We start from the raw sequence: 144,179 nt of genomic DNA, 5'->3' as shown, positions 1-144,179 counted from the left end.
GTAATGTGTCTTCTTACTATGTGATTCTATCTGGCTGAGCCTGGCATACACTTAACTACAGCAAGCTTATAGACACAAAACCAAATCTGTGTACCTGTGTAGTTTGACAAGAGGAGAAAATGCTTAGAGTGGCACAAGTTCTTGTGGAAGAGAGGAAAAGAGATGAAATGGACTGATGCATTTTTGTGGCAACGTGAAGTACAAGCAAAACCCCCCTGTCACTTAGAAATTACAGGGAGGAAAGTACTTGTATGTTTTGTGGGTAACCACAAGGAAATTAAAGAGAAAAATGCTCAGGACTTTAGGAAGCAGGTTCAATTTTCCCTAATATGCTTCTTTCCAACTTTTCACTAACATACCCATGAATATGGCTGGTTTTGTTTTTAAACTTGAAGTTTGGGGTAACATTTTCACTGAAATGGTGTGAAGGAAGATGTCGGCACTACGTAGCAAATGCTCCCACCCTCCAACCAAACACAGACAGTCTGGAAGGAGATGGGAGCGTACTTAACTCACCTTGCATTTCCTGCTTCAACCACCTCCAAGACACAGCAGCGCACGAGCACGCTCTCCGAATCCACGGACGCAAACTTGTCTCATGCCCTCCCACAGCCTCGACCATGAGGGAAGGAGTGGGCCCTAAAATGGGATATAAAAATACATGTATTCGACACAGAGTGTATTTGTACATTTCAATGTCTAATTTCTGTCAAAGGGCACTTTGCACTTCTGAATTATAATGTGCTTTTCTCTTTACCTTCTGAGATACAGGACTTTCACCTTCGTCTTCCCTCAGTAACTATTGTCCTGGGTTACAAGAAACGCAAACTGAAAAACTGTGGTAATATCAACTGTTTCATCCAAACATAGAATTTTGTAGCAAGATGAAAAATACCCTTGCCAGTCAGTCACATCATAAGGTTTTACATCAGAAAAATGAAAGCCCTTCTGGGTCCTGGGGGTGCTGGGGAAGAAAGAAAGACAGGAGTCAGATTATTTTAGAAATATTATTGTAATATGGCTACTAAATTGAATGCAAAAGACTAGAACCTTGAAGTTGAAATTGGCATATTTCTAAAAATAAAGTGTCAAACTAGCTCTATGTACCTCAGTTACGTGAATAAAGCCTGCATTTGAGGTTGGTGGATTGGAGTTAAGGAAGTAAAGTTCTGCTTTCCCAAGCTTGACCACATCCCACAAGTGTTAATAGGAAGTGTGGTGACTTTAAATTTTAGTCACAAACTCAAAAGCATCAGAAATAAAACTTACTTAATTTTTCTACAAATCAACTCAATATCTATTTCAAGTTCCCATTCCACCGGCAGCCACTCAAGGTAGGGCTGGCTCCCTTCGCCCCTCTAAGGTTCTTTAGGCAGCACCAAGGTGAAAGTCAGGACATCTGCTCCTCAGTGTTGACCACCCACGTAGACGCCAGCTGAGACGTTCGTCAGCAAGTCTGGTCCTCAGGGCTTGAACACCATCAATCCAAACAAGGTGACAATGAGACGTGACGGCCACCCTAAGGCATGGGCACTCTGGACACTTTCTATACCTGTGGGCCTGGACCCACTCTCCAGTCTTTCCTTCTCTGGACAGATGCCATTTCCCAGAGCTCTGCTAATAAGACAGGATACAAGGACCCTATACAGAACTTCCGGTGATGATGTCCTCTCTTTCCAACTTTAGAAATATTTTTCTCTTGAGTGGAGTAGCAGAAAATACCTTACCACCAGTGCTCAAACATTTTCTCTGTACCTCAGCATTTCCCTAAAGACCCTAAGCTTTTCAAAGACAGATTCCATAATTATAAGAAATAAATTATTATTTCTTTTTACCCTGCCACATCCCTTTCCTGAGCCAAGGAGTGCAGACTGGCCTAGATGTTTGCATGCTGAAACAATGAAGGGGATAAAAAGAAATATGGGTCAGAGGGAGAATTGTCTCTAAAATGATATCCCCATAATACTAACATTTTCATTTTTTTTATTAACTTAAGTTTCTCTTTTTTATCCTAATGTTATGGGAGAAAGATTTTTTAGTTTCCATATGAGTCTTTGTATTTCTTGGACCTTTTACAATTAATTTCTAGGATTATTACATTTTAGAAAATGTGTTCTTTGAAAGTTATGTTTTGAGGAATAAAGTGAGGTGGTTTTTGTAGCTAGTATACCGCCTATTTTATTTTATTATTATTTTTAAAGTGGGCTCCGCACTAGGAGCTTGAAATCACAACCCTGAGATCAAAACCTGAGCTGAGATCAAGAGCTGCAAGCTTAACCACCTGAGCCATCCAGGCGCCCCATATATGATTTTAAAAAAAGTACGGTCCATCTCATTTCCAAAGACTATCTCCTATTAATCATTATTAATTATATTATTCAAACTCTCTGAAAACTTACTCTTTCTTGCTTGAACTGCTACATTGTTAGGGATCTTTTCATTGCAAATAACAAACCCAACTCAAAGTAGCACAATTCATTAAAAGAACTAGTGAATTAATATAACTCGAATTTCCAAAATACAAGCTTCTTCATCAAAGGCTAGATCTCAGGGTTCAAGTGATTTGTACTGTCTTTCTTATTCTCTTAGCTTTGCTCGCCCGAATTCATTTCTCACTCAGGCTCTGTCTGTTCGGCAATGATGATAGCTCCTGGGAAATCCAGAAGTTGTGGTCCTTGCATGTTGTCATCAGAGGGATTTCTAGAGACATTTTATCTTTCTCCTAGCACCATGCCAAGACCAGAAAAAGGATTCTGACTGACCCAGTTTAGGTAAATTGCCCAACTCTGACCAATCCTTGGGTTAAAAAGACAAACCGTTTAGGTCACCTGCCATTTCTAGTCAGGTTTCACACAAGCAGATCTTGAGTCAGGAAATCCTGAGAGTAATTTATTAAGGACCAGCTTTGAGGAGAAAAGAGTGAAGGAGTGGGGAAAGCCAAACAGGGAGGGAAAGAAGCCTACAATTATCAAAGCTAGGTAAGGGAGCTCTGGAGCCTAAATTACACCTCCAAGTTTGTCCTCCTCAGGTGAAGGGACCAGGCCAAGGCAGACCCGATGCCCAAGGCCCAGCCTAGAAGGGGCTCAGGAGCAGAACCTTAGCAGCTAAGCACAGAAAAGCTGGGGATTGACTCACAAAATTGATCAAAAAGAATCCAGTGAAATCTGAGTGGGGTGTCAAGCGTCTGCTAAACTTGCCCAGTCCCGTATGGCCAAGATGTAGCCTCTTGACTGACACCACCAAACATTCTGATGAGTTGGGGGAGGGGCAGTTCCCAAATGAAGCGATGTGGGGCAGAAAAAATAGATGCCACTCTATTCTTCAAAGCCTGAGATGTGAATGTTAAATTTTCCTGCAACTGTAGTATTTGGTCCATTTCTTTTTTCCTCCTAATAGTTTTTTTACTCCAGATGTTGGTACTATTTTAGTCAATGCATAAGAATATATGATTGTTATAACTCGATTGTGGATTATAGTGCACATGACAGAAATTACCTTTCTAACCTTTTAATATTTTCGTTAACCCTTGATATGTACATTGTTTGAAATCATTAGTGGCGTCTCTTTTTTCAACTTACCTTACGAATCTTTGTCCAGTCTCTTATATTTAAAATTTGTGGGTTTTTTTAGAAGTGCAGAGATACTGTTTTTCAACCTCCTCATTTGACAAAACTTTGTTTTAATTGGGAAGTATAACCCATTTAAATTTATTATCAGAACTGACATGCTTCATCTTATTTTAGTATCTTTGGTTGTGCTTTTTTTTTTTCTTCCTTTTGGCAGGCTTTTATGTCACTTCCTCTGTTTTCTGTCATTGCTATTTGGGTTGATTTTATCTTCTGCCAATTTGGAAGATTTCAGTCCTGTTTTAAGTTATATTGCTACTCTGTTTAAAAATCATTCTTTTCCTGGCTCAGTCGTTAAGCATCTGCCTTCGGCTCAGGGCGTGATCCCGGCGTCCCGGGATCGAGCCCCACATCAGGCTCCTCCGCTAGGAGCCTGCTTCTCCCTCTCCCACTCCCCCTGCTAGTGTTCCCTCTCTCACTGGCTGTCTCTCTCTGTCAAATAAATAAATAAAATCTTTTTTAAAAAAATCATTCTTTTCCATTCTTTGCTGACTTTCACATAAGATTTTTTAAAATGCAATTAGCTATCTTTTTACTTTCTCCCAGATAGCATTCTTCTCACTGGTTCATAGTCTTCATTCATATTATCTGGACACTTAGGCCCACTTTATTGAGACTTAGTTTTAGATATAATTTTAACATTATTCTTTTTGAAGAACTATTTCTGATATCTGCCATCATTTTTTATAACCAAACATACAACAAGTTATTTCAACCTAGTGTGATGGTTAATTTTGGGTGTTAACTTGACTAGATGACAAAGTGCTCACATACTGATGTGTTTGAGGAACACTATAATGGGTGGGTCTGGAATGGAGCCTGGATGAAATTAACACTTGATGCAGGAGAGTGAGGAAACCAGCGTGCCCTCACCAACACGGATGAGCCGCATCCAGTCCACTGAAGACCTAAACAGAAGAAAAAGATTGATTGAGGGAGAATTCGTTCTTACTGCCTGGCTGCCTTCAAGTTGGGGTATCAGTCTTCTTCTGCCTTAGGACTTGGACTTGGACTAGAGGGTGCGGCGTCAGCTCTTCTGTTTCTCAGGTCTTTAGACTCACACTGAACCTGTGCCGTGGCCTGGATCTCCGGCTTCCTGAGTGCAGATCTTGGCCCTTCTCTGCCTTCATGATTATACAAGCCAATTTTTCATTACATATATTATTATATATATAATCTTCCATTGGTTGTGTTTCTCTGGAGAGCCCTAATGCACCTACTTTTATGTTTGAATTATTTCAATGTACACTATAAGTCCATTTATTTATATATATTTGTATATAAACACTTAAACATGTTTAAATTTTGATTAACTTCACAGGCATCTGAAATATGTCTTCAGTTAATTTTTTTTAAAATAAAAAGCATATAGATAGTGTGTTTTCTGAGCCATCATATATATTTTTAAGTGTCCTTGTGTCGCCTTTGCAGATAAAAACTTGAGTGGATATAAAATTCTTGGGCAACAATTTTATCCCTTTAAAATTCTGTAGAAAAGATTGCCTTATAAACTGGTGTTTACTACTGTGAAAGAAAATTCTCAGGTCTGCTGACTTTTGTTTCATAGGTAACATGTTATTTTTTCAAAATGATTATATTTAAAATTTTTTAATTCTTTTGCTTTATCCTTAAAATGGAAATTTTTGTTAAGATATGGCTTCTCTCTCCATTAATTTTCTTTGTAACGTGGTAAGTCTTTTATTTTATTATTTTTTTTTAAAGAGAGAGAGAGAGCAGGGAAGAGCAGAAGGAGAGGGAGAGAGAGAGAGGGAGAGAATTTTAAGCAGGCTCCTGTGGGCTTGATCTCACCACGACCCTGAGATCATGACCTGAGCTGAAATCAAGAGTTGGACACTTAACCGACCGGGCCACCCAGGCACACACCTGGTAAGTCTTTTAAACCAGCATAGTGTTAAGGTGTCACTTTTTCTGCTCAGAAAAGCATTGGTTGGCTGATTGATTGGTTGTTTTATTCCAATTTTTAATCTTTGATTTTTACTTCTGATTTCCTATTCTGAAAACCTATCATCTTTTTTCTTTTTTCTTATTTTTAGAGAAAGGCAGACTGCCACACACAGGACCTCATTTGGACGTGTCTGGAGCCTTGATTACCCTACATTCTCCTGCAACTGGACCTCGAGAGCTTGTTTGGAGGTTCTAGTGGGGAAATGCAGCTACTCCTATACCTTGATCAAAAAACGGTCCTCCTCTATCAGGGAAGGTCCTACTATTAGACTGAGCATGCAGCTTCCAGAAGGATGCACACATGGAGCGGTGAGGGAGGACAGGGACACCTGCCTAGCCAGCCAGATCAGCTACATCAACCTTGGTGATCAGTGAGGTAACAGATGTCACAGACAGATGGCCCTCACATCCTGAAAACCTATAACTTTTAGTATGGATCATTGTTCTCTATCCTTTGTACCTATCATCTCTTCTTCCATATTTTTTTTTCCTGCCTTTACATTCTAGGGAATTTTTTCAAGCCATTCTGCCATATCGTTGATTAAATTTCCTGTTAAATCAAGTCTGCTTTTACTGACTACCTAATTGATTTTAATTCTACTGGATTTCTCATTTTCTTAACAATTTCCACATCTCAGGCAGCTGATTTTATGTTTATCACATTTTCCCACCACATTTCACACTGCTATCTCTTTAGACTAATTTGTATTCTCTTCTTCAGTTTTATGTTCCAACTTCATAAAGACTATCTTTTCTGGCATTTTAATGATTTTACCAAAAATTTTTCTAAAACATTCTCCTGGTTCTAGTAGTAAATCATCTCAAAATATGCAATCCTTCTGAACTTTCAGGGAAAACAATGGCTTCTTCTTGTCTTCATTTTACTTTTAAAAGCACACATTAAGGAGCACCTGGGTGGCTCAATCATTTATGCCTTCAGCTCAGGTCATGATCCTGGGGTCCTAGGATGGAGCCCTGTGTCAGGTTCCCTGTTCAGCAGGCAGTCTGCTTCTCCCCCTCTCTCTGCCCCTCCCTCCTGCTTGTGCCCTGTCTCTCTCTCTCTCTCAAATAAAAAAATAAAATCTTTTTTTTTAAAAGCACACATTAATTTTTTTTCTTTTCCTTCTTTAATTCCGTTGAACAAAGACGTTTTTATCCAGGCCTTATAAATGCCAACTGTCAGAGTGTTACTTGTCCATAATCCTACCTCAGCCTCTGGACTTAACGGAATTCTCTTCTTAGGCAACTTCTGGGAGGCAATTTGCTATGCAAATGTACTGGTTCAGTCTTTTTATCTTATAGGCCTGAGATGGGGTCTACCAGAGACCCAGACTCCAATTTCTTTGACCCTCTCATCCCACAGAATATACAAAATCACAATCCAATGTTCTTCTAATGTTTACCCTAGATAAGTTTATTTTCTTTCAGGACTATATTTCTTTGTACACAGTGAGTCACTGTTGTTCTCACTAGTCCACTGCCTAACATGATCACCAAAACTCCATATATCCTGTCTTATTTCTAAATAGTTACATAAAGATTGCAGTTTCAAAATGGGTCTATGAAGATGGGTACCAATGAAACAAGAAGGAGATTGGGATCAGAGTAAGAATTATGCTCTCAGTGCCTTGAAAATAATTCCTGGGTTATAGAGAGAGAGTCCTCCCCACTCTTTATCCATGGCCACAGAACTTTTTTTTTTTTTTTTTTTTTTTTTTTTGAGAGGGAAGCAGGTAATAGGTTTCTCTACCTACTTTCAAGGAAATATTTTAATTCCATTTCAGGAAGAAAAAGAATAAAGAACAAGCAAAACAAAACCGCCCACACTGGCCATAAACTATGGGCATGACCATTAATTATGATTACTCTTTAAATGACCTAAAAAAAAGCTGTTGGGCTTAGTTTTCATTGTTATGAGTTTTCATTCCTTACTGTGTCTTTGTAAGTATCTTTGTGAGAAATTCAGAGAGTTACCGAAATAGTACCTGCTAGCCAGATGTCATTTAAATTTAAAACTCCAGTTCAGTATTTCAATACTGAAAAACTAATTTATTTTATTTCTTTTTCTTCTTCTTCTAGAACAATGATAATAGCCACCACTTGCTGGATGGTGATTATCAGGGGGGCATGTGGTAGGCTCTTTATGTAAGCTTTTTCTAATTCTCATGACACTAAAAGGTAATTGCTACTAATCTCATTTTTCATCAAGAAATTAAAGTTCAATGAGTTTGAATAACTTGCCCAAATCATACAGCTAATAAATTGTAATACAAGGGTTCACAATCGTCCCCAATCAGATGGCTTTAGCTCCAAGCTCCGTACTCTTGCTTCCACGGTGATAGCCATCTAGCAAAGTATCCTATGGTTATAAGAACACAGCCACCATCGCTGTCACTACAACTGAACTTTTTCTTGCATGTAAATTTTAGTATAACAAGCATTTTTTATAGAAGGCCCCCACAAATTGCCAACGAATCTCACTAGTAATATATGTGGGAGAAAACGAGAAAGCAACTGATAGTACAACTAATTGAGGTGAATCAACGCAAAATTCCTGATCCGTCATTAATGGCTGCATAGAGATAGGTTTGATCTGTCTGTGATGCTGGTGCTGATGGTAGAGATAGTATTTTTTTCAATGCATCACGTCATTAAATGAGTTATTTCCTGTATTCAACTTCCTTCCTTCAGCAGGATTTAAGCTTGTTGATAAAAAGATGTGAACTGTTTGAGGGAGTACAGTTTAGTATCCACATCCTTTCAGTTAAAACCCAAATTTAGAGTGGGAATGAATGATTGAGTCCTCTCGATGAAACTGAAAAATAGATTATTTTGTAAAATAACAGGTTTCAGAAGAGCGGCTCTTTAACTCTTTACCACTTCTTTGTTACTAGTTTTTAAACATCTAAACTCTAAACAACTTCCACAGTATTGTTGTAAGAGTTTGAATTCCAATCTTAAGTATGTCATCAGTGCTTTATAAGAGGGAGGCTGGAAATAAATATTCCGTTTAAAATGAGGATAAGCATGTGTGGTTCTGAATCACAGTTCTGTACAGTATAGTAGGTCTTTAGAGAAAGAAGGGATCTTAGCTGGTTAAAGCCTCTCATTTCACCTGTGACTGAACTATAATCCAAAGGGGTCAAACAGATATATCAGGAATAAAATAGGGATATCACTATAGACCCTGAAGACATCAGAAGGTAATAAGGAAATATTCTACATGCATAAATTTGACAGCCTAGGTGAAATAGATCAGCTCCTAAAAAAATGCAGGTTACCATACCTCACCCAGTATAAAATAGTTTAAATAACCCTATAACTATTAACAAAATTGAATTCATAATTTTAAAACTTCAAAAAAAGAAATATCCAAGCTCAGAGGATTTCTCCAGAGAATTCTACCAAAAATTGAGAGGAGAATTAACACCAATTCTACCCAATTTTTCCAGCAAACGGAAGAGAAAGGAAGGCTTCTTAACCTATTTTATGAAGTTAGTATTACCCTGATACCAGACAAAAACAGTACAAAAAGAAAACTATGGATGAATACCTTTCATGAATATAGACATGAAAATTTTAACAAGTAGATTTGGCAATATCTAAAAAGAATTACATACCATTACAAAGTGGGATTTATGTCTGGAATCTAAGTCTGCTTTAATATTTAAAAATCAATCAATATAATCCACCGTATAAAAAACTAAAGGAAAAAATCACATGATCATATCAAATGATGCAGCAAAAACTTTTGGCAAAATTCAACACCCGTTCATAATAAAAATAAAAAATAAGAAAAATGGAATGGAGAATTTTTTCCACTTCATAAGCAGCATCCATAAAAAGCCTACAACTACTATCATACTTTATGGTTGAAAATTGAATGCTTTCTTTCTCAGATGGGGAGCAAGAATCCCACTTTCATTACTTTTATTCAATGTAATGCTATAAGTTCTAGCTATTGCAGTAAAGCTAGAAAACAAATAAAAGGCATACAGTCCAAAAAGGAAGAAATAAAACTGTCTCTATTTGCAGGTAAGATTTTTTACATTCAGAATCACAAGGGCCCAAAAAAAGAACTCTGTAACTAATAAGAAAGTCCAACAAGGTCACAGAATACAAAATATACTAAATAATCAATTGTATTTCTATATACCAGCAATGAATACATAGACACTGAAATTAAAAATATAATACAATTTACAATCACTCAAAAAAATAAAATATTAGGTGTAAAATAGGTGCATGATGCTTAAAACGACCAACTGGCGATGAAAGAAATCAAAGAGCTAATAAGTAGACACATTGTATTGGTGGACGGGAAAATTCAACATTGAGTAAAGACGTCAATTCTCCCCACATGAATATAGAACTTTAATATAATTTCTACCAAAATCCTAGCAAAACTTTTAGTACATACAGACAAAATTATTCTAAAATTAAATGGAAATACAAAGAAACTAGAAAAGCAAAAATGAAAGGACAAAATTACTCTAGAAATATATATATGAAAAGACAAAGGAATTGGAATAGTTAAAAGAATTTTGAAAAAAAATCAATTTTTTTTCAGTGGGAGGAACCAGTCTACCCAATTTCAAGACATTGTAGAGCTAAATACTCAAGACTTTGAGAAGCTGGCAATGGGATAGACACACACACAGCAATGGAACAGAATAGAGAACCCAGAACTAAACTCAGAGAAATATGCCCCGCTGATTTTTTACAAAGCTGCACAGGCAATTCAAAGCGAAAAGATAGACTTTTCAAACTGTTGTGCTGGAACAATTAGACATCCATAGGCATAAACAAACAAAAGCAAAAAATCTCCTCAGTTAAAAATTAACTCAAAAATGGATCATGAACTTTAAAGTAAAATGTAAAGCATAAAACTTTTTTTTTTTTAAACATAGAAGGAAATCTTTGGGATCCTGACTAGGCAAAGAAGTCCTAGACTTGACACCAAAAGCATAACCTGTGAAGGAAAAAATGATACTCTGGTCTTTATCAAAATTAAAAACATTTGTTCTACAAAGATGTGGTTAAGAGGATGACAAGTCAAGCTGCTGCCTGAGAGAATATGTTTGCAAACCACATGGGCAACAAAGGACAAAGTATCTAAAATATAAACAATCCAGTTAGAAAACAACTTAACTGAAGATGAACAGACAGCAAGTAAGTACATAAAAATATGTTTAAATGTATAAATTAAAACCACAATGAAGCATTATAACACACCCATGAGAATGGGTAAAATAAAAAATAGTGACAGCACTAAATGCAAGTCAGAGTGTGAAGAAACTGGAAGACTCAAATATCACTGGTTGAAATGTGAACTGGTACAGCCATTCCGGAGTGCCGTTAAGCAGTTCCTTAAAAAATTAAACATGTGGGGCGCCTGCTGGCCCAGTCCATAGAGCATGCTACTTTTTTTATAGAGAGAGTGTATGCACACTTGTGCATGTGAGCGGGGGGGAGGGGCAGAAGGAGAGGGAGAGAGAGACTCTCGAGCAGGCTCCACCCTCAGCGCAGAGCCCAACGAGGGGCTCCATCTTATGAACCTGAGATCATACTTGAGCCGAAGCCAGAGTTGGAGGCACAACTGACTAAGACACCCAGGAGCCCCAAACATGCGACTCTTGATCTCAGGGTTGTAAGTTCAAGCTCCACGTTAGGTGTGGAGATTACTTAAAAAGAAAATCTTAAAGAAAAATAAAATTAAAGTTAAAAAAAATTAAACATGCAACTGACATATGACCTAATAATTACACTCCTGGGCTTTTATATCAGAGAAATGAACATTTACATTCACACAAATACCTACACAAGAATGTTTATAGGAACTTTATTTGCAACAACCAAAAGGTGCAAACAACCCACATGTCTTTCAATGGGTAAATAAGCTGAAGCCTCTATACCACAGAATACCACTCAGCAGTATAAAGGAATGAACTATGACACATATATCTACTCGTACGAATTTCCAGGGAGCTAGACTCCGTGAAAAAACATTTTTCAAGAGGTTACATACTTTATGATTCCATTTATGTAACATCTTTGATGTTACAAAACTACAGAAATTGAGAACAGATCAGTAGTTGCCAGGGGCTAAGAAGAAAGGTATGAAGGAAAGAAGTGGATATTAAAGAACAATAGGAGGGATCCTTTTGGTGATGGAAATGTTCTATTTCTTGACTGTATCAATGGTGACATCTTGGATGTAATATTGCAGTATAGTTTTGCAAGATATAACCATTGGGAAAAACTGGGTAAAAAGGTACACAGGATTTGTGTATTCTTTTTTTTTTACAACGGCATGTGATTCTACAGTTATCCCAAAATAAAAAGTATAATTTTTTAAAGATTTTATTTGTTTGTTTATTTGACAGGGAGAGAGAGACAGCACAACCAGGGGGAGCAGCAGGCAGAGGGAGAAGGAGAGGCAGACTCCCTGCGCACAGCTCGATCCCAGGACCCTGGGATCATGACCTGAGCTGAAGGCAGACACTTAACCCACTGAGCCACCTAGGTGCCCCTAAAAGGTATAATTTTTTAAGATGGATAATAAAGAAATATTATAAACAACTTTATGACTATAAATTGAACAACTTAGATGAAATGGCAAATTCTTTGCAAGACATTAACAACTAAAGAGAAATAGATAACCTGAAGAGTCTCATACGTATTAAAGAAATGGAATTTGTAGGGGTGCCTGGGTGGCTCAGTTGGGTAAGTGTGATACTCTTGATTGTGGCTCAGGTCATGATCTCAAGGTCATGAGATCCAGCCCCATGTTGGGCTCTGCGCTGTGTGTGGAACCTGCTTGGGATTCTCTCTCTATCTCTCCCTCTGCCCCTCCCCCACTTGCTCATGTACACATGTGCTCTCTCTCTCTCAAAAACATAAAGTAAATAAATAGAAATTGAATTCACAGTTTAAACCCTTCTTACAAAGAAAAGTCCAGGTCCAGAAGACTTCACTGGTAAAGTCTATGAAGCGTTTATGAGGAAAAAAATCAATTCCACACCAATACACAACAAACCAAAGAGGAGAGAACATTTTTCAACTCATTCTAAAGTGCTAACATTACCCTGAAACCAAAACCAAAGACATTACAAGACAAGACTACTACAGATGGCTATCCATCATGAACATAGATGCCAAAATTCTACACAAAATTTTAGCAAATTGAATTTGATCATATACAAAAAGATGATAAATAATAACAAGTGAGATTCATGCCAGGAATGCATGATTCATTTAACATTCAAAAATCAATGTATTTCAATACATTAATAAACTAAAAAAGAAAAGCCATATGACCATCTCACTCGATGCAGAAGAAAGCATTTGATAAAGTCCAACATCTATATGTGATTAAAAAAAAACACCCTGCAAAGCTGGATTAAAGGGGAACTCCCTACATCTGATGTAGGACACCTATAAAACCTATAGCAAACATCATTTCCTTAAGCTCGAGAAGAAGACAATAATGTCTACTGTCACAACTTCTATTCAGCTATGTTTTCATTTTTGTTTTTAAAGATTTATTTCTTTATTTGAGAGAGAGAGCGAGCATGAATGGGGTAAGGGGCAGAGGGAGGAGACTAGCAGACAAGCAGACTTGGTGCTGAGCACAGAACCCAACACAGGGCTCAGTGTGGGGCTGTACATGGACCTGACATGGGTGCTTGATGCAGTGGCTTGGTGGGGGCTCAACCCCAGGACCCTGAGATCAGGACTTGAGCCAAAATCAAGAGTCGGACACTTAACCGACTGAGCCACCCAGGTGCCTTTCTATTCGATGTTGTGCTGATGATTCTAGTCAGTACAATCAAGAAAAAAAGTAAATAAAAAGCAACTAGATTAAAAAAAGAAATAAAACTTTTTATTCACAGAGGATATAATCATCTATGTAGAAAATGCAATGAAATCTACCAAAAAAAGAAAAAGAAAAAGAAAAGAAAAGCCCCTACTAGAAGTAAAAAGTGCGTTTATCAAAGTGGTAGAATGCAAAACCAATAAACAAAAATCAATCAATTGTAGTTCTATATGCTGGTAATGAAAAATCGAAATTAAACATTAAGTATTTTAAGTACAGTTTAAATATCATTAAAAATATAAATACTTAGGGGGTGCACCTAGGTGGCTCAGTTGGTTAAGTGACTGACCCTTGATTCTGGCTCAGGTCATGATCTTGGGGACCTGGGACTGAGCCCCAAGTCAGGCTCTGTGCTCAGTGCAGGGTCTGTTTGAGTTTCTCTCTCTCTCTCTCTGTGCTTCTTCCCCCACTTGCACATGCGCGCTCTCTCTCTCTCTCTCAAATAAATAAATAAAATCTTTAAAATATGCACATATGTATATACTTAGGGATAAATCTGACAAAAAATGTGAAAGTTTAAAACACTGAAAACCACAAAACATTGCTGATAAAAAATTAAAGATTCTCTAAATAAATGGAGACATATACCTTATTTATGGGACAGAACACTCATTATTAACATACTGATATTCCCCAAATTGACCTGTAAATTTAATGGGATCCAAAAATCCTAGTATATTAATTGTAGAAAGTGACAAGCTGGTTCTAAAATTCATACAGAAATTCAAAGAACTTAAAAGAGCCAAATACCTTTGAAAAAGTAGAAGAAAGTTGGAAGGCTAGCACTACCTGATTTCAAGATGTATTATAAAGCTGTCGTAGTTAAAGTGTGATATTATCATAAAGACAGAAAAAAGATCAATAGAACAAAATAAAGACTCCAGAAATAGACGCACACATACAGAGACAATTGATTTTTGACAAGTTGTGAAGGCAATTCGGCGGAGAAAAAGTAGTCTTTTCAACAAATGATACTGGAGCAACTGGATACTCATACTTTAATAAAAGAAAAAAGGACTTCAATCCATATTTTGCACCACTATATCCAAAACTTAACTGAAAATGGATCATAGATCTAAATTTAAGCTTCAAATTACCAAAGTTCTAGAAGGAAGTATAGAAAATATTTATGATTTTGAATTAGGCAAAGAGTTCCTGGATACGATGCTGAAATCACAATGCAGTAAAGAAAACCTGATAAATTAGACTTTATCAAAATTTGAACCCTCTGCTCTTCAAAAGAGGAGGAAAACATAAGCTTCACAGACTGGAAGAAGATATTTGCAAATTATTTATTTGATAAAAGAGTTCTACCTAGAATATAAATCTCTCAAATTCAATAATAAGCAAACAAACGATGCACTAAAAATGGACAAAATATTTGAACATACATTTCATCAAATGGCAAATAAGCACATGAAAAGATGCTTGTCATCATTAGACATTAGGGTAATGCGAAGTAAATCACAGGGAGATACCACCATACATACCAGTTAGAGTGACCATCCATACCAAATGTAGCAAGGGTGTGATGGATCTAGAACTCTCATAAACTGCTGGTATGATTGTAAAGGAATATCTTCCTTGGGAGAACAGATTGCTGTTTCTTAAAAAATTATACATATGCTGACCATATGTGCCAGCCATTTCACTCCTGGGCATTTACCCATGAGAAAAGGAAGTTTATGTCTACACAAACATTTATACACAAATGTTTTAGCAACGTTATTTGTATAGCCCCAAACTGCAGACAACCCAAATGTTTATCAACAGACGAATGAATCAATAAGTTGTGGTATATCTATGTAACAGAATCCTACCCAACTCGAAAAGGAATGAACTGCTCATACACAGAACAACATGGATGCATTTCAAGATGATTATGCTGAAGGAAAGAAGCCCAATAAAGGAGAGTGCACACTGAATGATTCCATTTATATAAAACTCTAGGAAATGCCAACTAATCTATAGTGACAGAAAACAGATCAGTTAGGGATGGGGGAGTGAAAATGAGGGAGTACAGAAGGCCATGAAGAGACTTTCAGGGGTGATATATATCGTCATTATCTTGATTGTGGTGATGATTTCATGGTGCATACACATATCAAAACTTATCAAATTGTATGCTTAAAATACGTGTGGCTAATTGTATGTCAATTATAACTCAATAAAGCCATATAAAAAGAGTGTGTGCATGACTCAGTTCTGTCCAGTGAGAATCAAAGAAAAGGTTGCTGAAAGTTTTTGGGAAAATTCTTCTTTGATCTTAAAAAAGCCATAAGAACTCTCTCTCTCTCTCTTTCTTTCTCTCTCTCCCTCTCGCTGTCTCAGTGTGAAAAAGGGAATGTATGTTGACCATGGCATAGCAGGAAGAAGAAAGCCAGCAAGAAAAAATTGCTAACACGGAGACAGGAAAACAGAAACAAATGCCTCTAAGCGGAAAGGAGCCAAAGTCTCCCTTGGATTGCATTGGATCTGAAGTCGTCTTTATCTAAGGATATCAACTACACAATTTAATAATATTCCATAATTGCTGAATCATTTTGAGTCAGGATTCTATACCTTGTAATGAAAAACATCCTAACCAAGATAAGCATATTCTCATTTGAGAACCACATTAACAATTTACAATATGCATTCAGGATGGAATTTTATTCCTGGCATTTAACTAAATTACATTTTTTAAAAACTGTAGTCTATGTATATCTACTATGTGTTAGGTTTATAGGAGTTGCAATATAGGGAATATCAGATGTTTATACCCTCCCAACATCTCTTTTCCTTCTTTTAATTATAGCCCTCCAATTTTCCCATAGTAAACAGCCTCTCTGGCACTATTAGTTCATGTCTTCCAGTCGAGAGTTTCTTTGTCACTAAGAGTGGACATACGATTCAAACGGCGTTGTAGGAAGATGGGCAACTGAGCCCAGAGCCCTGAAGCCCCCTCCAACAACCTCAAATACTTCTCCAAACAAGAAAAAAGTTGGAGCAGGTAAGCAGAGGCACCTGGATGGGGCACTTGAGGTCATAGATTCCATGGTCTTCTAAAGGAACGATACACCCTCAATCTCCTTTGTTTGGGGCATGCATAAAGCAAAGGACTGAATTTGAGGGTCCCAGTGAAAGCTAGTCCTTGGAAACATATTAACACCTTCAGGAAAGAGTTACACATGCTTATTTATGTGTTTGTTTGTTTGTTTGTTTGTTTGTTTGTTTGTTTGTTTGTTGTGGAAGTTGACCTAATGCAGACAGATAATATGGAGGAGATCTGCACTCATGAGAGGAGTTGCTCCTGGCCCCTGAGGCTAAGGAAGAGTCCTCCCTTGCACCCAGGGAGATCTGGAAGAAGAAAGACTTTCTTCCAAAGCCTCAGCTGGATGTTGACTGTTGCCAGTTGCTTCACCACCAGCCCACAACAGCAGAAACTTTCCCCCTTGCAGATTTGCCACTGTATAAGAGACCCTAACTACTTGACCCATACTTATAGGTCAGTGTATACAAAGTTTGAGGTCTGAACAGGAAATGGAAAATAACTACTTGCCCTAGTAGTACCAACAAGCCAGAGAGGAAAACCAAGATAAACACTTCAAACAGGTGTTTCCCTGAAATAGAACTGTTGGCAGAGTCAGATGAAAACTTTTTTTAAAAGTAATAAAACCACTCAAGAAGATATAACTAAAATTTAAGATATTGACAGTTAAATCTGTGACAGATGCTGTAACTAGAGGGAAAAAACTATCATTTAAAAATATGTAATAGCTTCATGTGTTTCTCACAGTGTACACTTCTTTATTGAAGTAACTAAAATGAAATAATTAATAGAGTAACTGATTAAAATGCCACATTGCATGTTTTAAAAATTAATGCACTGTTGAGGTTTCATGACAGTCAGAAATTCATAGGTTCTCAAAGCTAAAAGCAGAAATGAACAGCTGAGAAATTGCCTGTCTAGGCCTTGTCACTGTGTAAAAAGGAAAAAATTCTCTCCTGGGAATCCATAACCACTCACTTTATATGTGGAAGACAAAAACACTTGAGTAGAGAGTTTAATGTAAAGTGCTCCCAAACTAGGGGCACCTGGGTGGCTCAATAGATTAAGCGTCTGTCTTTGGCTCAGGTCATGATCCCAGGGTCCTGGGATAGAGGCTAGCATCTTGCTCTCTGCTCAGTGGGGAGTCTACTTCTTCCTTTCTCTCTGTCCCTCCCCCCACTCATTCATGCACATGTTGTCTCTCTCTCTCTCTCTCTCTCTCAAATAAATAAAATCTTCTAAAAATAGAAAAACATGTTTTAAAAAGTGTTCCCAAGCTAATAATATACCCAAAGTATAGGCAAGAAGAAACATAAATATTCTTTGGAGTATTCAGTTTCAATCTAAGCTTCAAAAAATTTCCAAAGATACAGTGTCAAGAAATGTAGACAATTTATTATTTTAAACCCAGTTGTTGTAGTAAATAGCAAATAAGATGTAGTTAAAGAGAGAATTGGTGAACTGGAAGATAGATCTAAAAAGAGAGTTAGTAAACTGGAAAATAAATGTGAAGAAATTATTCAGAATGTGCTAGAAACAAAGAGATGTTAAGAGATACTGAGACATAAAAATTACAGTAATAACTTTATAATGGTATTTATAATATTAATAATAGTCAATATGGGAAAACATAATAGACTAGGATTTTTCCAGAATTGTTTGGAGGTATTAAATTCTGATGTCCATAAAGCCCTTTTTAAAAAAAACAACAATAAAATTCAAGTAGGGCATTTAAAGTAGACCACATCTACATTCATCACAAGGAAATCAGAAAATGGAAATAAAAGAAAAAAATCAGAAAAGTAGCAATTAGGCTGATCTAGGCTGACTTTTCTAAAAGCAACAATGAAAATTAAAGAGACTACAATGAAATCTTTAATGTGTGAAGAGAAAGTAACTCCTAATCTAGATTACATTTTCAATGAAATAATTTCTTAAGTACAATGACAACCAAATGACACTAAAAGAAATTCCAAAATATTAAGATTTGCTGCTTAAATATAGCCAGATAACACTTTGAAAAGAAAAAAGTGACTCGAATTGACAGAGTTACTAACTTTGATATGATTATACCTCTATTCCAGAGACTGAAGGGCTGATGTTGCTCTCTTACAAAGTGACATTTGAGCAGAGACCGGAAGCAAGGGAGGGAGTGCACCATATGGAGCATCTCCAAGTGTTTCAAGCATGGAAGACAGCATATGTGTAAGGTCCTGGGGGCTGGGGAAAATGCTTGGTGTGTTCAAGGAGATGCAATGGCATCTTTCCTGGGACAAAGAGAGTAACCAGTGGTGTAGTAGGAGATGAGAATCAGAGAACCATCAAACAACCAGATTATGAAGGATCTTTTTAGATCATTGTAAGGATTTGGTATTTGGTATAAGTGATTGAGGACGCCAATGGAAGATTTTGAACTGAGAAGTGACTTGATCTGACCAAGTGGATGAAAAGCTTTAGAAATGATTTAGGCTCAAATCACCCAAAATTATTATTCCATGAAGAGAATAGAGAACCCAGAAATGGACCCTCGGCTCTTTGGGCAACTAATTTTTGACAAAGCAGGAAAAAACATCCAGTGGAAAAAAGATAGTCTCTTCAGTAAATGGTGCTGGAAAAATTGGACAGCTATATGCAAAAGAATGAAACTTGGCCACTCTCTCACACCATATGCAAAGATAAACTCTAAATGGATGAAAGACCTCAATGTGAGACAGGAATCCAACAAAATCCTAGAAGAGAGCATAGGCAGCAACCTCTACGACATAGGCCACAGCAACATTTTTCTTGACACATTTCCAAAGGCAAGAGAAACAAAAGATAAAATGAACTTGTGGGACTTCATCAAGATAAAAAGCTTCTGCACAGCCAAGGAAACAGTCAAAAAAACTAAGAGGCAGCCCACGGAATGGGAGAACATATTTGCAAATGATGCTACAGATAAAAGACTGGTATCCAAGATCTACAAAGAATTCTCAAACTCAATACACGAGAAACAAACAAATCATAAAATGGGCAGAAGATATGAACAGACACTTTTCTAATGAAGATATGCAAATGACTAACAGACACATGAAAAAATGTTCAAAATCATTAGCCATCAGGGAAATTCAAATCAAAACCACACTAAGATACCACCTTACGCCAGTTAGAATGGCAAAAATTGACAAGGCAAGAAACATCAATTGTTGGAGAGGATGTGGAGAAAGGGGATCCCTCCTACACTGTTGGTGGGAATGCAAGTTGGTACAGCCACTCTGGAAAACAGTGTGGAGGTCCCTTAAAAAGTTAAAAATTGAGCTACCCTGTGATCCAGCCATTGCACTACTTGGTATTTACCCCAAAGATACAGACGTAGTGAAGAGAAGGGCCATATGCACCCCAATGTTCATAGCAGCATTGTCCACAATAGCTAAATCATGGAAGGAGCTGAGATGCCCTTCAACAGATGACTGGATTAAGAAGTTGTGGTCCATAGATACAATGGAATATTATTCAGCTATCAAAAAGAACGATTTCTCAACATTTGCTGCAACATGGACGGCACTAGAGGAGATAATGCTAAGTGAAATAAGTCAAGCAGAGAAAGGCAATTATCATATGATTTCTCTCATCTATGGAACATAAGAACTAGGAAGATCGGTAGGAGAAGAAAGGGATAAAGAGAGGGGGTAATCAGAGGGGGGAGTGAAGCATGAGAGACTATGGACTCTGAGAAACAAACTGAGGGCTTCAGAGGGGAAGGGGGTGGGGGAATGGAATAGGCTGGTGATGGGTAGTAAGGAGGGCACGTATTGCATGGTGCACTGGGTGTTATACGCAACTAATGAATCATCGAACTTTACATCAAAAACCAGGGATGTACTGTATGGTGACTAATATAATATAATAAAAAATATTTAAAAAAATTATTATTCCATGGACCAATGTAATCTGGTCCTTAGGAGGCTTTTTGCTTCCCTAGTCTGTTGTAAGAATAGTTATTCTCCTCCCTATTCGTAATCTCCATCTAATGGGTTTGTAAAAGGAACTGGATTACTGAGTATTTAAGGTCACACTTGTATAATGGTATTTCTAGGCATTGTACTGTTCTATGCCCCACAAACACCCTTTGTCCCTGTCAGGATGAATTAACCATAGGAGTCTGTGTGCACCACTATAAACTGACCATTAAATTCTTTTTTTATAATAGTGACTTTGGATTTGCATTATGTTCTGTTTACTCTGCTTTTGCTCCTCCAGATCCACTCTCTCTCTCCACTTCTCTCCATCCTGCTTTGTGTCTCCGGCTTCCAATTTAAGTCATCTTAATGGGAAACACTGGAGATGTGTTGGGTAATATATTCTGTTGGCTCCCTCCCTGCCATGGGGTGAGCTGCCCGTGGCCAGTTTCTCAGTGAAGTGCCCAACTCCTTTCTAAAACTCTTCTACAGCTACAAGCTCTCTCTTGATTCTGGGCAACCATTCTCTCTCCTTGTCTTTAAAAGCCTAGGAATGGTAAAGTCTCCCTAGTCTTGTTATCCCTGGCATACTTTGCCATCACTTATTGGTCTCCCTTAACTTTGCCCCACCCCTGTCAATAATTCCTTCATTAAATTCTCCTTCATGACTCTGTTAAGGTACCATCTGCTTTCTGTCCACACTCAGACTGTTGCACAGAGCAAGTTCAACCAGTTGTATTTATCAACTTGGATATTCTTTATACATTCTGTACTTTTTTATTTTATGACATTAGGTTTGAAATTTTTACATTTTTTATGTTAAAAATGATAAATATGGACTCGATGATTTGTATGATATATATATTATATATAATATATATAATAATATATATATTATATGTTATTATAATATATATATATTATATGTATCATACAATTCAGTACAATACAATTCAATACAATGAGCTAAATTTAATGGCCCAGGTACTAGAGAAGCAAATAGGGAGGATCTTCGCCAACTTTGGTGGTTGGAAAAGACTTCACTGAGAGGTCCTCAGTAGGACTTGGCCATTTCACTGCCCATTTCAACTCAGGATCTGTGGGTCTCACTGCATGACAGCCTCGGGACCACTAGCGTTAGCTGCTCCCAGTGTCACTCCAAACTTTTTTCAGGGCTCCCCAGCTTCCACGGATCTAATGGCATCTACCTGCAACTGTGTGAGCACGTGCACGCACACACACCACACTCACACACGCAGAAAAGGTTGGCTGGAAGGACTACGTAAGGGCTGTTAAAACAATTTATTTACATGAAATGACTGTAATTTTAAAGCATACTGAATTGAAAGTTTTAAAAAATTGTTGAAACAGTGAAATAGTCAATAGATAAACAGCATTGTTTGAATTTGCACTTTAACAAGTCCTGATAATGTTTTCTATAGAAGTCTTGCTACCAATATGATGAATGGAGATCTATTATAATGGATATTATTCTTACAATGAGTTCTTATAGATTTCTATAAAAGCTTGTCAGGAGAAATATATAGACAAGGACATAATTATCCTATTAAAGATAAATATATATAGAAAGAGAGATTATTAGATACATTAAAGATATATATATATATACATATATATATATTTATATAGGCATCAGACCATCACTTATGAATACATTTGACAGCTAGATATGGAATCTTTCAGGAAATAGAAACCTCCTTTATAAAAACAAGTAATTGGCAGCTGTCTCAACGGGATGCCCATTAGCCAGTCTGATTTCACTCAAACCAGTTTTGTTGGGTTCATGTAGCCTGACCAATCACCCTGGGTTGCTGGGGACTGAGGTGTTCTAGACAAAGTCTTTCTGTACTAGAGCCACAATAGTCCCGGGCAAACTGGAATGAGTCGGTTTTCTAGCTCCGTGTCTTTATGCAAATCAACAGAGGATATCGCTGTTATAAGATGAGTTGTGTCCTGACCAAAATTCTTATGCTGAATTCTTAATCCCCAGTAGTTCAGAATGTGACTGTATTTGGAGATAGAGTCTTTAAAGATATAAGTAAGTTAAAATGAGGTTATTGGAGTCGTCCCTAATCCAATATGACTGGTGTCCTTGTAAGAAAGGGAGATTGGGACACAAACACACTGAGAGACCCGTGTGAAGACACAGGGAGAAGATAGTTATCAATAAACCAAGGAGAGAAACTTCAGAAAGAACCAACACAGGCAACACCTTGTTCTTGGACTTATAGCCCCAGAATCATGAGAAAAATTAATTTCTATTGTTTAAGCCACCCAGCCTGTGGTATTTTGTTATGGCGGCCCTAATAAACTAATATACTCCTAATAGCTATTCTTGGTTTCAGTTTAGTGCATTTCAGCTGGTGATTAGAGTCTAATCTCCTCCTAAGCTTCTCTTCTCTTCACTCTTCCTCTTCACTTCTCAGACAGGAAGACTTGTCCTCCCTAATCCCTTCACCTAGATTGTGACCTCCGCACGTCCCACTTCTCTTTTCTTCTGGCACCTTGCCCCTTCATTAATCCTCCCTCTCTTATGAACTCTACTAACTTATTAAACTATCTTTCAACCCTAACAAAATTCCTTTAACCCTGGCACTTCGTAAATGTCAGTTAAATAAACAAAGAATCACACTATCTTCTCTTTCCTTCCTTCTTCTCCCTCCAAACTCTGAGATTCTTTTGCATTTATTGCCTTCCCTTCTCCATTTTCCACTGACTTTTCAGCCCTCTACATTCTGGTTCTTGGCTCTCATCATTATACTGAAACAATCCCATAAAGTAACCTAGGACCACAGCCACTGTTATCATCGCCATTTTGAAAATTAATAAAATTCTCTTTTCTTCCAAACAGAGTGAACAGGGTGAGCAGGGTATAGACTGGTTTTTTTCCTTAGCTGCACAACCATCCCCTATAGCCATACTCGGGATTTCATAACATCCAAATTCAACTGTTTTTTCTCATCCTAGCCTTTCAGGAACTGACTTTAGTGTTTGACACTGCCAAGCACTCTGATCCTGGAAACTCTCTCTTGTCTGGTTTTCCAGGCCTTCTTCCTGCCTTTGATGGCACCTCAGGAGTCTTTAAGCAACTCCTGTCCCCATCCCTCCCCCAGCTTGCCCTTGTGCTCCCTGTGCACTGTCTCTCTCTCTTTCTCTCTCTCTCTCTCACACACACAACACACACACACACACACACACACACACACACACACACACACACAGCAATCCCAGCAATAATTATTCCTCAAATTTCAGTCTTTGGTCCTCTTCTCTTCCAACTCTCTTGGGTCACTCATATTGGGTCATGACAATCATCACATCTTCGCAGTTCTTTCTTGATTTAGAGCGCCAACCCTATATCTCTCTGAACATCGGGCTTGAATTTGAGCCGTAGTCACTTTCACATGGAGATCTCATCAAGGTTATCATACTTAATATGTCTAAAACCGAGCATATCATATTCCCACAGATTCTTTCTCAGTTGTGATGTTACCATCCCAATCACCCAGACTAAAATCTCAGAGCTGCTTCTCACTCTTCCTCTTACTCATACTGCACATATAATCTATAAACGTGTCCTATTGGCCTTATCTTCTAAAACTCTCTTAAATTCTTCTCGTTTTCATTTCATTGGAAAGATAGTTTAGTGTAGTGGTTAAGAGCATGGATGCTAGAGGCAAATCAACTGGGGTCAAGTCTGGGTTCCCTTTCTACATCCTGGTTATGAAACCTTAGAACAACGATTTGACTTTTCATCCGTAAAAATGGGAGTAATAACAACCTATCTTATACAGTTGTTGGAGAATTAAATAAGTTAATATGTGTGTAGCAATTATTAACCATATGTTCGCTCAACTTGTTTCCTCTTCCTAACTACCCAGCCAAACTGTAGTTCCTGGATCCATTGCCCCTAAGAGGGACCATGGAAGGTGAGCAGAAGTATTGTGTTACTTTCAATTAAAGACAGTTAAAAGAAGACTTACATTTCCTGTGCTCTCTCTTCCTTTTCTGAGGCAATATTGGAAGCAACACATAACAGCAGTGAAGTTAGATGATGGAAAGATTCTGAATCGTTGGAGAAGAGCTGCCCAGGGGAGCCAACCAACCACAAGCTTCCGCAGTGAATTTTGTGTGTAAAAGAGAAGTAAATTTTTAAACTTTTATTGTGTTAAATCACTGTTTTTTTTAAATAGCCACTAGTATTATTTACTCTAAACATCATATAAATACACTAGAAACAATGTCACAAGTAATAAGTACTCAATAAATGATAGTGCTCACTATTTCTACTGCCACTATTTCAGGTTGAATCCAAAACATTTTTCACTTAGATTATGAAAGGATCACATAAAATATCAACTCTTTCTGGCCTGAGTAGTTCATTTATTTAGGATATATTTTGCTGTAAAAGTCTTTGTAAAAGAAAGTAATTGTTTTGCCCACTTATATTGTTGATAAATTCCAGAATGACTATTACTTTGTAATCTCCATAAAGAGGAAAACAATAGATATTGCCTCAAAGAAAAGTGTAAATGATGCCAGGACTTCTATATGTTCACAAATTACAACTTCTTTCCTACCACCTGCATCTCAGCCTCTCACACGTAGATGTCAATTTGACTTAGATTCAAATCCTGGTTCTCCCACATCCTCTCCTTCCTGAGTCTCTCCATGTATAGGATATGCTTTTATGGCCAATTCTTTGGTGAAACAATATGTACTTCCCCTGTTTCCATCAGGCCCTTAGTTTACATTTTTTAAGAGAATAGTCTTTTTGAACATTTCATTATGATTTATGGGACATATTTTAAGTGCTATGAGTGTGCTTTAGAGAGGTGATAGACAAAAAATGTTAGCAGGTGGGTGTCTGGGATTAAATCTAGACCTTTTTTTTTAAGATTTCATTTATTCACTTGAGAGAAAGGGAGAGAGAGAGAGCATGAAGTAGGGTGGGGAGAGGGAGAAGCAGACTCCCGGCTGAGCAGGGAGCCCAACATGGTCCCAATTCCAGGACCCTGAGATCATGACCTAAGCCTAAGGCAGAAGCTTAACCGACTGAACCACACAGGTGCCCCTAAATCTAGATTTTTTTATATTCATTATTACAAATACAATTCTACTTTTAGGAAGTGGAAGTGGAAGTCTTTTTGTTATAAACTGTGTTTTAAAGCCAGACTTCATGGCTTTAAGTCTCACCACCACATCCATCTGTTTTCTTTCTCCTCATCAATTCACTATCATATCTTTTTTTAAAAAATATTTACTTATTTATTTGAGAGAGAGAGCACAAGCAGGGGGAGCTGCAGAGGGAAAGGAAGAAGCAGACTCCCCGCTGAGCAGGAATCCCCCTGCGGGGCTTGATCCCAAGAGCCTGAGATCAGGACCTGAGCCAAAGGCAGACGCTTAATGGACTGAGCCACCCAGGTGCCCCCAATTCACCATCATATCTTATCCACTATCCCAACATCCACTAAATGCTATTTAGTTTTTAGGTTTTTTCCTCTGAGAAACAACAGTATTGATAGTAATAACCAACATAAATGTGAGTTTCCTGAGCATCTCGCCTGTATCTCATTTGACCCTTACTATACCAGTACGAGGCGGGTATAATAATCATCATGTCTTACAGGTAAGGAAAAGGAGGCTTAGAATAATGATGTTGCTTTTCCAGGGTCACACAGCGACACAGGGCAGAACAGAAGAGCACAATCAGATACAGCTTCAAATGTGAACTTGGCACCTGATTCCACAGCCCGAGAGCATGATAAGCACCCGGCAATACTGCAGGCATCGTGGGATCTCTCCCCACCTATGCCTGAGTATCTGATACACCTCTGTAAAAACAGTCACATACTCTGCCTTAGATTATTGCTGCAAGCACTCCTTTGTGTTTTGTGACCTCTTTGAAGGTAGCAGTGGCAGAACATAAATATCCATTTGAACTGATAGAAAAGATGTTAGTATCTCTAAGATCAGTGACATTCTTCTTTTAATATTTTAATTTTTAATTTTATTATCTTTTTAGAATTATGACACTGTTTGTTGTTGTTGTTTTTGTTGTTGTTTTAAGTAAACTCTGTGCCCAGCATGAGGCTCCAACTCACTACTCAGAGATCGAGTCATACGTTCTACCCAATGAGCCAGCCAGGCGTCCTAGTGACATTCTTCTTTTAAATGTATTGTTGTCTCTATTTCAGGGTATCTTCATTGCCAAGGGAATAAAACTCTGGATTCTTTATATAATCTAAAGAGGAAGATGATTTCTTTGCCTTCTCAGATTGGTTTTACTCTTAGTGAAATGATCCATTGTACAATTACTTTTGTCCTGGCTATTCCAGAAGGGGTCATTCTTGTAGTAGAGATTGTATCTTCTTTCTCTTTTGTAACCACTTACACAGGCTAATTGAGTGTCCCTTCAATAAGACTTGCTAACTGTGCAAGCACAACACAGGCGATGGCAAGTTAATGGTGGTGAAACGAAATACTCCACTCTGGGTGTAGGCAGAGATGTTGCGAGAATGAGTGTATTACCCAGTGTATGTCAACGGTGCAAGTACGTATACCCTGTAAGCCTGTGAGAAAATTAATTTCAAGTCTTTTTTCTTAGGATAAATGTTTACATTGTATAAGCCTTACATTCTTTACCTCCCCTTTTCCTTTACAGCTTTGCGAGCTAAGGTTGTTACGTGTATGTTATGTTACATACATACATCTTAGTCGGCTAACTTGGGCAGCTGTAACAAAATACCACAAACTGGGAGGCTTATAAACAACAAAAATTTATATCTCTCGCTTCAGGAGGCTGAAAGTCCAGCACGGTCCGGTGGGGCGTTTTTCCAGGTTGCAGACTTTTCGTTGTGTCCTCACACGACAGAAGGGAGGAGACAGGTCTCTGGAGTCTCTCTCTCTCTCTTTACCAACAGCATACGCACAAATTTAATAATCTCTTCAGTTGTTTGAATGTGATATTTTCTTTTACTACCCCTGGAACTGAAGGATAGGAAGTGGGGGATCTAGCCTTTGTGGTGCTAACGCTGCGTATTTGTAGCCGCTGGCCATTCTTCAGGAATTGGTCTATGTACGCCAAAAGATATGCTTGTAGCACAAAATGTTCCACAAATCATCATAATAACTTCCAAATAATTTGTTGATTTTTTTGACTGGTGTGTGTGTTGTCTGACACAGCTGTCCCAAGTCAAATGATACCCTTTTCGTGCCTCATTGACATGGAGGAACATGTGAACTCCTCAATGACTTCCCCAACAAATCGATAGTCATTGGATGATGCATAGTCTCCATAGATGGAAGAATAGTCCATGGTGTTCAATTATTTCTGTGTCATTTGCCAGTGTATTAAAGGATATGATAAAGAATAAGAATCAACAGCCAGATGAAGAGATCCCTAGGGCAAGGCATGGGTGACGGGCACAGAGCTTCCATGCTCTTTTCAGACATGCCATTCTTCCCCCACCTCCACGTGTTCACCAACCTGGGAGCTCATGGAGTCTCTTATAAGGGCACTAATCCAATCATGAGACCTATTCACCTCCCAAAGCCCTCATACTACCTTCACTTTGGGGGTTAGGATTTCAGCGTATGAACTTTCAAACATTCAGGTCATAGCAATACAACACATAAATGTAAGACATTATAGATAGCTATTTTACAGCAAAATGTGTAATATAAGCTATAATGTTATGCTTATTGTGCAAGTGAAGAAACTGAAGTTCATACAAACTATTACTTGGCAAATGTTACACAGATAATTCAAGGTAAAGCCAGGTTTCCACCTCAAGTCTGATTGCAAGTCTAGTGAACCCTTTCCATTTCATCTTCGCTCCCGTAGCCAAGACCTGTGACCAAGCATGTTGAGGTAGCTTCATGACCTGAAGCAAGTTGTACCCTTTACAGAAATACAACTCAGGCCTGTTGTATCACCAAGATGGGTCTTAGAGCTTGCAAAACTCAGACATATGGATCTGCATTTGTGAATCCCTTTCACACACGAAATCATTTCTCATTGTCGATATATGCACTATACAGATCTCGACCTCAAAATTCTCTGGACAGGGATGGCTGGGTGTCTCAGTTGGTTAAGCTTCTGCCTTCAGCTCAGGTCATGATCCCAGGGTCCTGAGATAGAGTCCTGCATGGGGTTCCTTGCTCAGCAGGGAGCCTGCTTCTCCCTCTGTCTGCTGCTCCCTCTGCTTGTGCTCTCTCTCTCTCTGACAAATAAGTAAATAAAATCTTTAAAAAAAAAATATATATATATATATATAGACAAAAAATTCTCTGGACACCATTTCCAATACCCAGCTTCAGGAGAAGGGAAATTTATGTGATTTCAAAGACTGATGAAAAACACAACACAACTTGCCCTTCCACGGTCTTGTTGTGTGAAATTCTACCTTTGGGCATTTTTTCCTCTGTAGTCTGATAATGGCAAATGCCCTTTGACACCTTAGGGTAGATGAATTAGTAAGAAACATTCCTTAAAGGAGGTATGTACAGGATGTAGAAAAACTGTTAGGAAACAAAGCAGGAATATAGGAAAATTAACTGGTGAACCAAAAAGAGCAGATGGGGAACTTTTACAGTTTTGCTTACTGTAAAGCACTGAACTGCGTCCCCCTAAAAGATAATGTTAAAGTCCTAACCCCAGGTCCTTATGAACATGACCTTATTTGGAAATAGGGTCTTTACAGATATACTCAAGTTAAGATGAAGTCATATTAGATTGGGGTGGGCTCTAAATTCAATGACTAGTGTCTTGATAAGAGAAAGGAGAGGGAGATGTGGATATAAAGACAGAGAGGAGACACAGAGCAGAAGGCCATGTGAAGGCAGAGGCAGATTGTGAGTGATGCAGCTAAAAGCCAGGGAATACTAAGGGTTGCGGGAGCCCCCGGAAGCTAGGGAGAGGCAAAGAAAGATTCTTCCCTAGAGCCTTCAATGGGAGCAGGCCAATAACTTGATTTCTGACTTCTGGCCTCCAGAACTGTGAGAGGATAATGTTCTGTTCCTTTAAACCACCTAGCTTTGGTAATTGTTATGGCAGCCTCAGGAAGCTAATTTACCTGCTTAACACCGCATCTTCAATTTTAAGTTTATTCTGTGTGATAATTTTGAATTTGAAATTTGATTTAATCCTTTTTACTAAATAACGCTCTTTAATTTTTGTTCCCAAAATATGTCATGCATATTTCTACTCTTCTAACAATCCTATCTCTCCATCCTTTCATCAATGGGCTACCCCACCCCCACTACCCCACACCCCACACCCCTCCATGAAGTCTGCACATGTTCACATCTGCCCCCTTAAAGAAGAAAACTACTCCCCTAACACTTTCTTGCTTCATGGAAGTTTGCACTCTTTATACTCATGTGAGTGGCAAAAATCATTTTATGTATACTCTATATTCATCTACTAAAATATAATATTGAAAATATTTCTAATAATGTCTCTTTTTAAATAGAAGTATTTAAAAAAGTTATTTATTTGAGAGAGAGAGTGTGTATGCATGCGTCCACGCAGGACAGAGAGAAAGGGAGAAGCAGACTCCCCACTGAGCAGGGAGCCAGATGCTAGCCTCAATCCCAGGACCCTGGGATCATGCCCTGAGCTGAAGGCAGTCAGTCGCTTAACCCACCCAGCCACCCAGGCGCCCTTCTAATAATGTCTTATAAATAACGACATGGGGTTTCTAAAAAGTCATTGTCTTTAGTCTTTATAAAATTCCCTGGATTCCAGGTATACAAACAACCTCTGGGGTTAAATGAAATTGCTTTAAGGTAGATTGTTGCTTGATCCCAAAGCCATTGCAGAGACTCACCCCAAACCCAGTCAAATGGATCTCTATTCCTCTGCCAAACACTCCTCTGAGAACCTTGTCATAGCCTTGGGGAGAGGAGGGAAGGAGGAAAGGGGGCTGGGAGAGGGCGTGAAAACAATGGCCAACTTGCTAGGGCAATCAAATGCCATAGCAATACTGCCTGGTGACTGCGTGATTATTAGGGTTTTAAAGTTTAATTTACGCAGTTGTCACGGAACCCAGCTTTACAATGTCTATTTCATCTCAAGGTTTCTTATTCTGGGAGCTATTCTATCCTAAGGTATCCTCAGCCCTTGCCTAGCACCGTTCCTGGCACGTAAAGAAACCCAAAAGCTAGTGAATGGTGGTCACTAGGAGACCTGTCTGCGGGTTCTAATAGTGGTCTCTCCAGGAAAAAAAAAAAAAAAAAAAAAAAAGGAACTCCCTTCCTCTGGATCAGAATTCCCTCTATGAGCTGTGGAACAAAACTATTGCTACCACCATCGCTATAATTCTATCCACGGTAATTATCATAAAGGCCTGACAACACCCTACAGATGAAAGTTCTGAATAACTGTCATAACCAGGAGATTTAAGACCTCGCCAAAAACCAGTAGATGTTCAGAATCCACTGGACAGAAATCAGTTATGCTATAGCAATCGCACTTTAATCTGTGGCGAGATTTCCGTGTAAACGAGACAAATTAACGGGAATATACAGATGAGATTTCTTTTTATACACAGCAAGCTTGGCTCCAGGCCGCCCCATCATCCCCTTCAGATGCTTGGGCCTGTCCGTAGGGCTCTGGACCGCCAGACTCCTACAGCCGCTCAGCCTCCGCCTCCGCGCCGCCTGCCTCCCGGGACAATTCGGCCCCGCAGGCGCTTCCAGGGGGGCGTCCCCGTCCGCTCCAGCCCCTGGGGCTTCGGGAGCGCCGGCTGGGAAGCGGGAGCTCCGCAGAGCACCCGGGCGTCCGGGCCGCCGAACGCGCGCCCCTAGCCGTGGGTCCCGTAGCGGCCCCGAGGGGCGGGAGCCGAGCTGGGCGGCGAGGCCGGGCCGGGGGCGCACGGCGCCCCCAGAAGCGCGGGCTTCCCCCACCCCCGGAGGCGACCCCACCTCCCGCCCCCGCTGCGTGCGCGCGGGTGTCCGTCTGTCTGTCTTCTCTCTCGACGTCAGTGGGAATTTCCAGCCAGGAAGTGAGAGAGTGAGCGAGAGAGAAAGAGAGAGAAGTGCACCAGCGAGCCGGGGCAGGAAGAGGAGGTTTCGCCACCGGAGCGGCCCGGCGACGCGCTGACAGCTTCCCCTGCCCTTCCCGTCGATCCGGCCTCTCGCTGCCGCCGCCGCCGCCGCCCTCGGCCTGCGCCCCGCCGCCGGCCCCGCTCCGAGAGCCCAGCGCAGCCCAGGCCGGAGCCGCCGCGGCCGGGAAGGCGGCACTGCCGCGGCCCGGCCACCGCGCGCCCTGCGCTTCCCTCCGCCCGCGCTGCGGACATGGCGCGGCGCTGACTGGCCCGGCTCGGCGAGACCGCGCGCCCGCTCGCCCGGACCCGACCCGACCCGCACCGGACCCGCTCCGGCCCCGGCCGGCCGCTGCTCCTTCCTTCGCCGGCCCGCAGGCCCGCGCCGCCCGGGAGGGGAGCCCACAGGCGCAGGGAGGCCGAGCGCGGACTCGCCGCCAGGGTAAGCCGAACTCGGGCAAGTGGGGGCCACGCCGGGGACGTGTGGCCCGAGTCCCGCCACCTACCCGCCCCGCACCCCCTCTAGCCCTGCTCGGACTTCCTCATTCCTGCGCTAACCGCTGGGCTAGTGCGGACGGAGGACCAGGTTGACAGTAGTTGAGAGGCACATGGGCTCGGAGAGAGGGGCGAAAGGCACATCTGGACTTCGCGGGGGCCGCTTGGCCAGAGGGCCGTGGCTGCCCGGGCCGTCCTTTCTCCTCGCGTCCCAGCGCCAGGCGGGAATGGGGACCAGTGGGGGAACTCTCGCAAACTTTTCTTTTTTTTTTAATGTTCACCCCCACCCCCACCCCCTCCTGGCGTGGCTTGAGGGTTGAGGTGCGCTTCGGAGAGGGGAAGGTGGTTGGTGCAGTGCTGAACCAGATTTCACCTAAGGGCGTTCCATGAAATGAAAGCAGAAGTGTATGTCAGTCCTCTTGACTGGGAAAGCCCTCCCCAGCTCCCCCAGACTGAGTAGAACAGCCTCATTCCTTCATCTCCTACTTCAAAAAGAAGCCCCCACTTCTCTCTCTCTCTCTCTCTCTCTCTCTCTCTCTCTCTCACACACACACACACACACACACACACACACACACACACACACACTGACCAGCCAGGACGTAATATATTCACCTACTATAGGATCCGTATCTTCGTTTTCAAAAAACAAGGAGGGCCTGGTACTGATTCTACAGAGCCTGGCATTTGAGAAAAGAAATTACCTACTTAGAGCACTTTTTAGATACTGATTATGTAAAACATTTGGACAACAGCACCGTGTATCATGCATGACCTCTAAAACAAAAATAATGATATAAACAAAGCCTGTCCTAAATACAAGTTTTCTTATGGTCTATAAAAATAGATACCAATGGAGATGTTTGCCCTGATTTACTGGTCTGTACTGAAACCTAAATGGGACTTGATGATACAGTACTTGATTATCAAGATTTAAGACCTTTTCGTGGACTTCGTTAAGTACAGTTTTTCAGCATCGCAGCTTATTAAATAACTGTATTTAACTTAAAGATTTTGTTATAAAGCCCATAATCTGAGAAAATGACCATGGTATTACTAAAACATTTAATAACTCCGGTATACAAATGTTCTATACACTGGTGATCTTTGGTAAACACTGACGCTTGGCATCAAGATGTCTAGCGCTTATTTTTCTAGCAAAACATTTCAATAGAATATTCCTGAGTAGTTTAAATTGCATAGTGTTTGTTAAAACGAAAACGGACTCTTGATGTAAATAAAGTTCTTAGCTGAAGTATGTCGTTTTCCTGATTTTAATATTGTGCTTTCTAGAGATGAATCCTTTTACTGTTTGATGCACTAAAGAAATGTAAATAATTCAAAGTAAAGTATTTTTTGAGCTTCTGAGCTTGGGAAGACAGGAAATACAAAGATTTGTTTCCTGTAGCATTTTACATTTATCATGCAATTAAGTTGCTAAGAGGAGTTGAACTTATATCATAAATGGAAACATGAAATCTCCTGAAATTATTCATCGATATTGATATACCTGCAAGTCCTCAATGCCTTCTGGAGCTCGTTCAGATAAAATGTCTTCCTGGGCCACAGCCTACTGGACAAATGTGAACACAAAGAAAGGCTCATTATGTGTAGATTTCATGCTGGCACAGAAATACTGCTTGCTGTGAATAGTACATCACTTCTAACCTGTTTGAAAGACTTTTTAAAGGAAATACTATAATCCAATTAGGTGTTGGTGGGTTTGACAATTAGGGTTTGAAAATCTATTATCTTTTTTTTTTCAGATTTCAGTTTGATCTTGTGTTCTGCAGCTGGCATTCAGATGGGCTGAGTAAACACCCTGTTTTTCAAACCTAGTTAGTAAATACTAGAGTATGCATACAAAAATAGTTGTTCCCCTTTGTAAGTACTACTTTGATCTTTGCACTTCCTTCTTACTTCTACCTCTTCAACAAGTTCATCTGTGATGACTGTTGCCCTTGGTAAAGGTTTAGTCGGAAATAACTAGAATGTTAGATTTAGTGATCATATTCCTCGTATTTCTCTTGTCATGTTCCTTGGAACAAACTGAAGCTAGTTTAAGAAACTAATATTTAGGCAGGTTTTTTACTACTGCTTTCAGACTTCCAGATAATTGATGAAGTAAGTTACTACGTTCACTTTCAGGGATTGCTCATTGTGGTAGATAGAAGGTCCAGATAAAGACTTGGCGGCTGCAGGAATCTTGGACTATCATTCAATCAGCAAGATTTTTTTTTTTTTTACCTAATTTATGAGAGGTATTCCCCTGTTCAGAAGAGGTGAAAGTTCTGACTTCTGGGGGGAAGTGGTTACTTCATAGCCTTCAATTAGTTTGAACTTGGGAGAAGTAAGAACAGTATTGACATTTTAAAATAATAAGTTACAAAAATATGAGTTTCCATATGGATTTTTGATAAAGTACTGAAAATATCTTTTTTTTTCTTCTTCTTCAGAACTTGTTAGTAGATGTGGTCTTCGGAGCATGGAGATGATTACAATAGAAAGTGTATCTGGAAATGCAGACTAGTTTAACCAATAGAGTAAATACTCAGATTATGCTCTTCCAGTCTACAGATTGAACAGGAATCACATTTAGCCGGAATGGATGCATAAGAATTAATGGCTATGCAAATGAGCAGGGCGATTGTTGGTTTTATTGGTTTTCTGTTTATACTATGAATCATCTAAGGTGGCAAGATTGTTACATATTGTAAGAACAGAAAAAGGAAGAGAAGGAAAAAAAGAATTTTAGTGTCATAGGATACTTTTAAATATTCTACTCTTACATCTACATTTATGTCTGATTAGAGTTCATTGACAACTGCTTCTTGGTGACCAGTAAACCACATTGAAACAATTTGTGCTGCTTCCTGGGAATTAATTCTCACTTGCACTCTTGCACCTCCCACAAATACTGAACTCCCCTGTAGTGTTCTTAGAGGTGAGCAGGTAAGCCACCAGAAGCATATATACCCCTGTGAGTTGACCCTGTCACTCCTTAGGAGACCTTGAGGATTTTCAAGAACTGGAGGCATTCTAGTTCTGGGAAGGAATGTTTGGACTTGTGGTCCTACAAGTTAGTTTGGCTCCTTGACCTTTTTTTTTTTTTGAAACAATAAAGATTAATATTTGAAACCACATAATTTGGTAAAGTTAGTAGAGTAACCTAACCGAGACTCTTATCTTTGTAATATTTCATTAATGAGTATCTAGTGCCTCACTGTTAGAAAAAAAATAGCATTGTTTTCATGATGACAAACATGCTTTGTACCTTTGGTCTCTGCTATATTAGAGAAGGTGTTCCTGAGTGCAAATTAATGTGCTGTCTTTCATATTGCGGGTGAGGTTGATAGACCTACCCTTGAAAATCAATTTGTAGTTTAGAAAATAAGTTGTGAAATAATATTCTATTGCCTCACTGCAAATAATTTAAAGCCTAACAGTTTTACATTAAAGTAGGATAAGATGTCATTTGTTAAAAATTACAGAAGTCTCAAGAGTAGATTACAAATGAAAATATTTAATCATAAAAATTATCATTGTATTTTAAATTTTAAAAAGAAATCAATCAGTTATTATTCTCTCCTTAATTTCCTATAGTAACTAATAGACTTAATTGTCAGTAGTACAAGTTTCATCTGCTTTAATTTGTTGCCTATTTTTGAAATTAAAATAATGAAGTGGAGGCTTAATTCCCCATTACAAATTGGATTATTACTTTTTATTTATATTTCACCATTAGGCCAAAATCTTATAACCAGCTTTTATTCTGACCCATACTTTCAATAGGTATTAATGAATTTAAGCTATAGACTCAATTTCTTTTAATGGTGAGAAAAGATTCTTACTGATGGAGCTTTAAATAATATAAAGATTCTATATGGCTCATTCTTTAAAAGCCTAATTATTTTTAAAAATAATAGAAAGGAGAGGGAAAGAGCTATCTGAAAAATCAAAATCCTGTAGTTCCAACTAAAAAGAAATCATGTCAAATTTATACTGACAAAGGCATATCTAACATTCAGCGTTGTGCTTGTTGGTACATAGTGGGTCATCAGTAACTATTTCTTGAGTGAAGGAATGGCATAAGTTTTCTTTTGTTTGTTCAAAAATAGGGCAGCTGTTTTCTGCAAGGAACAAAAATTACACTATTTTGCCTTGCCTTCTGGGAAGAAAGAAACCAAAAACTAGTTCTTGCTTCCTAGATATTATATTCATATCTAAAGAGCACATGAAGTTTACTAGAACAAGGAATTTATTAAAAAGTATCCAGTGCCTTTCCAAAGGAAAGTGTTTCATTCTGAAAGATGAGTTTATGAACTGGAAAAAAAATGGCTTTTAGTTTCCAGTTTTAGAGGCATTTATGAAGCAAGGTAATAAAGTAATTGAAATGATAAAAGGTGCTTATGCAAGTAAAAAAATGTCACTTTTTGGCTACGCTACAATTTCTCTGAGCTCCACTGAAACTGTAATTTCAATATTAGTATCTCCAAAAAAGGAAACAATGCTCCAGGCATTGCTTTGTAATCCAAAGTTTGTCAAAGCCTATCTAAATTAAGCAATTAAAAAGTAAAAACAAAATACGTTAAGCCATCCAGAATTAAATACTTATCACCTATAAAAAACGAGGGGAAAAGTTACTAGCTGGTAAACCTCAGGAACAAGCAGGCAGGTAGTAAGGATACTGTATTTTCCACTTTCCTAGTTTAATGATTTTGCAATATCCAGGACCTCATGTCAGAGTTTCGTTGATTATTTTTCACTTGTAGCATTTTCAGAAAACTGTCCTTGAAACTCTAAATTTAACCATGTCTTCTATGTGGACACAATTTATAAAATCTACCATCCAGACTAGAAAAGAACACAATGCAGGCACTCCTAGGCTTTGTGTCCTGACCCCCAGGAGAGTTAGAAGCGTTTTATTGGAAATTGTTGATTTCAATCCACTCTGCTTTGCTGCCCACTTAATTCTGGTTCTGACAGTGACCTCTCTCATACATTCAGGTTTTAAAAATGAATTTTAAAAATTGTTTACAAATATTTCTATGTATAATCATTTCTATTGTTGCCAACAAACTGTGGAAGAAACTAAATGTTTACTTATATAACAAGTACACTGTAATGCTGTCACAGCAGTGTTTGTTAGTTAAAATAATGAGATATAATCCAAGTACTTTGGTAGCTTCCCTGCGAGAAGTCTTAGAGAAGGATAAATTCTGTGTTCCGTTACATAATCAGCTCAGTCTACAGCTTCTAGGCATGAAGAGAAGCATAAACAAAAACACAAAACTATAATGTTGTCCTTATCTTTACTGTATTAGGCAAAAATCTATGGACAATTCATACATTCCATACTGGAAAATAAAGCTATGGATTTTTCTTAGTTTTAGGGCTTTTGCTACATGAGTATTTGTTGGTGAGATTTTCTTTTTTCTAACTTGAACTAAAAAAATACAAAACACGCATAAAGTTAAGCACACCTCTATAGAAAGCATTTAACATTAAAAAAATTCAATTGCTATAATGAATTTTGTCAAAGTAGCAGCCATTTAAAAAATTATTTGTTATTATTGTTTATCATGTGATTTGGACTGAACATATTACACTGTTTCAATGTCAGGACATACCTTTCCCTTCCCATACCTTTTTATCTCCAGAAATCAATTCTAACAAAAATCAGGCATGAAAGAAGAAGAATTAAAAGTGATGACAGACTCCCTAATCAGTCTACCTGTTTATTGGTCCTGTGCCCACGCCTGCAATTCATTCAAATAGTGAGAATAAATTACTTGATTGTCTTAGAAGATATGCCTCCTGAGGCAAGAGTTTTAGGAATGGAGAGAATGACTATTTTTTGAGTGTTTTAACATGAATTCTTCATGTTCTGTTGATATTTGAAGAACTTCTTTGTCTGCTAGGTCTTAGGTATTGGTTTATTTTTTAGGATTTAAGTATTTATTGGCATTTGATCATTAAGACTTGGTTTATAAACTTCAGTGTTTTTTTTCTTTTAAACAGGGGCTGGGTATGGTGGTGAGGTCAAAGGAAAAGAATCCCTTACAATTTATAACATTTTGTATTATGCTCTGTGCATAATACAAGCATCTTTATGATTTATAAAGTTAAAATAGAGATGATACAGAAGGATGGAAGGAGTATGAATGGCTGTTTATATAGAAGAAATTCAAAGTAGAAAGAAACATGAAGAAGGTAAAGAATAAAAATTAAATTAAACTTATTTTTAGTTTTGTTGGGTGTTCAGGAAAGTACTTAAAGGAATACACAAAACCGTTAGTTTATAAAAATTAAAATTGAATATAAAATCTAGGCAGTAGAAAAGATTATTTATTTTTTTAATAGAAGGAGTGGGGGGCAGAGGGGCAAAGGGAGAGGGAAAGAGAATGTGAAGCAGGCTCCATGCCCAGCACAGAGCCCATCATGGGGCTACACCTCACGACCCTGAAATCATGACCTGAGCCAAAATCAAGAGTCAGACGCTTAACCAACTGAGCCACCCAGGAGACCAGAAAAGATTATTTTATAAAATGTATTCACACTGCTAATTTCAAGCCAGCCAGGAAGACTGGGAAAATGCTTTTTGTTGGGATTGATTACAATGAATCAAACACATACCTATTCCCATTTCCCATGCCACATTCATATGATTCACTCATTTATTACGCACTTAACATAGAGTAAGGTGTGGTGTGTGTGTGTGTGTGTGTGTGTGTGTGTGTGTGTGTGTTAAACCTATGAGCCTTAAAAGTTTGGTCAAAATCAAGGATAATAAAAGCATAGGTAAGGGCTTAGTGGGAGTGTTCTCTATAAAATTAGATCTTGAACTTTATTACTAATGTGAATATGAACAAGAAAAATAATCTAGAAAGTGAATCAGAATTCCAAAGAATAAATTCTATGTATCATGGATGACAGGGAAAGTGTCATGAGGAAAAGCGAGAGAGAGATTGAAAAGAACATTTTTATAGGTATTTCACTGTGGATTATACTGTTTTTGATTAATTGAAAACAATGGTTATTTCCCCCTCATTCTGAAAACATTGTAGAAGTCAGTTGTGATTAAGCAAACCTTAATACTCCTGGAAAATTAAAATCAAAAGCATAGTATTTGACAATTAAATGTATTTGCTTGCTCTCATGCCATAACATTGCATTCGTTTGAGAAAATAGCTTTATGGCTTCTTTTCATGTCTTTACCCAATTTCCCATTTTAGGCATTTAACTAAATTTAATAAGCACACATTAGAACATTTTAATATTTCCTGACTATTTTAAGATTTTATTTATTTGAGAGACAGAGAGCACAAGCAGGGGGAGATGAAGAAGAAGCAGACTCCCCACTGAGGAGGGAGCCCGATGCGGGGCCTGATGCGGGCTCGATCCCAGGCCCCTGGAATCGTGACCTGAGCCAAAGGCAGACACTTAACTGACTGATCCACCCAGGCACCTCTGACTATTTTAAAACATTACCTTAGCAGTCATTTATCCTCAAGTTCTTTTTTATGATGGTCAGGGAAGTATCCCATTTCTCTTAGAAAGTGTGCTGTAACAGCCAAATAGGAATTAGTCCAAGTTGTTTACAAAGGTAGTTCAATCCTGTGTTGAAATAGATGGATGATCGGGGGGCAGTTGTGCTATATTTACTAAATATTTGTTAAACTGAAGGGATCCAGTCATTCAAGGCAAGTCACAAAAAATAGTAATTTTATTGCCAAGCTGCTGAAATATCTTCACATCGATATCTTCATCAGTATGCCAGTATCAAATTTATGATCATCCTCATTCACCAAATTGCAATCCTTCCCCCACCCCCCATGCACATTAAGAAATGCAGTTGTTAGCCCACTATGATCCGTTTGGTAGGTTCCCCATGCCAGAAATCTAGGAGCCCATTCTTCATGCATACTCACTTATCTCATCCAGTTACCAAGCTCTGTCAATTCAGCCTCCTCCTCGTCTCCAGAATCCATCCCTTCCTCATTGAATTTCTAGCTTTCATTTTTGCATTGTCTCCTGATTCATTATCTCCTTCTACTCCACCTTTCATTCCAGCATAAAGGTCAGCTTTCTAAAGTGCAAGTCTGATCAAGTCCCAATCTTTATATTTCTGAAATGAATCTCTGTTGTCTTCACAAGCTGATTCCTGTACAGCTCACCTCCCACCCTTGCTCCTCACCCATCCCCTATTTCTCAAGTCGTCCACATCAATTTTTGGTTCCTTATCCTCTGTGTTTTCTCACTTTGAATGCCTCTGCATATGCGCTCCCTGTGTGAAGAGTGTCCTTTCCTTCCTAGCCAACTACTCAGCCTTCAGGGGTGGTTCGGGCATCGTCCTTTCTCTCTCTCTCTCCTCTATCCATTCTCCCTGACCTCTCTGTGAAGTTATGTGCTTGCATTCCGTGTTCTCTTGACTTCTTATGTTTTCTAGACAGAAAATATCTTGAGGGTGGGGATTTTATCTTACTTTCTCTTTGCATAGTGCCTGGTAAGTTTGCTAAATGAGTAAGTGAATAACTAGACAGAGTGTCAGCAGATATTGACTAGGTAGCTATTGATTAAGGTGTGTGGCTCCGGGCAAATTAACTTCTCTGGGTTTCATTTTCTCGATGTATAAAAATGAGAAGTTAGACTAGATGACCATTTACATCTAAAATTACTTGTTTTGTTGATGTGATAGTATTATTTGGAAGACTTCAGATTTTCTTGCTGTATTGAGCAAGATCACCGTAAGGGAAATGCATGTGAGAAGGTACAAAGATAATTCTTGACTGTCATTATGATAATATGAGGAACTGTTCATTTCTGGATTATGAGTTATCATTTATGGTCTTAGTCTAGTTTCTTTCTGGCATCAGGTGTTTCTGGGGTTGCATCTTTTTGTTATTAATCAATCTCTACCATAAACTTAAATTCATATTTCTCCAAAGAAATTGAAGACATGCTTGATACAGAAATTGCATATAAAATTCAATATTTTAACTCTAAATGGGCTCAAGTTCTCATTAATTATAACTATAGTTGGAGGAGGAAAAAAGGGAAGTGGTAGTAATGTAAATGCAGTCCTCATGTGTAGAACAAGAGCATAATGTCTAAAATCGACAAATTGGGGCGCCTGGGTGGCACAGCGGTTAAGCGTCTGCCTTCGGCTCAGGGCGTGATCCTGGAGTTGTGGGATCGAGCCCCACATCAGGCTCCTCCGCTATGAGCCTGCTTCTTCCTCTCCCGCTCCCCCTGCTTGTGTTCCCTCTCTCGCTGGCTGTCTCTATCTCTGTCAAATAAATAAATAAAATCTTTAAAAAAAAAAAATAAAAAAAAAAATAAAATAAAATCGACAAATTAAGAAAAAAAGATATAAACATAGTGTTTGCAGATATGAAGAGAACCCCCAGGAAAACTAAAAAGAGAAAATGAGGAGTAGATGAAAGTCAGTCACTCTGAAAAGCAGGATTGGAGATGAGGAGAGGTGGGGTAGGGGAATCTTTACTGTTTTATAGCAGCTCTTCTACCTTTGCATAGTAGGATATGTTTTTTAACCATTAATTCATTTGAATATACATCGGATCCTTTCCATGTGCCAGGTTCTAGGAACTGGGAATACTGAACAAGACAGAAATCCATAATTTCATGGAGCTTAGATCATGTAACGTTTTCACTTTTAAAAATTTTCTCTTTTCATTAGCCTTTTTTAAAATTGAAGAATCACATAAGTAAAAGATCATATTAATCATGAGAGTACAGCTTTAATGATTTACCTCAAAGTGAATACACTTAGGTGGGGCTCTAGAAAGAACATTACCAGCATCCTGAAAGTCCTATTTCTGACCCTTTATAGTCAGGACCCCTACCCTTCACTCTCATTTAAAAGGTGTCACTAATGACTTTTGGATTATATGCATGTTGATTCCAGGAGTCCACATATAAATTCATCCACATACAATTGAGAATTGACTGAATGAATTCATTACTCCAAGGTGCTAATAATGAGCCTCACACAAGTATGAACCGTGCTATGGTTAAAAGCCCTACGGTCAGTTCATTTGAGACTTTAATCACTAAACTACGTTTGTAAAAATAGAAAACAAATCACATTTCCATATTAATTTGTCATTTATGAGTTTGAGTAATTATTTAGTTTCTTGCCCAGCATTCAGTGTCACTGACAAAGAGACATGGGAGAAAAGAGCATTCACATCAGACCTTATCAGACATGGAAGCGAATGTAGTTCACTTCTTTCTTCCTTTACACATCGACATCTGCATAAATTGAAGGATTTATCCATGTGAGTGGTCAGTGTGGAAATGCCTTCCTAACTAGATTTAAGGACGGGAGGTTCCCTGTATAAGGCCTGATTTTGATGCTTGCAAGTCATCATTTGTGTGTTTGTGTAATTGGAAGATCGCGGTTTTTCTTATTTCTTCAAGGAAACCCTTTTCTCCCTCCAGAGCAATTGTCACTATATCCATAGAACCAATAAGTATTGCTGGTTCATATGATTAATCCTTTTCATTTAAAACATAAAGGATATACTTTTATAGATACGTGAGGATAAGTAAAAATGAAAATCCAAACTGAAGTTGTCATACTCAAATATAAGAGAACTTGTTTTCTCTATATCTGATCGAAGTAATATTAATCTCTAATTCATAATTCTTGAGGTCTACTTCCTCTTCAGTCTCCTCCAAAATGGTGCTCAAGACAAAGCCCAGACATGAAATTAAAATTTGGTTGTACTCCATTTTTTTAATTAAGTCTTAATTTTTTTAGAGCAGTTTCAGGTTCACAACAAAATTGAGGGTAAGGTACAAAGATTTCCCATACACCCCTACCCCTGTGTATGCCTTATTTCCCCACTATCAGCAGCTCCCATCAGAGCGGTACATTTGTGACAGTTGTTGAACCTACATTGACACATTGTAAGCACCCAAAGTCCATAGTTTGTGTATGGTTCATTCTTGGTGTTGTGTGTTCTTTCGGTTTGGACAAATGTACAATGACGTGTATCCATCATTATGGTATCATACAAGAGTATTTTCACGGCCCTAAAAGTCCTCTGTGTTCCACCCATTCATCCTTCACCCCCTACCCCCACCATCATACTCTATTTTTAGAGAAGAAATCTATAGTAAATCAAATCCCTTTCTGATACCACCTGAACGAAAGACCTCAAACTTTGTGTGAATGTATTGAATTAGTTTTTATGTGGAAATGGAAGGCAACAATATCTCAGGAATGACTTCAGTTATAACATGTAAGGTTTTATCTAATTTACTGTAATCTTCAGAGAACTTCTCTAGCTATATAAATTTAGATTCACCATACTTCATCTGACTATACTATCAACAAAAATAAATTTTACTTAGAATGGCATCTGCCATTTAATATATATGACACTTGATTATAACATGATTAGAAAATGTCCAGAACATCTTTTTGACCCTATAAATTTCAGTCATTTATGATTAAGAAAACAGGCATAGGCAAAGATTGATACTTATGGAACATATTAGAATGTGTTCTGCTCTTTCTAAGAAAATCCCTGTCCTCCATGGGTACAGTGGACATGATACAGCAAGAATTTATGTGCTTCTCTCACACAGGAAAAGAAGTTATATTCACTCTGTTTTATTGATTCTAAGAGGTACTTCTCCCCCCTCCCAGGATTCTCTAGGTATCTTTCTGTTATTGGTTTCTAATTTAATTTTATTGTGTTTAGATAACCTATCTGTATGCTTTCACTTCTTTGAAATTTATTGAGACTTGTTTTATGGTCCAACGTACGGTCTGTCTTGGTGAATGTTCCATGTGCACTTGAAAAGAATGTGTCTTCCACAGTCATTGGAGTGTTCAATACATGCACTTAGTTTTATTAATGACATTGTTCCTACATTTTCTATATCTTTACTGATGTTCTATTGATTTGCTTTCATCAATTACTGAGAAAGGAGGGCTAAAAATGTTGACTATAATTGTAGATATGTTTCTTTAGTTTTGCCACTTTTGCTTCTTGTATTTTGAAGTTCTGTTAATATGCGCATATGCATTAAAATAGTTATTTCTCTGTGATGAATTGACTCTTTTGTTCTTAAGAAATATTTCTCTTTGCCTCTGGTAGTATTTCTTCTCTTGAAGTCTATTGTATCTGATATGTTAGTATAATCTGCTTTCTTATATTTAGTACTTCCATGGTATAACTGTCCTGACTTCCCGTCTTGATACTTTTAAACTATATGAATCTTTAATATTAAAGTGCAATTTCTATGAAAAGCATATACTTGGATCTCGCTTTTTCTGTCCAGTCTGACCATCTCTACTTTCTGTTGGTCTGTTTAGTCCATTTCCATTGAATATAATTATTGATATGGTTGGGCTCAAGCTACCATCTTGGCAATTATTATCTACTTGTGCCATCTGTTCTCTATTGGTTTTTTTCCTCCTTTCCTGCCATCTTTTGAATAAATTTATTTTTAAATTCCATTTCATCTCCTTCATTGGCTATATTTTAAACTGTTTACTGAGGGACTACAATAGGAATCCTTGACTCTACCACAAATTGATACTATAACATTTCATATATAATATAAGAACTTGAGAGTGGTATACTTCCACTTGTCCTTTTCCCTTCCTCTGTGCTATTTTTGTTACAAATTTTACTTCTGCATACGTTATAAACCCCAAAATATATTGTGCTTTTTTAATAGCACACAAGAAAAAAGTCTTATATTTACCCACGTTCTCATCATCTTTGGCATTTTTCATTCTTTCATGTAGATCCAGATTTCTATCTGGCATCATTTCCCTTCAGCATGAAGAACTCTCCTTAACAGGCTGCAGGCCTGCTCAGGATGAATTCTCTCAGCTGTTGTTTATTTGAAAAATATCAATTTCACTTCAATTTTTAAAGGTTATTTTTGCTGAGTATAGAACTGTACACTAATCTTTTTTTTTCCTTTCAGTATTTTCATCATTGTTTCTGATAAGTCAGCCATCATACTTATCATTATCCCCCCCCTTGTCCCTGGATGTTTTTAGGATTGTTCTCTTTAGCATTAATTTTTATCAGTTTGGTTGTGATGTGACTAAGCATGGTTTTGTCTTTATCCAACATGGGGATCTTTGAGATTCTTGGATCTATGGGTTGATTTTTTTTTAAACCAAATTTGGAAAAATCTTGCCCATTATTTCTTCAAATATTTTTTCTTCTCTCTCCAGGGCTCTAAATGACGCATATATAAGACCACCTGATATCGTCTCACAGGTCACTAAAGGTGTCTTAATTTCTTTCTGCCTTTTTTTCTTCATTTTAGATAGATTTTATTGACTAATATTTAAGTTTATCGATCCTTTCTTCTCGTGTTTAATATGTTGATCAGGTCACCTAATAAAATCCCATTTTGATTTAGAATTTTCCATTAGTTCTTTTTCTTTTTTATTTCCATTTCTCTTGCAAGATTCCCTATCCATTTATTATGTTCATCTCCTCCTTTATATTCTTGGACTTATTGCTATTAACAGTTTTAAAGTCATTGGTTGCTAAATCCATAATTTGTGTCATTATTTTCTCTTGAGTCATATTTTCCTACTTTGCATGTTTTGTCCTTTTTATTGTACATTGTGGGTACTACATTGTGGAGAGTATATATTTTTGTCTTCCTTTAAAGAGTGTTAAGTTTTGTTGTAATAGGCAATAAATTTACTGGTGAATCACCTGGTTTTATAAAGTTGAGCTTAGAATAGCCTTTATTCTAGGGTATTTCCCTTATTCCAGTAGCATGGTCTTTCTGGGGTCACAGCTGAACACTCAGATTGTTCAGTGATGTCTCTTCACCCTGGGTGATTGGAACTTCAATGTTTCTCATAGGGTCCCAAAACTTCTGGAATCTCCATTCAGCTCTTAGATCCCTAGCAGCCATTTTTCTAGTAGGCTTTACAGAATCTTTTCCTGCACTAGTACAGCTTAGTATGTATTCATTAACCAGAGGTGACCCTTATGAAGATTTCTGAGCTTTTTTGTCTGTGTAAATTCCTCATTTCTGATATCCTGCCCAGTGAGATTTCTGTTCTCTGTTTGGACTCTACTTCCTTGTGTCACGGTTTGGAACATAGTCTCAGTCAAAAAGTGAATTTAGAGCTCACCTCAAGTGTTTCCATGTCCAGTGTCTTCCATTATTGCTTCAAATATCTTGTATAGTTTTACAGTTGAGTTGGGCAAGTTCAATAATCATTACTCTGTCATGACTGAAAGTAGGAGTCCACATTTTGACAAATCTGAAATTGCAGTGTTTCCTACTATTAATATAATATCAATTTTTAAAAAGTACTTAGTATTTACTAATTTGGTGATACAAAGAAGCGAAGCTCTTGTATCTACTTTTTAGGCATTTATATCCACTTAAGAAGATGGTAAATATATAAAGTTAAATTGTCGTAGGCCAGTATGTTGTCAAGTGTAAAATCACCAGTGCACCTAAGTGGTATAGCCTTTGTGTGGACTGCATAGCTGTAGGTTACAGAGGAAATACAGGGTTTCTGGGCAGAGGTCAGATTTGAGTAGAGGCTTGAGGTGATATGTAAGTAAGAAAGATGGCATTTCAGGATGCAAGGCTACCATGAACAAAACACAAGGTGGAAATGAGCAAGGCATTTTTGAATGATCAGTCTGTCTATGATAAAAGGTTTTGGTTAGGACGCAGTAATAGATGATGTTTATAATATGATTTAATGTAATAATATAATAAGCTGAGTGGTTGAAGGCTTTTGACCTTATAAAGGAGAATAGTAGGGAGGCTACTACTGACATTCAGAACCAAGGCAGTGAAAGTTCAACTAGGGTACAACAGTGGGAATGGAAAGGGGGAGGCAGATACAAGAAATAATACAAGAAAGAAATCAGCAGAAATTGGTTATTGACTGAAAATGTGTGAGATAAGGAGAGGGAAAGGAGAAAAAGGTGACTGAATTTTTGACCCTGAGTACCTGAGACAATGATATATAGGCAGAAATTGGGCAGTCAAGAACAGAGCCATTGCTGCAGGAATGATTAATTTGATTTTAGATATTAGAGAGTTGAAGATATTAAAAGCTTTATAATTTTTTTAATGGTATCAGTGCTTAAAGCTAATAACAATGTATTAATACTTACATTTTGAAGTCTTTATAGTACTAATTTATTCTGTTTACATTATAGCATTTTTGGCTAATGTACTTGTTTTCCTTTGTTTTATTAGGAACTGGATAAGCAAATACAGTAAAAATGAGTACAAAGTGGGGTTAGGGAGTGGGTTCTGAATAGGACCCTAACAAAGAAAATGTAATAACTGAATTACCAAGATAACTAACCCATACCCTATACACCCTCCATTTCCTGTGACACCTACCATGTTGCATTGCTTTTGTCTGTTTGTCTTCCTACTTACTAAACTGTTGCATTAGTTAGCTTTTGCTTTGTAAAAAATTACCACAAAGCTAATTAACACAAACATTTGTTATTTTTCTCACTTTGATGGGCTCTGTAGGTCATCTGGTCTGGACTGGCTCTGCTGATCTCTGAAGTCTTTTGGTTGCTCATCTGATGCTGTTTGGTTTGGGGGGGGGGGGGCGTCCAGTAGGACCTCTCTGCTCCACACGATCTCTCATTCTCCAGTGGGCTAGCTCAGGCTTGTTCACATGGCAGCAGTATTCCAAGAGAGCAACAATGGCTGTTGCAAGGCCTCTTGAAGCTGGTGTTTAAAACTCACACTTCTATCTCATGCTATTGGTCAGAGTAAGTTACAGGCCTGCCAAGAGTCAAGGGATGGAGGAGAAATACATTTTACCTTTTGTTGGGTGGAGTTGCAAAGAATGTTTGGTCATTGCATTCAATCTATCACAACTGTGGGCCCTGGGAGTACACTCTCGTATCCTTTGCTGTCTTTGGTAACTAACACATAGGAAGTCTAAATATTTTTTTAATGAATGACTAAATTAATGAAGGGACGAACCCATTCAGGGACTATTTCAATATACCTTAAAGATATACACACTTTTATTGCGCCATTAGTGAGTATGGTGTTTTCTATGGACATATTTTAGAAAGAGAGTCTCTTGATTCTCCTTCTATCCTTTGTAATTGAACAAAGGAGATACTTAAAACAAAACAAAATGAAAAGCAGCTATTGCTGGAGCTACTGTTGTTTGGTATTTTCACCTTCATATTTGGCTGTCCCAAGAAGAACTCGTTTGGGTGCGTTGTCACAGTCCTGTTTGGCTTTTCAGGCTATGCTCTGGGTAGACTAGCTCCAACCTGAACATGCAGGAGACCTGGAGCAAAGATACTGGATTAACATGAATAAAATTGTAAGTCAAGGAAAAAAATCACATCTGCCACTTGGGTAAATGAGCAAACCATGGTGTGTGGAGTCAGATTAGCTGGCATTACTCTGTCAACCTCAGCAAAGGACTTACTCTCTGTAAACCTCAGTTTTCTCCTCCGGGACCACATTTCTCAGGAATATTGTGAAAATTAAATGAAATAAGTGAAGCACTATCTATAATTCCTGATTCATGGGAAGTAATCAGTGAACTTTAGTTCTTTGTACGTGTGAACCAAACTACTGTCATAGGATGGCATTCTCAGGGTTTCTCTTTCCTGGCGTTATTGACATGTGGGGTCAGATATTTCTTCGTCGTAACGAGTTGTCCTGTGCGTTATAGGCTGTTTAGCAGCATCTCTGACCGCTACACACTGGATGCCAGTAGGACCATCCACCAGTGTGACAGCTAACAATGTCTCCAGATATTGCCAAATGTCCCTAGTGGCAAAATATGCAGACATTTCATCCAGCAGTAATAAGGATAGAGATAAAGAGGGAATGTGGCAGTGTACCCATGCATGTTGGATAGGGAAAAAAAGTACTTGATTCTTCTCAGAATGCCTCAAACCCTTACTGTCTCTATTACTTTTCCCAAAATCTAACATAAACAGAGTGATTATGCTCTAACAAAATGCTTAACATTTACTCCGTGCCACTGACTATGCTAATAAGCTTTTCATGAGTTACCAATTGAATGTTGCCTATGGATCTGCCGTCTCTATTAGATTGGCATTCCATCGTGAGCAGGGACCTTGTCCCAGCTCCAACCACGATGTAGTTGTGCTTATGAGGGAGCTATTTTCTAGGTTGGTCACATTGGTAGTGTTGCACCCCAATAATGCATTAAGGAGCTGAAAATGGATAGAGCTGTGGAAAACATGGAAAATGAGTTTATACAAATCTAGATGTAGATTACAAATATTGATTTTCTTTCAAAAACTTTTAAAAAACAGCTATTTTGAGAAGAGTAAATCCACCATTAATGTTTCTTTCATCATCACTAACCCGATATATCAGAAGAAAGATAAAAATAAATAGCCCCTTTAAAGTTAATTTTTTTTATTATATTTTTTTGAAGAGGATTCCAGTAGTGCTTAGAAATTGTTCACCCATTCTGATTTTCTCTTTTTTTCTTTTTTTTTTTTAAAGATTTTATTTATTTATTCGACAGAGATAGAGACAGCCAGCGAGAGAGGGAACACAAGCAGGGGGAGTGGGAGAGGAAGAAGCAGGCTCATAGCAGAAGAGCCTAATGTGGGGCTCGATCCCATAACGCCGGGATCACGCCCTGAGCCAAAGGCAGACGCTTAACCGCTGTGCCACCCAGGCGCCCCTGATTTTCTCTTTTTTTCTTAAAAATGTGTACTTCTAATTACATAAATGAGTTAGAAAATTAAAACATAGGAATGTATAGCTTAGGGAGTAATAATCTCCATGTCACTTATATATGGATCCGAACTATTGTTTTTAACAACTATGTAATATAAAAGGTATAAGTATAACATAATTATAATTAAGTGATCTGCTATCAAAGGACATCTAGATTTTTTCCAGTTTTTTGAGGCAATGCATATCCTTGTATTAATTTTTTTGCATATGTGATCATATTTTAGTACAAATTTCTGAAAGTGGAATTGCAGAGTCAAAAGATAACCTCAGTTGAATGTTTCCCATTGTATGTAGTACACACATGTATATACCTTACATGACACTTCCTCCAAAAAGTTCCTCTATCTAGATAAATAGCCTTTATCTATGTCAATTTATTATTTAATAGAGAAATGGTGAAAAGTCACTCTCTTTCCTATAATTTCATCCTCATTGCTATCCAGGATGAGGTATTAAAATTACACCCAAGTGATATCTGCTATAGCTGAATATAGTCTTGAAAATAGAGACACTTCATCTCTCTGATTCTCAACTGCATCCTCTGAATGGCACCTAAAACTGTTTTTTCAAACTGCAGATTGTCACCCATTAGGGGGTCATGAAATCAATGGGTTTGAAAAGGTTGTTGTTTTTCTTTTTAATGAAATCTAATAGAACAAAAAGATCATGTTTCCTTACAGTGGGCCCTGCTCAAAAAATGTGAATATATCTGATCCTAGAAAATTCCTCCACTTTCAAGGAGGGAAGTGGCCTTGGTCTTGCTGCCTTCACTAAGAACTCTCTGTGCTGGCCTTTGATGTCAGTGGTGAGACTGTCACAGGTGTGCAGAAAGTAATCCATTAGGCATTTCAGGTAGAACTCGTCACATATTTAGAACTTAGCCAGTTATAACATTATGCCTCTCATGTGAGAAACACAAACAATTCGCTGGAGAAGCTATTTTTAGTGCTAGCTAGCTACATTTTCTATTTCTCTTTCCACGGTGTGAACATTTTCCTGAAAACCTCACCATTGGGGGAGAGAGATGCAGAGTTTAGGCCCATCTTCTCACTAGTCAACCCAGTATCTTCCTTTCTGTTTCAAGGTCCTTCCTCAAAAGCACAGAACTGTGCGAAGGGAAAGTGAGAGGAAGGGCTCAGGGAGCAGGGGTGCAGGAGGGGCTTTCCCTGGTCTTTCCTAATCTTTCAGTTCCAAAGGCTGAGTTGCTATTTCAGAATTTTGAAATAAAACTTGCTTTTAAAATTAATGCAAATATTACTCAGTGATTCATCCCTTCCAAAGAATTCTTGGTTTCTTTTGACATTTTATTTTTAAATTATGAGTTAACATTGACATCACTCTGAGGGTTACTGTTACCTCAGCTCTTCACGGTGAATTTAACTGCCTCACAAAGCCTGTAAAGTCAGATTTTAATCACCACCTGGGCATCTCTTGGGCTGCTGTTGGGCTTTTAAAACGCTGATCTTTTGGCACACATTTGTGCAGAAAGCACGGGGAGGATGTTGGCAGGAGGACTGTGTTTAATTGGATAGTTTGTCCAGTGCCTATAGTTAGAGATCTTCATTAAAGTTTTAACTACAATAAAGATCATGATAAGAACCCTGTGGCAGTTCTAATAGAGTAATTTTAGTTGAGTTTTAAAAATCAAAGTGAGGGCCACTTTATATTAAATCCAGACATTCAAAGGTCAGGAAACCATCAACAGCTGTATGTACACGTAGCACGCATAGATATTCAAAGTAACAGTGGATTCTGTCAGCTTAAGGAGTCAATGGTCTCCCCTCTGCTTTTGAAGACCCTGGGCTAGGATTATTTGAGAGGACTCAGGTGGTCAGCCCACATTAATGGAAAGCCTAAAGGCAAAAATTTTTTTAAAATGGTCTTAATATCCTTCTTGGAAGTTTGGACTCCTGTGGTGTTCTAAGAATAAGGATTTTCCACATGGAATATTGTAACTGGCATTAGCAAGGCATTTCAGTGTAACACTATTTTACTAGTATTCTTCAAATAATTGAAATTTATGATAATGACTCTGTAATATACATGTACACCTAAGTACATATAAAAATGCAACTTTACAAAAAGAGTTGTGATTTGTTCTTTGAATAAGCATTTATTAGTCCAGTAACCTACTCTAAGCTCAGCAAAATCCTGTTTTCAGGCGTTGATCCCATCAAAACCTCTCGTTTTACAGATGAGGAAACAGAGGCCGTAGTGAGTTTCGTTGTATATCCAGAGTCACACACCCAGCAGTGGAAGAACTCCGGAATGTTTCTGGGCAATTTTCCTTTTTTTTTTTTTTTTTTTTTTTTAGCTACTTCTCTTAATTGATTACAGTTATTTGCCAATCTTCAGTTTTACATTTTAGACTAATATTTCTTTCAAATCTGCAGGGAGTTCTTATTTACAGGACGCACCTTTTTCCCTTCTGCTGAAGTTGGACACTGCTCTGTATCCCACTAGCAATCCTCACGAGGCTCGCTCACTCCTCATCAGGCACAGAGGACTCTGGGAGGACAGGATTTCATTGGAAACCGGGGTCCTCTTTGGAGGATTTTGTCCTTATTGGAGATGCATTCATTAGGGTAAAAGATAGACTATTTTAATAGAGACACCCAGCAATACGCTAGGTCAAAGAACAAAGAAATTTCTTTCCTTCTCACATCACCACCAGTATTAGCTGCCATTCATCAGTGTCCATGTGGCAGAAGCTAGGTCTTCTTCGTGTCTAGGTTTTATCCAGCAGGGAAGAGGAAAAAAACCCAAAAACGTGGAGGACGTTTGTCAAGGGCCTTAAGCCCAGACCTGGAAGTGGCACACAAATAGTTTTGACGTTCTCCTGGTGAGCATTTTGTCAAGTGGCCATCCCTAATTCTAAGGAAGTGTGGAGTATACTCGAGCTGAGCAATCAGACTTGCAGCTACAGATACGACCGCGCAAAAGGAGTGAACAGATCTTGGCGTACAGTTAACATTCTCAGCCCGAGCCCCAAGTGCTTTACAGACTTCATGAAAAAAAAACCAAAAGAAACTTGTCTCAGGAATGTTGTATACCTGAAACTAATGTAAAATCATGTGTCACCTGTATTTCAGTAAAAAATAAAAGAAAAATTTATTTCAGGAAGTAATATTTGCTTTCAGCCTTTTTTGTCCTTTAATCTTTCATGTAAATAGGTATAAAATTTGATCTAGGTAAATTTAAATAAAATCAGCCTATATTTAAAGTAATGATAAGGATATTTCTTAAGTAAGTAAATCCAAAATGGTATGTGATTTTTAGATACTATTTTTATCTGGCCATGTGGTTTCTCACTTTTCTCAGGGGCTCTGGGTAATAGAAGATTGCTAGGGCCTGAAATACATTAATATCTGGCTAGGGTAGATTAAATGTGAGACTATAGCCTTGATAATAAGGGCTCTTACAGTCTTTCTCTACCATTTTTTTTTTAAAGATTTATTTATTTGAGAGAGAGAGCACCTGCATACGTGCAAGTGAGGAGAAGGGCAGAGGCAGAGGGAGAAAGAATCTCAAGCAGATTCCACTGTGAGCAGAGCCCGATGTAGGGCTCGAGCTCAGGACCCCCAGATCATGACCTGAGCCAAAATCAAGAGTCAGACACTTAACCGACTGAGCCACCCAGGCGCCCTTCTGCACCACTTGGACAAGGGTAGGAAATGGCTTACTGCAGGGGCATGCACTAGACGGCAGAGCACGGCACATGGGAGCTGTCCTCCCTAGTGCTGTGCAAAGCACTGACCAGGCCCCTCTGACAGCAGGAGGCCCCTCTCTGAGCTTCTCAACTCAAGCCGTGGGTAGAAAGCTTGGACACAGTTCTAGGACCATCACAGAATTCACAAAAGGTTGGAAAATAATCTACACGAAGAGCTAAGACCAAATCCTTGTAGTCTAGATGGTGACAAATAGAAATGACCGCTAAGAATTCAAGTATGTATGATTTTTGTACAGACGCTGAAGATTGGTTGCACCAAATTCCAGGACACTGTTGTGAGCTTGCCACGGTTTTGGATTGCACATAAGTGGTAATTCCTTGATTGTGCAATTTTTCGCCTGGTAGATTTCAATTCCAAAAAGGAACTACTCTTCTAAGGTTGATGTCCCCCCTTCTAAGATCTTTTAAAAAGGATTATGTTTGGTCTTAGTGGAATAATACAGTTTACTCCTGTATGATGGAATTCTTAAGTGTCATTCCATTCTTATAGTTTGGTTTTGTTTTGTTTTGATACACAGCTCCAGAATGGCAGAAGACGATACGTATTTGGGAGGGCATGAACAAGTAAGTATTATAATCTCACTGATAATTTTTTGTAAATGTATTCATATTTTTAAATATACAGAGGCAGCAGTAGTAGTTGTCAGGAAAACTCTAAAATCGGTAAAACTTTATTTACAATTGTTCTTGAGGTTTCCCTCTCCCTCATTGTGAGGTCAGAGAGGACATGTCATATAAAATGAGGAACTTTATCACACATACTATTGCATAAAAATTATATATGCTGCAGTCAAATGATAACTACCATATTAGTTTCCTAGGGCTACTGTAACCAATGATCACAAACCAGATGGCATAAAAAATCAGAAATATACACGGCGCCTGGATGGCTCAGTCAGTTAAGCATCCGACTCTTGGTTTTGGCTCAGGTCATGATCTCGGGGTTGTAGGATCAAGCCTATGTCAGGCTCTGTGCTGGGTGTGGAGCCTCTTTGGGATTCTCTCTCCCTCTCCCACTACACCCTCTCGCTCTCTAAAAACAAAGCAAAACAAAAAACAGAAACAGAAATATATTGTCTCACAGTTCTGGAAGCTAGAAATATCAAAACCCAAAATCAAGATGAGGCAGGGCGGGTGACTTCTGGAAGTTCTGAAGGAGAATCCGTCCCCGGCCTCTCTGCGGGCCTGCCGGTGGTTGCCCGCAATCCTCCGTGCCGCTTGGCTTGTAGCCGCATCGCTCCTGCAGACCCGTCTCTTCCCTGGGTGTCTCTCCCGTGTCTCTGTATCCAAATCTCCCTCTCTTTTCTCTCACGAAGTCCCCAGTCATTGGATATAGGGTCTGCCATTCAGTATGACCTCATCTTGACCTGATTACATCTGCGAAGACCTTATTTCTAAGTAAAGTTACGGACACAGGCACTGGGGGGAAACACAAAATATTTACTTAAAACTCATCTAGTGAGGAGGCAAATTAGTGTAGTGAAAAGACCTCTGGCCTTAGAATTCAGATATCTTTATGTGGGTGCCGGCTGCTACTGATCGGCTCTTAAAACTTGAGGAATCCCTTAGCCCCCCACCATCCCGCTTTTCTCATTTGCAAAATAGGAATGCTAGCCGCACACTCACAAGGGTGTTGAAAAGACTGGATGAGCAGTGAATGTGTTTTGGGAACATATAACTGTTCGTTATAATTTTATTTTCGGTTATGAAGGAATACCAGTGTCTCTTTTCCCTTTCTCGCCCAACTTTTTACTTTGAAAAATTTCAGGCCCATAGAAATATTAAATAGTCCAACAGATCTTTGTTGATTATTAATATTTTGCTTCCTCCCCATCCCTCCCTCTCTCTCCCTCTGTCCTTTCCCCTCCCTCTGTGTGTGTATGTATGTATATATACACACATGCATAATACATGTTTTATATATTTTATATTAGCTGTATATTAAATGAACCGTTTGAAAGTAATTATTAGACCCTAGGGTAATTATAATAACAATATTAAATTTTTCACGTAATGATTTTTAAGAAGTATTTAAAGTACTGAGATTTATTCATTCATCAGCTATTTATTGAGGCATGACTATGTACCAGAACATTGGCTAAGACAGACTACAAAGTGAGTGATACAGCTGCCATTAAAATAGGAGGGACAGAAACATAGTTTCTATTTGGTGACGAATGCTATTGTAGTCGTTTGCACAGAATGAGCCAGAAATGGTGACAGGGGTCGCTCTACTACCTGGAGGGAAGAACAGGTTATGAAGGACTCTGCAGAGAAAGTCAGTGTCAGCTGCAATTTGGAAAATGTAGTTTGCTAGGCTAGACAGGGAGAGGGAACACTACATACCAGGACACCCTGGCCCAAGATTCATAATCAATTCATATTAAAACTTTAGTGGCAACCACCTAAAAAATGGATTTTCCAAATTTACGCATGCAAACAGTCAGGAAAATAAAACCAAAAGTGAAATACTTTTTAAGGGATCTGGTATCACTTCTTCAAATAAAATAGACTTGTGTAGAATTCCCTATTCTTGATAATGTTCTGATTTATTTAGACAGAATGAGTATGCATTGCTCTTCACAGTAAGATGTCCTTTTGAATTTTAGTGTACAAATGGTGATGTGGGATCAATCTAGGAACATTTTCTTTGATTACAGCAGAAAAGATATTTGGCTACTCATATTATCAAAACCCATGTTTTACCTTTCACTTTTAATATGCAATGTCTAACATTTGAGGGCAAACTCTAACCAGCATTAGGGTTGTTCTGCTTGGTTTTAGACCATGCTTTCCTGTCTATACACAGGAAATCTTATCAGCAAGAGATGGTCCTTTATGCCACACAAAAGTAAAACCTGCTGAAAACATTCATTTCGAGAGTTTTTCTTATGTGGGCACTTTTGTGATCAGCAGCAACAGGGGTGGGGTAGATCTGATATTTCCATTTTTGAGGCGAGAGGTCCTTGAAGTAGGAGGGTTTTTTTTTTTCCTGGTCTCAAGCTTAATGGTATGTATTTCCTGAAGCATACATGTCTTCCGTGAAATATCCCCAGTGTTTTGATGTAGTCCAGAGTTTGCTCTCCAGCTGCGAGTTAATACACAATGCAAGCTGCAGCGCACAACGCGGCTTCTGTCTTCCTCGTCTGAAGTGGAGTGTGTGTCCCGCTCCCAAGACCGGTGCTCTGCCCTCTGCTCAGTTACCTTAGCCACCCGCAGGACCACAGGGACGACATTTTTTTGCTAGGTCATCTCTTCTGTTCTGAGACGGGCGAATACTCTCTGTAAGGTGGGGCCCGTTTTTTTACAATAGCATGTTTTTTGATTCCTATATTTCCTTTCCAGGGAACAATGAATAGCATAGATGAACTTTACTCTTAAGCATTGAAGTGGAGCAGATTTACTGTTCCTCAGTTGAAAATTTGCATACCTCACAACTGGATCTGAAATGTTCTTTATTTAAACACTGTGTTTCTTACTCTTGATTTAACTAGGCATACTAGGCTTGTAGGTTCTAGGAACCTACAATAATATACTAATAAAAAAAGAAGAAGGAGGGGCGCCTGGGTGGCTCAGTCAGTTAAGCGTCTGCCTTCGGCTCAGGCTGTGATCCCAGCATCCTGGGATCGAGTCCAGCATCGGGCTCCCTGCTCAGTGAGGAGTTTACTTCTCCCTCTTCCTCTGCCCTTACCCCCAGCTTGTGCGCTCTTTCTCTAGCTCGCTCTCTCTCAAATAAAAACATTTTTAAAAAAAGGAGTAAATTGTAATGCTGGTTTTTCTTTTTGTTTAATACCAGCTTACTAACCAGCATATCATAAAAAATGGAATAGGGTTGGTTTCTGTGCAGTCCACAGACCTTTCAAACAGATGACTTATTTGGGTTGAAACAAATACTAAGCTCAGAAATATGAATTTTAAGTCCTGAATGAACTAAATGGAAAGGAAATTTTCTCTTGGGATAGGTAATTATAAATAACTTATCAAGATAGACTATAGAATTCAATCAACACATATTGCTTGCCCACTGCGTTAGTTCTCTGTTGCTACTGTAACAACTTACCACGCATTTAGTGACGTAAAACGACACAAATTTATTCTCTTACAGTCTGAAGGTCAGAAGTCTAAAATCCAGGTGTTCGCAGGGCTGCATTCCTTCTGGAGGCTTTCTTTTCCTTGCTTCTTTCTTTCCTTGCTTCTAGAGGTGGCCTGCATTCCTTGGCTTGTGACCCCTTCATCACATCAACAACTTCTTTCCAGTGTCATACCTCCTACCATTCAGTTTAATCTCCTCTATCCCTCTTACTGGGCCCACTTGGATAATTCAGGATTGTCTATGTCCATATGAGACACAGAGAGAGAGAGAGAGAGACAAAGCACGAGAGAAAGAGAGAGCACAAGTGAGGGGAGCAGCAGGCAGAGGGAGAGGAACAAGCAGACTCCCCACTGAGCAGGGAGGCCAATGCAGGGCTTAATCCCAGGACCCTGAGTTCATGACCTGAGCCGAAATCAGACACTCAACCAGCTTCAACCAGCTGAGCCACCCAGGTGCCCCTCTGTGTCCATATTCTTAATTTAATAACATCTGCAAAATCCTTTCTGCTATATGACATAGCATTTACAGGTTCTGGGGATTAGGATGTAGTTGTCTTTGGGGGGCCATTATCCAACCTATCACACCCACTAAATTCCGGGTATTTTGCATTGTGCTATGTAAGTAAAGGTGAAAAAAAAAAGTGAGGGAGCTCTCTGCTCAGTTATATCTGCTGCTTAGACTGTAAGTTATATTTTTAGTTTATCTGTAAATTGCACCAGGGCTATTGCCTAATTCTTATAGGTCTTGAAGTTGCATGGCTAGAGTAGGAGTTTCTTTATCATCATCAAAGAAATATTTCTAGGATTTCCAAGACTGTATTCTTATGCTCATATTTTTGAGAGTACAGCTTTAAATCATTCATTAAAGAATATTAAGTATCCACTTTGTGATAAATATACACTGGGCCCTAAAGATATACTAATAAGCAAGCTACACCGGTTGTTGGCCTCTGTGGATGTTATAGTTAGGCCATTCTTCTCAGATCCCTTTGTCACATAAACATGGCCCAAACGTGTAAAGTAGACATGAGAATTTCACTAGGTCTCATGAACATGTTTTTAAAATCCTGATTTGAAATATTTTCGGATTTTTTTTTTGCTTTGGTTTTTGTTCCAATAATTGTTTTAGGTGTTTCAACTTTAAATATTTTATAGAATGTTGGAAAAATAAGGATTGAATTATTCCAATTTTCTTTTTTACAGATGTTTCATTTGGATCCTTTGACTCATACAATATTTAATCCAGAATTATTTCAACCAGAAATGGCACTACCTACAGGTAAGAAAACTCCTCATCCCTGTTGCCCTGTCATTTATTTTGCTTTTGCTTTTTTTTTAAATTCAAGATTTGCTAATAGCATCTTTTAGAAAGTCAGTAGTATGCCTAAAAAGGAAATGGTGATACATGTTTTAAAAACCAACTTTCACTAGACTTGTTGGAACTATATTTGCCTAAAGGTGTTCCACCCCACTTACCCACTGTCTGACTTAAACAATTGTTAGTGATATCCTTGAGGATGGCTTGAAAGGAATTTGTTTCTGGTAGCATTTTCCTTTTCGCCGGATCTTATTAGCTATGGGGTCTTTGTAACTCCTGTTTCCTTTATCCCAGATGCACATGAGGTATCCTCCACTTCTCAGGTCTACTCCCAGACATTAATTTGAGTGTCTGTTGTGTGCCATCCAGTATGCCAGGCACTGGGGATGTAAAGTTTACAAAAGTTTACAAAAATCATAAAAATCATGTCCCTGGAAAAATCATCTTTTAAAAAAGTTTTTGGCTTCACATTCTGACCAGTTGGATAAAACGTATGATATAATCCTTCCTTCTAACATGACTGTATTGACAAATTGTTGAATCTCATATGAATGATTTAAAAAAGCAGCTCATTTAGTCTCTTTTTATTGATTGATTTGTATGTAAACTTTGTGTGATGGCTGTTTTTATGTGCTCCTCGTATCACCAGTGGGACTTACCATATGCTCCGAGGCAGCGTGAGTAAATTGTGGAAGTTGCGTATAGAACAGAGAGTTCTGTAATTGGGGCACCTGGCTGGCTCAGTCAGTAGAGCATGAGACTCTTGATCTTGGGGTTGTGAGTTCGAGCCCCATGTTGGGTGTAGAGATTGCTTAAAACAAACAAACAAAAAACAACCCAGAGACTTTTGTAATCACCGAAGTGGACATCAGCTATTCTATTTACCATGGACTTGCTTGTCCTCATTGGGAGATTTCATCCAGTTTGTATCATTCTCCCTTAAAATTGTTATTGTTACTACGGTACCCACTTTTCATTTTTTAAATCAAAATGTTCTGTGTTTTTTATCTCCATTATGTAGATCTAGGACTTCTTGGGAAGGAAAGAATAAATCTGCTCTATGTTCACCTTCCCTAGCAGAAGCTGTATCGCTGAGGCCTTTCTCTCTTTACCCCACAAAACACATTTTGTAGGCTGCCGTGTGTGAGGTCTTGGGAGTGCTGTCCAATCTGAGCTGTCGGTCAGCTTCCTGTGAACAAGTAAAGATCTTGGTAGCTTCTGTGTTTCCTGTGAACGTTTTATTCTGGGGTTCAAAGTTCTTTCTTAGTATCAGTGCTTTATTGAAAGCTTAAGAACTTGGTTCTGCCCTCAGAAAACATAAACATTTCCATTTAATGTCTTGTAAATGCCAAACAGTACCCTGAGTAGATTCTTTCTTAATGTTTTTACTTCATCAAATTTATGGAGGTTGAAATAAGATTATCCAAAGAAACATCTCAGTAAATATTATGTGGTCAGAGCTTCATGTCGTAGAAATTATTTTGCCATAGGATTAGAAAAACTCTTAAAATCATACCTCAACATCTCATATCCCAGTTGTTACCTCATCATTTTTATTGTTACGTTTTTCCCTCTTTGTTGTAGTGGCATAGTCCAATTTTTATGATTCAAGATGTATGGATGTTTTATTCACATCTTAAAGGGGTAGAGAGGTTATATAAAACAATATTACTTGTAATTCTCATACAGACTGTTTTATCTTCTTGAAATCTGAAACTATTAGTTCTACTACTTGTTGAAAACTCTATGTGATATGGTACCACTTTTAGGTCTATAATGTTGTATATACTGTAAGTTAAATTTCTCTACAGAGTGGGCTGTTACTTCAAGGCATAGAAATGTGGCCAAAAGAAAATTGGCATTAAAATGAATACATGCATATCAAATCTAATTTTCTAGTTGACTTAACTTTTGAGTGTGTTCCCTAAAAGACAAAAATGGCCCTGTTTCACTAATAAAATTCCCAAACCTTGGAATTTCACATATTTAAAGGAAATTAAGCCATACAGCAAAAATAATAGCAAACCTTCAAGTATTTTTAGAAGAGTTAATAAGTGAGAGACTCGAAGTTTAATGTAAACGTGATCTAACTCTTCTGTATTTTCCATGACATACGAAATTTGCTTTTTTAGAGGCCTCTCTTCTTGATCTAGCATTCTAGAAGGAATGTTTTTATGAGTAGAACTGTTACATTATCACACAAGGTGTATTAGTAGCATGAAAATATTTCTATTTCTAGGCAGTTTTATTTCCTTATCAAAAATTAAATTCTAGCCATTTTGGGGGAATTTTTAGATTGCAGTTTTTTTCCTAAAAGTATTTTAAGGTATCCAGGATAAATTTCATACAGACAAGAGAAGATAATTTTCTTAAAGTAATACTGCATTGGCCAGTCACTACCCATTTTTCCTTTCTTGTGTATGTTTTGCTTCAAATTCAGTCATTTTTCAACGGACTTCCTTATAAATTTCTTGCATAATAACAGGAAATAATTATACCTTTGTTTCCTCCAGTTCTCTAGCCTTATCCTGATTCATCATAACACTGAGAAGATAAAAATAAATTCTCTCTTAAGTTATAGTTTATTTTTTAATTTCAACATGAAGGTTTATATCCTCTCCATAAACTTATTTATCTAAAATAAGATGAACTTATGTTATCTAAAAGAATGAACTTCTGGCTAAGAGACTGTGAAGACTGAAATGAACACAAAAGCATTCCGCTAGAATTTTGTTAGTATCAAACATCTTAATTTACAATCAAATGAGTGAGAAACACCCTATGTCTCTATTGCAGAGCTGTGGATTATTATACTATTGACATAAAAACCAGCTGGGGAGTGTAGGGACATTCTCCTATTGAACAGCTCGGTTTTATACTAGCAGAGGTTCTGATTTGCCTTTGAATCTTCCCCCAAAGTCAGATATAGTCAGGGTATGGATTAAGCTTCTAGTCTTCTTTATGTTTTATAATAATTGATTGGAATGTAGCTGCTTTAACTAAGTTTTTTTCAGGATTCTATAAAATGCCTGTGCTGTTTTAAAAGAGTTGATATGATAATAGTCAGTATTCGGAAATTGTATACAAACATCAAAAGCTATAAATTAGCAAGAAAAGTCCACCAGACTTTTGGTCTGATAAACCAGATGAAATTTGGGAGGGCAGGGGAAACAGCCTAGCCGGCTGGGGTATGAAGGCAGTACTTGGGGATTCAAATAAGGGAAAAGAACCGAACACTTGGTTCAGGAAAGGCAGGTAGCCTGAGATCACTATCTGTGTGTTTCACACATGTGGCCGCCAGCTCAGTCTCTTCTACTTTCACATTAAGCACATTCTCTTTGAGGAATGGAAGTCAGTGTCTAATGATGTGAAGGCAAAAGGAAATGCCATGGTGCCCAGGAAATGGTTGCTGCTTTTAATTGGTATTTGTGTCATTTTAAAAACGCGTTGCTAATAGTCAGGATTGTGGAGGCTGTTGACGTCCTCATCCTTGCCAGACGGACATCGCACCTTTTCTCGGATTGTGCAATGTACTATCACCATTCAGCCAATGTTTATTTATCGTGGTTCTCTAAAGGCATAAAACTGTTGTTAAAAATAAATTTACTAGTCAAATGAGGAAGGTAGATTATATCAGTATGGAATTTTAGCTAAAAAAATGAATTTGAAACCTCTATTTAAAACATAATTTCAGGGGTTTTTTTTTTTACTTGCTTTATATTTTGTAGCAAATTTAAGAAGCCTCACAGTTTCTTTTGCTTTCTGTTTGTTGTTTTTGCTTTTAGCAGATGGTCCATACCTTCAAATATTAGAGCAACCTAAACAGGTAAGAGGCTTAAAGGGATGGGACTTCCTCTTTAAATGTGAGATCCGTAAGTCTCATATTCATATCTTGAGCACTGGATAAAATAATGAGTGAATTTTACGAAGGAAGTAGCTTATCTAGGAGTTCAGCAGCCTGCCACATTATCTGACAATTTCATTTGTCTACTCCATATTTCTCTTGGTCATCTTCCAAATGTCCTGAGCCTCAGTAGTAGTTCTGTAAAACCTAGATGATTATAGATCCTTGCTCTCTCAGTATCTTCACCATCTCTGCTTAGCAGCCACTCCTAGGAAAGGCATAGATCTTTCCATTCCTTTTCGTTTATAAGGAAACAGCCATACATGCAGTTCATATACACTGACTTACACCCATCAATCCTGTCCCTGCACTGGCAGGACTTCTTAGCCTTCCTCCTTTAAAAGGAGGAAGAGGCTTTAGAAGCTCCAGCCTTTTCTGTTTTTTCTTTGGACCATGTGACCTAAGCTATTACAAGTACCAGTGGGGTGTAGGTAACGTTTTAGAGTGCACAACTGAGTCCTCTTCCCTCTGGTGTTAGCCTGAGACTCAGCCCCGTTGGAGACAGGAGAGGAGCAGTTTATTTTATCAGGTTCTCCCTCTTACCACTAGATTTTGTTGGGGATGCCTGGGAATTGAAGTGGCTTCCTCTCCATGCCCCGACTCTGTGAATAAATATGTATTGGAAATTGGATGGGACCATTGCTATGAAAGAGGAGGAAAGAGAATCTTCATGCTTTTCTTATAGGGTATAGGGGAGAGCTCAATTATTACAGGATATTTAGAATAGTGTAAGTCCCCCACAGAATGAGGGCAAAGTAAGTAAATCTCTGGATGGATATGCTTACCACATTTGTGTGAGACTGGAGATGCGCGTACCTGCTGTCTTGCAGTTATTACCCAAGACCTTTCTTAATGTTTTCAGTAGCTCAGCGGAGTGAGTGTAACACTTCTGCATTGTGTAATATTTAATAAATGCTAACTAGGTCAAGAACTTAAATAAAGCATCCATTGTGGTTACTGTAATTGTGACATGTGTTTAGATTTCGGTTAGAATTTAAAGGATAGAGCCATCTTAACGATCATTATAAGGCTGAACTGAGATAAAAGTTTTTGATGTGGAGACAGAATGCCATGTGAGACTTCGGACATTGGTTTGGTAGCTTGCAGTGGCAGACCGACTCCATGAGCTTCCAGCATGACTTGTCTTTGCTTTACCTCCATGTCCAATTCTTTAGCGGTGACTTCTTACAAGAGGTAGCCAGTTTTCTCAAAGACACCCCCCCCACCGAAGTCTGTGCAGTGGTCTGGCCTCCTGGAAAATTTCCAGGCTTCCCAAATCTGCATTAACTCATGAAAGCAAGAAATCAAACTAAAGTCTGTGTCTCTGCATACCAGGCAAAGCATGTTTTTCAAATATCTATTTTCATAAGCATAAATAATAAGAATTTTTAAATGCTGTTCCTTATTATGGGTCCAACAGTCATAAGGAAAAATGGACACTTATGATTTAGCTAAAAGGTTATGTAGTTCCAAAATTCAAAATTTAATTCACCATGCGTAGGTGTCTGAAAGCTCACCTGAGTAAAACAATGTGTTTGTTTACCAAGCTGATGTTATTTTGATGTCTGACTCCAGTGAAAGTAAAAAGACGGTATTTAATTCAGGCTTTCTGACCGGATGGATGTAGCCCTTGCCTTTGAGGTTGATGACTCATCGTAAGCAAATGGAGTTACTAAAATGAATGGCTGTGGGTCGACAAACCTCTAATCTCAAAAATTTAGAACCAACCAGAAGCACATTCAGACTATACATGTGAAGACATCTTATCTTCCTGAAAAAAAAAAGTCATAAATTTCCATCCTCAGGTTAAAAATTCCTTTGCACAGAAGTTTAGATACTCTTATGCAACCATGAATACTCTCTATTGTTTTACAAACTGTTAGCAAGCTATTAAGACATGTCTCTTGACTCATATTCTATTTGACACGATTCCCAATAAGATATAAAAGTATATGTGTATATATACTTCCACCTGCCTAAGGGAATTTTGTGATTAAAGATAATGAATTACTGTATTAAAATTTTTAATTAAAAAATTTTTAAATAAAAGTTAGAAAAAGGTTTTTTCTTTGCCACAATTTCCCCCGCCCTGACAGAGATGAGTCATAGCACAGACTACTGATCTTTAGAATATCCAGTTCTGTCGCGTATTATGCAGTGCTAATTATCTAACGCTTTTTAAAAACTGAGGTTGTGTTTAAGTAGATTAGCAGGCAGTAAATCTCTATCTTTATGGTTAGTCAATTCTGGGGGCTCGTGTCACACATGCTGCTGCTTTTTCATGCTTTTAGAAATGTCATTCAATTATTAAAAGTAAGCCAATAGCCTTTGTCTTTAAAAGGTAGAGGGCTGAATTTGTAACTTATTTTTTGGTTTGAATTTGGCGAGAAACAAAACAGAGGACTTGCTCCTAATGACTGACCTCATCTCAGAAGGTTTCCCTGGTATTGGGTTTGAAATCTCCTGAGGAGTCGTATGCAAAAGTTGTTTTGAGTCCCGGTTTACTGAGTTGATCATACACTCTAGATCCCTGTGTGACTGAGGAACTTTCCCACACTAGGGAATTTACTTTGGGCCTTACTCATCCCATGAAATATGCTTTCAGACTGATCCTTTGGAAATCAGAAAGTTCTCAGAAAATATAGGGACAGTTCCAGATTCTTACCAGAGATTTAAATTAGTTCAGGGCCCCAGACCGCTCGGACTATTTTGCAAGACCCTATGATGCATAATGAAATTTAGGGCAATCTAAGGAGGGCAAGAAATTTTACACTGGCACATGAGCTCCAAGCTGTTAAGACCTTTGCATTTGCCAGGCTTTACAATTGTTAAGAGTCTGTGAGGTAGAAAGCCCCACCAGCAAGTAGTGCGTGCACAGAGCTCCTGATGGCCTAGCGATCTAGCACTGTTGATATGAAATCAGTCCCACTGTAAAAATAAATGAAAGATGAGGATGTTCCTTAAAGTATATAAAGATATTTGAAAAGGATTTGAAAAAAGAAAAGCTGCCTGGTTAAATTTAAACTATAACACTAATACATTTGACTGACAGCTTTATAAAGTTGAGTCTTTCAGGAAAAACATTGAAAGCTCCCTTAATATGAAGCTTCCTTAATATCAGACCCATCTTTATAATATTCCTTGGTTTATTCTTGGTATACAAATATGTACAATTATCACTGTTAGCTTTGTAAATCCTAAAATACTAGAATTGGAACAGGCCTTACAGATGGTCTTGTCTAAGCTTCTCATTTGTATAGATTCAAACAACAACAGCACGGAACTTCGGTGTTTCTCAGCCCACAGGAGTTCGTTCACGTGGTTAAAGGCTTCCAGCTAAGTCTTCACTGATTTACTACAGCTGTGGAATTCGTGGGTTAATAATACTGAAAGGGATTATCTGGTTTGGGATTATTCGGGTTAGTTAATGTATTAAGCTTGAGCTTGATGATATCAATAATCATAAAACCCAGAATCTTCTGAACTGTTCCATAGAGTGTGATCTAAATATATTTAACGGGACATTTCTATATTCCCTCCTGAACCAACCGTAATCAGAGTAGATAAAGGAATTCCTTTAAGTAAGAGTCAAAGAAGCATAGTCGGTAAGTAATATGGCCAAGTTCGGAGCTTGGCAGCAGCAATTCGAGATGAGGAAGCTCTGACTCAAACAAGCTCCAGCACGTCCAGCCGCAGCTCACTCTCCGCATCTGCACAGCAGGAGAGGTCCTGCAGGGTTAGGGACCTGGCTTTGAAGCCACAGCTCAGTACACAGGTGTCAATTAACATCTATGTTTATACTAAGATTATGGGAAAAGTGGTTCTCGTTGGCAGTCCTCTTTCACAGTGTATGTTTTTCCTCTCTCACCTAATATCCACAAGAATTAAACATTTGTATATAACTTTGTATATAATTTTCAGTAAGTATTTCTCAAACTTGTTGGCTCTGTATTCACCTTTGCAGAGAGGATTTCGTTTCCGTTATGTATGTGAAGGCCCGTCCCATGGTGGACTCCCCGGTGCATCTAGTGAAAAGAACAAGAAGTCCTACCCTCAGGTCAAAGTAAGTTTGTGGTGTTCTCCTATATGATTCTGGAAGATCTGATTTCCTAAGAGCAAAAGAGAGGAAGCTTTAAGTGAATACCAGCTGCCTTTGCTCCTAAGCTGTTCACATGATTATTATGATTTTTAAGTAGAAATTGTCTCTTAGCAATAGAAGTGACACATTTTAAGATTCTATTAATATTTCCATGTAGTAGAAAGTATTTCAACATTAACCAATTTTTAGTATTTCTCGATCATCTTCAAGTGGTTTTTAGTTGTAGACTTCCTGAAATTTTAATAAGGCTTCCAAAGAGGTGCTTGATTTCAGCCCATCAGGGATCTAGTGAGGAACAGACGACTGGGCGTGTGGATTGTGTGGCATGGTATTAAGAGCAGGAAGTCAGACCCAGGCGCTGGGCGTACCTGTGTGCCTTTGACTAGGTCGCCCAACACTTCTAAGCCTCAGGACTCTGGCGTGTACAATGCAGAAATGTTAATGGTCTGTACCACATAGAGTCTTGTAGAGATGGAATGAGAAAAGGGATATTAGTGTCCCCAGAGAGCCTGCAAGTGCTGGAGGGCCTGTCCTTGAACAGCTGTACGGTAACGACACGCTCCGGTCCTCGGAACCTACTGCTTCCTGACGTGCCTGGAGTGCGCTTGGCTGAGCCTTTTACACATCGCCAGGTTCTTTTCCCGTCTGGTAGTTTAATGGAGAATATCGTTCCCGGAGTTAGTTTGAGTTTTTTATTTTCATGACGTGACGCCGTGTTGCATGGGCTGAGTGCTAAGCGTTTTGCAGATAAGCCAGTCGATAATTACAATTTCGCTCTTTGTAAAAGTTTTGTTTGTTCAGTAATTCCAGACGTTGGCAAAAGTTTATCAGCTCAGTTCCCACTAAGGGGTGAGTGCCCCTCAGGGTAGAACACACTTATAGCTGTGGTTGCTGGTTTGTTTTGGGGACTAGGGGAAGGGCAACAGGACAGACCCTCCGTAAAACTGTGATGTGAAGATTTGTCTCTCTTGTTGCCAGCCTTGTGTCAGCCTCCCTCTCCTCCTTCTCCGCTTCTAGCTCCAGGCCTCTCTCATTTCTTATCCCTGTTCCAAGACAGAAGACAAAACACTGTGATGTTATCCTTTAGCTTTTGAGTGAAACTCACCCATGTTATCAGCCCTACCTGCCCTATTTGCATTGGACGTCTCCTAGCGAGGGGCTGTGCGGGATGGGAGATGTTTTTCCCATTCGGGGTCATCAGGTGGGGTAAATACGTGTTTAACTCACAGAAGGAAACCACAGTCTTAAGGTCTCAAGTCCTTTAGAATCTGGGTGTGGAAAGAGGAGCCGCAATTCAACAAGGGAATTAGCATTTATTAAGCACCAAAGAGTTGCCAAGCGCTTTACATTCATAATCTCTTCTAATCCTCATCACAACCTTGGTAGGTAAAAAGTGTAACGTCTATGAGGAGACTGAGGCTCAGACATAGGAAGTCAGTGGCCTTTCTCAAGGATTGCCGGCTCTTCTTCCCACCGCAGACCGTTGCTTGGTGAACTCTCACTTGGAGTGTGTGCGTGCGGGGTGCTGGAGGCAGGGACCTAGGGAACAGGACATGGGAGGACAAGGGTAAAATAAGGAGCAGAGAACTGCAACTCTGAAAAACGAGAGGGAGAGAGGTTCAGGGGGCAAACGGTACTCAGATGTGAGGGAGTCAGATCCAGAACTTTTTTTTCTTCTCTTTTCCTTTTTCTTTTCTTTCTTTCCTTCTTTCCTTCCTTCCTTCTTTCCTCCTTCCTTCCTTCCTTCCTTCCTTCCTTCCTTCCTTCCTTCCTTCCTTTCTTTTCTTTTTTCATTCTTTCTTTCTTACTTTTTTTTTTAGAGAGAGAGAAAGAGAGTGCACGCATGCAAAAAATGAGAGGGAGGGAGAGGGAGAGAGAGAATCCTGGGTAGGCTCCATACCCAGCACAGAGCCCCATGTGGGGCTTGATCTCGAGATCCAAGATCATGACCTGAGCTGAAATGAAAAGTCAGACACTCAACCAGCTGAGCCACCCAGGTCCCCTCCAGTGCTTATCTTTTTAACATATGCATCTGTGTATCATATATATAAATATTTTATCTGTTTATGTGTGTGTGTTTACAATAAGGATAATTGGAAGATATGTGTTACCAGCTTTGGTATTGGTTATAATTACTGAAGAAATAACATTAAGAGAAAAACTGGGTATTTTGTCTGGACTGGCTCTATACAAAAAATGTAAATTATGGTGTTTTCATGAACTATTTAGTTGCATTGCTCCAGTCTTTTGTGGCTAAGTAACAATTTTTGATACTAACAAATACATAGCATTACTTTGTTGTAAATTTATTACCTAATAAAAAAACTTTATCCATTTATGCTCAGTCTTCATACATCCTTCTCATATAGGGGCTGCTGCCTCACATTTACAAAATGATTTAGAAATGAAACAGCCTAATGGAGACATTAGATGTTCTTGTCAAATCATAGTTTCTGTATCAAGGAGTTTAATGCTTAGTGGGAAATACAGGTATATAAACAACGAAAAATAAAGAAAGTCAAAATAGAAATGTGTAAGACTGCTCATTATTACACTTGAGCTATGATGTCATTATTTCACCCAAGCCTTTATTCTTTATTCACTAATTCAACATACACTTATTAAGCATTTAATCCAGTTGTAAGAAAAGGAAGAAGAGTTTAGAGAATCTGTTACACACTCTCATTGTCCTTCTAGCCTGTCATTGTTCACTGAGAGTTTAAATGCCTCTGCTGTTCATAGCAGTTAAAGGAAGTCACTTTATTTATCTTGAAAGCTCTTAATCAGGAGGATGGAGAGGAGGGAGTGAAAGACACAGCCATGAGCTATTTGTCCCAGAGCTCTTCTCCCAATCTCATTTTTAATGGTGATAGTGAAAGGGGACCTTTCGGGTTACAAAGGGATTTTAAATCCCTACTCTCTGTAAAATCAGACAGAGGAAAGAGTTGCTCTCGGTATCTACCTCTTATCAGCAGAATCTGTACAATTGTACATGTCTTCTGTTGTAGTGAACTAAGCACCCGTTCTGGGTGAGCCTGCAAGGGAAGCAGTGGGCCAAATACAGCTATGTCAGGGTTTCTCAGACTCGACACTACTGACGTTTGGGGCCAGAAAACTCTTTGTCGTGGGGGGCTTTCCGGTGCATTGCAAGATATTCAGCGGCAGCCTGGCTTCTACCTGCGAGAAGCCAATAGCCTCTCTACCACCGTGACAACCAAAAATGTCTCTAGATATTGCCAGATGCCCCCTGGGGGGGGCGCAAAATTACCCTGCCTTAGAACCACTGGTCTAGACGCAGGGTCGAAACCACCTTAACCTTTCTCCTGTGCATCCTTTTCTACCATAGAGCTGTAGCACATGGGTTATACGGCATTGCCTAAGTATATTCTTTTACAAACATACACAAGTTTCTCCATTATTAGCAGATACTTATTTTCAAGAGGATGATCACGGTGACTGTATAATTTCTTCTCAGATGTCTGAGCTAACGTATTGGATATTAAAAAGAAAGAAAAGAGAAGAAAAAAGACGTCTTCAGCATTCCATATTCTATGATAACTGCGTATCTAAAAGTTAACATAGGAGTTCTGTTGGCATTCGGTTATGAACTGTTGCAGAAGAGAAAGTGAAAGTGGAAACAGGCTCAGCCCAGGCAGTGAGCCTGCAGAGCAGCTGTGTGTGAGCAGTGGGAGCATCGAGGGAATGGGCCTCACCCTCCCTTCCAGTGTCCAGTGGAGGGAGGTACAACGGGGGGTGCCCCACACTTACCCCAGAATCCATTCCTGCAGGAGCTTCAGAGGGAGGGCCTTTAGATTTGCTGGGAAGAAATGCTATTTCTGAGGTCTACATGTGCTGCATTCTTATTTAAAGTACATGTGTTCAGCTTTAACAGTGAAATATTAGGGGCTCTGCCTTTTTCTCACGTCCAGTCTCTACGGTTCTCCCTCTCCCCTCGGATCTCACTCCCTCTCTTGCCATCACCCCTCTCTTTGAGCGCGTCATTCCCTTGAGAGGCCTCTGAAAGCCTGGTGGTTCCCCGTGCTCTCTCACACACAGGCAACAGCAAAGGGTCGGGGGCCACCCTGAAAGCTACTGGGGTTGACTGTGACTTGGGGGCTGCAGACCCCTAACTACATTTTACAGACTGCGTGAACGTTAAACCTGCTTGGCTTACTCTCTTGCTAATTGTCCAAATATGATACTCAAGTTAAATCATTTTAAAACAACTCTAGGGGGTCTGCCCACTCCTCCTTTTTCTACTGGAATTTTGTCTCATGCCTAAAACCCTGTTTCTAATAAGTTGGGTGTGGGCCAGGCTTAGACCCACTCTTCCCATGTGGAGATTATTTCTAGAACTCGGGCTGCGGGCTACGGGGCCATCTGGCGCTCTGCATGCTTCTTTCAAGTCAGAATCCCGTTCAGATTTCTAGAGCCTTGCTGTGTAAGCCTTCACAGTCTTTAAAAAAAAAAAAAAAAAAAACCTGTTTTAATTACAAAATACTTCAAGCATACTTCAAGAACATTTGAAAATTGGTATAGCAGACACCAGGTACACCATCTAGATTTAATAGATCGTAACAGTCTACCATGTGCGCTTCTGATCTGTCTCTCTCGCTCTCAAATGAAAGGCAGTTACAGTGCAACCCCACCCATCTATCATTTTTTCCTTCTTCTTGGTAAGTAAACCACTATTCTGAACTTTTGTTCTCTGATATGCTTTAATACTTTTACTACCTAAGTATGCTTCCATAAATATTGGCATTTTCAAGAAAATTAATTTTTACTGGCTTCCACCTTAATTTTCTATTCCATATCGCGGCTCCTTTTCAGGACAAAGGAGAGTTAAAACGAGGCTCCGTTGAAGCGCAGCGTTCGCTTTGATCCTGCTGAATCCTCTTTACCAGCTCGATAAAATTTATTCATTTACAACAACAAAAAGTAACATTAAGAGAAAAACCTAGGGAAAGTAAATATGCAGACTAACCCTTATGTCTTGCCCCTTTTAAAGAAAAGATTTCCCGTCGTTAAACATTTACTCTTCTAGTATACTATCCAATAAAGTTTCTCTTTAAAGTTTCCTCAGTTCTGATTTCATCACGGAGCTCCTAATGGGAGAGGCTGGCAGAAAAGGACAAGTAGCTTCCTCGGGGCCAAGCTTGTCCCTGCCTGTTTTTGACTCAGCAAGGAGTGCCAAGGAAGGCTCCTTTCCCTCTTTTTCCGGAAAGTTATGCATCAGATTTTTTTTATTAATCAAACTGCTTTCCTCTTCACAGAGGTGGAAAGGTGCCAACAGGAGCAGCCCCATGGGGCTTCAGAAACTCAGTGATTCTCTTCCAGAGCGGCAGAAAGTCCCCATCCTCAGCTGCTAGGACAGCCTCCGGCCGACCCCACTCTATGCCAGACAGAAATCAGTGTCCGTGACCTTGCTTCTAAAATACAAATAGCTTACCAGTGGGTATTTTTATTTTCTCTTTAGTTATAAATATCAAATGCAATGGACTACAACTTGAAACACAGCTGATGGGAGCGTAACTATTTTTAATCAAATGTTTTCTGAAAGCTTGTTCTCACATATGTGTTCTTCCCTGAGTGTTTTATGTTGAACAGAAGGCATGTGTTGAAATATGTAGGTCAACAACAGCTTTTGTGTTGTCCCCCCTGCCCACTTGAATTTTTTTTTTTTTTAAATCTCCACTCTTGGTGCCTCTCACTTAAAAATCCTTAATGTTGAGTTCTGTCAAGGTCAAATAAAGACTGGCTGATCTGCTGTGGCATTCAAGGCTATCACATATCCTTGCATAACCTTTCCTTTGTGTAGACTTGTCTGATCCAGGAGATTTGCCATTTTAAGTATCTAGTTTTAATACGAATTTTGAATAATTTAATCTGACTCAATTTCTAAAAACAACAGCGAGGAAAATCTCCAGTAATCAATTAGGCATGCATATAGAACCTAAGCTCATAGCACTTATTAAAATTTCCATCAACAGCCCTAAGCTGTTTCCTATTTGCATATGTTAATAGGGGACATAACGACATTTCCCTAGGTGCAGAGCCCTGTGCTCTGTATATTGGGGAGAGAGCTTTGTGACCTGGGTCCCTTTTGGTGGTTTCAGAGAACTTTTGGACTTCTGACTTTCTATGCAGAATTTTGTGTAAATGTACGTACCTTTTTTGAAGAAATACTTTTTGTCAGATTTTCAAAGGGAAGGACTCAAACATGGTTAACAATCAATGCTGTAGAGTACGTGTCTCTTTAGGTTTTGACAGCAGCTAATTAAAGATTGGTGTATATGTATGTCTATAATGTCTTTGTAAATTTTTTCAGTTTTTATTTTTGTACTTTTTAATTTTATTGTTATGTTTTTGCATTTTTTTATCCATTTTAAGTGAGTTGAAATACTTCAGGTTGCCAACACAAAGCTCAGGGCACCCTCCCTTCCCTTTGGTTGGAGGGTGGAAAAGAAGGGAGACTTACTATCAACAGACAAAAACGGTGACGAGGCTTCACTGCGTTTTCTCTCTTGTCTTTTCCATATTGATGCTGATTCAGCATGAAGTTAACCATTAGGGACTGAAGTTAAAAGAGAGAAAATTCATTTGACAAATACTCATTGAGCCCTGTGTGTCCGGTCCTGCTCTAGGCAAGCAGACAAAACTCTCTCCCTTGTGTAACCACAATCTAGACTTCTAGATAATTTTTCTTTTGAGTAAGTTCAGAAGTTTCACATTTGGCCCCTAGAACAAAATATTACCCGGTAGAATATTTTTTAAAATAGCCCTTTAAATTCACTATATGTATTCATCATCTCTATTATGAGCTAGAGAGAGCTGCTTCTTAAGGAAACTTCTAGCAGAGATCATAGCTGTGGAGCTTAACCCTTAAGAGATTATCAGGTGAGGGGCGCCTGGGTGGCACAGCGGTTAAGCGTCTGCCTTCGGCTCAGGGCGTGATCCCGGCGTTCCGGGATGGAGCCCCACATCAGGCTCCTCCGCTGTGGGCCTGCTTCTTCCTCTCCCACTCCCCCTGCTTGTGTTCCCTCTCTCGCTGGCTGTCTTTATCTCTGTCGAATAAATAAATAAAATCTTAAAAAAAAAAAGAGATTATCAGGTGAACCACACATTGTCTGAATTTTAAGTTTTGTGTTTGTCGGTCTTGGCTTCCTCTGCTGGCCATTCCCATTTTTCTTCCCTCTACTCTTCTTTAAATGCATGATTGTCCTGGGACCATTCTTCACTCTAAAGCAAATCTCTGATGGCTTCTGACCCCTGTGGGCAGAGTCTGAAGATTATATATAGTGTCTCTCTGTTCCAGTCAAGAATTTAGGTCTCATAAAGTCACATACTGGTAATTCTTCTTGATAAGATAAGAATATCTGAGAGTACTACAGCCCTCAAAATATGAAACATCTCCTCCTCCGCAGAGAAGCTGTTTGTCAGCCGGTCAGCAGGTCTAGAGGTGAGATGGTAGACTCCCCTGTAGTCTCAGCCTCCTCTCCTCACCTGCGGGGGGGTGTCCCAGATCAGAAGCCTCTGGCTTATACTTGCTTCCCTGAGGTCTCCTGAGGGTGGGCTGGAAGGTGCATGAAGACTCTCACGACAGTTCCTCTCACCTTGAGGTCCCCATCCACCCAACAGAATGATTGTAAGAATGGATTGTTGTGCTTACTTTCATCATCTCATGTAGGCATCACAACAATCCACTGAGGTAGGTTCTCTGATTCTCATTTGATAAATGAGAAAATCGAAGCCTAGGAAATTTAAGAAGCTTACCCTGAGTCTCACAGTCTTTCTGGAATGGAGTCCAAGATTTCTGTTCAGACAGTATAATTTTTTTTAAAGATTTTATGTATTTATTTGAGAGACAGAAAGAGCAGGAGCAGGGGAGCAGAGGGAGAGGGAGAAGCAGGCTCCCCGCAGAGCAGGGGGCCCGACACAGGGCTCGATCCCAGAACCCTGACATCATGACCTGAACCGAAGGCAGACTTAACTGACTGAGCCACCCAGGCGCCCCCAGACAGTATGATCTAAGAGTCTGCCCTCTTAACCATCATGGGATACTATTTGTTGTTGAAATATTAAGGGTCTGTCTACTCACGGGGGTCCTTTAAATCTATGGTTCTCAGTCATCAGAATCACCCAAGAGTATTCTAACTGCAGAGATGCCTGGGACCTGTTTCACACATGCTAAATCACAGTGGGTCATTTAGCCAATCTGGGATTCTGTAATTCTATGATAATTTCTAAGGACTTATGTCATAAAATGACAAGATATAACAACAGATGAATGAATAGATAAATCATGGTATAACTGAAGAATAAAATATTATGCCGCTGTTTTAAAAAAACAATATGAAGACTGTACAGCATGGAAAACTGCTTATGGGTTAATGTTAAGAAAAAAGCAGGATTCCAAATTAAAAATATAATCACTGAAATGATTTAACTCAGTGAATGGTTAAAATCAAGATTAGAGACAGTCGATTTCAATTATCAAATGGAAAAATAGATCTGAAATAATTTCCTGGAACGTAGCACAGAAAGATGGAAAACTTGAAAGAAAGGGTGAGATAAAGGGTACAGGAGAGAGAGTAACAGGTGTCTGACTGAAGTCCTAGAAGGAGGTGATGAAGCCGCACGTTTCTGGTTCTACGTTTAGAGGTTCTAGGGCTAGGGTAAGGTCAGGTGTGGCTTATGGACCACAGCTTTAAGTTTTAAAGCATTAGGTCTGAAGTCAGCTAGTTTAGGGCTGGGCGTGATGCTGATTCCTAGTTTTGCCACTAACTAGCAGTGTCGCTCAATGTGGCCGAGCCTCAGTTTCTTCATCTGTAAAGTTGAGATAAATAATACCTACCCCGTAGGATATGCATATAAATTGAGTTATCCAGTGCATGGCACATAGTAAGCACTTAAAAATGATAGTTGCTTTTATTTTATTTTATTTTATTTATGAGAGAGAGAGCATGCATGAGCGGGGGTTCGGGGGAAAGGGGCAGAGGGAGAGAGAGGATCTCAGCACGCTCTACCCAGCACGGAGCCCGACATGGGGCTCGATCTCATGACCCTGAGATCATGACCTGGACCAAAATCAGGAGTCGGACGCATAACGAATTGAGCCACTGAGGCGCCCCTTTGCTTTTATTTTTATATACCCACACTAATTTAAGTGTTGAGTGACAACTTTGCTGATTGGTTTATGGAATCATGGAGTTACACAAAAGCTTCACCAGTCCACTAATTTATTTTTAGCACAACCTCACTAATTAGTATTGCTTCCACTCTATTTACACCATGTCCTTCCTTCTATCTGGGGCTATTAAAGTAGGAGATTGAAAAGAGATCCTGTGCCAAAAGCTTGCTTGTAGATGTAACACGTGATTTCTTATGAAAATATAGGTAGTCGGAAGCCAGAAAGGAATGTATTAAACTTTTGTTAGGCTCCTTAACTGTTCTCTTAGGCACTATGCATGCACAAATGTCATTCTCATGAGTATTATAGTAGTTTCTTAGGGCTGCCATAGCAAATTACCACAAACTGGGTGGTTTAAAGCAACAGAAATTTATTCTCTCACAGTCCTAGAGGCGAGACGTCAAAAATCAAGTTGTCAGCAGGACCGTACTCCCTCTCAGGGCTCCAGGGAAGAATCCTCCCTCCCTCTTTCTAGGTTCTGGTGGTTGGGTGCTGGCTAGCCTTGACACTCCTTGGCTTGTTAGCTGCAGCACTCCACAGTTTCTGCCTTTGTCTTCACATGGCTATCTTCCTTTCGTGTCTGAATCTGCCTGTCCTTTCTCTTATAAAACATCAGTCATTGTGCTTCGGGCCCACCATCATCCAGTATGACCTCATCTTAATTAATTACATCTGCAAAGACCCCATTTCCAAATAAGGTCACATTCTGAAGTGCTGGGTGGACATGAATTTCAGGGGAATACTATTCAACTCATAGGCATATGTTCTGGCATTAAGCTTATAAACTAGTGGTCTTAAAGGATGGGATAAAGACCTTTTTTAGCCCCACTTTGCACTCGGAAAGACATTTACATGTATCCATTGTGTTCCCTTATATATCATTAATATATATTTAGGGAGTAGTAGAAAATCTTTCCAGTTAGAGAATTTTATCTGTATTTTGAATAATTCATTTAAGAAAGTAATTCCTGTGTTATTTCCCCCATTGAGTAGATGTTGGGCCTTCAGTACAGTTGTGTGCCAGTAACTGTTTAATAACCAGCTCTCCAGGAGAACAAAGCAAAGCCCTGGTTGTAGTGTTTGTCAGTTTCCTGGATGTAAATACTCCCACCACGGTCAATTTCAAGCTATCAGTGTGAAGTACTGGCTTGCAAAATTTCTGAAAATTTAACCATTGACTCCTGCCTGTGAGCTGGTCAGACCAATTCATCTGTACCACTGCAGGATTTCATAAAGAGAAAGGTATGAAATCATATTCTAGATATTAACCCCAATGAACAATAGTCAGATCAACAGAAGATAATGAATTGCTTCATATAAGGTTCTTTATTTATGCTTTACATAATACCAGGGACTTTGCAGGATCTGAGTAAACCCATTAGTTGCTGAAGTGAAGACACATACAGCAGTTAAATGGAGTGGTGGTCTGGTGAGCAAAATATCATACCTGAAAGCAAAAGCTGGATCTTGCTCGAGATTGTGCCACTTACAGATTATGTGATCTTTTACAAGTCACTTAATCTCTTCAGGCTTTATTTTCCTCATTAATAAGAAGACAATAAAAATACCTACTTTGCAAGAAGAGTATTAGGATTAAGTGAAGTAATTGACGTAAAAGCACCTGGCACATCTATAGCATTAAATGTTCACGCAGGACATGTTTATTTTTTTTTTAAGGTTTTATTTATTTATTTGACAGAGAGACAGCCAGTGAGAGAGGGAACACAAGCAGGGGGAGTGGGAGAGGAAGAAGCAGGCTCCCAGCGGAGGAGCCTGATGTGGGGCTCAATCCCAGGATCCTAGGATCGCGCCCTGAGCCGAAGGCAGACGCTCAATGACTGAGCCACCCAGACGCCCCATTAATAAAAAAACGTCATGGAAATATCTGTAACATGATTGTTAGTTCCATGAGGGCAGGAGTTTCTCTTCTGTCTTGTTTACTGCTGTATCTCCAGCACCTGGAATAATACGTACTGGGTGACCAATAATTGTTTGGATAATGAACGAATCATCAACATGCAGGAAATGCTAGAATCAGACTTCCCAAAAGAAGTACTCGTACTATCATAATGTAGCTAGAGAAGAGACACTTAACATGATGTAATAATACTAGGTTTTTACTGAAAGCATCATGTCTTCAACCAGCCTTCAAGGCTTCACTCCAATTGCTCTCTGTCTCGTTCTTCCCATCTCACCAGCCTTCTCTTCCTTTTTCTCCCTTACTGCACCTGACCAAGAATCAGGTGATCCACGTCCTCGTCCCAGTGAGTTGGGATGCTGTAACTTAGACCTTAGCCAAGTCTCCCAACTTTTCTGAGTCAAGATGGGCTTCTTCTGCCTCAGACTCCTCAGTGGACTCCATCCATGGCAAATCTTCCCTACCGAACTAATATCTTCCCCTTCTTAGAAAATGGCAGTTCCGGCCTTCGACTTGCTCAGGCCAAAACCCTTGAGGTTATCCTGAACACCTCTCTTCTTACACCTCACATCTGATCCATCAGGCAGTCTTACTGGTTGTGCCTTCAAAACTTACCCAGGACCTAATCACTTGTCACACCCCGAGTGCTGCCTCTTTGGTACAAGCCACCGTCCTTGTCTTTTTCTTCCAGTGGTTTTAGCATATGGATGATTCTTTACTGAATTATTTATAATTAGCAATTGATGATAAACTTGTGATTTTCGACTTACATCATTCCTTTTACTTTCTGTTAGTTGAAATTCTGTTTAAAAAATAGAGGCTTTCTCAAAAAAAAAAGAAAAGAAAAGAAAAACAGAGCTTTCTCTCTTCATATTCTTTAAAAAAATTTTTTTTAATATCAGTATGTACTCATTGGTCATTTTGTTAGTCAATGTATTATAAGCCATTCCTGTCGTTTATTTTAATGCTTTAATTGGTCCCAGTCTTGGTCAGTGAGAGTTATTTGTAGATGGTCCTCTGTCCTTTTGATATGTCCCCACTCAATCTTCGAATACTTCCTTATTTCTGAAATAATAGACTGCACTAGGCTCACCTTATACTTTCCCTGTGCCAGCCCTGGAGTCATCCAAGTCTTCAAGAAGCCCTGGTTCCCTCTATTGGAGAAATTTCTTCTAGGCTTTCATTAGACAGAGCTAGAAAATTAACTTTAAAAAAAAATTTTGAGTTCATACTGATACTTCTAATTCCAGTCTAATGCTACAGGCTTCTTCCTTTCCTTCCCCCATTCCATATTTGTATCACCCTTCTCCAATAATGAAAGCCCTAGCTGCCAGTGTTATCAGTATATGCACTCATTTTGCTCAGCCCCATAGTACATACAGAACAGCTTCTTTTTTTTTTTTAAGATTTTATTTATTTATTTGACAGAGATTGAGAGAGCGAGAGAGGGAACACAAGCAGGGGGAGTGGGAGAGGAAGAAGCAGGCTTCCTGCTGAGCAAGGGGCTGGATGCGGGGCTCAATGGGGGGCTCGATGGGGGGCTCGATGCGGGGCTCAATGCAGGGCTTGATGTGGGGCTTGATCCCAGGGTCCTGGGATCATGACCTGAGCCGAAGGCAGACGCTTAACGACTGAGCCACCAGACACCCCTACAGAATAGCTTCTAAACTGCTATGCCAATATCAATACAAACTTACTAAACACAGTTCAGACTTTCTTTGCAGTTTTTTTTTTTTTTGACCTTCAGATATATTCAGGAAAGGATATTCAAAGCAGTGTGTTCAAAAGTATTTTGGATTAAATTTTTATTCTTCTATATAAGTACAGTATCATTGGGACACGTAGTCAACCTCTTTTGTTTTCAGTTTTAGGAATTTCCCATCCTTATTGATTTCATTTTACTTTTTGAATATCAGTATTATCAATCTCATTATCTATCATTTACATGAAGTTAACTAAGCTCTTTAGAAATCATGGTAAAGTCCAGTTGTTTTATTGTTTTTAAAAATAAGAATATAGGCACAAAAGGAATCAGTGAGAGCCTTGATGTAAGTTGTGTTCTGGATTATTAGTTAAAAACCGGAATCCATTAAACCTAGAACATTGCATGTGTAGGTTTCAAAGGCTGCTTGGCTGTCCCCCCTCCTACAGTCATGTAGCACATGTTTATGTGTCGTGTACCCCACATGCCAGGCAGGGTGCTGAGCTATGCGCCATGGTCACACACATGAATGGGATCATCTCTGCCCCCCAGGGCTACATGGAAACATATATACAGGATGATAATACGGATGTTACCCAGAGTTGCTGGAGAATGCGTCTTCAAGGGTGCTCTGCGGTGCGTGTGTGTAAGCGTGTGTCCTGGGGAAGCCTCAGGGAGAACACAGCCTTACACGAGATCACATTCTGGCTTCCACACTTCCAACCTACCCTCCATCCCCATTTGTGATAGAATCCTCTTGCATTTGATAGGTATATTTCCAAACCAGAGTCTGGCGGGCTGAATATCCATCTCAAGCACCTTGGTAAGAACAAACCACACCAAGTGTGACTCCGTGTCTTGTTTGACAGGTTTCTAGAGTGGCAGCATGGTGAGATCCTGGAGCTTCTGGTTTGGTACTTCAGGCGGTAACAGTATCTCTCATGTTGGTGCTGTCAGCGGAGGAATAGCTCCAGCCTTGGGGACCCTTCCCCAGCCACTTCAGTGTATTTTGTCAATGTCTTCAGTGGAGGCCTTATCACATTTGCAGAAACATGAAGTGATCACAAATAATTTGAGTTCAAATTAGTTTTGGAAAGCTGAGGCAAAGGGCTAAATTCTTTTTTTTTTTAAGATTTATTTATTTATTTGAGAGAGAGCGCGAGAGAGAGAGCATGATGGAGGGAGCAAAGGGAGGAGAGAGAAGCGGACTCCCCGCTGAACAGGGAGCAAAGGGCTAAATTCTTAAGCAGTGATATTTAAAGGAGATGAATGTATCCAGAAAACACATTACCACAAATACAGGGTGGGATATGCAGGCAAAGAGATCTAGAAGTTTTAGGTAACAGTGGACTTAACATCACAACAATGTGACGTGACCACCAAACAAGTAATTCCACATTAGGCTGCATTAACAGAAGTAGGGTGTATAAGACCAAGGAGGTGATGGTCTCGCTCCCACCCTTTGTTGAAAGGCCACACCAGGAATACTGTGTATACTGATAGCACCACATACGTAGACAAATAGAAACCAACTTGAGTGTGTTCCGGGCAGAATGGTGACAGAACTCAAACCTTGAAAAGGGAGTAGTCTTTGGACCTGAGATTATTTATAGCCTGGAGAGTTTGGTTGTCATCAAATATTTGAATGTCTGTCATGGGAAAGAAAAGATGAACTCTATCCTATCACAGGAGGATGAAATGAGGAACAGTGAATGGAAACCCCAGGGGAGAGAGGTTTCAGTTGTCAGAGTTGGAGCCGTGTGAGGGTGGAATGTAGAGCCTCAGAATGAATGAAGTCCGTCGTCACTGGACTGGCCCAGAAATAAACTGGAAGACTAGGGCCGGGAAGCTAACGTATGGAAGACCCTTTGCAGTCAGAAAATTTCCGTTTTATTTATGCCTTTTAAAAGATTTTTTGCTTAATAAATTAATAACTTTATAATAAGGGAAATCAGGATTTGGTTATAGGGCAGTTATAATTTTCTGGCAAATCCCTACAAATGGCAGAAATTAATAACTTGCAGAACATTTCATCCAAGCATCCGAGAGTATGATTCATTTTATATACTTTGTGTTTTAGTCATTTTATACTGAACTGAACAATATAAAGTTATCACATTGAAGGGTTTTTTTGCAGGTTTAAAGACCTGCCATTTTTCCAAATTCCTGGCTGACGTTATTTTAGAGCTTGTTAGAAATTTTGGTGTTTCCCCCTTCCTCCTCTTGCTTACATCATAGCATGTAGATGGTACAACATGTTGGTTAACCTCAGTCTGACACTTAGGTCGCGTTTTCTCTTTTGCTCCATCAGTGTCTGGGATGTAAATTAGCCAATAAAGTGGCAACAAGAAATCAGACAAAGAAAATTTCCCAGTTCTACTCACTCATAGTTCTCCTAATTTAGTAGGGGTTTTCCGCAGGAAATCACGGAAGAAGAGTTGAAATGCTTTATCTTATGTACTTTCTTTCTGAAGAAAGGAACAGTTAATTGTCTTCTTCCCAGAGTGGTCCACATTCTTGTACAGGCAGCTGTATTTACTCTAGTACAAATGAAATTCTACATCAAATGATGTCTCTGAGTACTTTCAGTCCCTGAGAGCCAAATTATTTAATTACTTCTTTAACCAGTGGGTTTCAGTGAAAGTAATAGAATGGGTTTTGTAAGCAAGAAAAATATATCATGAGGATGATTTTATGCCTTTAAGAAGAATAAAATTGGTGATATCTAATCCCAACTAAATTTGAGTATCCAAGTCGGAAAATAATCTTAATTATCTCAAATCATGTTTGGTTCAAAAACAAGGTGTTAAGAGACTTTAAACTGTTTAAAAACAATGTTAGAAAGTTATATTAATAATTTCTTATTTTCAAAGAATAAATCAGAAACCTAAAATTTTTATTTTGGACATACTTCAGTAATACCTTATATGAGGTCTAATCCTTGTAATTCTTTTCATGTAGTTTGTATGGATTAAAAAAAACAAAACTTTCATAGACTAAAATTTCTCCTTCTGACTTTGTTTTGCTTGTCTGTTTCCCCCCCTCCCCCCACTTGTATAATTGACTCATTTCTGACATATCCCCAGAAAAGACCGATGTTTATTATCAGGACTGAACTACCCAGGGCAGGGCCCTCCTTGAATTAACTGAAAATAAACAATGTGGGTACTCAATTTCAGTTTAATGACAAAAGTTGGAATCTGTGCCTAACATAAAGGTTTTCTTTGTCTCTGAATTTTGATTTTCCATGCTATCAGAGGCCCCATTGCAACAGGTAATTTGAGTGTTGATTGTATGTTTTCTCGGTTTGTAATTGTGGTGACATGTTTTTAAAATGTTCACAGTTTTAACATGAAGTTTATCTATTAGGCTCCTTCCAACTCAGAAATTCTGTGATCTTAAACTTTTTTTTACTTCAGTTTGAAAATGTGATCTTTGGGTGTTGTCCTGTGTGTCCTATACCTATGAACAGGAATCATAGAATTTTAGAGCTGGAAGATGTATTAGTCACTGTGCAGTGATTCTACAAACAAAGGCTTCAGGGCCCCAAGACAACAGGTGGCTAATGAAGGATCGGAGCGGTACCTGTGGCTAGAGCTCTGGCTGCTCACGGAAGCACGAAAACTTAGCACTAGAAATTAACCCAGATGTTCTTATCTGAAAATTTGCAGACTTCAGGAGAGCATTCTTTCACACATTTAAGAATTTCGAGGCACAATTTATTCATACTCAACAAACTGTGCTATCGCTGTTGTTTTCTCCAAACCTGGGGTCACACTAGAAAATAAGTTACGGCCCTAGGTGGGTTAAAGATTCGTGAGTTTGCACTCCTGGGGTATTTTTCAGTGGCTTAAAAATGCAAACTGCTACTGTGAAGTTCCCACGGAGTTCTTTCCAGGCGGGAGGGTGACAGCGCGCCCCTGGGATGCTGGTGGGGAAAGCCGTCTTGTCTGCAGCTGGGCTGGCAGAGTGTGGCAGGGATGGGGAATGCGAGGTCCACTTCCCTGATCACCCAGGGCTTGTGGCCAAGGCAGTGCTTCTCTCCTCCGGCTCCCACTTCTGTTTTACCTGGAACCAACCTTGATAATTGTTTTCCACCCATCCTACCACCTTGGCCAAGCCCCAGCACAATTGGGAAATTGTTTGTCAGGGTTAAATCCCGCCTGAGAACTCAATTTATAAAAATTAAAGAGATAGCATCTTTGCAGCAGTGTTTCAGTGTTTTTCTCAGGGGAAAAGCTGGGTAAAAGTGGAAAGGGAGCACAAGTGCATCAACAAAATAATCTCCTAAGAAACAAAAATAGTGCCAGGGTTCCACTCTAATTTCAAGCCAAGGAGTTAGTAGAGTTAGTAGAATTTCACACCCCTTTTGTTAACACTTTTCAGAAACTCCTCCGGGGCAATCCCTTCTGATAATGTTCCTGAGACAAACCCTGTTACAGGACAGTGACCTCAGGGCAAGATAACCTGGTGGGCCCTGCCGTCAGCCCCCTCTCCGTACTGCTCACTGCTGCCCCACTTTGCTGCTCCTTCCTTCCTCCCTGCAGCCTGGAGCCAAATATTTATTCAGTCATTAGTTCTTTCATTTATTTACTTATTTATTTATTCATTCATTCATTCATTTATAATGAATGCTGAAACCTGAGCTCAAACCAGAGTCATTAATTCGTTTAAGAAGGATTGATCAAATCGGTTTTGTTTCTGTGCTGGGGGTTGGGGAAACGGAAAGAAGAATTAAATGGCGCCTTTGTCCTCAAGGATCAATCAGTTTAATAGAGGAACTAAAATATGCCCTAAAATAGCTGAAAGATGAAAATACTGTTTTTGTTTCGCTCACCACTACCTAATCAGCACCTTAGCTGCCGTGGAGGGATGGCTGAGTAAAGCTGTTTGGGTGTTTTGCTTTGTTTTGGTTTTTTGAATGGGAGAATGGATGGCCTCATGGCTCCACGACAGAGACAAACTTGGAAGAGCCAGCTAATTGGGGTGCTCATGGAAGAGTTGGAGGCAGAGGCTGCATTTTGGCCTGGGTCTTGAGGGAAAGGTAGACATTTGAAAGCAAACCTCTAACTGGAGAAAAGAGCACAAGCAGAAGAATCAGCAGCAAAGCCTCAAAAATAGAAATCTGAGGTTGGATGGGAATAGTGAACGATTCTGCTGGTGTGAAGAGTCCATGAAAGAGAAAGGCAGGAATAAGGCTAGAGAGGTATGACAGGGCCATATTGTGTAAGGCTCAAGAATTTGGGGGGAAGTGGGTGGATTATTATGTAAGTTGTAAGACAAGCATGAGGATCTATACTCAGCACTATAAACTATACTCAGTGCTGTAAACTTGGTAGCAACGTGCTGAGGGACTTTGGAGGGGAAAGGCACAGGGACACCAGGTAGAAGAACTGCACTGAGTCTTCATGAGTTAAACTCCGAGTTGAGGCTGAGATGGATAAAAACTAAGGCAATGAGAACAGAAGAGAGAGACAAATGCCAGAGATTTGAGGACAGTTGCTGAAATTTGGCAACTGATAGAATGGGGAAGACAGCGGAAGAGTCTAAGATGATAGGGAGGATTCCAGTGCAATTGTTTAGAAGGAAGTGGTTTCATCTAACAGTAGAGTAGGTTCCAGAACAAAGGCGATTAATTCGGTCATGGACAGTTCGAGTTATAAAGATGCTATGGCTGGGAAGATACTCTACAGATAGCTGGCAGTGTTACAGATGCTTAAAAGGAAGGTAAACACATGGGTTTTAAATTAAGGAGTTATCTGCTTGGTACTCCCAGACCATTAAATCTGGGAGACAAGATAAGAACATCAAGAGAGTGATCATGGTAAAGATTAGAAGTGGACCAAGGACTAAATCTCTGAAGAAACGTCTCTTTGGGGAGGAAGGAGAGCACCGTCACAGAAGTGCCCAAAAAGTGGGAGGGGAGAATTTCTAGGAGGGAATGGTAAGACAGCCCAGGTTTCTGAGAGGTTAAGTGGAATGAAGAATAAGACATGGCTAGTGGGTTTGGAAACAGGGAGTCCGATCATGACCTGGAAGCACTTTTTCATTTGGGGGAGAGGGGATTTCTCATTTGCAAAAGGCTTCAGGTTAAGTACAGCATAGGCGATGAGAGCTCTGCCTGCACACTTGGTAAGGAGAAGGAGAACGGCCCTGAAGCCTGTGTGAGTACCTTTTAAGAACCTTCTTCACTGGGTTATTAGGGAAAAGAGGAAATGAAAGAATCATTCTATATTTCTGTATTTCTTGGTGTCATGCCTGGCCCGTAGGTTTGAATAAATGCTAACCTTTACAGTTGTCATCATTATCAGGAAAGGGATTTTTCAGAATAAGAGAGAAGACTGTATATGTTTTGTGACTAAGAGGAGGGTCCTTGTGAGAGGAAGGGAGGAGGGTAATTCAAGGAGGTCTGGAATAAGTAGGCACTAAGGGCAAAAACAGAGTGGTTAACTCTGGAAAAGGGAACAGACCTACCTTTCTCGGAATTAGGGGAGGATATGTGAAGTAACAGGGACATTTTGAGCCTGGGAAACAGTAAGGAGAAGGAGGTTAAACAGATTCGCATGCAATGGTTTCCACCTTCTCAACAAAGTGTGAGGATATCTCAACCGCAGGTAATCTGCTTAAGGCACAAAGAGACAAGTGAGAATCACTGTCCTTTATTTTGTGCCTGCCATGTATGAGAACTACGCTAGACACTTTAAATGATCTTCCTTAATCCTTGTGAAAATTCAGAATTATGTATTTGCATTCACATTATACGCATGAGAAAGTAAGTCAAAAGAGCTAACTCTCTCCCAGGATCGCACAGCTAGTAATGGGAGGGGCCAGGATTCAGAGGCAGGACTGTCTGACTCCAGAGCCTGATCTCTTTATGGGAAGGGAGCCCAGGGGGAAAAAAAAGAAAAAGGAGCTCCAGTAGATTGAGATCTTGCAGGTGTAGCTGTGCTGTATCATGATGAAGTCCTGCAGGGTGGTTATTCCTGTCAGTCACCAGAGCGAACATCAAAGAAGAGCCCTCTCACATGGGGAGGAAGGGACTGTGAAATTGAGGTGGACCAGAAATGTGAAATCTGGGTCCCTGAGGGCAGTAACAAAGAAAAGAATAGAGATATTTTTAAGTCAGGGACTGAGACTCTTCAGCACTATGGAAGAATGCCTGATGGGCACCAGTTATGGCGGGGAGAGGGAAGGACATGGGGGGGGGGGGTCTTGGACTTTAAGAGGAGAGTTGCTACCTTGGTTTTCCAAGGGAGATGATTTAAGAGTGGGCTTTCCTTCCCTTTCCCACAGTTGCCAGAATTCCTACCACTCAGCAGTTAGAGTCCTCTTACCATTCTGGGGTTCCAGAGCCCCCACCCAGACACCCTTCCACCAACTTAGGCTAATGTCATGCTCTGATGTATTATAATCTTATTCTAATTTAAATAGCCTGTTGAGAGGTTACACCGGGATGTAGCCTTGTTTTTCTTTTTGAAAAGATAATAAGAGAAAGAATGTAGTTACCTTATTTCCACTTCCTACTTAACTCAGCTCTTTATATTTTAATAAATTGCCTTCCATGGATAACATTTTAATCATAGTTTAATTATTTAATTGTGCATTCACTAAACAATCAATTATCGAATACCCACAATATGACAAACATTATTGCAGCCACCGGGGATTTACCAGGAAAGGAATTTGTGTCCCTACTCTGATAAAGCCCCTATTCTAATCGGGAAGATAGGCAATAATCAATGCAAGTAAAGTGTGTTGTAAATTAAGTAGTAATTAGTAGAAAGAAAAATAAAGGAGGAGAAAGGAGCAAGGAATACAGGGACTGGAGTGGTCAAATTTCGGTAGGGGCAGGGTGAGGCGTGACACCCTCCGCCCCCCCCCCCAAAAAAGAATGGGATTCTGCAAAGCCGGGAGGAAGGCAAGAGAACATGCAGGTATCCAGAGAAAAGAGTGTTCCAGCAGAGGACACAGCAAGTGCAGAAGCTCTCAGGCAGGAGTTGAGCTGGCCAGGTCAGGAACAGCAAGCAGGCTGATGTGACTGCTGGGCGGGGAGCAGTAGGAAACACGATCAAGGAGGAAATGGGAGTGGGGGTGTCAGATCGCCCAGGACTGTTAAGATGGAAAGGCATTGGAGGGTTTGGAGTTGTTTTTCTTTAACTTCTTATCGTGAATATCTTAATCATATATACTTGGAACAATATAACGAGTCCCCTTGTACTAATCATTCAGCTTCAACAGCTTTCACTTTGGGAGGACTTTGAGCAGAGGAGTGACAAGACTTGGCATGAGCTGACTGGAGCAGGATCACTCAGGAGAAAGGGCGGTGGGGAAGTGGGGCAGGCACAGGAAACACTGTTGGGAGACAGATCACCGCGGCTTTCAACCAGGGAGCAGCAGTGGCGGTGGGGAGAAGTGGTCAGAGCTGGGATATTTTTTGAAGGGCTGACTAGATACTATATATTGTATGCTCTGTTCAAAAAAAAAAAAATTTGAGAATGCATGTCGTGCGGGAAGGAAGGTAAGAGATATATCAGCTTCCCACTACCCTAGACCAAACCCCGATTCCAAAAAGCTGGCTTTTAAGTGAACACTTGTAACACGATTGATCCATGTTACATTTTGTGTCCTCCCCCTCTTTTCTTTTGCAACTATGGATGGTTGCGCCATACCAAGGGTAAGAATTTATTTGTAATTTACTAATGAGGCAATGATACCTTTTGAGTACAAGTCCCAATAATTTTTGAAGTTAAGAAAAGCGTGTCACTTATTTTCTGAAAGAATCATGATCTATAAGAAGCTATATTCATGTAATAAAATGGAAAATTAAAATTTTTAAATTAAAAACAGAAAAAGAAATGTTAGGTTAAAGTATGACAGAAAACTTGAAGTTTGAAAGCAGAGTTATAGGTAGACAGAGACTTTTCTTCCTCTCTCGGTGTAGGCGGTCACACCCTCTTAGCACATTTTGTTGTACTGATGGCAGAGTTCGCCGTTCTTATCCCGGCCCGACATCTGAGTCATATGTGTTGTTGGTCAGACAAGTAGGACAGTAAACAAGGTAAAGGAATGTGGCTGACTCGATGCGGCCAGGAGCGCTGTTGGAAAAGCAGCCGTGTCATCTGCGGTGAATGGCTCAAAGAGGATATTACTAAGAACACCTCATTTACTTAATTCTGAAGACACAGAATGAATTCCGGGGTCCTCCTTCTCTTGGCTGTCCGACCTGAGGTTATGTCACTTGTTAATCTGTCTGAATGTCTGTCTTCTTATCTACAAAATGCGGATGATAATGGCATCTCTGTCTACCCAAAAGGGTCACGGAGAGACCCAGGCGGAACCGGGCCCTTTATAAATAAAGAGAAGGAAAGAAACCGGTGCCTCCCTGGGACTGCCCATGTGCCTGGCACTGTGTAGTCCTTCAGCAGCCGTCTGAGGTCACATTACTGGCCCATTTTGTAGCTGTGGAGCATGAGGCTCAGAGAGGTTACCTAACATAGGTAAGGCCACAGAGCTAGAAGAAGAAAGAGTTGGCATTTGATCCCAGACTGGGTCAACTTTAAATCCCCTACCTTAAAAAGAAAGAACCCGCTTTACTGAGCGTCTTCCTACCCCGTGCCAGAAACTGTGTTGACATGGTTCTGTCCTATCTCATTTTATAAAGGTTATTCTGTACTTCCTGGGTGTTCAACAAAGAATAAAGAACAGTAAAACCTATTTGTCATCACCGAGAGAAGATATATAATGAAAACTATTATTTTCCTACTTTTTCCTGTTCTCCTCATCTTCCTTCTCCTTCTTCTTCAACCCCCTCCCTGTGCCTCCTCCTCTCTTTCTTCTTTGTTTTATAATCTGACATGCAGACTAACAGAGAAGAATCAATGCGTAGTAGAATGGTGTCTGGGGTATGGTTCTTTTAATGAAGGAGACTTGCAAGAGGACAGGTGCACTTCTGCCTCCTCACTAGTAACTCTGAGACCTCCTTTCTCACAACATACACCAACAAAACCAAACAAACAGGTTATTCAGGAATAACTGTCATATCCCAGCCCCCTACTAGGCAAAGGAGAGCTGTACAAGACAGTTCCCTCTGCTGCGGAATGGGGTACCACTACTGACCCCACAGCGCTGACGTGAAGATTGGCTGGGTGAGCACGTTCCCTTCCCTTCCATAAGAACAGTGAGTTAGGAAGGATACATGTACATGCCCTGGGAGTTTAACAAGCAAGAGGGGTAAGCCAATAACCCCTTTAGTTGCCACTTGGTTTTACCATCTTCTTGTTGCAGTAAGTTGCATTTGCTTTTCCTGCCCCAGTCCACTCACATTCCCCCTAAAGGGGACAGTCATGGAGTTTTGTGGGCTAAAGTGGTGAGGAGAGTGCTATGGAAGATGCATATTTAGGTCTTACCTTTGAAGCATGAGTGGTTCTAAATACGGAAGAGATGGGAGGGACACCCCTGGGGAGATTGGACCCACTTGCAGGGAACCCTGTGAAGCGGTGATGAGTATGGCTGGGGAGACAATGAGGAGGACTGTCACCACAGAGCCATTGAACGCACTGTTCTCAACCCGCTGTCTCCTACCCACCCTTCCCTTGTTACGCTCCCGCCCCTCTTTCAAAGCTCAGCTCTCATTGCTCCCGCAGGAACCTTTCTCTGGCTTCCTGACAGGTCAGAGCCCTATGACGTACGTCTTTTGTAAGGGCTTCACAGTTAGGTGTTTATATTTCTCTGTGAGTCTCTTCGAGTACTGTCAGCCCCACTCTTTAATTCCAGTCAGAACAGAGGTTATGTCTGTTTTGCACTCACATTGTATTCCTCATTCCCCGACCTGCTGCAGAGCATGAAACATAGGGGCCTAAGAAATACTCACTGAATAAATGGATATGTTTTGGTTTTCAGTGAAGTAATAGTCTAGATAGGAGAAAGAGTTTATATTTGAGATTGCTAATCCCATTAGGTGTAAGCACTGTAGTCACTCATTTAATCCTTACAAACAATTTGTGAAATCAAGTGCATTTCATTTCATTGTAAAGATGGAGAAATTGGTGTCCAGAGATGTTCACCATCTTTCCCTATTGACCCAGCTATATGATCAATGGCAGCAGAGAGATTTGACCTGGCAGCTTGACGTCAGAGCTCTTGGATTGAATCAGATCGCCCGCTGCTTTAACGGTAGAGGGACAAAGTTAGGTACGCAAGTAAAGTTAGGATAGATTTCTGTTTGAAAATTATGGATTTTTTTTCCCTCTTCCTTCTTGTCAATTATCATCATCATGGTTATCACTTCACAAGAAAAACTAAGCAGAAAAGAACTCCTTTGTGGGTCACGTCATACATTCATGTTGACTCTTCTTCTGCCAGAATGATTTGGTCAAATTTCCTCAGTAAGTAAATCAAAGGTTTCAAGTTCTGATTCCCACAAAATTTTAGACTACTTCTCTTAGTCACCTTTTAAGAACCAGTATGAACTTTGCTAGAGCATGATAGAATAACTTAAAAAAAAAAAAAAAGGAGGTGATTTGACTAAGTTTGGTATTATCTGTGACTCTAGGTTTCTGTTTTTTACTCAAAAAGCAGATCTAGCCTGTGGTCGTCAGTGCTATTGCGTCATAAAGCTCCTGGAAGAAAGGCTTAATTTCATCAAGGAAGCTGAGAAGTCCTGAGCACCTCCAAGAATGATAGCTGTTCCTAGAATAACGTAATTATTACTAGAAAATTAACAAAGCCCAATAAAATATGGCACTCTGGGAAAAAAAAACAAAAGCTTAACCCTAGGAATAAAAGTGGCTTTAATTGGTCATTTATTTCAGCCCCTGCCTTTAGACAGGATTTAGAAAAAAAATCATCTCAGGGCAGTTGTATCTCTGGGTAGGGGAGTGTGTTACAATAATCAGTAAGGTAATAGTTAACACTGTGCATTGCTCTTATTTCCTGGGCAGCGGTCTAAAAACTTGAACATATTTCATCCTCATAACAAACCTGCAAGGCCCTATTTTTCTCCCTATTTTCCAGATGAGGACCCGAACACTGCCCAAGGTCACACAGCTAGTACATGGTGGAACTGTCTCCAAACCTAGCTAGTCCGCCCCTGGAGTCCATGCTCATACAGTGTCTCTCGGTGGCCGATCACTCCCATTTTCACCTTTGTCTCCCTGGCTTGCACTGAAAGCTTAACTCGTATTTTAAGCCCTTAGCATTTAAGAGCCTGCTATGTTCAGACTCTTTCAAAAATAACCCAGCCTTCCTGGCAGATACAGTTGCTTTCTGTAAACTTCATTTTCAAGGGAACCACACTATTCAAAGAAGGAGTGAGGCTGAATAAAAATAAACAAATTCTCTGTAGAACCAATGAATTTCTGGATCCGCAGCAAACAGCTCTCCGGCATGGTGGCACTCTCTGAAGTACGCCCTCCCTAAGTTAGAATTCCATTGTCTTCATCTGCCATACAACCTGAAAATAGTATCATTTTTTTTCCTGTCCCCGCACTTCAGCTTTCTTCTTTCAGTCAGTATTTTGGAAAGTCCACAAAACCCAGGGGCGTCCCTGTCGTTGCCCTGTGGTCGATGTAAAAACCAGACGATGCCAGGCTGACCCGAAGCCTTTCAAATGGATCAAACTGCACATTAGTCACTGGCAAAGTTTTCTGGTCCCTTTACCTCAGAGACTACTCAGTTCCTCATTCTTGACACCCTCCGGTCCTGAAGCAATAGCAAGAAAAAGACGTGAGTACTTTCTTGAGGACACCTCCTACTCTTTCCTTCAGTGCTGGTGACTGATTCCTACATAGTGGTGACCTTGAAGGGTCCTGACATCCAAAGGGATTGGGCTTCTAAACGCTAGATCCCTTCTGGTGCTCCGCTTAAGTGAGAGCCTACCTGATTTCACCCAAGCGAAGCGTTTCATCATGCCTTACACTGGTGCATTCCTGTGCTCTGAGCACTTAGGACTGAAATTACATGGTCTATTTAGTGCTTTTCACCGTTCACTGACTGCTAAAGAAGTCCCTGTAGAATATGTCATCATAACAAAGGCTGATTTCACATGTTGACACCAAGGCCCGAAACTGGCATTGGCGATCCAGGGACGGTGCAGGCACAACAAGCAATTTTGGAGCAAACCCAGAACTTTTCATTCCCTGTCCTGCCCTGAAGGGCAAAGGCTTTCTTCTGCCTGTTTTAAAAGGGGAAGCACTAAGTTCATAATTATTTTTATGCCCAGAAGGCTTTTTTAAGTGCTATACCTGTTCTAGAAATTATTTGTGCTTTGAGGTGGTGGTCAAAACCAATTTAACCCTCAGCGATCTTTGTGATGAGCTTGCTCTGCAAGGACAGGAGGCCACTTCGTGGGAAAGGCCTTCTCCTTGAGAAAGGGGTGTTAGAGGATTTGAAAGCAAACTTTGGTAGCAGCTCTGGGCCAAAGTTCAGGCAAAGACGCCCTAGGGTTTCCAGGGGAGCTATATTGTTGATTAGAAAGGATTCTGTCCTTTGCTCAGGGCAGGAAACCTCTCTCCCCCAAACCCTCTGCCAGACAATGCCAGCTCTAATCAGCTTCTCAACTCTTGCGGTGAGAGATTGGATTGGGAAAAAATCAGTACTGAAAAAAATCCCAACAAAACCCTGCCTCAGTGAAATATGAATCCATTTGATGATATTTATAGTAGAAGTAGACTGGTTGAAGGGGATTCTGTCTTTTTCCAAGAAATTTTATTGGCAAGTGTAGATTCTTCCTCAAATTAATGTCAGAAAGACTTCCATCAAAGATTCGTTGCTAGATGGGATTCCTGTCTACTTTCTTTTCCTTCTAAGCTATGGACTGCTTGTACAGATTAAAATATTTCTAATGATTGTATAGTTGGGAGATCCTGGATTTAGGTCACTCACTTCCTCAAAAAGAGACAAGATGAGCTAAGGAAATAGGATAACCAACTCTTCCCAGTGCTAGCCCTGAAAGCCCTGGAAACCCCCTCAGTCCCAGGCAAACCAGGATGGCTGGTTACCCTTTAAGGAAATGTAGTGTATTTTCAATAGTTTAGCTGAATTTATCACAGAATTCTGACTTATAGGATTCAGGAAAGTAAAAATACGGTCTATTCTGTTACTATGATTTTAGTGTTGGGGCTTTCTCAAGGGAGGAATCTGTGGTCTACTATAGGGGGCTGGAGGACCAACTAGAGGAGAAAGGGTGTCCATGCTGTCTTTGCTTTAAATGCCATTATCTCCATGCTACTTCCTTTTTATGGCTCCTGTCATCATTTTAAAGGTGCAACAGTTAAGAAGATAAATTACATTAAATAGAAAAAAATTCAATTTTATAAAACAAGAGCTGAATAGGTGTCAGATCTAAGGATTTGCATGTAGGGAGTGCACTTACTTGAAGAAACTTACTATGACCTGGACATATGTAACTCAGTTATCAGAGCTCATAGCGGAGAGTGCTGCCGAAGGCCGCGGTGTCCTGACAGATCACCACAGGCCAAGTCCATGGGCTTGGGTATCCATGGCCAGCCAGGTCCCTGACAAGACTCTGTCTCCTGCCTAATCTCATGGCAGAGACTTGGGGTTACATTGCTTCTGCTCCCCTTTCTCCTTCCCTTGATTTCCATCAATCCATCAACCCTACTTCCCTTCTCGTGGATCTTTTACCCAGAATTCATTTGTGACTGAAAGTCGTGATGAGGGTACAGATGAAAACGTGTTCTCAGCTAGTAGGAAGGGGGAAGTCCCGTGGCTACACAGCATCCTCTAAGATGTACCGTTCCAACTTGAACAATACAAACAACATTATAAGTGGCCTGCTTCCTGGAGTATATCCTCCATGCACAAAACAACCGGCATTAGCCTTTTACTTTATTTCCATCCCGTCATTTGTTCATCACGTATTTTTTAAAAATGGAGCTGTGGTCGTGTATGTACAGGTATGCCTACTTTTGTCTCATACTTTTTACACTTACTGCTTTGTCACAAGCGTTTTTCCGTGTTGTGGTATGGTCAGATGTACTAACTTTTTAAATGTGCTTCTTACATAGATCTGCAACTATGTGGGACCTGCAAAGGTCATTGTCCAGTTGGTCACAAATGGGAAAAACACCCACCTGCATGCACACAGCCTGGTGGGAAAACACTGTGAGGACGGGATCTGCACTGTAACTGCCGGACCCAAGGACATGGTGGTCGGGTAAGTGAGGGTGTGTGATACTGTGGCAGGCAGCAGCGGATTGCATGGCACCCGGGATTTTGACTGAGTATGTCCTTTTCATTAGGAACCTTCCCAAGACTCTCAGAGGGCCTTAAAATGAAACTGTGAGCTCTCACTTGGACTCCAAGGAAAAAGATACCTACATGTCTGGGTTTTCTTGAGTTTGCACCATGATTCTGGCCTAATTATTTATAGCACCCCCTTTTAGTCTCAGAAGTGGCCCAATTTGGATGGTAAATTATATGGTCATTTAATCTATGAGGCATTTGTGCAATTTTTAACTGTATCTTCCTTCTGGAAATAAAGATAAGAACCAATTAGAAGAAATGGAATGACGGCAGAAATAAATACCTTATAGATGGTTTTATATTTTTGATGATTCTTTTAATGAACTATTAAGTCTGGATTTATAGGGTGAACATTTTGAGCATAAAAAAAGATAGATAAATATTGTTTTAGTTCTCTGCTATTTAGAAAGTATGCACAGATAAGAAGCCCAGGAATGCAAATTTGTTTTGGCATTCATTAGACTTGAAATGTAAATACAAAGGGACATATTCATTTAAAAGTTAGACAGAACAAGCAATTTTAAGTGAATGAAGTATAATAAAAGAAATTCAGCCCAAAAGGAGTAAGAAACTTTAAATTAATTTTGTTTAATTCTTAAGAATATCCTTCTAGGGTTTCCTAATACTGGTTTAAACAGCTAATGATAAAATCCCAGTTAATCTGGACTAGTCACTCAAAAGAAAAGAGCTGTTTAAATCAGCTGTAATTAAGTTGATGGTAGCATTTCAGGCTTTGAATTCGATCACGTTTTAAGTTGGTGGTTATTGGGGAGGTTGAGCTTTCGTGTTCCTAGGTATTTCTTTCTTTGACTGTGAAAATATTCAAGTGTGAAAAACCTAGAGAGAGAGCTTTCTTTTAAGTCACTAAAAGTGATTCTTTTGATGTTGAAAAAAAAAAGACTCTAGATTGGAGGAAGAAGCTTAAATTGATTTGAAAAATTCAGTTGTGCTTTATATGAACTTGTTTCAACATTCTCTTGAAAGACTGGCCTGTTTCCTGTTGAGTGTCACAGCTGGTTCATCGTCTGTTTTGGAATACTCTTACAGTTCCTGACTGACCCATGAGAGCTTTGAAATGCAGGGTAATTGTCAGAGTTTCAGACTAATTGATCACTTAGTGTTTCTGCGGATTTATCTCAGTAGGCTGCTATCAGTTTGAAGTGTTGGTCCTGTTTAATCTGTGTGATAATCATATCCTTTAGAGGGAATTATAGATGAATTTCCTTACTAATAATATCTGTTATTATAAAACTGCCAGTATGTTGTCTATGATTTGGTGTTTCTGTGGCTTGGTTTAGTAATCTTCTAGGATTTTAGAAGGAGCTAATGGTTATTGGGTTTGAAACCTACAGCGGGAAGAGAAGTTCCCTGTTTCTAAGGAAAGGAAGGAAATCCTTCCCCTCTTGCCTTGGAGCCCCGTAGTTGGGAGAACTCATTCATTCAACAAACATTTTGAGCATCTACACTCCTAAGTTTGATCATGAAGATGTCTCGTCATGGCGCTGTGGGATTTTTGTAACCCCATACAATTCCACTGAGAAATTTGGTCAAGAGGAGGCCACTGAAGAGTTACAACAGGCTCAGTAGACTTTCTTGTTCAGAATGTTCTATGAAACGCTAGTACTCCCTTTATAATTAACCTTTAATTGAGAAACTTTTGCCTACGGTGTTTTCTAAAATATAGTACTTCCTTCATGATTTGTCTCTCTTGTTTTTTTTTTTTTTTTTTTTAAGTTTCCGATGTCAGAACCTGTTGCATTTCATTAGAGAGAATATGCTAGTAATCTGGAAACCAGAATTCTCTGGTCATTTCTGTCACTCTCAGCAGTAGGATTAGAGGCAATTTGTATGACTTCTTGAGAACCGTAATTCTTTCCTTTAGAAAATATGAATGTTGGGCTACAGAATTTATCTCCAGGCCCTTGCCTCTCAGAAATTCTAGACTGAGCTAACATTAGCTAATATTATGAAAGAACATGAGCTGACTTGCGATGTGTATATTTATGGAATGTCATCGATTACTATTACTTGGTTCTAACTTGTAGGTAAGAATAGCACCTAGAGAAATTAAGGAAGATAGCCAGAGTTATTCCTTAGACTTGCCAATACTAGAAATGGAACCAAGATAACCTGTCTTCAATAATACAGCTTAGAATAAGAGTATATATTCATGAGCAGGGCACCAATCCAACATATCGAAAAGAATAAAAAAAAATAATAACTCAGGAGAGATAAATAACTTTTAAATTATCAAAGCCAGAGGGGAGCTGGGGGGGAGGGTAAAATAGGCAAAGGGGATTAAGAGTACACTTATCTTAATGAGCACTGAGTAATGTATGGAACTGTTGAATCACTATATTGTACACCAGAAACTAATACAAAACTGTATGTTAACTATACTGGAATTAAAATTTAAAAAATAAAAGCAAATTAAAAAAAAATAAATGAGCAAAACCAAAGAAATACTTTTCTTTGGAGTTCTCAATAAGATTTAGTTTCTTTTTTCAAAGATATTTTGTTATCTAGATTAAAATATTCATGTTTTAGATAACATGAGTCACAGCTACAGGTTTGAGTGCCTACATTTGGGAGATTTTGCCTTTAAAATTTTTTTTTACTTAGCTCTAATTTTTTACATTTTATTTCTTACTCATTTGTTTAGTTAGTTTTTAGTGCCTGTCCTCATAAAAATAATTTTAGTTCGGTATTTTATTTTTGACCTTGAATATAAACGGTTTGTTTCAACAACATTTTAGTTCTCTGAAATTTTCAGTCAGTGGAAACTATCTGTTACTTGACTTTGCTTTAAGCCACCTTCCTCACCAATAATCACCACACCCTCTGTTTCCTGGCAGCCCTGATTTAGAGAGATCTGAAGTTGTTGGTTTTTTTTTAACTAATATTTATGGCATATACCAATTGGTAAGCACTAGAAGTGGATATATAAATACAAAGGAGAAACAAGGCCTCCCTCAATGAGCTAGTGCAAAGCATAATAAATTGGTGTTTTTGTAGGTCCAAAAACAATTGATTATTGGCAGTTTCATCATGTTAACCCCGAATGCACAAAAAAGATGCTGGCTGGAGAAAATGAACAAAGTATGGACTAAGATTGGAAGTGTCCAACTTCCAAATTTGGGTGTAGATTGTAAGTCAGGGTGCTTTTGAATCTTGTGCCAGCTATAAAGTCAGTGTTTGAGTCCTGAGAGGAAGAAAGGCCAGATAGAGAGGCCCCTTTAGAATCCCAACCTAATGGCATGGGGGTTTGAACCTACCCAGAGGACAGCGGTAGTTCCCAGATGATGATGATAATGATGGAAACATCTGGCACAGTACAGAGGATTTCAAACCTGACTGCTAGTTAAAGTCACCTTTGGTCACTTTATAAAAATACTGAGCCAGGCCTCCTCTCAAAGTTTCTGATCTCATTACTCTTACATAGCATAGAGCAGCGGTTCTCAAATTTTAGGTGCATTGGAACCTCCTGGAGGATTTGCTGAAATACAAACTGCCAAGCTGCACCGTCAGAGTTTCTGATTCAGTAGGTTTGGGATAGGGTTTCAAAATTTGCATTTTAATAAGTTCTCAGGAATCACTGATGCCGCTGATCTGGAGACTACACTTTGCAAACCACTGGTATAGAATATGGCATTTTGAGTAAGACACAAGATTGTAGTCCCAGTCTTATTATTAACTGTGATAGCCATCTTTTTAAAAAAAAATTTTGTCAGGTTTTACTGAAGCAAAGTATAATTTAAATACTGTAATATTTATCCTTTAAAGTGTACAGTTCTATGAGTTTTGGCAAATACTGGAATAAGCACCACAATGCAGGTGTAGAATAGTTCTGTTGCCCCCAGAATCCTGTGTGCCCCTTTGGAGGCAACTCTACCTCCCACTCCAGGCCCCGGCAATTCCTGATCTGTTTTCTACCCCTATAGTTTTGCCTATAGAATGACTTAGAAATGGACTCACGCAACATGTAGCCTTTCTGAGTCTGGCTTCACTCACTTAGCATAACGCATCTGCGATTCGTCCAGCTCGTTCCGAGTATCACCAGCTTACTCCTTTTCATCGCAAAGTCGTGTCGCATTGCGCTGATGCACGTCACGGCGTGTCAGTCCGCCTGCTGAAGAACGTTTAGTTTATTTCCCGTTGTTGATGACAGAACCACTTTTTGTGTGAACTTAGGTTTTCATTTCTTTTGGTCTTAGGTAAATACTGAGGAGTGGAACTGAAGGGATGGATCCTAAGGGTCTATTTGTTTTGAAAAGAGACTCTGCCAAGTTGTTTTCCAAAGTGGCTGTACCAGCTTGCATTCCCGCGTATTAACATTTACGATCCTCAGGCTTTTCAGTTGCGTGCTATTAGTAATATGCCTGCTCTTGTTTTCTTTTACATTTTATTCCAGAAATTTTCAAATATACACAAAAGTAGAAAGAAGACCACAATGAGACCTCACTGTACCCAACACCCGGCTTGACAATTAATTATTACATCTTGATTTAAATATACCCCCTGCCTAGGTATCATTCATTTATTGATATCTGATCGAGTTCCATTCTGTTAAGAGAATACTTGGTATGATTTCAATCCTCTTAAATTTATTGAGACTTGTTTGATGGATCAGAATATGGTGTGCTTGGTAAATGTTCTTTGTGCACTTAGAAAGAATGATTAGTCTAGTCAGATTGAATGCATGTTCTGTAAATGTCAGTTAGGTCAATTTGTTTGATAGTGTTGTTCAAGTCTTCAATATCCTTACTGACTTTCTCCCTACTTGGTCTGTCAGTTCTTGAGAGAGAGGTGCTGAAATCTCTGAAGGTATTTATAGATACCTACTTCTTCTCCCAGTTTATGAGATTCTGCTTCTTGTATCGTGAAGCTCTTTTATCAGGCACATAAACATTCAAGATTCTTATGTCTGCTTAATGAATTGATCCCTTTGTCATTATGAGATGACCCTCTTTTATCCCTGGTAATATTTTTTGCTCAAAAATCTACCTCGACTGATACTAATATATAGCTATTTCAGATTTTTTTAAGAAAAAAAAAAGATTTTATTTATCTATGCAAGAGAGAGAAAGCAAACAGGAGGGGGGTGCGCAAAGGAAGAGGGAGAAGCAGACTCCCCACTGAGCAGGGAGCTCACCCCGGGGCTCGATCCCTGGACCCTGGGATCATGACCTAAGCCAAAGACAGACACTTAACCAACTGAGCCACCCAGGCATCCCCCCAGCATTCTGCTCATTAATGTTAGCGTGGAACATTTTTTTGCCGGTCCTCTTAGTTTTAACCTATTTGTGTCTTTATAGTCAGAGTAAATATGCACTGCAAATAGTTGGGTCTTATTTTTTTTATTCGATTTGACACTCTCTGCCTCTTAATTGAGGTCTTTAAATAATCTATATTTAATCTGATTACTGATAGGGCTGCGTTTCGCTCTACCATCTTGCTATTTGTTTTCTGCTTATCGCATCTGATTTTTGTTCCCCTTTTCCTCTTCTTGCTGTCTTCTTTTAGATTACTTATTTGATATTACTTTATCTTCTTTTTAGTTTATACCTCTTTCTAGTTTTCAGAAACTGTTTTACAGCTTGCTATACTACACACCTTTAATTTGTCACAGTCTACCTTTACGTAGCATTATACTTCCTCGTATATAGTTAATATGAACAGTACCTCCATTTCCCCTGTCTCCGCCCCTGTGCTATTGTGTGCCCTAGTTTACATCCACAGATGGGATAAGTTCCACAATATACTGTTTCTTAAATTTTTGCTTTAAGTGCTCAATTATTTTTTTATTAGTTTCATAGGTAGAATTCAGTGATTCATCAGTTGCATATAACACCCAGTGCTCATTACTTCAAGTGCCCTCCTTAATGCCCATCACCCAACTACCCCCCCCAACCCCCCTCGCTTCCAGCAACCCTCAGTTCTCTATAGTTCAGCATCTCTTATGGTTTGCCTCCCTCTCAATTTTTGTCTTATTTTTCCTTCCCTTTCCCCTATTCATCTGTTTTGTTTCTTAAATTACACATATGAGAGAAATCATATGGTATTTGTCTTTGACTGACTTATTTCACTTAGCATAATACCTTTTAGTTCCATCCACATTGCAAACAGTAAGATTTCATTTTTTGATGCCTGAGTAATATTCCATTGTATATATATATACATACCACATCTTCTTTATCCCTTCATCTGTCGATGGATATCTGGGCTCTTTCCCTATTTTGGCTATTGTGGGCATGGCTGCTATAAACATTGGGGTGCAGGTGCCCCTTCAAATCACTAAGTTTGTATCCTTTGGGTAAATACCTAGTAGTGCAGTTGCTGGGTCATAGGGTTGTTCCATTTTTAACTTTTCAAGGAAACTCCACACTGTTTTCCAGAGTGGCTGCATGCTCGATTATCTTTTAAAAGAAATTTTAAATAAGGAAAAAAGCATTTATATTTAACCACATATTTATCATTGGCAGTGCTCTTCATTCTGTTTCATAGGTCAAGATTTCTGTCTGGCAGCATTTTCTTCTGCCTGAAGCCCTTCCTTCCCTTTTTCTTCTACTGCTGGTCTGCTGCTAATAAATTCTTCAGTTGTCATACATATTTAAACTCTTTATATTGTCTCTGTGTTAGAAAGATAGTTTTGAAGACTATAGAATTCCAGGTTGACAATGTTCTTTTTTCACATTCTCCAAATGTGCTGCCCCAGGGTCTTTGGCTTGCCTTGTGCCAGCAAGAGACCTGCCGTCATTCTCGTATTTTGTGCCTCTTCACATAGTGTGTCACTTTTTTCTCTGTCAGCTTTTCAAATTTTCTCTTCATTAATTTTAATTTCTCTTTGCTAGTTTGATGCAATTTTATTATGGGCATTAGCATAGGTTTATTCATTTTTTTGTGCTTTGGGGTTCACTAAGATTTTTAGATCTCTGGGTTTAGAATTTTTTATTAAATTTTAAAACATGTCGGCATTATTTTTTCAAAATATTTTTTCCATCCACTCCTCTTTTTCCTCTTCTTCTGAAACACCAATTTCTTGTATGTTTGGCTGTTTGAAATTGTCCCGTATCTCACTGGTGATCTGTTATTTTTAAAACTTGTTCTTTTTCCTGTGTTTCATTTTGAATAGTTCCATTACTGTGTCCTCAAGTTCACTAATCCTTTGGTTTATAGTGTCTAACATACTCCTAATTCCATCTAGTTATTTTTCTTTTCAGCTGTTGCCGTTTTCGTCTCTGTAGGTTTGTTTGGCATCTCTTTTATTTCTTGCATGTACTCCTTAACGTATTAAACCTTTTACCCTCTTAACCATATGGAACATATCTATAATAACTATTTCAATGTATGTGTCTACAAATTTTGTGTTCTGTCTCATTTCTGGATCTGTTTCTATTGATTGGTTTCTATCCCCATTATAAGCTGTATTTTCCTACGTCTTTGTATGCCTGGCAATTTTTGATTGAATGGTGGACATTTTGAATTTTGGATTGTTGCATGCTGGCTTTTTTTTTTTTTTTTTTGGTATGCCTTTAAATATTTTTGAACATTGGGATAAAATTAAATTTGGGAACAGTCTGATCCTTTTTAGACTTACTTCTTAGCTAAGGAAACCAAAGCAACCTTTAGTCTAGGGTTAATTTGACACCATTACTAAGCCAATAACTTTCTGAATATTCATCCTGATGATTCATGTATTACAAGATTTCTTGAACTATTCCAGCCCCATGTGTGCTCCAAGGAATGTTTTGTCTGCTTATTTCTGGTGTTTTGTTTTTTTTTTTCCCCAGTCTCAGGTTGTTTCCTTACACACATGCTCTGATCAGTACTTAGCTGAAGTCTCAAGGCAGGGCCACTGTACATCTCTGATTATCTCTGTGTGTGTGTTTCTTTCTTCTCTGGTTCTCTGACTGTGAATTCTAGCCTCTTCAGCCTCCCCAAATTTTTAACTCTGTCGCCAAAACTCAGGGAGATTGCCAGGTTCTGTTTAGGTCTCCTTTCTTATGCTGCAGCCTGGAAAGTCTAGGCATTAAACAAGCATTATTGTAGGATTCAACTTAGTTGTTTTTCTTAAGGATCACTGTCCTGTGCTGCCTGTTGTTCAGTGTTGGAAAACCATTTTTTCGTGTGTTTTATGTTACTCAAGGTGCAAGGTTCAATCTGGTCCCTGTTACTCCCATGATTATCTGAAATAGAAGATTTGTTTCTGTATTGTTTCATTTATTACCAGAGTAAATAAGTTATTCACATAAGGATGATGCCCTTTTCACAGGGATTAGTTAAAGAATATACATGAAAATCGCTTTCTATATGGCAAAGTGTAAGGTGTTACGTAGGTGTTTGTCACTGTCACTGCCTTTATACGGGTAGCTGTGGATGATTTCGTAGGAGTATAGCCTGAAAGGCCAAAAGATGAAGGTGTTGTTTCTAAAAACTGCCTATGCTTCCATGCATATCAGTGTGTCATGTTGCATATTTTTCTGTGCTGTATTAACTCATGCATTCGTTTATTCAACAGACATTTATTAGACACCCGTATTATTAGACACCCATACGTCAAGCACTGTTCTAGGCACTGCAGATCTTTGCCCTCAGGAGCTTACATTCTGTTGGTCTATTTTCTTCTCCATGTGTCTCAGCTCTCCTGCTTTTCTTTTCGAGCGTAGTTGACACACAATGTTACATTAGTTTCAGGTGCACAATATAGTGATTGGACAGATTCATGCATCGTGCTAGTTCATGTCCTACGTTTTTCTGTCTCTGTCTGGACATGTTTCTCATTGTGTCTCTGGGCCTCTGTCTAAGAGCTCATCTCGTTCTGCCTTCACCTCCTATATTTTCTTCCTCTAGTTCATCTACTCTTCCCACATTATCTTATTCTTTGTTTCATCCAGTCCAGTTGTCATAATATTTGTCTTCCGTTACTAATTTTTCTTTTTTCTTTCTGGGTAAAAGCCAGAGCAAAAGAAGAGTCTTTGTAACAGCTGACAAGGCCTTAAAGGGTCTGTGAGCCCACTTATCTCTCTGAACTTTTCACTTACTACTCACGTCTTGTTGATTTTCCTCCAGCAACTTTGGCCTCCTTGCCAGTGTTGTCTTTTTGAAAACACCAGTTATGGTCCTACCTCGGGGTCTTCGCACTTGCTGTTCCTTCTGCCTTGAATGCTGTTCCTCCATATATCCACATCTTTTCCCTCACTTTCTTCGAGTCTTTGCTCACTTGTCACCTTTTGAATGAGGCCTTTTCTGGCCTCTCCCTATTTTAAAACATCATGTCTTCTACTACTACCTTTCCTTTTCTCCATTCCTACCTCATTTTTCTTGGTAACACTCATTACCTTCTAAATTATACTGTAAAATCTCTTCTTTGGTTACACTAGCATATAAATTCTGCGGAGGGAGGCATTCCCTGGGTGCTGACAAAAGCACCTGGGACAGTGCCTGGCACAAATAAGGAGCTGAACACATACTTGTTGAACAAATGGGTCTCCTCAGTAAAGTCCTTTTTTGTTTGTTGTATTATGTTTCTTGAATATGCTTATTTGTTTCATGTACTTTAAAAAATGAATGACTGGAATAATTTATGTTTTTTCTTAAAATCCCTTAACTTGTTTTATTTAGCTTATTAACGTATTTTCTGAGGAGATGGGACTCCACTGTAGACTTTAAATCCCATCCAGAAACCCATGGATGATCCAAAAGAAAAAAAATCCTTCCAAATATAATATTCCTCTTATTCTTTAAAAAAATTAAATAAGTTAGTACTATATTCAGAATTTTTTTAAAAATCTTTAACAGCTCTCCTAGAAAATACTTCATAATGAGTCTAGGTAAAACTTCCTTACTAAGACATATATGTGTGTGTACCCCACTCCCTTAATTGTCATTTGAAAGTCTAATAAACCCTGAAAACCAAAAGATTCTGCTGAGTTTGCCACAGACTCATGTGGTGGCAAAACCGAATCCGACCTGCTGTGCAGTGGTTTGTAGTCTTTATTATTCCCTTTGTGAGTCTACTTTATATGTTTCACTGCAGACATAGTAACGGGTTTGATTATAGTGTGGGCCCTAGCAATTGAGGGCCCCTAGATTCTTTTTAAAAGCCACTTTGCTAAAGTAAAACCAGGCTCTCGTCATTGACGGCCTAACTTTTGGTGGTGGTTGTCACTGTTACTGCTTTTTCTCCAGCTTTGCAAACTTGGGTATACTTCATGTGACAAAGAAAAAAGTATTTGAAACACTGGAAGCACGGATGACAGAGGCATGTACGAAGGGCTACAATCCCGGACTTTTGGTGCACCCTGATCTGGCTTACTTGCAAGCGGAAGGCGGAGGAGACCGGCAGCTCACAGGTGAGCGTCATGCCCTCAGCCTGGGCCTTTGAGATCGGGACCTCCTTTACTTGTGGTGGGTACACTAGATTCTCATCTGTCTGCCCCAGGTTTCTCCTCCTCCCAGACTGGACCTCAAGCTGCTGACACACTTTCCCTGCTCAGAAACCTTTGATGGCATCCTGCTATCTTCTAGAATAAAATCTGTGCCTCCACAGCCTGGTATACAAAGCCCTCAGTCTGGCCCCAGCTACCTTTCCAGCTTTATCTCCAACCCTGCCATGTATCCGCTTCTCCCCATCACTGCCCCTGAACACCTGACGCAGATTCCTACCTTTGTATGTGTCTTCCTCGACCTCAAACACTGCACCCTGCCCTCTTCAGCCTGTCAAAACCAATGCGTAAGTCAACACTTAGTTCCTCTGGTTTAGTTTCCTCCGTTTTACCTGCCCGGCTCACTTTATTAGAAGGAATCCCTTCTGGCTCTTCTGGCACATCGTAAACTACTCTGTTTCTCATAAAAATGCTGTGATTTTATGTTTCCCTGCTTTTACTTCTATTTTTTCTTTCAACCCCAATCCCTGTGCTACCACACGTGCCATTTCTGCTTTCACACGTTGGCCATTAGTCTGGTCATCCTGTCATCATCTGATACTCGGGAGACCCAAAACAGATCACTGTTTTTCCACTAACCACATTCTCATGTCCAGACTCGAAACCTTCATGTCACCTTTGAGTGAATCTTCCTTCTTGCTTCCAAAACCTGTGGCCCCACTCCCCTGTGCTCTTTCTTGCGCTCCACTCCTCCCTCCATTTTCCTTGCTCTGCTTCTCTCCGTCCCCACCTCTGAGCCAGTTTACACCCTGGGGCCAGATGGATCTTGCAGAAGCCTATGCTCACCACTACTCAGTATCTCCCTGCTGCCTACAAAATCCAAATTCGAAAGCTGGCCTTTTAGGCCTTTCAAAAGCTTGCCCCTGTCTGCATTTCCAAGGCTCTTTCCCACAACACCCCTTCATGTCAAACTGGATTATTCCATAGAAACACCACAATTTCTCACTTCCTCTCCTTGGCACATTCGTTCTATTCTTGCTGTTCCCTCTTCCTGGAATGCCTTTATTTACTTTCTTCGTATGTTCAAGTTGTACCATCCTTTCGAGACTGAAAACATATGTCTCTTCTGCTCCAAAGCCTCTGGATTCTCCCCTCCTTTGAAATTCCCTGTCTCTTACCTGTGGCGCTTTTACAGTACTCTCCACTTGAATTATCACCTTTGATGATACTATAACTTAAATACAAGCAGCTCCACCAGCACAAAGCTGCATCAGGAGGCGAGGAGGGAGTCAGATGCCCTGGAGTCATTCAGTTTCTCCAGAAAAATTGTTTGAGTACTCCCTATGTGCCAGGCACTGTGCTAGGCGCTGTGGCATGAACATGGTCCCTGTGCACAGGGAGCTTTTGGAAGCCTTAATTTTCACATTTCACAATACAACTGATGCATAATCAGCTTATTGCATTCTATGGCCACACATCTTTTGGGCCCTTAACTGTAACTGTAGGGAGAAAAAGGAGAAGTCAGGGGAACGTAAGAAAGGACAGAGGCAGTCTGATACACGGAGGAGAGTTTTCAGTATCATCCAGAGAAAATGCAGGTCTTCTTTTGATGCCTTTAATTTGGATGACATAAATGAGACACTTTAAATAATTTTATTAGCAATACAAACAGTTTCAAAAGAAAAAGATTTTTGTTTTCAATTCATGTTTTTGTATTTGGGCTTTATAAAGTCATCTTATCTAAAGTGTTCTGGCTTCACTCTTTCCCTGGCCATGAATGCGCTGTGCTGTATGGTCGTAGATCGGGAAAAGGAGATCATCCGCCAGGCAGCTCTTCAGCAGACGAAGGAGATGGACCTCAGCGTGGTGCGGCTCATGTTTACAGCTTTTCTTCCAGACAGCACCGGCAGCTTCACGAGGCGCCTGGAGCCCGTGGTGTCAGACGCCATCTACGACAGCAGTGAGTCCTTGACTTCTAACGGGAGGCAGCTTGATACAGTGTCACGTTGAGACTTTTAACCCAGCCCTGGCAGTTACTTACTAGCTCAGAGTCCCAGGGCAAGCAACTTAGTCTCTTGGAGGCTCACATTTATCATCTGCAAAATGGGAATACTAAAATCCTGCTTGAAAGATGTCTAGATTAAAAGCGAATGTTACGAGTCATGCAATAAATATGGTTCTCTTTCCTCCAATGTGCATGCTAGACTTTTATGTGCCATTTGAGGATGGCAGATCTCTTATTATTTATGAATTTATGAATACCAACCATTGTTGGTGCTCCTGGAAAAATACCTCATTATTTTCTGTTGAGGTTCTAAACAGATGTGAATAAAAACAACTGTTATTCTTATCCGTCTTCTTTCTTGCATGTTCTAGCTTTTTTCAAAGTAAGAACTTCAAGTTAACTGAATGAGTGGTCTAGACAGTATATGACTTCAAAATTCTATTTCAGTCTGTAGTTCCTCATACTTTTTAAAAGAGTTTTACAGTGGTCTTCAGCTTTACCCTGCAGATTTCTTGTTTGGTGTGCATGGGATTTATTAAATCAAAGAAGGCTGCAAGCGTGGTTCTTAGGCTCACTGCAAGTTTATAGGGTTCGGTCTAAGGAGGAAACTCCGTGCCCCACGTACAACAACTGACCGATTTCTCTAATTTAAACAAGTTGGAAGGGAAGTGAAAGAGTTATAAAATGATGTATACTTGTATACTAAAGATCACCTTAAAATGCAGCTGTGGGAGCAAAAAAAAAAAAAAAAAAAAAGGAAGCTTTATACTATTACCACAAGAAACTTTTGCCCCTAACCACACAGAATTCTAATTTAGTCTGGGGAAAAGAACTATAACCTCTCCATTTTTTTCTCTCAGTAAAATAAGAATTTATAAGCAGTTTAAGAAAATTGGGTGCTTTTTCTAAATCTTTAGGACTCTTGTAAACAGTATATCAGTATCTTGGAAATAATTGAAGGTCTTGACCTACATGAAATTCCACAAATCCATTGGCTTGGTACTTCCTGAAACATCAGAAAAGCTCTTTCTCTTTCTGTATGAATCTTTCTTATCGTGTTAGTGGGAGAAATAAATATTGCTCCTTTCTGCCTCATGTGTTTAGGTAGTAATGAAAGATCCATGCTCAAGAAGTGAGGACTTCTGAAAGCTTTTTTATTTGTATCCTTGTTAAAGCAATATAAGCAAAAGCATCTATTTATTTTTTAATTCAAGTATAATTAACATAACAGTATTATATTACTTTCACACATACAACGTATCGATTAAACAATTTTATACGTTGCTTAATGCTCACCACAATAAACTATTTGAACTTTGTTTTGGTTATTGTGCTAAGGGCAGGGTTCCCCATAAAAGATTAGCTTATAAAACTGAGGATAAAGCATGACGTTTGTTGTTTTTCTCCTGTGGACAGAAGCCCCCAATGCGTCCAACTTGAAAATTGTAAGAATGGACAGGACAGCTGGATGCGTAACCGGAGGGGAAGAGATTTATCTTCTCTGTGACAAGGTTCAGAAAGGTAAATATATGCTCTGGTCTCAGAATGTGAAATGTAATTCTGAGTGAGTCTGTCAGTCCCTTTTTAGCAGTAAAGCCAGTAATATGCCTTTTCTGCCATAGAACTCTTTAGAAAATTTATACATTTCACCTCTTCCAAATATGTCTGTGGTTTTTTTTTTAACCCAACTAATTCATTTTAAAACTTTCAATAGAAGTGAAGAGAAATTAAAAAAATAATGATCAGGCAGTGACATTTCAGTGTTTCTGTATTTTAAACTCTGGTATCTGAACTTAAACTAAAATAAATGAGTAATAGCCCATGCTTCACACACACACACACACACACACACGCACATGTGCCCATGCATACAGAGTAAATAATGTTTTATATAGTGTAAAATTGTTAATTTAGTTTCTCTTATAAGGCTTCGTTGCAACACTGAGAGAGCTTCTCCAAAACTTCCATGTGACACTCTGATGTCGATTATGAAAAAGAGAATAAGGACTATAGGGAAATTCTCACAGCATATTTGTCATAATTTTCACTTTCAGAAAAGGTTCTTGGCATTTACCTTTCATTAGTAATGGTACAAGATTTATAAATTAGCAAAGGTGAAGGAGATTGTGCTGTTTTCTCAAACAACTCGTTTTTAAACTACAGCGATCGTGTGGCATAATAAAGATCTACTCACTACAAAGTGACAAGCATTTTCAAAGTGAGGGTGCCTAACTAAAATTCTAGCTCCTAAATAAAAGAATGATGGCTTTAAAAAAAGAAAGCTCTCATTTATTTGAGGCCAATGGCCTGAGATTTAAAAGTCAGAAAAAAATACAATCCAATTTTAAGGTAAAGGTGTATGTATCTTTATCCAAAAAAAGTTTACACTTTCTCTGCATATCCTGATATTGGCCTTCTTTTAACCCGTTCAATCCAGGTAATATGTGTGCATTCAATGAGTAAACACAATCTGAGTACCTTTATTTATAAATGTAATTCTTAATCATTATCATTACACTGGAATGGCTTATTAAGAGAAGTCTTGTACCTGGCTTAAAGAGTCTGAATAACCAGGTCCACTTTAAACCTACCTGAAGGCAAAGGAATTGACCAGAAGATAATGAGATGTTTTATCCAACCCTAATATTTCTAAAATTCTATTTAATTAGAAATATGAACTTAGTTTTCATAAGTCAATAGTGCAGTCCTATAGGAAGGGAAGTGAAGTGAAGCCAGGGAGATGCCAATCTGAGTTATATTGTCATATTTCTGCAGAACTAGAACCCATGACACAAGTGTGAAATTAGGCATTCTTATTCATATTCTTATTTCATCCAAAGGGACTTGGCTGATACAATATTTTTAACAACTTTTCAGTATGGACTGATAAAGTATTATAGGGAAGCAGCATAGTAGAATGTTTATGAGCCTGGAGTCTGTGTTCAACTTCTCCATTTACTAGCTTTTCAACCTTGGATAAGTCACTTAACCTCTCTGGACTCCATTTTCTCTTCTGCAAAATGAGGATATTAAAGTACACCTGCATCACAGAGTTATTGGGAGGATGAAATCAGTTAATGTATACATATAAATCACTTAACATAGTGTCTGCCATAGAGTGTACTTTATATAAGTTAAATATTATTATATAGATCTATATGGAGTTTGAACCACGTTTTCAGATTCTGAATTCCTCAATATCCTTCATGTTCCTCAGGAATGAATCGGGTTAGTGATGGAGAAGTGGGAAGGTCAAAGACTGATTAAGAGAAAAGTCAGATCAAATAGGTAAATCTAGTATTCTCTCAATGTAAATGAAACTCGGGGTCCATTACTGTGGTAACTAGTAAAACGGTAATTTGTGAAAATTTTTAAATGATTCAAAAGTCTATGTCATATTAATTACTTTTTAAAAGTTTAAGTACATACTAGGTAGAAACTTGAACCAGCTGCATTTTTCAGTGTGCTTATAAATATTATTACTCTATGTGAAATTATACGTCTGAATGTGACTGTTTGCAGATGACATCCAGATTCGATTTTACGAAGAGGAGGAAAATGGTGGGATCTGGGAAGGATTTGGAGATTTTTCCCCCACAGATGTTCATAGACAAGTAAGTGGATGATGATGGTGGTGATGATGATTTTACATTTTCTGTCTTGTTGAAATTCAGTACTTGATCTCCATGTATGAAAAAGGAAAAAAATCATAAACACTTATTTAACTTTCATAAAAGAGTACTATTTTTAAGACTTGCAGGTCTTCCAGAAAAGTTTTCTACCACAGAATTATGAGCAAGGCCTTAGACCACTGGCTCTGAGGTCTTGTCATGACATTTCATTCGGGTGTCTCGTCACCTACCCATTAAGGCAATGGCCATCGGGTCCTTTTGTGGAAATATTTTAAGTATTTGTATTAGTCTGTTCAGACTGCCATAACAAAATACCATCAACAGGGTGTATTTAGCAACAGAAATTTATTTCATCACAGTTCTGGAGGCTAAAAGTCCCAGATCAAAGCCTGACAGAGTTGGTTCCTGGTGAGAGCTCTCTCCTCCTGGCCTGCAGACAGCCACCTTCTGGCTGGGTCCTCACAGGGCAGAGAGAGAGCTCTCTGATGTCTCTTCCTATAAGAGTACTAATCCTATCCAGTCGCAACCGTACCCTCATGACCTCATGTAAACTTAATTACTTAAAAGCCCTTTCGCCAAATATAGCCACACTAGGGGTTAGGGCTTCAACATGTGAATTTTGAGGGGACACAGTCAGTCGGTTACAATGCTCTACTGGAGTAATTATGGTGAGACCTGTTAAAGAGATATTCTAATGAAAAGCATTGAAAGGAAGAGTCTTCTACTTGAGGCTGATATTATCATGATAAATCAAGAGTTCCCAGTGACAACTGAGTATATGACTAAGAGATGAAAATGCTGTTTCGCATCCTAATCACTCTGAGTGATTGAGAAATACTATTTTCACCCCCCAAAATTGGAAACAATCCAAATGTCCATCACTAAGTGGCCAGTTAAATGAATTATGGTGAATCTGTGTGAGGAAATATTATGCAGTTATTAAAGAGAATGAGTAATTGATGAACCAATATGGAAGAATCTCACAAGTACAACATTAAAATTTTTTTAAAGATACAAAAGAAAGTGCATTAAAAAAAAGATTGAGTGTTCGTGTTTGTGTAGGCATAAAGAAACTCGGGAAGAATACAAAAGGAATGAATAACGTCACCATGTTTCCCTCTGGGGACAGGCTCACAGTGGGAACTGCCGGATTGGCATGCCAGGAGAGGTGTATGCAGGTGTATGCATATAGTATATGCCACTGTGTACCTTTCTATATTTTACAAACTCTCGAATATATTACATAGTCAAAAAAACAAACAAGAAACTGTAAAAACATCAGACTGTTGTGGCACTACCAGAAATTAATGAGCAGGCTAGCTTAGAGGTATTACAGAATGCCCTCGATGCCTAGAGCGTTGGCCACCCTCACTTGAAAATACATGTCTCCCTTGCAGGATTTAGCTTCCTCTCCTCGTCAGCTGACCTGCAGGCTGATTGTAGTGCTATATTCTTCACTTTCATTCCACAACCAGTGTTTCTGATGTTGCTGTAAATAATTTTGGAGCATTTTAGGGCTGATTTAGAAGAGAAGAAGGAGTATGCAATGTATTTTACTCACAGAGTTATTTCTAACTGGAAGATACTTGAAATATTAGACAAATTTGCAAAACATTAGCAGAGTCTTCTATTCAATTTCACAGTGGCAGTTTAATCACAATGTATGGCTACAGAATTCTGAGTTTGTAACTTTCTCTAGGATGCTGTATTTTTTAGGATACTGTGTCTAAACATTGGGCATAAAGAATATGTTTAATGAGTTAGCATTGCTGGAAAAAAGATATAGGCCCACCCCAACATTTGGATCTTTGTATCCTGCAGTTCGCCATCGTCTTCAAAACTCCAAAGTATAAAGATGTCAACATCACAAAACCAGCTTCCGTGTTTGTCCAGCTTCGGAGGAAATCTGATCTGGAAACCAGCGAACCCAAACCTTTTCTCTACTACCCTGAAATCAAAGGTAACTCAGTTGTTTACATTCTTGTGCTTATTCCCATAAAAGGACAAAGCTGATTAGAAAAGATCAGTTGATCCTTTGAACCACTTCCTAGGAATTGGTCCCCAGACCCATTGTCCTTATTTTTAGAGAAGAGAGAAGTAACATGCTATTTTGGGGATCATGGAATTAAGTCCAGCCTTTCAAAATAGTGTTATTTTTACCAAGCTTATATGCAATTTAGATATTTGAGAATTGGTCTTTGAATTTGAGAATCAATCATTTGTTGGGGTTCGGGCAGGTGAGATGGAACGATAGGCTTGCTGTTCAGGAGAATTAGTCGCTCCATCAACTGGCCTCCAGCAACAGAATGGGAGACCCAGCCACCATGCAATGCGGAACCATAAAAATGAATAAAGCACCATTCTTTTCCTCACAAAAGACACCCCAAGAAGGGGAGAGAATAGTCTCCTTACATACTTATAATGCGAATTATGATCTCGATAAGCTCCCAAAGGGAAGGATCCATAAACACATACGAGAATGCCAAGAACTCTTGATTTGAAAGAAGCCACCAAGAAGTGAGCATCTTCAAGGTTCTTCAGCCTGGGGTTGTATTTCAGTAGTTGGGTGAGAAACAGGGAAGGAAAGGGTTTCCTAAGCTTAAGACACTTGAGGAGCTGAACGATTAGTGTTTGTTCAGAAAGAAGTGAGCCTTCTGAGCACCAAGGTGGACCACTGAAGACCAAGGCAGTTAAGGAAGGCCAGGGCCAGGCTCAGAAGTGCTGTGATTGGCAGCTGAAGAATTCTGATCGATTCTGGAGAGGGGATTGACCAGGCCTGTTTGGATGTGGAATGATGGCTCTACTTCCTTATGTGAACACTGAGGAGACTATCTGAGCAGCAGACAAGGAGTCCAAAGAGTAGTGCAAGAGTCCAAGTGAGAAAAGGTGAGGTTCATAAAAATAGTGCGAAGAAGGAAAGAAGAAGGTGATGTCGAGAAGACCCAGATGCTGGTTGGGGTAGGAGGTGAAGGAAAATTCAGGAGTCCTAGATGGTTCTAGGAATCCCAGCCTAGGAAGGCTGTTACATGGTTGAGTTGGTGAAAGAATCAAGGAAGCAAAAGTAGCTTTGAGTGGGCAAAGAGGGAGCTTAGTTTAAAACATGTCGTATTTTAGTTACCTCTAATAAGCTGATCAAAAGGCAGGACTGGAACTCCAGAGGGCAGGGTGGGAAATTCAGCATTGAGAATCCTCTCAGAATGAGCATGATAGGCCCCTCAGTGGGGTAATTGTTAAAAGGTATTTCTTAACCTAGAGTCCACTGTCCCCCAAAGGGTCCAAGGATAGAATGGACTTTAACATAATTAGTTTTTTTTTATAAGCCTATTTTGTATTTTATGTATTGATAACAATGATTCTAAGAAGAGAGCCATAGACTTCACAAGACTGAAAACAGGGTCATGGCACAAACAAAATCAGAAACCCCTGGGTTAGAGGGAAGTGAGACCATAGGGGGAGGTTAATGAAATGATCGTCACGGGGCACGTCCTGACCATCTGAAGCCACAAAGGTGCCATAGTGATGATGCACATGGGTGTTGGATCCTGTGATAGCAACATGTGATGCGGGATTCTTGAAGGGGGCTTCTTTTCCTAGAATTCATGTTGTGGCAGGAGCATTTAGAAGATGATTCCATGCATTCTTATTTCTTTTCAGAGGTTGTGACCAGTCTACCAATGGGTCCAATTTGTAGTGCATTCTGTTACTGTGGTATGAAAACATTGCCAACAGAAGAGCCTTTTTTCCCCTCCACCTAAAATTTCATGCAAAATCCCAGTAGGTACACCTGACGGGCTCTGGTTAAAGTAGAAGTGGGGAGCCGACCCACTCGGCCTTCCCTAGAAGCCCCTTTTCCCTTATTTCTCCACACAGCGAGAGCCTGAGGTCTTCCAAATGCTTCAGTCTGCAGAAAGATGAAAATCACTGCTTTGGACTAAACACTCTTCTTTAATAGACACAGGAGAGAAATATGGCTAATTTGGGGGGACTTTCTGAGGGAAAAAATAGATTTCTTCTCCTAAAATATGCCTTCACATAATGTCAGTTCTTTTCAACACAGAGAATTATGTTTAAAAAGGATGCCCAGATTACCTATACATGTATGTGCCTAGAAACATTCAAAGCTGAACTTAGTTTCTAGGCCACCTGTCTACCTTTTCCAGTGGTATCTATTCATCAGGAGTAAGATTCAGCAGCGGCATGTTCATTCATTCATTCATAATAGGATTTATCAGATTCTGGGGTTAGAGAATAGGGTCTCCTAAAAGTTCAAAATCCCCACCTGGATGCTTCAAGTACTTCCAGACTCTCGTTGACTGAAAGCTCCATGTACTACAAACAAATAAGAAGAACCATCTGGAAAAATAAGAGAGGTTGAGCTCCACAGAAAGAATGGCCAACATACATTGTGATTAAGTCATGTGAGATTAGAACTATTTTATTGAAAGTAACAAATTACCTTCTTGATTACAAAATCCCAAGATGAAACAGTCGCAAGGAGCAGTCATCACACCAGACATATGACTGGTCCGAAAAGTAGCAGGCCATTAATATAAGAGTAAGTGTGTGAAAATGAATCCAAACTATACAACCTGGGAATCATTGTACATTTCTCAGAAGTCACTGAACACACCTTCCATTGCCCCAGCCCCTGCAGCCATTCCTTGTGCCGTTGCCTAATTTTGTATTGTTATTTTTATCAATTATCTATTAATTATGTCTTATCTATTAATTTATGTCTGTTGTCTTCTTCCATCTCCAATAGGAAAAATATTCTTCAGGTCATTGATTTGGTCTTTCATGTTCATTGCTACATTTCCAATATCTAGAACAGTATACGTCATATATTTCATTCAAGCCCCCACGTGGGGCTTGAATTCATGACCCTGAGTTCAAGAGTTGCATGCTCTACTGACTGAACCAGCCAGGCCCCCTTAGTATATGTCATATAGTAGGTGCTGAGATATATCTGAAAGCTGACTTATTTTTTTTATGTTTTTATTTTAGTTGCAGTTAGTTAACATACAGTGTTACGTTAGTTTCAGGCGTACAGTATAGTGATTCAACGTGTCCATGCATACACCGCCCAGTGCTCATGACAGCAAGTGCCTTCCTTAATCCTCATCACCTGTTTCACCCATCCCCCCCACCTCCCTCTGGTAACCTATCAATTTGTTCTCTATAGTTAAGGGTCTATTTCTTGATTTATCTCTTTCTCTCTTTTTTTTCTCTTTGCTTGTTTGTTCTGTTTCTTAAATTCCACATGAGTGAAATTGTATGATCTCTTTCTCTGACTGACTTGTTTCACTTTGCATAATACTCTCTAGCTCCATCCATGTCATTGCCGATGGCAAGATTTCATTCTCTTTTATGGCTGAGTAATATTCCATATTATATATGATATATAAACACACACGTACACATATATATTATATATGCTATATGCATTATAAGTTAATGCTATATACATTATATAATGTACATACACACACACCGTGCACCTTCTTTATCCAGTCATCAACCGATGGACACTTGGGCTGCTTCCACATCCTGGCTCTTCTAAATATGAAAGCTGACTTATTGATTGACTAACCAAGTTGCCATCCTCATCCAAAAGGCTAGTAATTTGTTGGGTGCCATCAAAAAGTACATCAGACAAAGAAACGTAGCACATATTCCTTTCATTGCATAGAATCATCCAGCCCAGAATTCTGCAGCCTGTACGGTTATTGACATTGTACCTCATAAAAACCTCATGGAGATGGTTAGGGTCAGGGAAGACAGTTAATAACAGAGGGATGATTGAAAATGGAAGAAGATAGTTGAGGAACTGCTGTATGAAAACAAAAAAAAAAAAGACCATGTGATTTTTCAGTCTGAAAAGAGAGAGGTTCAGAACAGACTGAATCATAATCTTTAAATTATGAAAGGAATGCAGACATCTTTACTTAAACACTAGAACCCGAAAAATGAGAATGAGGTACTTTTAAGGCATACAGACAGCAAAAAAGGGTAGAGACTAAAAGTTTACATTTGTGAACTAAACTATTATCATAATCATCGATTATTAGAAGAAACAAAGGGCACCTTGGGGGCTCAGTGGGTTAAACGTCTGACTCTTCATTTCGGCTCAGGTCATGATCTTGAGGTCATGGGATCCAGCCCTGCGTGGGGGTGCACTGCGCTCACCACAGAGTCTGCTTCTGATTCTCTCTCCCTCCCCCTCCTGCTCACTCTCTCTCTGTCTCAAGTAAATGAATAAAATCTTGGGGGAAAAAAAGGAAGCAGCGATATTTTGGAGTGTTTCCCCAAAAATGGCAGCCTAACATAATGGAAAGCTCACTAGACTTTGGAACTGACCCTCACTCTGCCCTGACCTCTGACAAGTCCCTTAATCATCCTAGCTTCTGTTTCCTCTTCTGTAGAAGGAGGGCTGGTAGTGAGTGACCACGCAGGTCCCTTCTAGAACAGGTTGATGTTTCATAGTATAATCACTGGTGCTGCTGTCAAAGGCAGACCACAAAGATAAATGAGCACAATGGAAAAATCTCCATGTTCGTTTCTGGGGAAATTTAGACTGCAGGTTCTTTTATTTAAAAACCTGTCATAATGAAATTTTACTTATCAGTTTCTTGTTATTGAAATCTTAATGGATATAGAATAGTTAATATTTTTTAAATTGACTCAAAAATTCCCATTTTACAGCGAAATATAACCATTGAACATCTCTGTTTTCTAAGACAAAAGAAGTACAGAGCAAATACCAAATGATCTCTTTGATAGAAAGCATGTCAATAGATAACATTTTTCCCTGAAGATGAATGAGTGGTCTGCTTCCCTCTTGTGTTTCATGTTTCTAATGAACAAACTTCTATGTGACATCAACAGTATATAGGATGAGTAATAAGTATGACTATTACTTGGTTATAGTACAACTGACAGAAAAATTTTATAAATCTGTCCAAAACCTTTGATAAGGACATTTGTAAAGTTTTTCCACTTTGAGACCAACCATTCTTTTCAAGTTGACCCACATTGGCTTTCTTCTTCCTAAGAAGTCTGGATATGATCAGTTTTTAAATGATTATTTTTTTTAAAGATTTTATTTATTTATCCGACAGAGATAGAGACAGCCAGCGAGAGAGGGAACACAGGCAGGGGGAGTGGGAGAGGAAGAAGCAGGCTCCCAGCGGAGGAGCCTGATGTGGGGCTCGATCCCATAATGCCGGGATCACGCCCTGAGCCGAGGGCAGACGCTTAACCGCTGTGCCACCCAGGCGCCCCTTAAATGATTATTTTTAAGGGTACTTTGCTGTATCCTATTCCACGCTTTAGTCTTCCAGCTGCACTGAGGTGACCGTGAGGTGATCAGTAAGAGCATTCTTTCAAGCCCTGAGATGCCTGGAAAACCACAGAATTAGAAATAAGCGGAGCACTTTCTGAACATGAACACCGACCAAAACTGACATTGAGGAATCAGAAATAGGACAGTTGTTGAGTGTCAGGCTGCAGGTTGAAAAAAAGAATACCACACTGGCTGTTTACTTAAACAAAAACCTTCCATCACCTTTTTAGCCTAAAAGAAAGAAGGGAGAAAAAATATATATGGTTGGAAGGCCAGAGAAGAGAAAGAAACAGAAACAGAAAGAAGAAACAAGGACACAATATGGACCACAAAGGCAGTGGGGCTGGTGAGAACAACAGAGAGTGAAAAGCAAAAGAAAAACAACTACACAAGGGATGAGGGAAGACGGTCTAACTAGTGTCTGGACCTGGAGAGTCAACAATCTCAGCGGGCATCACTGTATTGTAGTCAAGTTGTGCTCTTAGACTGTCAGCCTCCCCTTTCTCATCAGTCACCACTGACTACCGATCCTTCTTTCATTGTATTTCTGGGATTCGCCCACTTGCATTATCATGGTGCCCACTAAGGAACAGCCCCCATTTCCTTCTGTCTGCACTGTCTCTGCCTCTCACTTTGACTCTTCATTTTGTCCTACGTACCAGTGACAGAGGTATTTTATACCACCCTGTGCACATCATCCCCCAGTTCAGAAACATGCAGTGACTCTCCTGCTGGAAAACCCCTTTAGGTTCACAATCCAGAAGCTCTACAGGGTGGTCCCGATCAGCCTTATTTCTCAAGAATTTCTCATGCTCAGCGTTCACGTCAGCTAAACTGAACCACTGCCGCTCTCAGAAGCACACAGCGTAAATTCTTTCCTTCATTCACTTTCCCTCTGTATCCCATCTCCTGAACAGCCTCTTAATATAAAGTTGATTCTGGGAAGCCTTTCCTGAATTTTCTGGAACAGGAACTTCCTAGAAGTGCCTCCTTGAACTCCTGGAACACTGGTGTGCACCGTAAGTTTAACGTATATAGCAATAGGATGCTCTCTCTCCAGGTCTCCACCCCACCCCCCGCAACCTTAAAATTATAGTGGAGGGTTCTTGACAGCAAAGGCATTATTCATACTTCTCTTTCTCCCTAGCACTTAGCTCGTAGTAGAGGCATTATAAATGGTAGTTGGTTAGTAATCGTTGTTTGTGAATGACCAAATGAAAATGCTCGATATTGGTTTTCTTATTCTGTGTTTTCAGTCTCTTAACCTCTGATGCGAAATCAAGTCTTCCACTAATTTGAATGATGCTGAGGACTTAAAAAACTGTTGTAGAGGGGATTTGGGCGTGTACTGCTCTGTGGTCTCTCTGAGGCTGGTTCTCAGTCTTCGGATCCATTGGAATAAATATAATGCTTCTTGAAATTTGGCGTCTCTTCCTCCTTGGGTGATTTCTGTTTCCCTTTAAGATGTTTAAAAATACCATCAGAATCAATATTCTTTCTGTGGCTAGTAGTGGAATTGAATCAGTCTTTTCTCCTCTGGTTTCTCTTCCCTTAAATACAGATAAAGAGGAAGTGCAGAGGAAACGGCAGAAGCTCATGCCTAATTTCTCAGATAGTTTCGGCGGCGGGAGCGGAGCTGGAGCTGGAGGCGGAGGCATGTTTGGCAGTGGCGGTGGAGGAGGGGGTGCTGGAGGTACGGGGCCAGGTACGCACTAAGTCTACTCTTTCTAAAGCTTTTCACATGGGAGTGGGTTGAATTTTCCTTTCCTAGATTTCCCAGATTATCTGTGGGTCAAATGGCTGTGACATTATTGACTGCGACATATTAAATTAATTAAAATTTCCCAACAAATTTAATTTTTCAAAGAAATATATGTTCATTTTGCAATATTTAGGTAACACCAAAAACGGTAAGAAGAAAAAAGTCACCCAAGGCCAGTTATCTGAAGAATGTGTCTATTAACGTTTTAGTATATTTCCTTTCTTTCTTTCTTCCTTCCTCCCTCCCTCCCTCTCTCCTTTTCTTCCTTCCCTCCCATCCCTCCCTTCCATACTGTCTTGGTTTTCTTTGGGAACACTGGAAAGTTTTCATATTATGTATACTACACTGTAGAAAATCTTAAGATACATAAAATCCTGCCATTGAAGTTTAAGTTCAAATTTTTTTTTCTGTGCAAACGTTATACTATGTATTTTTTGCATTTTCATGAGTACAGCTGCAGTCCTTATAATCCACAGTATTTAATCTATTTACCTGTATTATTTGTTATCAACACATCATGATTGTATATATGGAGTCATATATGCTGCTTTTCCCTAATGGGTTAAGTAACATAAGCATGTCCCCCGTGGCAATATAAATTTTATGTAAGTATAATGTTTTAAGCATCAGTTTAATGACTCGTAGTATTTCATCAAGTAAATACACCATAGTATTACTTACTTGAATGTGTTTCTTGTTTTTTATTGTTTTTTACTGAATTCCTTTGTCCACATTGCTTTTCTTTTATTCCAGATTGTTTTTGTAAGTTAGATTCTTTGAAGTAAAATTACAGTGTCAGAGACTATGACATCTAATACCAGCTGCTTCCCCCAAAGAGTTCTACATACGAGTTTATGCTTCCACAAAAATGCCTGAGAATGAACAGTGTGGTCATGTTTCCTTTGAGGAGTCAGGATTTTTTCTGTGTTTTGTTGGGTTCAGTTTTTCCCGCCAGAGGTTATTTCAAGGTCCTCCGTGTCAGCAAGTCGGAGTTTGGTTGGTGACCACTCACCATTGGCCTCTCCTCTCCACACAGGAGTGGGTGCCTTTCTCCAGCATGAGCTCCTCCATGCTGCCCCAAGCCTGGGCATTGCCTGCGTTGCCAAAATGTAAACTTGATCAGAGTGGAATTCCGATCATCCCATGATTCCCAACAATGTGTCTTGCTAACTCTCAATGGAAGCACCATGTCGGGCACACTGCCCTCCCACACCAAAGCCTATGCTCACATTAGGGAAGGACACCAAGTTTGCTGAGTCTTTGTAAAGAAAAAAAATCATGAGGTTTCACTTGTTTTGCTTGCCATTTCAGGGTATGGCTTCCCTCACTACGGATTTCCTACATATGGTGGAATTACTTTCCATCCTGGAACCACTAAATCTAATGCCGGGATGAAACATGGTAAGTAATATAGGTTTTTTTAATAGTGAGAAAAGAATAAAAAAAATTAATGTCAAAAAGTTTCTTATCATTACCTATCACAACATTGTCATCTTGAAAAAAAATTGATAAATGCAAATAAACTAAAAAGGTACTTTTCCAAAAAAAAATATTTTTCCCTGTGCTGGGTTTATACTGACATATTGACTTTGTAAGTGGCATGACCAGGGGAAGAAAAGAACATTAAAAAGGGACATATACAGAGACTTGACTATTCAAACATAAAAAAGTCACCAAACCTACCTTTTCTTTCTCTTTTTTTTTTTCCTGAGATACTATACTTTTGCAGACATTTTGAATTTTATAGGGATGGCCTTTCCCTTCAAATGCATCCCCTAATTTGCAGTTGTCACACCCTGGGTTCACAGTTTGTATTGCACATCCATTCTAGAATACCCACTGAAGAAATAATACAGTGAAGCCTTCCCATGTATGGAATGCCTGGTTTATGTCAGGGGCTGCTACATATTTTAACTGTAATCTTTGTGATTGTTAGGAAAATAGTAGTGTCTCCATTTTACAGACAGAGGACGCCCAGGTTCAGAAGTGTTCATTCCCTCACTTAAAGGCACATATCTGTTATCAGCAGAACCAGGATTTGAGCCAGTTGTGCTCATAAAACCTAGGTGTTCTCAGAGCACCTGTCAGATGGCATGGTCAGACCTGAAAGAGCACAGAAATGGCGCCCCAAGTAGCTCCCACACTAAAGAATGTGACTTGATATCACATCTTAACAACTTGCTTCGTTCATTAGCATCAGGAAAAAAAATAATTCCTCTGCTTTTATTTGGACTTGAAAAATTCCACTTCCCTGGGGCGCCTGGGTGGCTCAGTTGGTTAAGCATCCGACTCTTGATTTCAGCTCAGGTCTTGATCTCAGGGCCGTAAGTTCAAGCCCCATACTGGGCATGGAGCCCAGTTAAAAAAAAAAAAATTCCACTTCCCTGCAATTCACAGAAGAGTTGTATTTCTTTTTCTCTTTTACAAATAAACAGAATGAAATATTTAAGTTTTTAGAAGTGTAAATAAAATTTTTTTAAGACCTTTAAAGTTCCTCATCACAAGAAAAAAATTTTATGACTGTGTGCTAATGTTAACTAGAATTATTGTGGTGATCATTTGACATCTAATACAAATATCGAATCATTATACTGTACACCTGAAACTAATGTAATGTCATATGTCAATTATACCTCAGTAAAAATGTGTCTTTTAGAAGTGAGCATTTAAAATAGCTCCAAAACAAGTTACTTATGATGTGACTATTTTAAAAGGAATTTTAAATTACTGTTTTTCTTTTCTCTTCGCAGTAAACTTGCCTCCCATCTTTATCTGACAATTGAAACAGTAAATTATAACTTAATAGATCTTACTGAGAAAAACCTGATATTTGTGCTTTTATCTTAGGAACCATAAACACCCTATCTAAAAATGATTCTGAAGGTTGTGGCAAGAGTGTGGACAGAGAGGCAGTGAACCTCTCTGGGAAAGTAACTGAACCCACAGAACGAGATAAGGAGTCCAGCTCTGGGGATGATGAGATTACTCTGACGTACACAGTGGGAGTAAAGGAAGAGAATTCTAGGTTTCACGGTAAGTGAGCACACACGTGATTACGTTGATTTGATTGGTGAGGAGATCGGCTGGTTCGAGGGTGGAAACTATTGCCAGAAGACACGTTTGTTTTCTGTTAATCTAAAAATGATACATCAATATGTAGTTCAATGTGCTTTTCAGAGTCCTTTGTGCCTTTTGAAAAACATGTGTCTGATCATTTTATTCACACTGAGATTTCCATTTTCCCCGTGTTGTCTCTGAATATTAAGTGCTGAAGTTAACATATGCGTTCTCCAGTCGTAACTATGTAGTTTTAGGGTATCGTGAGAGATCATCTAATTCCTTTCTATCATCATCTAATTCATTTCTATCACAGGGAATACAGAAAAGTTGCCATAACTTTAATAGTCTCTTCTCAAGACTGTAGCTTGACTGTCATACTGAAGTAGAACTTTGCATGGAAACTAGGCTGTTTCCTTTTACCCCAATGCCCTCTTTGAACATTGGGATTAAGAGGGCCGGTGCACTTCTGGGTGTATTTTGAACCAGTACTCATTAGAGAAAAGGGAAAGGAAAGAAGGCAAATATTTCGACTTTTTGGCCACTTATGATCTCTATCACATATTCTTTTTTTTTTTTTTTTTAACGCCACTTTAAAAATGCACAAAGCATGGTTAGGTGGGGGATCGTATAAAAACAGGCCACCCATGGTTTTGGCCTACAGGTCTCAATTTGCCTTCCCCTGACCTTCAGGAAGCAAACTTCACAAGAACACCGATGGCCTATGGAGAGTCTGTCTGTCTGTGTTTTTTGACACTGTGTTTAACGGGACAGTTGTTTAAGACTCCAGTGAAGGATTATTTCATCAAGAGATGGATTATTTACAATATTGTAAATCGAATCAACATTATTTAGAGATCGAGTGTCCCCCCCCCCAAGAAAACAGACATTTCCGAATTTCTTTCCCCTCACAGACCACAGACAGATTTTTCAGGTCAGCCTCTCTATTTGTTAGTAAGCCAATGTCCAGTTGGGCTTTATCTAGTGAACACAATGCAGAAGAACTGAAAGGAGCGTTTGCAGCTACCACGATGTGTGTCGAGGTACCAGAACCCTGCGTTGATGGCTTTGCCCTCACGCCTGCCATGCCTGTAGGGCGAGTGGGGGAGACTCCGCCGTGACTGTGCTCATTGCCTTGCAGATAACCTCTTTCTCCAGAAGGCTATGCAGCTTGCCAAGCGGCATGCCAACGCCCTTTTTGACTACGCGGTGACAGGGGATGTGAAGATGCTGCTGGCTGTCCAACGCCACCTCACTGCAGTGCAGGATGAGAATGGGGACAGGTAAGTCAGGGCTTCTGCAAACAAAAGTTGTTGTACGTACGGAAGAGAGAAAATCACTGTCTGCTTCCTGGCTGGAGATTAAAAGAGTGGTTTAAAGGTATTGGGTGCTGTCACTCGAAGGCTTTCGTGGACAATAATGTGTCAGTAAGGTGGAATCCATGATTTGCTCCTCCTGTCCTGTGGCTTCACCTGTTGGGCCCTCGCATACCTCGAGTCCTCAGCTAAGAGTACATCGTGCTGGGCAAGAAATGAAGATGTGTGGGGAACGGTACTTTTTCAAAAACCTTGCTTTATGTATTGGGATAACATGTAGAGTAAAATTTAATAAACAAATATTTCTTTATTGGATCAATAACCTTTGCTTTATTTCCTGAAATGGCATAATAATAAAAGTTGGTCCAACCAAATCCCTCAAGCGCTTGCTCACCGGCTGCACATTTGTGATGGTCACGTACTCAAGAAAAAGCCCAATAAAGACAGCACAGCGACAACAACCAAACAAGAGGCGACTGTCATTCTTTCCCAGTTACTGGTTCCTTGCCTCCTGCCTCTGGTACTGGCTCCCAGTCTGCGACTGAGTGAGGCTCCTGTGACTGCTGTAACTCACGCCGTGTGGGAGGCCAGCATTCCAATCACCGTGCGTCCATTTCTGCAGCTACGGAGCTTATATTGGCAAAGCCCCTGGCTTCTTTCTAAAACAGTTCTCTCAGGCCTTTCATTGAGACTTCTAAAATGATCTCAAAAGCCTGTGAGAATAACAGGAGACAACAGATTCAAGTCAAGTGCCTTATCTAAAACCTTCCTAAAATAGTGTCAACCCTGAGAAATCCTTTTCTGTAGAGGAGTTCTTGAGTGCTGCGTTTTTAAACCTCGGTTTAAAAACTGAATCAAACGCTTTAGGAAAGTGCCAACCTCAGGGTTTCAAACAGAGACCTTTGTTCTCATTCCTTGCAGTGTAACCAAGGATGTGGTATAACCACTGGCCTTGTTATACAGTACAAGAGGAACCGGTGCAGCCTCCTTTGTGTAATGCTGTGAACAGCAGAATGTTTTTACAGGGGTAGAGAATCCAGTTAGCTTTCAGTAGCGTAGAACCACAAGAGAAAGCAGCCAGTTAAGCAAGACAGAGCAACAGTGTTTCAAGTGACATTTTTACGGACCTACAGAATTGATGAGCTTAAGAAAGAGGAGCACGTGGAAGCTAGCGAGGGACTGCCGGTCTATGAAGGGAGGATTGTGGAGAAGATCCAAGGCGCGTGCATTCGACGGGCGCATGGAGGGGAAGGTGCGGGCATGTGTAAGGATACAAACGGAGGGACCCAGGAGGTGGTCTTCCCTGCCCAAGTGGAACATGAATCCTTAGGGTCCCCTCCTGGGACCCCAAACGTACTCCTGGCACAGGCTCTCAGGGTTTGCCGCAGCTGGAAGGCAGAGAGGGGAGACCCAAGAGGAACCCTCGTGAGAGTGTAGACAAGGGAAAGCTCTTGGTCCTCACACCCCAGGGCTCTTCTTTTCGTTGAACTTGTCACGCTCAGCTAATAATCTGAATCCTGGAGCCATTAGTCATCACAGAAAATACAACAAAGAAAAGAAAAGAACTTCTGGTGTTGGGGAAATTCCCACGAGGGTGTGAGGATTTATGGGGGAGGGGGAATGTACTTCTGCGATGAAATGCTGAGCTGCGCATGGAAATTTTTAGGCAGTTTTGAAATATGACCTTTTTCTTGGTATATGTGCATCATGTCTGCATCAGACTTTGGGCCCTTTTTAGAAGTCTTCTTCCAGCCTCACATTTCAAGAGACAGTAGTGAAACCTCGACATCATTCATTTGCTCTCTTAAGTCATGAAGTCACAAGTTCGTTTTTTAGGCCCCCTTGTGCCAACGTTAGTCCCTCGTAAAATGCACTTGCTCTTGCTAAGAAAGAGGCCTGAGAACAGGACACTTCAGCTGTTTCCACTGCAGAAAATCTAGCCTGTGCCTCAAATCCCAGATGTCCTGCTGCCGTACGATACTTCGGAGTATGTTCTGTATCGCGATCGTCCGTACTGTGGCGTACTCCTTCCCTGAGGGGTTCCTCCGCAGCCCTCCAGAGCACTGTCCATGTGCCCCTTCAGCGGGACAGCTGAGGGGATGCAGAGGGCGCTTTGGAGCCAGATGGACCCGGGCTGCGCTCCCAGCTTCACCGCTAACTAGTTATGTGACGTGGGTTGGGTTCTGTTATACCTGCGAGCCCCAGTTTCATCATCTGAAAAATGAAGATAATGTTACCTGCCTCGTAGGGCTTCTTGTTATGATAAATAAGGTCATATATGTCAACTACTTAGCATGGCCTGGGGAATAGAAGCTCTAAAACCATACTAGCCGCTTTTATTGTTGTTAGTGTTGAGTCATTTCAAAATAATTTCAGTAGTAAGTTTTTTTAACAATTAAAAAATCGTGTCCCTAGGACTGATGCTCGGCACCTGCCAATATTTTCGACCTCATTAGCATAAGCCCTGAGGCTCCTTCTGTCACCCTTATTTTAGTGCCTAAATTGCATGCCAGGGCTGTAAGGCTGACCCAGGGAGGACCAGGCCTGAGATCACAGGCCGGAGAGCGGGAGAAAGAGAGCTAGAAAACCACAGTTGCGTAAGCAAGCAGCAAACTTGAGGGGAGACCATGGGCTCTGCTCAGGAAGTTTGGAGAGGAGGTAGGGTCTGAGCTGGAATATGGAGGATGGAGTAGGCACTGTCCAGGCAGAGAAGAGGAGCAAAGAGGGAATATTTGCAAGGGGGACATGAAATCACGTTGTTCCTTCAGAAGTTTACCTCAAGAGTGTTTTCCCAGTAGTTCAAAGCCTGACCCCATTCTCCCCTCTTGGGATCGAGGAAGATCTTTCAGAAGCCACCACACTGTATTTTGGAGGAGGCTGGAAGGCTAGGAGAGGACATTTACGTACATCATCTATACGTCAACGGAAGCTAGGAGAAAGCTAGAGGAGAAAATGCCCAGAAGTGTCGTGCAGAGGCAGAGTCGGGATTTGAGCTTAGGTCTCTCTGCCTCAAGGCCCAGGTGCTTTTGCACCTCAAGGGGTCAAACCAGAATGCCCCCAGAGGCCAGGCAGGCATGGTAAATGGGTGTAGCTGCCTAACTGGGCAATAGAACAATCCCGCCTCAGATTCAAGACACTTGAGAGTCAAGACACTTGGGGGCCAAATAAAGGGGAGTATGAGAACCAGGTTCAGTCTGTAAGTCTGAATTCCTTTCTTGGGAATCTTTTTTTTCTTTTTTTCACTAACACTTTAGTTGATCCTTGCCACTCTGTTCTGTTCCAGTGTCTTACACTTAGCAATCATCCATCTTCATGCCCAGCTTGTGAGGGATCTACTGGAAGTCACGTCTGGTTTGATTTCTGATGACACCATCAATATGAGAAATGATCTCTACCAGGTAAGCAGAGACGCCAACTGAAGAAAACTCCAGTTTGTGCATGCCTGCGTGTGCGAGTGTGCGTGTGTGTCCGTGTTATCTCTAAGAATGTTAACAGTAGCAAAAATACAGTGCTTTGTTTTGTGGCTTATATCCTAAAAGCCTATTACTTGGGAATATTATTTATGATTTAGGATCCTTTAACCTGTGAGTATAATAGAAATCACTCCACAGTGAAATTCAGCATCCTGCTGGGGGAAGGCAAAGTTTAAACTTTAGAAATCTGTCAAAGAGTTGATCCATTTTCTTTTTTTTTCTTTTTCAAATTTATTTATTCTTTTCATTATAATAAGGGTACTCTTTAATCCCATCCCCTATCTCACCCATCCACTCACCCACCTCGCCCCTGGTAACCACCAGTTTGTTCTCTGTAGTTAAGGGTCTGTTTCTTGGTTTGTCCCTCTTTTTTTTCCCTTTGCTTGTTTGTTTTGTTTCTTAAATTCCACCTAAGAGTGAAATCATATGGTGTTTGTCTTTCTCTGACTTATTTCACTTAGAATTATACTCTCTAGCTCCATCCATGTTGTTGTAATGGCGAGATTTCATTCTTTCTTATGGTTGAATATTATTCCACTGTGTGTGTGTGTGTGTGACTTCTTCTTTGTCCGTTCATCTGTGGATGGACACTTGGGGGGCTTCCATAGTTTGGCTATTGCACATAATGCTGCTAGAAATATAAGGGTACATGTATCCCTTTGAATTCGTGTTTTTGTATTTTGGGGGTAGATACACAGTAGTGGGATTACTGGGTTGTAGGGTAGTTCTAATTTTAATTTTTTGAGGAACCCTCACACTGTTTTCCACAGTGGCTATACCAGTTTGCATTTCCACGAACAGTGCAAGAGGATTCCTTTTTCTCCACATCCTCGTCAACACTTGTTTCTTGTGGTTTTGATTTTAGCCGAATATATCTGACAGGTGTGAGGTGGTATCTCATCGTGGTTTTGATTTGCATTTCCCCGATGATGAGTGATGTTGAGCATCTTTTTTCTTTTTTAAATTGAAATATAATTGACATATGATATTGTGTTAGTTTAAGGACACAGTAATTTGGTATTTGTATATATCACAAAATGATCACCAAAATAAGTGACTTGTCATCCCTTGCCACCTGTAGTTACCAATTTTTTTTCTTGTGATAAGAACTTTTAGATCTACTTTTAGCAACTTTCCAATATGCAGTACAGGAGAACCGAGGGTAAATATGTCACTTCTGTGAAGATGAATACAATCGAAAGAAGTACGTTTGGAAAGCCAGTAAAGTGTAAGAATGTTGAAGTCGGCTGAAGCACAGTTTGACAACACCTAGATTACGTGTATATCAAACAAAAGGTGCTGAAATCCGAACACGGTTGGTTGGGGAGAAAGCGTCTTTCGAAAACAGAAAGACAGCTCAAATCGAGGAAAACAGGGAACGCCAGAGTTTTGCCCGGATTGGGTCTGAACAGGAATTCAGCGGGTTCAAAAGCAACTCTAGAAACCCCGGCACAGAGGTCCTCAGACACGGCAGAGAGAAGGTAGCTGGGACCCGGTGAGGTGCCTGCTGGGCCCGTGCACACTTCAGGTGAGGGAAGGAGATTGGAACTGCCGCTTGGCGGAACCAAAGCCCGGAGGCTGGTGTTGGGAGCCTGAGACCTGGCCCAGCCACTCTGGCCGAGGGGAGCTCTCGCTCCCAGCCGCCTTCGCCCCACCCCCCCACCCACCCGGCTTAGGTGCCGGTCTCCTGGCCTCGCGCCTTGTCAGCTTTGCCATTTTCTCCTTCCCTTCCCTCCACCCAAAGTGACTTCCCAGGCGTCCTTGGACGGTGTGCTCACATGCCTGGGCTGAGCAAACCTGTCACTCTAAAAATACGGACCACAATCACATGCAGTTAATTGCACAGTAAAGGTGCCTGTTCCAGTTCTCAGTTGTTAGAGTGGGTGCTGTGAATCATTTTTATCTCCTCGAAGCAAAAGAAGGAAAATATTTACACGTAGCTCTCAGTAGATTTTTATGTGTGAATAGGTGTTTCCTGATAAGGGAAATAGTTGCCCCCTTGATGGAAGGCTTTCGGCTCCTTCCCTGGCCTGGCGGTACTGCTTACTGTCAACGGAAGAACGGAGCTGGGGATTCTTCACTGACTCATAATGTAAAGTAATGAGGGCGAAGTCTAATTTTAGGTAGACATTTAAAGAATGTCTTCAAATTTTCATACCACCTCGGGGGGTGCTGGTATTTGGAGAGTCATCTGGCCCTTAAAGCTTGATTCTCTCAGGCTTTAGGACTGATCGTTCCTCCCAGCCGTCACGAGCGTACAAATAAAACCGGGAACGAACGGGACGCTGTCGCTTCTCGGTCCTCCTTTCAAAGACTGCTTCGCTTCACCACCCGTAGGTCAGATTCAAGGAATTACTTGTTTTTCTGTTTATAAATAGGCCCTGCAAAGGACACCGCACAGCAGGATCAGCCGGGATTTACTGCGTGCTGACCTCCTCACAGTATCATTTGGTTACATGTACGGAGACTCTCTCTGGTGGGCCAGACACAAAAATCCTGAAACCACCACCTTTGACACTTCTTGCCTTTGATGTGGGGACTCTTGGGAGAACACAGGTCCATTTTCCCCAAACTTAGCACCGCCCTCATTCATGGACAAGGATTCCAGGATCCCCTGGTAATGCCTCCTAGGTCTCAAACATGCACCCAGTGGCAACTTCAATTTGAGAGCTAGAAAAGGCTAAAATTTGGACTCATTTATCTCTGTAAAGAGTCTCTGTTAACTATTCTCGATGGAAAGATTATACAGTTCTCAAGTTATTTGGATTATTTGGCAATTGTCTTAGACAACCTCCCAAAATACCATTCACTAATCTTAGTACATTTCTCTGACCATCTGTCATGATCACATCTCTCTCCCCACCCACTCTCTAGAGATACACTCAAAATAATCCCAGTGCATAGAGTTAGGATTCTTCTGAAAATATTTCTGAAATCTATTGCCTTCCAAACCCTCTCCTTTTCTTCTCCCCCCACCCTAGATCACCCCTCCAGTGTGTTTGATATGAATTGTTTTATCTGCATACCTTCCTACATAACATTAATGAGGGATTTTGTGCATCTGGGTTTTTTGTTCTTTGTTTTTAATTTTTATAAATATATGTTCATAGTTCTTTAAATTGTACATAAGGAAATACACTGGAAAATCAAAAGTTGCCCTCCCTGGCAGTATGCAAATCCCCCAACCCTACTTCCAAATATAACTATTGCATTTGTAAGTATTTTTCCAGATACGGGCTACATAAACATATACACTTGAAATATGTACAGGTATTTTACCGTACTCTCATACACTGTCCACACTATATTATATAATCTTGGGGTTAAAGGTCTAAAGCCTGAAATCTCATAGAAAACCTTTGGTGGGACGATGTTTAAAAAAAAAAAAAAAAACTTCCCTTACTCATAGTAACAGAATTTGTATAACATGTTAAAAATCATATTAAAACTAGAGATAATTACCGATTTCTGAATGGTATAATATTTTATCATTTCAGATCTTCTTTTTTACAATCTCACTCGCTCTCAGACTTTTTCGTCTCCCCAAATAGCATTTCATCTTAATAAATGCACTTTTTTTTTTAACATATTTCGTTTTTGACAAGAAGGCTTTTGGCTACAGTATCTAAAGTTTTGAGGACATCATTTTATTTCAAGCTGGGGTATAAAAGATGAAAAAAATAAGAGAGAATGGAAATTTGGCCCAAAAGCCTGTCTTGCTTGTGCTGTATGCAGTTATCAGTGGAAGCAAGCCGAAGCCGCAGGAGCACCGCGCGGCCCCTGGGCTGTGGTCGTCCTGCACCAGCCCGGTGGCTTACCCTGTGGCCGCTGCGGTGGCCAGGAATCGCGTACCGAGAGAAAGTTTAGGCAAATTGTCACTAGACAGAATGGATTTCACAGACTCCTGTGAAATAGACTGATTTGTATAAAAATATATCGCTCTTCTGCCAGTGGCCTCAGTTCTTTGAAAGATGCTTTCGCGATTGTGTTTGCCTTGCTCATTTTGAAAACACTCAGTTTGCAAAACAGCTCATTTGCATACGCCGAGGCACTGCTTTGCGGGCAGAGTGACAGATGGACTAGGGGTGCACCTCTTAGGTGTCAGCAGTTCAGCTTGCTTGTTCATCGGAGCCCTCTTACTGAGCCCTCTTACTTACGTCCTGCTTATGACATTTAGAATCCTTTGACACCTGTTCTAAAATGGGGGTGCCCGAGTTCTATGGATTGGTGTCATCAAGGAGCCAGACCACGGAAAAAATATTTTTTATTTCAGCAAACTCATTTTCTCCATCAATACAGAACGACAGCACCTTTGTGAATTGGTTTCTATTGAGTAGTTAGTTCATTTCGACTTCTTCAGTAAAACTATAGCCTTGTTAATATGCAGAATTATCAGCTGAAGATAGAGTCCTGCTTGAAATTCAAGGAAACAAAATTTTTTAATAGAAGAATTAACGTATCAGCAGTCAGCAGGCTGTAATGAGAAACAAGAAAGCGATTAAGAATTGTAAATATAAAAATAATTATCACGTGGCTCAGTAGCAGTCAGGCATATGTTCTTCATTAGCACAGGACATGGAACAGGGAGTGAGGCATCAATCTGGCGATGGGAAATGGCTTCGAGGCATGACGCCACCTATTGCCATGGCCGTGACCAAGCCTGTAGGTTCAAGCCCAGGGGGGTGTCAAGTGTTTGCCACTGACCCGTGCATCTCCTGATGCTTCTCCACTTCCCAGACGCCCTTGCACCTGGCGGTGATCACCAAGCAGGAAGCTGTGGTGGACGACTTGCTGAGGGCTGGGGCCGACCTGAGCCTTCTGGACCGCGCGGGTAACTCTGTGCTGCACCTAGCCGCCAAAGAAGGACAAGATAAGATCCTCAGTATTTTACTCAAGCACAAAAAGGCAGCGCCACTGATGGACCACCCCAATGGGGAAGGTAAGAGCTAACCAGACGTCGTAGATAACCTTCTCCTTCTGCATTCTAAATGACTGGTAGCTACTTGATAAATGTGCATTCTTGGATTTGCACCTAGAAATGCTTCCCTTAGTCACCTGGAGTTTGTCATCTCTCGTGAGAATTTCTGTTGCTCGCCATGACTAATTTCTTTAAAGATGATTTGGAAGTGTTAGTAGGTGGAAAAAGCAGAGGCCTGAACAAACACTGGTCTTGAGGTGTAGAAAGCATCATTTATCCAAAGAATGTTGATTTGCGCTGTCTCCTGAGAACATACGAGGCGACCGTGGGTTCCCATGCAGGACAACACACTTGCAGCACCTTTCCAGGCCCTCTGGAGGAAAGACACTGGATGAGCTGAGACTCGACAGCATTCCCTCCCTAGGGTCCAGTTTTGCTGTCTTGTGAGCAGCCTTCCAGCTCCATGACCGTCCCTGTGCTTGGGCCGCAGGTCTAAACGCCATTCACCTAGCTGTGATGAGCGACAGCATGCCGTGTCTGCTGCTGCTGGTGGCCGCGGGCGCCGACGTCAACGCCCAGGAGCGGAAGTCCGGGCGCACGGCGCTGCACCTGGCAGTGGAGCGTGACAACATCTCCCTGGCTGGCTGCCTGCTCCTGGAGGTGACCAGCGCGTGGATTTGCCTTTGCGTTAGATTCCCAAGGGGGTGTTAGGACCATCTTTTCAAGGACTGATGTCAGTAACAGCATTTTCCCCTACAGTCACTTCTATTTATTCCGTAGCTACTCAAGGCTTTGGGGTGGTCAGCTCTGGGCAGTCCTGACACCATTGGCCCCTTCTCCTAATTGGGGATTTCTGAAGTGGCAGAGCCTGCCCCAAATAGCAACTGGGCTAGTAATAAGACCTTTTATATGACCTAGGGGTCATGCTGACAGGAGAAGTTGGGGACTAAAGGATGAGAGAAGCTTCCACTAACACTTTCCTGTGTGGGCTGGTTTTAGGGTGATGCCCATGTAGACAGTACGACCTATGATGGAACTACAGCCCTGCACATAGCAGCCGGGAGAGGGTCCACCAGGCTGGCGGCTCTTCTCAAGGCAGCAGGTAAGGCAGCCTGGCGGGTAGGGCTGGGAAGTGCTATCAGGAATGCAAACCAAGTCTGCGCGAACGGCCCTGTCTCCTTCTTCAAGCCGCAGAGCTACTGCTGAAAGGGACGAGTAAATAAAAATCACACTTGCGCGGCCGGAATGGCGCTGTTGGGACTTGTGATCCTGGGCTCCAACCCGATGGTCATGTCAGCCTTGGCTCTCTAATTCATCGGTTTGTTTGGGGTGTTGGTTGTTTAGGCTGACTCCCGTGACAGGAGATGTTCTTAACGTTGAATTTGATCCCTTAAAGAACTCTGAACAGTACCAGCCTCTGATCATGTCAGTCAGAAGTCTCCAGGAAAAAAAGTTGATTGGTAGAAGACATAATTTTAAAATTTCCTTCAGTGAGAGAGGTCCCTTAGAAGTTGAAATCATACGAAAAAAAACAAATGGGCTGTGAATTGAGTACTACCATATGCGAGGAACTAAAAATTGCTAGCATTTGTTGACCTTACTATGTGTCAGGCACTGTGCTAGGCCTGTCAGGCGTACTGTCTCATTTCATCTGCAGTAACCCTTAGAGGTAAGTATCATTATTATTTTTCTCATCTCACAGCCGAAGAAACAGACTGGAAAGACCTGTGGGACCCAGTCCCGGGGTCCTAGTAAGGGCATAGCTATGAATCACACCTTGTCTATCTGAGCTTCCAGACTCTGTACTCTTTCTGTCCCCCGCTTTGCTCAAGGCTCTGCAGGTGTTACTCCATTTAACTCTCTAGTCCTGTGCAGTACAGAAAATTATTCCCGCTCGCCCTTGGGTCTCTTGCCTTGTATACTTAGAACGCCAACAGATGTTCGATTGAGGGAAGTCTCTCAGACTTTGAGCCATCTGATTCACTTTAGAGAGTATTAAAACTTCCTTAGAAAGTAAATGCTTCATAAAGCCAAGAAAACAGAAGGAGTTAAATACATCTTTAAAAACTGAGTCCAGGAAGATGTACAAACTTTTTCTTTGGGAGCCCCACATACTTCTAAGTGAATAAAATCATATCCAAATAAACAATAGCCTTTTCTTAGTCTCGGTCAAGTCAAACTTTCTTTTGAACAAGAGACTCTGATTATAGTATGAATAGTTTGGGAAGTCACTGGTTATAATTAAGAAATGCCTTCAGACAAGAAGCTACAACCCTTTCAAAAATGCTTTCTCTTGAATTCTTAATACCCCATGAAAGAAGTAGCAAGTAACGGTTTCTCCATGACAAAAGGAAGGCACTCGGATGACAAACGTAGTCCTGAGCTCCCAGTCATGAGGAAGGTCACCTCAGAAACAGACAGCTCAGCTCCTCCAGCATTTTCCAGCCCATAAACCGTTCCTCGTAGTTTCTCTTCCGTTTCCACGGTCAGATGGCACTCACTGCCTTCTAGATCAGGTCAGGGCTGGAAGGTTGAAATAAGAAACAGCATGAAGATCCTTCTCTGACTCTCATTAGGCCCTCTCCTATTATTGAAGTTGGCACAAAACAAATGATCTCCCAGCAAGATAAAAACAAGTTCTTCCCAGAAGGGTATACTGAACTGACTGCTGTTCGTTAGACATCAGACTAAACACTCTCATAAAAATAGTCTCTAAGCCTCGGAGAGGTAACTCTAGCTCTAATGTCTGAGTTACTTTTGGTGTTTTCTTGCTGCACATTAAGAAACAGACTAGATATTTCCAAGATCAGCCCTAAAATTTTCAATAACTGTATATCGTGGGAGAAGGTTTTTGCGGTGTTTGTTTCAGGATCGGGACCTTGGCAGTGCTGTCTGTACGCAGGAGTAAAAGTGAGCATGTTGTCCCTAGACAGAGAACTTTGCTCTTTTGAGCAAGTGGGAGAAGAGCCTGAGAAATGTGCAGTGGCGAGCACGAACTTGAACATTAAGTTAGGTCCTGAGTCCTGAGGGTGCAGCCCAGCCCCCGTAAATTGCTGCCATTCCTCCTCAGATTAAAGATGCGTCATTCGGTTGAAAACTGAGAGTTAAATGTGAGGGTTGGGGTACTTCCAAGTCTTTTGTCTTTGAAAATGTTCTTGGCTATATAGTGTATCATCAGACCTCTTTACAGTCAAAATAAATTAGAATTTAAAAGAAGTTCTCTGACTCTTTCAGTCATATTATGTTTCACGTAATACAAATTATCTAGGTAATTGCCTCTGGTAGCTGTTGGGCTTTGCCTTTGGGAATCTGACCTCTGCAGGCAGTTGAGAGTTGACGGGACCGGGGTTTACCTAATGCTGTGTGACTTAACAGGCGCAGATCCCCTGGTGGAGAACTTTGAGCCTCTCTATGAGCTGGATGACTCTTGGGACAAAGATGGAGAGGATGAAGGAGTCGTGCCTGGAACCACACCTCTAGATATGGCCACCAACTGGCAGGTGAGTGTGGCTCCCGTCTGTTTGACGGCAGCTCTGGAGGGAGCTAACGAATCAGGAATGTAAGAACAGATGGTCTTCTTGAGTCTCTATTTCCCAAAGCCTTTTCTTGTTGAGAAAGTCTGCTTACCAAGAGACATATTTCTCTTGAAAAGCCTATCCATGAAAGATCTAGGTCAACGGAGTTATGAGTGTGAAAGTGTATGCCTAATCAGATCACAGTTCAGTTGTGAGAGAGGGTTCCGCAAGAGAAAACACAAAATTCACGCAAGAGTTTCCCGTTCTGAGCTCACACCAGAAGGGTTCCTGTCTCCATTTCTGAAGCTAGGAGAAATGTTATGGTTTGCTTAGAACTTTGCAAAGTGATTTCTTTACGTGAAAAGAACCCAGGAGTCTTCTGAGGACTTTAATAACTGTAAACATAGTAAATAGACTTAAACTCTTCCCCCAAACTCAGGTGACCTGAGATCTGAAGATGAAAAGCAGTGAAAAGCTCTTTATGGCCCAGGGAGAAGAGTCAGAGGGAGGACACGGGCAAGCAGACAGATCTCCAGCACAACAAAATCTACTTTCTTAGCGGCAAGCGCTGCTCCATATCCAAAAGCTGCTTGTTTTCCTCTTTGAGGCCCGTGGTATTGAGCTGAATGATCCCGGCAGAGACCACACGGTTCCCCTTTAATGCTGAGCACCTGGCTTTCCCAGAAGCCTCACCACAGAACACACAGAGATAACCCACTTCAGTGACCCCATGTTGTCCTCACCTAAGTCAGCGAGCTCAGAGTGACTGCAGAGCACACAGAAAGGTCTCCACAGCTGTGGAATTTTGTTTTTCCTTTTAACCTCTAAGGCTTTTCTGTCCCCCAAGTTTAAAATGTAGCTGGTGCTGGAAAGAGAACATCAAGCCTTGTGAGCATTACTATACCTCAGTTTGAGCACATTTTTAGATTTCGTTCTCGGAAGCCTTTTCCCAGGGAGGAGGGGGCAGTGAGAGGCACAGCTTGCAGGTTTGCATAAGCTCAGTCCTCACCGGGGCTCTCAGGGACACATAACATGCCAACGACTCTGGACCAACACATGGCCCATCTGGTGGCCTGGACTGTCTTTGTCCTTCAGAACGACGGTGGCCTGCTCTCTGCAAGGTTAGCTTGGGTCTTCCTACCCACCTCAGAAGCCCCTGTGGAGAACCGCCTCCTGGCCCAGAGCCCTGAGGGCTTTTCTTTCCCCAAAGGTCATTGTCATGATGACTTTGTGGGTCATGGTACTGACTCCTTCCTGTTCCTCCATCTTTGGGGTACTAGGCCCTCCTCAGGAGGACACGATGAGTTCTTATTACAAAGAAACTGATTCCCCTCCTGGCCCCTTTAATGTATAATGTTTCTCCACGGTTTTCTCCCCAACAGGTATTTGATATATTAAATGGGAAGCCATACGAGCCAGAGTTTACATCTGATGATTTACTGGCGCAAGGTGAGCTCTAAAACAGTGTTCCCTCCACACTGTCATTTAAAGGGCTGAGGGAGAAGCAGCATTATCCAGGCTGTACCGTGAAAGGCTCGGTGGCTTATTCCAGAATCGAAAGATCCTGGACGTACGCGAGGGGGGAATATCCATTGTAATCTGCTGGACCACGCGTCGTGCTGTTGGTCAGCGGGGCTGCTGCCGACTCCAAGTAAAGGAGCTTCGCTGCTCCCGCTGGGAGCCAGAGGGCCGCGGCGTGGCCGTCCTCAGTCCCTCCAGAGTGTCTCTGGTCGCTTAGGACAGCTGTGTTTCTTCTTTGTTCCTTCAGGAGACATGAAACAGCTGACTGAGGAGGCAAAGCTGCAGCTCTACAAGTTGCTAGAAATCCCTGATCCAGACAAAAACTGGGCTACTCTGGCACAGAAATTAGGTCTGGGGATACTAAATAATGCCTTCCGGCTGAGTCCTGCTCCTTCTAAAACTCTTATGGACAACTACGAGGTAACCCATCACCTCACATTCGTACTTGACTCTCGTCCGTTAACGTCGCTGACCTGGGCATGGCCCCCTCCCCCCGCCCTTAACTCTGAGGAGGAGAATCAGTCCACGTCCTGGGAGGGTGACCCAGGCCAGGATGGAAACCTGCCTTCGGAAGAAGGTGGTTTTCCGGGCCCTAAGGTGTTCCCTGTTTTCAAATATCTTGAGATTTCCTGCAGAAATTCTAGGTAGAGGGTCAGGGTTGTCACAGAACTTTGACCCCCTGAACCAGCATGGTAGACTGTGATCCCTGCGCATTTTCCTCCCGTCCCGTGTCAGGACATGGGGTCAGCTTTCTGTGAGGTGAAATCATTGTCTGCGGAAACTTTCCTCGTTAGCTCTGGTTTCTGGGTGGTTCTCAGAGCTTCAGCCTCAACAGGGATACTGCATGACCTTCACGGCAGGTAGAGTTTCACTCGGCACTTCTCTCCCCCTCTGTCCTCTGTGCTTACTGGAAGCCGCTTCTGTGATTTCCTGAGTGGTCTCTGAGCTGACACGGGAAGCTCGGTGCAAAGGCCCATGTCTCTGCAGCCGCTCTTCGCTCTGAGCCCTCCTGGTGGCCGCGGTCTCAGGGCGCGTGTCCCTGCGACAGCCTGCCTGCTTACTCCGGGCACGGGCACACATGCTTCCTGTCTTTCTCGCAGGTCTCCGGGGGCACGATAAGAGAGCTGGTGGAGGCCCTGAGACAAATGGGCTATACCGAAGCCATCGAAGTGATCCAGGCGGCCTTCTGCACCCCAGGATCTGTGGCCCCCGGCCCTGGGAAGGCCATACCTCAGACCCTCTCGCTGCCCCTCTCACCTGCCTCCACGAGGTCACCACTAGGTAAGGGAAAAACAGAACAGGCGGCCGGCATAATCTCCTGCTCCCCAGGCTGTGTCTGCAGTGTCTTGGGCTGTGGCTGTCCTCCCCGCCATCGTCCCGTGAGCACCCTGTCCCGCGTGGCTGTCACCCCCTCAGCTCACATGTTCTACCCTCTTTCCTCACCTGACACTGCCGGTCAGGTGGGGTGCTGTCCCCAGGAGCAGTCACATTGGCCCATGAGTCACTCGGATTCGTAGTAAGCACTGAAAACAACATGCTGTGGCTGGTTAAGGCCAGTAGTGTTCCTCTCACTTCTTAAATGTGAAAGAGAGAAAGAAACTCATAGTGCAAGGCGTATAGAGCCAGGACTGGCCCCAGACTCTGGATGACACCGCAGTTCCCACCACAGCGCCCTCAGCTCCTCACCTCCGGCCCAGAAGTGGCTTCACCTTCTCCCTGCACCTCCTGCCAGGGTCACTCAGCTGGACAACATGGTGCCCCCAGCACCGACCCTCACCAGCGCTTCTGTCACGCACCTGAAACACGCCACAGAACAGACTCCCAACAGCCCAGTAACCCCTTGTTTCCCTGCAAATGTATTCTCGCACTCTCGCAACAACCACTCGCGCTTTCTCCACCCAGACCCTCCCTCTCTCAGTCCCCACCGAACACACAGCAGCAGCTAGAATTCCCTCGTCCTTGAAAGACCAACAGTTGGCCTTGTTGGGCAGAAGCTCTGCCATCCTCCGGGGGGTTAAGACAGAAGTCCAAGTCTAGCCCATGGACACTTGCTGCTCACAGCTGACACACACGTGGCCGCCAGTCCTTCCTCTGGGACAGCCTCCCTTGTCCATCCACCTTCACTTCTTGCCTCAGGTCCTGCAGCAGCTCCTGGTCAGTCTCCCCGCTTCCGGTCGGCCCCCCTCCCTTCAGTCCACTCTTGACACAACAGGCAATGAGATGCTTTTTCAAAAGCGGTGCTCTGCCGGTACCTGCTGTATACGTCCCGGTTCACTTACCCACTCACCACATCAGTACTGAGCACAGCCCGTGTGCCTAGCACTGTTCGAGGCTTGAAGATGGAGCAGGAAGCAATAAAGGCAACGTTCCTTTCTCCACGCCCTCTCGAAAATCCCTTCCATATGCCTTTCCTCCCGCCCCACTTCCCTGCACCCCCTGTCCCCCAAACCCTCCGCTCACAAGTCTGATCCCGTCGTAGGACCGAACCTTCTCTTCCCCTTCCCTGCAGAGATCCTCACCTGGTGGCTCCTTGCCCTTCAGTTTCAGCCAAGTGTCACCTTGTCAGGGGCCTTTCTAGGAGAGTCAGGACAGATGTTGCACACTTTGGAAAGGAGTAATGTGTCCACCAGCAAAACAGCCCTCATCTCCTATCTCGTGACCTGATGCTCCTTCCACACAAAGAAATAGGAAAATACTTTTATCTTTAAAATTTGATTTGATCTCTGACTTGTACTTATTTTTAAAATACCTCCTACACATAATAGAAACCCAGTGAATATGGGTGACTGAATGAAGCAAATCAATCAATAAGTCAACCAAATCAGTAACAAGACAATAGCGTATCACTGCCAGTAAGGTCTTGATATTTTAATATTGGAACTTAATATACAGGAAGATGGCATTTTGATTTGTGTATGTGAGACTTTGTTTCTCTGATCACTTCCTCCGTATAGGAAATAACTCAGCATTGTTCGGGTCTCTAACGACTCTCCTCAGCAAGGAGCATGTGCCCTAATTGTTCATCGCAGACCCTTTCATCATAATCACCTTATCTTTTTTCTGCTACCGGAATGTTTTTGAGGCAATGTATAGCCTTTAATAGCACGTGAGGCCCAGAGAGATATCGCATTTTTAGTTCCACCTTTGGTCACGCATTTATTTTGCCTGGGTTCAGCAATTTCCCCAGCTAGAAAATAGCTAATACAGCGGTTGGAAAAATACACCTGATTTCTAAGAAAAAATGGCCCACTATGAGTTAGGAGAATTCAGAAAGGATTCTGATAAACATGATAGTAAGAAAGAGATGTGAAAACATGTGCCAATTTTGATGTCTTCACAGTGTTCCTGCTGCTCGGGGCTCTCCCTCCCTCCCTCGGCCACCGAGCAGAAGTGACAGGCGGGTGGCCCGGGTGGGGTGCAGTGGCCTGTGGGAGCTGGTCGCCAAGAGCTGCCCACGAGCCTTTTAGACCCAGACCCTGAGCCTGGCTGGAGTAGAAGGCGTACGAGAGCCAAGGCTCTGCCTTTTCCCCAGTTGTGCCCCAGTCAACCTGTGCTTCTTCCCCCAGACGAGGTCCGAGACGACAGCATCTGCGACAGCGGCGTGGAGACGTCCTTCCGCAAACTCAGCTTTACAGAGTCTCTGACCAGCGGCAGCTCCTTGCTGACTCTTAACAAAGTGCCCCACGAGTACGGGCAGGAAGGACCCATAGAGGGCAAAATCTAGCCCGCTGGCAGTGTCCCCACACCGTGTAAACCAAAGCTCTGAAATTCCACCATTGTCCGAAAGAAGGAAGGCGAAGTGCATCCGCAGGTGCTCAGAGGAAAACCAGCCTGCCGGACTCTCGGAATTTCATTCAAGGCCTTTTGAAGTTGGCTTCCTTTCTCAGTTCTCACAGGAATGTTACTAGTCCGGGCCACGAACACACAGCCCCGAGCCGTCACCGCGCCGGCCTGCCGCCTCCCCGTGGGCAGGCTCGCTTAGTGAGCTTTCCCAGCCGCTTCCCGTTGTCACTGCTGCTGTCCCCTGCTGCGCACCCGCTGGCATTAAAAGGTGGCCCCGTCCCCACCTGGTCTTCTTCCTGGCCGTCCACAGCACTGTCGTGCATTCAGATTAAGGATTAAGAAAAGGGATATTTTTAAATGAAAGTTACATGGTGTACAATTTTTTAAAAAAAGGCTTTATTGCTTTTTCTAATGTGGTTATCTATGTGATTTGAAAAAAGAACATGTAATGTCAATATGTAAACATGGTTACCATCAGTGCTGAAAATGGTCTCTTCCCCCCTTTTCTGCATTTTGCTATTGTAAATATGTTTTTTAGATCAAATACTTTAAAGGAAAAGATGTTGGATTTATAAATGCTATTTTTTATTTTACTTTTATAATAAAAGGAAAAGCAAATTGATGACCTCATTTTGTTTGATCTCCAGAAATACTTTTCTAAGATGACTCCTTGTCATCATGGGATCATTCCAAGCCCAGTTATCACATTCACATTCCCCTTTAGAGTCCAGCTTTTGACCCAGAAATGAACCAAAAAAAGTGATCAAAAGAGCAGTGTTTTAAGCTGAGATGAAAGCTTTGGGTTTGTCGAATCCTCCCTTGGCTCATTTCATTCAGGCTGTACCACCTCACCTCCCAGAGCCACCTCACGCGACACCGGTCCTCCCCACCCCTCAGGGAGCTCTCAGGGCCCTGGCCAAGCACCCAGTCCTGAGGTCTCAGCACACCAGGGGCCTGTGGCCAGCAGCCTTCCAGCAGGAAGCTTGGCTGACTGCTCTTCTCTCAGAGGCTTGAAACAAGGGAAAGGAGACATGAAAAGTGATAGGGCGCCTGGGTGGTGCAGTCGTTAAGCGTCTGCCTTCAGCTCAGGGCGTGATCCCGGCGTTCTGGGATCGAGCCCCACATCAGGCTCCTCCGCTATGAGCCTGCTTCTTCCTCTCCCACTCCCCCTGCTTGTGTTCCCTCTCTCGCTGGCTGTCTCTCTCTGTCAAATAAATAAATAAAATCTTAAAAAAAAAAATACTAGAAACCATGGATGAATAACCTTGAAATAGAGGAGGCCTTTTTAAGTAAGACTTTTGTTTTCTGATGTAAACAGTTTGGGTTTTTCATTTCACAGTGTGTCCCAAATGAATGAAATATATTTTTTTAATTCTACTTCTATTTTTTATTACATTGCCATTTCTCCACATGCTCCAATCCGTTCTTCCAGTTTTTGAAAGTTGTATCTTTAAAAAAAAACAAAAAAAAACCTCACCTTCCTTAATTTTCCAGCAACAAGCCCATGCCAGTGTCCCTCCACCCGCGCCTCTCTGTGGCAGATGGTCATTTTCCAGCTGGTCTCAACGAGGTCTCCCGTCTACAAGATGAACACCCGCCCCCTCCCGCGGGGGAGGGGCCTGTGCTCCTCCCTCGTCAGTGTAGGCCTATGACAAGGGTAGAAGTGATGGTAACTGGCTTCCAAGGTTAGGCAGGAAAATACAATGCAGCTTCTCCCCCGGGCCCCGGGTCACTCCTTCCTGGAACCCGGCTACCACGCTCTGGGGCAGCCGAGTGGATACATGGAGAAGCCACGTGTAGGTGTTCGGCCAACAGCTTTCACTGAGGTCACAGCCAGCGCCAGCTCCCCCAGCAGATGTGTGAGGGAGGGAACCCTCGAGGTGATTTTCGTCACTAGCCCTTGAGTCGCACCTGTCTAACCTTGACACTGCTTTGGCGGATGCTGCCCACCTAGGGACGAGCTGTTCAGCCGAGCCCTGCACACATGGCAGATTCACGAGGAAAACCACGGTTGATGGTACGAGTCCTACGTGCAGAGTGTAACCGCTCTCCCGGTCTCTAACCTGACAGCTCCCATACCAGAAAGCCACCTGAAAGAGAAGCTGACTCCAGGAGGAACTTCTAAGCCACTCATGCTGAGACTAAAAATAACATTCCCCTTCTTCAGTAGGAAGCCCTGCTTCTCTTCTGTTCCAAAAACTTCCTCTTTCTCCTCCCAGATCTCCATGTGGCCTGAGCCTCTGCATGGTGCTTGAGCAAAAAAGCTATCTGTCTGTGCCTCTGAGGAAGGAGTGTCTTTCATATTGGACCAGCAGATGGGGAGAAGTACCAGGAGGAATGCAGGAGATCAGGTGGAAAGCTACAATGGGCCGGAAATAAACATTCCCAGAAAGCTGGTCTCTCAGTAGGAAGCCATTTAAAAATAGCTTTCTCAGAACTTTGTCATCTTTATTCTGCAGGCATAACCTAGACTTTTTGCAGGATGGGCAG

The 144,179-nt window shown here is 40.5% G+C and overlaps 1 protein-coding gene across 5 annotated transcripts; it reads left to right on the top strand.

Moving 5' to 3' along the window:
- The first annotated feature begins 31,571 nt into the window (after window positions 1-31,571).
- Window positions 31,572-142,319, top strand: NFKB1 (nuclear factor kappa B subunit 1). Of its 5 annotated transcripts, none has more exons than XM_045792580.2 (24): window positions 31,572-31,950; window positions 54,012-54,057; window positions 58,789-58,864; window positions 62,689-62,729; window positions 66,772-66,870; window positions 94,743-94,891; window positions 105,169-105,332; window positions 107,167-107,325; window positions 108,787-108,891; window positions 110,893-110,984; window positions 112,824-112,962; window positions 119,906-120,049; window positions 121,418-121,507; window positions 122,954-123,139; window positions 124,305-124,446; window positions 127,763-127,877; window positions 132,690-132,891; window positions 133,361-133,530; window positions 133,870-133,972; window positions 136,246-136,370; window positions 137,768-137,834; window positions 138,154-138,326; window positions 139,007-139,187; window positions 141,473-142,319. In XM_045792580.2, the coding sequence occupies exons 2-24, from the start codon at window positions 54,019-54,021 to the stop codon at window positions 141,628-141,630; spliced, it is 2,919 nt and encodes a 972-aa protein (XP_045648536.1). In that variant the 5' UTR covers window positions 31,572-31,950; window positions 54,012-54,018; the 3' UTR covers window positions 141,631-142,319. The 5 variants fall into 5 exon arrangements, with proteins under 5 accessions (XP_045648536.1, XP_045648543.1, XP_045648552.1 ...); XM_045792587.2 differs by having other exon boundaries at window positions 31,818-31,950; window positions 62,692-62,729; XM_045792596.2 differs by having other exon boundaries at window positions 31,818-31,950; window positions 119,906-120,037.
- Window positions 142,320-144,179: the final 1,860 nt, after the last annotated feature.

The sequence above is a fragment of the Ursus americanus genome, chromosome 8 (assembly GCF_024610735.1).
Source record: "Ursus americanus isolate L20-20 chromosome 8, mUrsAme1.1.p, whole genome shotgun sequence".
In the NCBI taxonomy this organism is placed as follows: Eukaryota; Metazoa; Chordata; class Mammalia; order Carnivora; family Ursidae; genus Ursus; species Ursus americanus.
This window is presented reverse-complemented; position numbering and strand designations above follow the sequence as displayed.

Excerpts from the sequence above, each read along its gene's own strand:
- NFKB1 (XM_045792580.2), top strand. The coding sequence starts at position 54,019 with ATGGCAGAAGACGATACGTATTTGGGAGGGCATGAACAA. Across the intron at positions 110,985-112,823 it reads CCACAGATGTTCATAGACAA|TTCGCCATCGTCTTCAAAAC; the intron begins GTAAGTGGATGA and ends TGTATCCTGCAG. Across the intron at positions 139,188-141,472 it reads CTCCACGAGGTCACCACTAG|ACGAGGTCCGAGACGACAGC; the intron begins GTAAGGGAAAAA and ends TTCTTCCCCCAG.